Here is a 106486-nt window from a genome sequence, read left to right on the forward strand (position 1 = left end):
AAATTTGTAATTTGTGGTTTTGGGCTATACAAATAAAAACTGACTTGATTGGACTTGACTGAATGTTAAAGCGGTGCAGCATGAGATTCTATTTTTCTGTTATCATGTTAGCAACATATTTGGTGTGAAGCTTTTTTTTTTTGGCACTCCCATTAAAGGAGGTTTTTGTAGTCTCCACTCTTCTCTCTTTATTAGCAGGGGACATTGTTTTGGTGTTTCTGCGGGTATTACTTATAATTCAGCCAATGTGTTCACCAACAACAAAACACCAAACATAAATAAAAATCATGAATTATTACTTTACTTTTGGTCTGTATCACTACTGTAAGAGCTTAAAAAGAACTTCTCCTTAGCTGACCCCAAACGAACATCAGACATCACACATTCCCAGTCCCAGACACTCTGAACTGCCTGTCTTCATTCTGCTGTCAGTGAAATTTGATTTGTGTTGTTGTTGCTGTTGTTTATTTGTTTGTTTACAAATCTGACAAATTCGCCCTCTGGACCTCTAAAGATAAGGAGCAAGATACACCTCGTCAGGCTGTGGGGCTCTCATCCGCAGCCGTGCGTGTAGCTGTCAGGCTGTTGCAGATGTTTACGAGATAACCCCCTCCCTGGGGCAAAGTGAAATTAATGGTGCTATTATAAACACCTGTCACATAGCCCATATTGAACAAAGCACAAGGGCCTCCAAAAGCCCCTGGTTTTTAACGCCAAAGCTCTGTCGGCTCCAAATGGGGCCCTTTTTTCATTTAGCAGTTTTTTCCGCGGTTCGGTGGGGAATGACGTTGTCAGCGTGAGGCTGGTGGGGTGTGAGTGATAATTAAGTTGACAGCTCGTACGGTTTCTCTCGCCTACCCTCGGGCTGCTGCAGCGCCCCGGCCTGTAGCCGCCTGCTCAGGCCATGAGCTACAGGCTTCCCAAAGGAGGTGACTCAGCCACGGCCCCCTGGTTGAGAGGCTCCGCCTTCAGCTCCCTGGTTCACACTGAGCCGCCCTGCCTCACACACTGCTGGCTATCAGAGTGAGGCTGTGCTGATGTGCTGCAGAAAACTGTGGAGCCTTGTGGCATTTCTCCAACATGTTCCAGCAGCTTGTATATGTGTGTATGTGTGTGTATGTATGTGTGTGTGGGGTGTCTCTGGATTCAATTGAGTTTGAATTAATTTAGAATAGAAAGAATACCATTTTATTGTCCAACCAAGACTAGAAATGTGTCTTTGGAATTTCTCAGCTGAACCGTAGTATAAAGGACCACATCAGTGATTTTGAATGTTTGGCCAAATTTACCCACATTTTATATCACAACAAACCATTCTGCAAATCATGCAGGGGCAGTAAGGATTTCACAATATATCATCAAAATCCATCCATTTTCAAATTTTGTTTTTGGTTGAAACAATTCTCAATTTTCAAACATTAATTTTTGATTGACCTTGTTGACCTCTAACGAAGTCGTCTACACTCATAAACCATAGAACTGATGAATGGCTGTGTAAAGTAAATAATTTTCCCCAGACACTTATTTCCCAGTGGAGAGACCATTTCACTGTGCCCAGTTTCAAGTCATTAAAACACAACAGTGCTGCTGTTTTTAGGAAAACTGGTGTGGATGACTTTATTATGGTGATGGAATATTAATGTGAATAAAGTCTCTGAAAGTCCATTTTCATACCGTAGTGGAATGAATAGAAACTGGTTGCTGGATAAAAGGGAGGAACAACACCCATTTTTACAATATGTATTTTAGCTTTCATTACTCATATTATTACTACTCCAGTTATTAGTATTATTCAGTCCCGCTACAATCAGACCTATAATTATCATTCTTACCATTCTCACTATCATTATTGCAACTCCTACTAATATAATCAGAACTTTCATTTTTATTATTGCTATTAGTGTTATTATGGTTACTACTGTTGTTGCAACTACTAGTAGTATTGTAGTTACTGCTGTTATCATCACTGTATTAGAGATATCTATATACATATCCATACAGTTCTCTCTCTCTCTCTCTCTCTCTCTCTCTCTCTCTCTCTCTCTCTCTCTCTCTCTCTCTCTCTCCCTCTCTCTGTCCATCTCTCAACCCTTCTGGTTGAGGCAGATGGCCACCCAGGGCTGGGTTCTGCTCCAGGTTTTGTTAAAAGGGTTTTTTCCTCGCCACTGTGGCCCTGTGCTGCTCTTGGGGGAGATTTTGGTCCATGGATGTGACCAGTATCTGTTGGGTTTCTGTGAAGTGCCTTGAGAAAAATTCTGCTATGATTTGACACTATACAAATCAAACAAAATTGAATTGAATTGAACTGAACTGAAAAACCAACAGCAATAGCACAGTCAGCAGACAGTTCACTCTGTATTTGCTGATGCCGTATGAGCCCCCAAGAACCCGAAGGTTATCCGCAACAGGTCCTCTTACCATTTGTAGAATTAGAAAAAAAAAAAAAAAAAACATGGTGAGGCCTCCTTTAGCTATCATGCAGTTTATACCTGGAACAAACTACCAGCGGTCCCAACCTTTAAATCCAAACTAAAAACTTTGATCTCCATTGTGCTCCTTCTTGAAATTCCTCTTGTTGGGGAGGGGGCTGTGGGTTAGGGTTGTCCTTCTGGGGTGGGGGGGGGGTCAGGAGGGACAGGAATGCCATGCTTTAGTGCTAGGTTGTGCAGCACACCACACGCCCTGACGATCTTACACACCTTAGTCGGGTGATACAATAGCCCATCTATCGCGCAGCATTACGCATGGGTGTCACCATGGTATTTATATGTTTACAGCAATTGGACTGACTGCCTCATACTTTGTCACAAATTACATTTCAATCTGCGATATCCTGGCATAATTTGAAGACGGAAGTGTGACAGGGGAACACACTGTGCTGTAATTAACAATATAGTCCTCTTCCCTGCACTCTGGGGGGAGGAATGTGATGGTGAGAAAACTGTGATGAAATATTGTGCGTGTGTGTGTGTGTGTGTGTGTGTACACATATATAGATAGATAGATAGATAGATAGATAGATAGATAGATAGATGTGTGTATTATTATTTTTTTTTTTTTTTAAATTGCAAGGTCCTTAATGGTGTAATGGTTATGGCTCAGTAGTGCAACCTCAAATATCACTGCTGTTTGGAATGTTTGTGATCAAGTGGATTTATAATTAACATTTGATATGGAGTGAAATTAAATGTGTGAGAGGAATCATGATGCAGTTTGGCTTCAATTCACCACCTCACCATCTGCGTCGCCAAATTCCCCTTGTCTCCAAGATGTCCAAGATGTGCGTACGGCAGGCTCAGAATTTACCCCAGGTCACTCCCATTTATGTTCAAAAAATGTCTATAAATATCTGTATATAATATAGCTATGAAAATGCCCCATTGAACTCTGTGTGTATTTTTCTGGACAACTGTTCATCCAACCAACTTCAGAGTTGACACTGCACTCCCTTGGGATTCTTTCATTTATAGTGAAATACTGAGTGAAACGTGGGCTGCTTGATGATGCTTACCTGCCAGGTTTGCTAGTTTGTAGATGTTGACTGGAGAGGAGAAGCACAGTCTTGTGACTAATGTCACATTTCAGCTGAGGTTTCTGAGAGCTCAGGTTACACACTGGGACACACACATTCAAATGTTCACGTTTCCTTTAATAATTTCTGCTTTTAGGCCGCAGCCACAGAACAACATATCTACACAGTTCTCAAGCAAATGTGAAACATTTTACCGCCCTACTGTACTGTACTGTAGAACTGTGATCACCATTGAATTCTGTACTAGCCAAATGACCGCGGCAAACAGAGCATGTTGTGGACACAGGTGTGAATCTAAAAGTTTGTGTGTGTTTGCTCATGCATGGGTCTTGCATGTGCATGTGCATGCGCTCAGTTCAGCAAACCTTTTATTTTCCCTGAAAAAATGAAGTGTATACACAAATGTGTGCATGTGGCTGCCTGTGTGTGTGCATGTGTGAGTCAATGGATTTGATCTCTTTGTGGAAACATGATATGTGAGCCGCTGTTTATTAAATTCCTCCAAACACATTTAGTGCGCTAAGTGAGATTGATGTTTGACACAGTCGACTGTGCCATTTAGGAGCCGAGCCAAAGAGCGTTGTTACTCAGCAACTTCTGCCTCTTCATGATTATTTGGCAAGTCAAACAACTGTCAAGTGGTTTTGTAACACTCCTCCAAGTCTCCCTCACTCTCTCTTTCTCCCTCTGTCTGCTTCTCTCTTCCTCTCCTCTCTCTCTCTCTCTCTCTCTCTCTCTCTCTCTCCCTCTCTCTCTCCGTTTCAGACTGGAAGAGGAGGATCAGTATTTGGCATCTTGAAGGGATTCATTTCAGTCCCTGCATCTTCACAGCTTGACCACTAGATGGAGGAATAAGCTTTATGACGGGTGAGAGAAATCCTCATATTTTTGGTACTTGATGGCACTGGTGTTTTCAAAGTGGGCTCTAGGGGCCACCAGGGTTCCTTGATGGTCTTCTAATGTGTCCTCAGCAAAATCAGGACTAGTTTAATTACAGTTTGTAGTTTAAATGCCTGTGAAAGGCATTTGAACACAACCTCCTTTCATAAGAATTTAATGACAAAATAGTATATAATTTCAAAAAACATATATAACTTTAAATCTATTATATACAAGTTTAAATATGTAATTTTAATAGTTATAAACATCGTTTTCTTGTCATAATTTATTTAGTTTTTTCTTTTTTATTAATGTTTACTGATGTTCCAGTTTTTCACCTTTTTTTTATCATGTTTTTGAAAGAAAAATAAAAGGAATTAGTTTTCAAAGTGTTAGTGGGAGTCAACTTCAATCAGATGTCAGTTATTTTGTGCTATATATTGCTATAAAGGCAGAATGAATACGATTTTCTTAAAAAAAAAAAAAAAAAAACGAAAAACAATGTATCGACTCATACAGAAATAACCCCTCTAAATCATAACTTGTGAGCCACTAGCAGTGTGTGTTGGTGTGTGTGTCTGCAGACACCCTGCCCTCTGCCTGGGTTATCTTGTTTTGCTGAGGTTGGGACTCTTCTGGGCATCAGGCTCTGGGCAGTGGGTGTGTAGCTCCCAGCCAATCACAGTGCACAGTGGCAGATCAATAGCATGGCATCCAATAGGATGCTACGAAAATAGTGGACACAGCACCATGAAAAAGGGAAATCTAGCGAGGAGAAAAACCAAGCAGAGAAATATGGTTCCACGAAGAGAGAGAATCTGGGGCTGGATTTGACCCGATGGTGAGCACTGAAGGGTGGAGACAGATTTTAGGCAGACATGTCATGGCTGCCCCAGGTTAGTTTAGCCAGGGAGGAGGGGCCAACTTTGAATGCTGTGTTTACACACCACAACAATAAATTGTACTCATCTCAGTTTTATAATACTGCAGTAAATCAGCTGTGCATTCCTTTTGAGAAGTATTCACTCCTGCCATATCTTCGAATAATTTCCTTTTACGTAATGATTGCTGATTAATGAAAGGGTTCTGTTATTGCCAAAAATGATGTGAGCATCCCGTTGTTGTTCAGCAAAAGGCCAGAGGAAATTCTGGTAAACATGACTCTGATTTTTGGGAAATTTGTTATCATGACTGATGTCTGAGTTGGGAGAAATACATTCACTGGTAAACATAAAAGTCCATCAGGGAATAAAAGAAATGGGGGGAGAAATCTCACTGGTGAAGAAGTTTGTGTTTATAAAAGCAGGTGTATTCATGCTAATTTCAGTCTTGTCTTCTGCAGAAAACAAACTCAGGTCTTTTTATGATAAAGGGATTTTTAATCTGAGTAACACCTTCTCCTGTGTATTCAAGAAACACATCCTCTAACCTGCTCATTCTTGATGTATTTGATGTAAGTCAGCACAGGGCCAAAGCATAGTGGCCTTGACTTCTACTGTATGTGCTTTTAATACATGACACATCAATTTATAAAATGTTGTTGTTGTTGTTGTTGTTTGTTATTTCCTGATACGCTTTGGCTGATTAATTTCAACTGCACTTTAATTGGGACTTTGTCTGAAATAATCACTTTGTTCTTATTGTTTTATTTCATGTGAAGCACTTTTTAGTGCATGAAATGCACGATAACACTGATAAAGATTATCATAATTATTATTAGAAGCAGTAATATAAGTATTATTATTATGACAACTCCTTTGTTCTTCCCTGCATGAGGTTTAAGGGACTTCACTCATTTTAAATGCACTGCTGCCCTCTGCAGGAATTTGTCTGTATCTTTTGCCTGACGGCAGCAGGGTGAACAGGCTGTGGCTGGGGTGGGTGTTGTCTTTTAGGATCCTTTTGGCTCTGCGCAGGCACCTCACCTCCCCGATATCACTGAGGCTTGGTAGATGGGTGCCAATGATGTTTTGGGCAGTTTTAATCACTCATTGCAGAGTCTTCCTGTCCTGGGCCGTGCACATCCCATGCCAGTTTGTGATGTTTCCAGTCAGGATGCTTTCAGTCGCTCCTTTGTAGAAGCTGACAAGAACTTGGCGTGGGAATTTTGCTTTCTTAAGTTTCCTTAAGAAATACAGCCGTTTCTGAGCTTTTTTAACCAGGGCAGAGATATGTGAAGTCCATGACAGGTTCTCTGTTATGTTGAGTCCCAGGAACTTGAAACTGCTCACTTGCTCCACCTCAGCTCCATTGATGTAGACAGGGTTGTGTGTCTTTGCCTCCTTTTTTCTAAAATCAACTATCAGCTCTTTGGTTTTGCTGACGTTGAGCAGTAGGTTGTTTTCTGTGCACCATTCTGCAAGATGGTTGATTTCCTCCCGATATGAAAACTCATCATTGTTGGAAATCCGGCCGATGATGGTGGTGTCATCCGCGAACTTCACAATAGAGTTCTCTCCATGTCGGGGGTTGCAGTCGTGGGTGTACAGCGTGAACAGGAGGGGGCTGAGCACACAGCCCTGGGGGGCTCCGGTGTTGAGCACTAGAGTGGAGGAGGAGAGACTGCCAATCCAAACTGACTGACTGTGAGGAAGTCCAGTATCCAGTTGCAGAGAGTGGTACTGATGCCCAGAGTGTTCAGTTTTCCAATCAGCTTCATGGGGGAGATTGTGTTGAAAGCTGAGCTGAAATCAACAAACAGCATTCTGATGTAGGTGTTGCTTTTCTCCAGGTGAGTGAAGACTGAGTGGAGAGCAGTGGATATGGCATCCTCTGTGGATCTGTTGGTTCTGAATGCAAACTGCTGAGGGTCCAGACTGGCAGGGATGTTGTTCTTTATGTGCTGGAGAACCAGTTTCTCAAAGCACTTCATCAGGGTGGGGGTGAGTGCCACAGGGCGGTAGTCATTTAGATCAGACACTGCAGACTTTTTAGGCACAGGGATGATGGTGGCTGTCTTGAAGCAGGTGGGAACACTCTCCTGTGACAGCGATATGTTGAAGATGTCAGTAATGACATCTACTAGCTGGTTGGCACATGTTTTTAGTACACGGCCAGGGATGTTGTCAGGCCCAGCAGCTTTACTCATATTCACTTTCAGCAGGACTTTCCTCACATCCACTGTGGATACTGACAGTGGCCGGTCCTCTGGAGGCGGAGTAGACTTTACAGCTGATTCTCTGTTGAGGAGGTCAAAGCGAGCATAAAATGTGTTTAGCTCGTCTGGTAACGTGGCCTCACACATGATGGGAGCGCTCCTGGTTTTGTAGCCTGTCACATTTTTGACCGCCTGCCACAAGTCTTTGCTGTTGTTGGTGTTGAGGTCTCTCTCCAGTCTCTGCTGATGCCTTCGCTTTGCCTCCTTGATGCCAGCTTTCAGTTTTGCTCTGGCAGTGTTGTAGGCTTCTTTGTCACCTGACTTAAAGGCAGCTTTTTTGGCTCTACATAGAGCTCTCACCTCTCCATTCATCCAGGCTTTCTCATTAGGGAATGATTTAACTGTCCTTATTTTTACCACATCATCAGCACATTTGCTGATGTATGATGTCACTGATGATGTGTATTCTTCAAGGTCGATATGGTTCTCCTGGGTAGGGAATTAATGGCATCTACATGCCATTAATTGCATCTATAAATACTGTAAATGATACTGTATATCATTTCACATACTGTACCAACTTGAGACAGCTTTATGAAAAGGTACATTTTTATTGCATAAAAAAACCATTACAACAGATAACAGCACACCTCAGAGAAGACAACAAACAACATTCAAACACATTTCGAAGTGGAGGTATACTATTTGAGAGGTGCTTAGTTGACCAAATAATTTTACAGCCCAGATCCATTATATTTTACGGAGAACTATGAATGGCTTTTTTCCACAAATTCACATCCAGCAATTTGGAAATTAACTTTGGTTACTTGATATGCTGCATGCAACGTCAGTGTTAACTGTCCAATGGACATCCCAAAGAGGGACCTTGACCACCAGGGGCCTTGAGAAGGGTCACATGGGATCCCGAGCAAAATATACTGATGCAGTTTCATGTACTTAAGCTAATGTCTAAGGAGGACTATTTTGATCGAAGGCTTCACGGCATCCTGAAATGCAAAGCTAAATTTAAACTGTAATGGACAAAACATCAGTCCCGGCTGATTATTGTGGTCAAGGTTCTGAATTTTACAGTGATTGGCATCTTAATTCAACACATGGTCGTCAAATACCGCAGCGTGATTACACACCTTTCGTGTCTGCTACCGATGTCAAAGACACCCTTTGGCATCAGGATTGAACCCTAATACAGCCAGGGCTACAGAGGCCAATACTGAGTCAACAACTTACATTTGAATTCTGTTATTGAACTTGGAGGTGTATTCAAATCCACCAGGTGGTAGTAGTACTCCATATTACTGGAAATGGGAGCTGAATATAGATGCTTCGTGCCAGGCATAGGACATCAACGTTAAAGTATTAAATGTCAATGTGGAAGTATTGTCAAATCAATGGGAAGTGGGGTGAAAGATCATTAAGACTTGGAAGTGGGTCAAACCAAGTTGCAATTGTCCACTGTGCACAATCAAAACCAAGATTAACATGTAGACTCGTTAGGGCCCGTCATACTCATCTAGCATGGGATTAAGACTCTGTGAGAGTCGAAATCTCTGAGCGGCCCGAGTCAACACACAACTGTTGACTCCTACAACATGAGTCTACTCAGAAACTGAAGCTCAACGTTGGCATGTTTTCCTGTGGTCCTATCTGCAGTCACTTCACCTTCACCTCCCAACTCACAGTACAGCGCTCATGGTTCACATGAATATTCTCTGAGCTGATTATCACCAAGGGAAGAAGGATAAGGGGCAGGCCTGGGGTGAAAGGCTGAGTAGAGGGAGACACGCCAGAAGAGCGCAGTGTTCTAGTCTCAGTTATTGGTATCCTGGATTACTTAAAATTGGTATCATTATTTGCCCTGAAAAATCAATAGTGATCGATCCCTTATTAAAACCAACAACCTTTTTGGCTCTTGAGTGTAGGGATGAAAAATTTATATATTTTCCACAGGAGCTGCAATTCCTGATAAAGAGAAAATATGTGACAAAATAGACAAAAGTACTGTGGTGCAACAGAGATGCCCTGGCATACAAATCCTATTCTCTAGGCGAAAGTCAACACATTTGTTTTTTTACAGACCACAGAAAAAAACACATCATTTTTATCTTTTTTTTTTCACGGAAATGCAAATTCTGACACAAAATTTCACACTACCGCTAACATCACGAATCATAGTATGATAGCAATATGATTTGTGACCACATAGTTCAGACCATGTTGCCATCCAACAATAAAAAAGTCTGACAAATGTGGTTAATTTTGGCCAGCATTTTACTGGTCATAAAAAAATGAATGGACTTCCAGCAACCTCCTGATTTTCCTGAGTTACCGCTAATGTGAACACTATCTAGTTTTTTTAAAACAAAGTTATACGTTTCATGTGTGGCAGAATTTTTACAGCCTCAAATTGTCAGAACATGCATAAATGTGTCCAATGAAGAAAACAAACAGTAGCAAACTCAAGCAATCTAATTCATCACTGTGGTGGCTGCTGCTCCTCTAGGGCAGAGTGATACAGGAGGTGCAGAGGTTGCCAGATCTTTCTGGATGTTGACAATGGGGAAAATACAGTCATAAAGATTTATTTGTAAAATGGGAGAACTATGTCTTAAAAAAAAGAGAAGAGGTTGAAAAAAAAACAGGACAGCATCAAAAAGCCTAACACATGGTCCCTGCACACTCATAGGTCAAAGGCTTTTTTGGGAATTCTTTTCTCCATTGAAGATCTTGCACTGATGTTCAGCATTACCTGTGCTAACAGTGGATAGCCATTATAACTGTAAGGAAACCATGCAGGTCACTTCACAGCAGATTTCTGGCAGAACAAATTGAGTATTCTTGTATAGATCCATACATCCATCCAACATATCTCTGCGTGATTCCACCGGTTTGGCATCACTGCAGACTGTTCAAACTGATTCCATCCACACAACAGCTAGGTTTTGTAATTTGCAACACTAATGATGCTGCCTTTTGCAACTGTAACTAAGTATAGGAAGCATCCTGAGCCAACTCTCAGTCACTGTCTGAGGATGAGCTGGAACTCTCAGATGATGATTCCTGTTTCCTCTTCTTCTGCTTCTTGTGCTGCTTCCCATGCTCTCTTTTGTTCTTTTTACTTTTTTTCTTGTGGCTTTTCAGTTTCTTCTTCTTCTTTTTCTTCTTCCTCTTCTCCTCCTCATCACTCGATGAGTTTGAACTGCTGTGTTTCTTTCTCTTCTTCACGGCCTCCTCGTCACTTGATGATGAAGATCTAGGACAGACAAATACTACTAAATCAGGATCATGAAATACCAAAGTGTACAACTGCACGACCCACTGTCCCACAGCTAGAACCACAAAAACACGTTTTACAAATCCGGGTTGTGCACTTGACTTCGCTAATGAAAATGACAATTCCAATAATACTCCTGCTTACATCCAGAGGTCCATACTCCAACTTGTTTGACAGTGCAAACAGTCTCCCTCTTTCATTCGCTCAACCACCTTTCTGCAAAGGTCATTGGCATATCCCACATCCCTACATGCAGAAAAATGCCTAATTCGAAATATCCAAACAGAATATGCTGTTTATGTCACCCGTATCAGACTCCGAATATAATCATATTTGGAATAATAGTGGATAATTTACATGCATATGCACACACTGAATATGACTGGGGAAATCCTTTCTGTGTCCCAGAATCTGTCAGGAGCTCAGATTTTTTGTGCAAATTGCAGTTTTATGTTCCCAGAGTGAGCATTCCCACAGAGCTGACAACTCTGAGGTTGCCTTGCAAACTTATTTGAAGTCTTGAAATGAAAAAAGTTACCTTTTCCTTGATTTTCTGTCTCGGCTGCTGCGGCGTTTGTTTCTCTTTTTTCGATCATCATCATAGGAACCTGCCACAAGCATAAAATTACAGACAGAGCAATAAGTCTGACTGGACTTATTGTAATAGTGCAGTCATCTGGCTTCAGATCACTTGAATTATGCTGTTTTGGATCATTTTGGAGTTGTCTAGGTGACATACTTGTCAGATACAATCACAGTGGTGATATTAAAACATAATGTTAAAATAATCCCTTGCACATATTTTTGGGCCATGGTAATGCCTAGTGAATTAACCCTTTGAAATCTGAGAAAACACATTTGATTTTTTTCAACAACATGGGAAAAAGGTGATTAGCAAATGTGCTGAAAATGAGCAAGAAACCAGTCAAAACTTACAAGAAAATTAACAGGAAAAAAAATCTGAAAATTAGCATAAAATTGTTGGAAAATTAGGACAAAACTATTTTTTACATTTAAATATATGTATACACATATTTGTTTATGTGGATAACTAATGCGACCAAGTGCTGCCATTTTGGACCCCTGTCTGTCTTGCTATGGGAGTGACAGGATAGCCACAGGACTGTGAAGAGGCAGCCCCGGGGATGGGGAACAAAGAGTCACTGATGAGGATATTTCACCATCACGTCCAGGGAACTAGGCAACCCAGCACTCTGCTAAAAACATCAATTTTACTTTAAGGCAAACAGGGAGACAAGTAAAAAGCATCTAATCATTTTGACTCAGAGTGTGTTCCTCTGACCTCTAGCGCGCTGGCCGCTGGGACCGAGCTTCTCGTTGCGTAGAGCCTCGGGTAAGTCTTCCTCGCTCTCCTCACTGCTGGTGCTGCTTACATCCAGAACAATGTCCTTCTGCGGGTCGACTCGGACAAAGTTTCGACACTCAAACGTCAGGTGTCCAGCTAGGGAAACGAGAATCCAATGGATAAACAAGTACGATGAAGCAGGAAAGCATCAGCGCTTTGACATCTTGGCTAATTAGCTGATACAATTAAGAGCGATTTACAAAACAACACAAGAGTAAACTGTTCCCAGATCACCAGCATTACAGGCAACCAACAGTGACCAAGGTGAGAGGCAAAGTCATAATCCCTCACTGATTTCACTGAAATGTAAAATAAATACACTTGGTTATTTGAGAAAATTCATGAGTATCATGTAGGGCTGCACGAAATGGTTAAGAAATCATGTTGTGATTATTCTGACAGATTTTGCCATAGGATTTGCCATTTTAGTGGTAGTGATCATTTCTGCATCATGTTTTTCATTTTAATTGGTAAAAAAAAAAAAAAAAAATAGTAAAATGATGATGTGATTTCTGCTGCTGTCCACACCAAACTATCATTTATTTATTTATTTTCTGACACATATGATCTGAAGGCCCAGGGGCCGCTGCAGCTCCACAATTCTTAATTTATAATGGTCATTTTTAACCCTTGAGAAAAAACCTGTCCAAACTCACAGGAAGTGACGTATCAAAGCGTGTACTTACGATAACCACATTTCTTGCAGCCAGCCCGGATATTGTCCTTATTGGGACCTGTGATACACAAAATGAGCGGTTTTAGTATTTGGACCGTGACGCTTTGGTTATTCTACCGGACGTGGCGATTTCTGTTGTGACTGATCCTGTGACTGAGCAAGAAGAACGCCAACCATAACATCAAGCTTCTGATGACATGAGAAGTGAAAGAGAGACAGACAGCTGTTAGGTTTGTCCGTGTTTCATACAGCCCGTGTGTCCCTGCTGCCACTATGTAACAGACTACAGTACAGGCTCCTTAGTCGTGTAACTTCCACACTGCTGGGTTTCAGAGCACACCGGAGAGCTTTAGCTACATCACTAGCTACAGTAGGTAGTCAAAGTAGGCTTAGCGTTAGGCTAATAACAGCAGTCTGGCTAACACTGCTAACGTTCACCTTCTGGCAATTACATTCTCATCAAACTGTCGTTACCTGAAGGGGCTCTGAAATAATAAATATATAACAGACGTTTAAAACTTGCCTGGAAGCGCCATTGTGCCCTCTGTAGTAAACTGTCCACAGAAAATAGCGACTAGTTTGCGCGCAACAAACCAAACCCCAGTTCACAAAACTTCCACGTTGGTCCCACTAAAAGGAATGCCGGGCGGAAACATTTGCCTTGGGAACTTCAGTGCCGTTCCGGGTCCGTGTCTTATTATGCCGCTCAGTGCCGGATGTAAACACCAGACGTGCTCATCATCAGTGTGCCCGCTGGCCTCCGTCACTAGTAATGCTGAGTTATCAACAGCAGGAGGCTCTACTTTCTTTTTAATTTAGTGAAGCAAGACACAAGAGGCGAGGGCGAGACAAGCAAGGCAGACTTTGAAACATCAGGAGACACACACACACACACACACACACACACACACACATATATATATATATATATATATTAGCTAGTCAAAGCAGACACACACACGTGTGTGTGTGTGTGTGTGTGTGTGTGTGTGTGTGTGTGTGTGTGTGTGTGTGTGTGTGTGTGTGTGTGTGTGTCTGTTAAAGACGTGGGATTAAGGGGGGGAAAAGTAGAGAGCTTTTAAAGAAGCAGGTATGAGGAGTGCAGGTGAGTGTTATGCAGTGTGTGTCATTCAGGGAGATGTGCAGAGAGGACTGGCTCCCAAGCTCTGTCAAACTGATGCATTTTGTGATTAATATATACTGTCAGTTTTTCCATTGTTATATGTTCTATAAAGAGATCTGTCCATACTGAGATATTTAATTTTTCACTGCTTCTCCAGTTTTGGAGGATGGTTTGCAATGAATGAAGGAATATTGATGGTGATGTGGGGATGTGGGGAAAAAACACATTAATTCTCATGTGAATGTTCACCCAAGATCACATCAGCAGGGATCAGATATGTGTCTGATTTAGGACAACATATACAGTGAGTGTCCACTTTATCAGCTCCAGCTGTCCAATCTACTGCAGTTCAGCTCAGCAGCTCTGCCATAAATTCTACCTTTTAACAAAGTTTATAATGTTCAGTTTTTATTGACATTGTGGAGAATGTGTACATTTAATTCTGTGTTTATTATTGGGGTTGTAGTTTGCACAGTTCTTGTACTGGACTACATTACATTTAGAAGTGTTTATAATTTTTTGTCCTCCCTATTTATATACATGAGGGGGACAAAATAGTAGAAACAGCTGTCAACAAACAGCAGCACTAACTATGAGCTCAGCGCCAAACATAAAAGTGGATGAACACCTCTGTTACTGTGACAACAAGAAAAGCTGAGCATTACAGGCAGCAGGAAAGGAAACTTTATGGCACAACAGTTGGACTGGATTGGATTAGATTGTACCGGTGGAGCTGATAAAGTGGTCACTGAGTGTAAAAGTGACCAAAATCAGAGCTGAAAATGTCAGATTCATTGTGTTTTTCTTCTGTTACCACTGGCATAAAAAGTCAGATCTTTGTCCCATTTAAGGGGAAAATCAGATCCAGGCTGCTTTTTGCTGGCTGCCTTAACATAGACCATGTGATACACACTGTAAACGCAAATAGTATACCTTACTACACATAACATAGTAAGTTTACTGGATTTTAACCTATATGTTTGGTTTACTATCTGCGGTTAAGTGTTGTGAACATAAAGATTCCACTAGTTCACAGAAATAGTACTGCTCAAATGAACTTAGAGAATCTAAGTTCTTTGAAATAATGAACAGTACGTGGCGATATCACTGCCCATGGAGGTTGCAGTGCTCACAGCCATTGCACAAAAAGAATAACACCTGTTTCCAGACTACTCACATTCTGAATGTGAAAGAGCGATGATTCTGGGAGATCTACCAGGAACTGTGTGTCTCTTATTTGGCTTGATCTCTGCTTTGAACCTGGACTATAATGGCCATGCAGAACACATCAAAATTCATTCAGAAGGTGTTTTTGTTAATAGCAGGCAAGTCCAAGCCAAACTCCAAATACTGAAAAACCTGCCTCTGACTTAGGTTAGCATTAGCATTTAACAAGCTCACATTATTTTGTATTAGGGGTATGTGGAGGCACCACTATCTGTATTAGTATTAGTATTTTTATTTGTTTAGAGGCAAAATAAGTTGGATTTGGATTTGGGAAAAAAGTGGGCATGGCTCAAACCAGACGGGATTTTTTTTTTTAATAATTGGATTTCAACTACAAAAATATATAGACTAAGTGAAATTCCTGCCTATTAAAACTCTATAGGTTTAAACCCACTCTAGCGACTCTGCATTGTGCAAGTCAAAAGAAATCTAGCCTTGAAAAAATGTGGTGGACTTCTGTGTCTCTTGGTGACCAGCGTCTGAGCAAACTACAGTCAGTGGAGTTTCCCAGCATGCTTTTGGGCAACAGACATCTCCTGAGCCCAGTTCATAGATGTTTGGCTCCTTTAGTTTGTCTGTGTATTGTTTATCATGTGCGCTTTGTGTTGAGTTATTAAAGATGGTTTTGCATTATTTGTGTACTGCGACTGTTATTGTCTATTCTTTTGGTCTAGCTCCATCCAGCATTTCTCCCAGGTGGATGTAGGATTGTGTTGCAATAAAGTCAAATCCTGGATATGAAATAGATAGATAGATAGATAGATAGATAGATAGATAGATAGATAGATAGATAGGTATACTTTATTGATCCCAACCAGGGAAATTCTGGAATAAATAAAGTCAAAGCAGTGTCAGTTACATTGTTAACTCAGGTAGCACGGAGTGTGCAGTGTACCGAACAGAATATTATTGAATTAGATTTGGAAGGATAATTCTCTCAGAGACAAGCCTACTTTGTATAATGAGGTTTATTAAATTGAAATAATGGTGTAATACCACTTTCAAGTCTTTAGTAAGTAAGTATTGAAGGCCCAAGACTAAACTTGATTGTAATAATACCTCTAATCTTACTTGCAATTTACTAGTACACTTACTAAACAACTTACAAAAACTCACAAAACAATCTCCACCTAACTTTTAGCTGTTCATTAATTTAACTTGAATTTAGCTTGAAAGTTTACTGGGTAAAAGTGAGGCAATCGGTTTCCAAACTTTTTTTCAAGTAAACTGAACAAGTTAGAATTTACAGTGCACCAGGGCTTTCCTCCCTAGTAGGGATCCGGCAACAACCCAAGATGTTTTTTTTTTTTTTTTCCTTTTTGCAGTATTATTAAATTCTTGCATGTATTTTTGCAGGCTTAAGAAATTGTAGCCTAATTATTCTCTCTCCAGTGCTTTCTTGTTTCTGATGATCTGCCACTAATGTTTTTGTTTGTTTTTTTTTTAAATCCATTGTCATTCATTTCTGTTAATCCCCTTCTCAACTAATTTCATTGGAATACTGAATAGTATATTAATATACACCATGAAGTCTCTAGTTCACCGTATTCACTCTGAACAGTTGGATGTTTATTTATTGAAAATGGCTCTTTCCCCAGCCAGCAGTGCAGCACAAACCCTACAGTTCATTGGACTCATCTCTTCTGTTATATACAAATGCCTTATTTTTGGTTTTCTTCAGAATTGAAAAATAGTCCTCCAGCTTATTTTGGCCATTATTCCCCCCATTTCTTATGCACTACACTTTAATAGCGTTTCACCACTTTTCCCCGGGGAAACAATTATTTTCAGGGGCTTTTAGCTGTTTCATCAGATACCTCATTGCCATCGATTCCAACATATGAAGAAACATATAAAACACCCACATCATGCTGTGTTTTTTTTTTTTCGCTCTGTAATTAATGTAATTAATTCAACAACTAAATCTGGTCAAACATTAGACTCTCCCTCCACTGCCACTGTAGCCAGTAGTGAAATGTCCCTAGTGGCATATAGGCATATAGATTATCATTATTATTACCACTACATCTACAAAACAGAGTATTTTGGTATTAAAACTAGTCTTTATAATTAAGCAACATATGCATTTTCAGAAATAAACATCTGGCATTTGTCACAATGCAAACAGCTTGAAAATGGGTCAGCAGTTGAGGGAGTTGATTTGAACTGTGGACGGACGTCCTGCCTCAGTAAACAGACAGGCATTAGGGGAGGCGGAGGTACAGTGACAGGCGGGACAGGAGGTTTCACCACAACCTCCACACAACAAAGAGACAAAAGGCAGTTGGTAAACCTGTTTTATTCGACAGAGAAAACATGTCTGTCACCTCATATTTTTAAGTTCTATCTTTGCAGAGTGACGACTTACTGGACGTGGACAAGCCACCACAAACACATCATGACATACAGATTCAAATGTCCCCATTTCTTTTAGCTTTTGCTACAGCCACAGGACAACATATTTACACAGTTCTCAAGCATGACATGGTTCTGCAGACTTGTCACCATAGCAAACAAATATAATCGTCACTTAATGTTGTAATTTACTCACTGGGTCAACGCCTATTGCACACCTGTCAGGAATGGCCAGGAAGGGGGTCTCTTCTCTCTCTGGTCCATCTCAAGATTTCTTCTGTTTTTTCACAGTTCAGCTGGGTTTTTTCTGGCAGTGTTTTCTTGCCTGCTATGAGGATTAAGTTAGGGGGTGTCGTCATGTTTGTTGTAAACATCTGGGCATGTAAAGCCCTTTCAGACTGTAAATGGTGATATTAGGCTCCAAATAGATGTGAACTTTAAATTGAGCTACTTTACATGTACAAACCGACAAATGACCACAGCACCCTTTTTTATTTTATTTTATTTTATTTTTTGACTTTCGACGGGTTGACCTTTACGTTAATGCCCTAGCATGTACATAACATTTAGTCCTTGTTGAAGTATTTGAAAGTACTTTTTGTGATTTGTGCGACGCCACCAAGGTTCCACACGAGTGCTAGAACTTACCCAGTGCTGCCTGAACTGTTCTGATGCAGTAAACATGACCCACTGTTGCAGTCTATGCAGGTTAAAACAAATCCTACCATTTGTGTGGAAATAGTATTTGACCCATGCCTGATTGCTTTCACAGCAATGCCAACACTGTGGTTTGTGTGAGGGGTTAATTGAAGGCAGCACGAGTCAGACGGGCAGATGGAAAATGTTGGCAGATGTGAGCCCCCCAGACATGCTGTCATAATCATGTCTGTTATTCAAACTGCGTGTGTTGAGTTAGCATCCAAACACATACAAATACAGACACAGTCTTAATCTTGGTCTTTGATCTCAGATTTGTACGATCCCTGTTGTGCTGAATCAGCATTCTCTATAGCATGCTAGCACGAATTGTGGTAATGTGCTAACTATCAAGCAGAAGCCACAATCAGATGTACAGCAGCCAAGTCCTCAGGCTCTGAAACTTGCAGCCCTCAATGTCCGGTCTTCAAGTGAATGGAAAAAATTGGCCTCAATGTTTTCTTGGTTTCTTGGTTGGACAGTAACAAAACTGTATACTGTGTGAAGCCAGGGCTCCGAATTTCAGTTTTCTTCACAGATCCAAGATGAGAAAAAAAAAAAAAAAAAAGATGGAGGTTCAGTGCTGTGAAAAGTAATAATTTGAATGTACAACACAGTTGGGATCATGAGCACACAGAAAGGTAACAGCTGTAAAATGTTTCTTTAAAACCCTGTGTGGCTCCATGAAGAACCATCAACTACCAACTACCATTTGAGACAACAACAATAAACACAAAACAAAATAAAACAAAACAATTGAATGAATTGTGTCTACCAATAACTATTTTTTAAAGAAGTTCTATGAATAACTTTTTTCTTTAAAGAACTTTTTCGGGTTCTTTAAAGAACTTTTTTGGTAAAATTTCTTTGAAGAACCATTTCTGGTTCCTCAAAGAACTTTTGAATTAGGTCTTTGAAGCACCTCTGGGGAATCTTTGAGGAACCATTTAAAGAAATGGTTCTTTAAAGAAACATGGTCTGAAACATTCTGTGTGGAATCACAAAGGTTCTGCTGTGGCATCACCATGAAGACGCATTCTAGGTTCCAGTTGGCACCTTTATTTTTGTGTGATGCTTGTTGTGTATCACCCAGCCAGATGTAGTGTTTATTGTTATGATGAATGTGCAGAACTGCCTTCCAAAATTGCGACAGACTTGGACAGCATATTAACAACTAGAGATTGCAACATCCTTATTGATCCAAAGTTCCTGATCTTCCAAGACATCAGCTGCCCTCATTTGACCTCATCCATCATGTTTAATGACCTGGCCATAAATATGGCCATGCTTTAGATTTGGTAATCTCATGTGGTTTAAATATTAATGTCCTTTTGATCCCAGAAGATGGCGATGGATAATGGTAAGCTTGTTTTTGACACTATGATAAGGTCATGCATTTCCAGTCATTGAAAAGACAAAAAATTAAGGGCAGGCGAAAAGGAAAGAATACATCAAAATCTCATGTAATAAAACAAATTGTCTCACTTTCTTATTCTACTTGCATCTCATTATGAATGAAATGGCGAACTCAGTGTAGGATCATGCTCATGGATGATGCACATTAACCAAATCCTTCCAAAACCCACCCAGCTCATTTGGCTGCCCCGGCTCTGTGCACAGAAAGTTAGAAAAGAGTCTCAAAAATGTCGGTCTTTTATCAGAAAACAGATTTTGCAGCTGCGCCCCAGAGACACAGAGAACATCAGCAACAACCACAGGCATTTTTCACACTATATCCCTAATCCAGATAGACAGAGATAAGGTTGAAAATCGGCAAAGTGATCCTTTAATTTAAAAAAGGTGTAGCTGAGGTTATGGCCTTGATTATGATAACATCACTTAAGTTACTCACCAACAAGATAAATATAGCAACACAGAATGAATTTAATTGCAAAGTATGAAATGTACTTTGTATGGCTGTATTGCAGTAAATGTCTTGATTGCACTGGAACACGTGGTTACATGGGCATGCTGACACAATCAATCAATCAATCATTTTTTTTTTTTATATTGCACAGTAAATCAAGATTACAGAGTTCTTTACAAGTACAAGAGCAGTGATTGTGGGTAACATCATATCAGAGAACTAACTGAAAAGATTTAAAGCAAAAGCAACAGCAGAAAAGCTTGGTGTTGTCCAAGCTCCACTAGATGATCATTAATCAAGTCACCTTTAAAGCAAGGTCAATACTCAGCCATCCAGACCAGCCACTCAGCTCTCAGTTCCATCAGGCTGCAGATTTAGGCTTCCAAAGGCAAAGTGTAACATGTGGCCAAGAGAAGAGAAAAGTAAGTATGACAGAAAGATGTTAAGCAAGCAAATAAAAAGCAAGACGCTAAAACACTGCATGCATTGAGACCACAAGACATCCATCAGGTTGCAGCCATACACAGTCTTGTGGTTCACTGGAACAACATTCCAGGAGTTCCTTAAACTGAGCTGGATGGAAATACATGAAACCAGTTGTGAGCCTTGTGAGGCAAGGATACATAGTATATCTAGATTTGTGCAGGCGTTATCAATAGGGTATGATTGTGTAAGCAATGCTAAATTGTAACCTTTATTGTAGCTCACTGTTAATCTTGACATTACAAATAGGCAAGTCTAGCACAAGTTCTAAGCACCACAGAGAGTGTTCACTTTTCAGCCACCAGGAGGCGCAAAGTGCAAAGAATGCTTCTACATTTCCAGTTCTGTGTTACACAAGTAGTGAGGGAATGGACTGCAACTGCAGCCACAGTACTAACTGAGGATAGATACAGAACAATACAGTAAGACATTGAGACAGAGCAGCATTTATATTAGACACTTTGACTGAGTGTTTGTTAACCCCTTGAAACCTGAGCAAACTCACTGGATTTTTTTTCTCAAAAAACATTCAATATTTAAATTCAGAATCAGAAAGACTTGATTGACCCCTGGGGGAAAATTGGGCACAGTAAATGTACCATAAAATTGCAACAAAAATTACAGGGGAAAAAAAAATAAAACAAATACAAACAAATACACACCAAAACACAATTACAATAATATGACCAAAAATATTACACAACAATTACCATAAAATTAGCAAAAAACAATTACTACAAACTACATTACTACTACTTCCAATGCAATAATAATAATAATAATGATGATGATGATGATGATACAAGAAAGGCAAAAATCCTCTAAAGAAAGAATGAAAGAAAGAAAGCATGCAAGAAAGATACAAGATAGAGCGCTTTCACTTGTTAACAGCATTTACAGTTACAGCATGAGAGCAGCTCAGAAAATGAGAGGCACAGCACAATTGTGTGAGTGATGACTGACAGCTGTGCTTACTGCCTCTCTGTATATCATCATTTCTATAGTCCGTTCATTCCGGTATGAGTTAGAACAATGCTTAGCTACAGTAATGATTCCTCCAGATGTGCCCAGAGAAGTTTTATTCATCAAGCCAGTGTTTTACTCATGCATGCCACTGTCTAAAAAGATTCCACTTCAGAACAATGTTTCCCATTTCACCCATTCATTTTCATTTTCATTTTTGCTATTACATTTCATGCATTAAGGACCATCTTATTGGTAGCTGTTGACAGGCTTACTCACAACCTGGCCTGTATTTCCTGGAAATTTCATTGAAATCTCTCTCCCCATCTCCCTTTAATGATAAGATCTTGTGGTCCTGTTGATAATAAAACTAAAATATGTCTCTCTTTGGCAGTTATTCAGATAATTACACAATCATCTGCTACTTAAAACTGTGTCTATGCTTTGTAATTTGCCATATAATTACTGAGTTTTTTGCTGCTCCTTTCATACTGAATTCGAGTCCCATTTCTACACTCCTTTGTTGTCCATGGGTCTCTCTTTGTGTTAGGTTTTTGCTTGGTTCAACCAACAAACGAGAATTGTGTTTGTGTAACAGTTATGACCCATATACCACTGGGCTTCCAGTAAAAACCAGTACTGTCATGTTTCATATCTTCATACCTTCAACATTCAATTTATTATACCTAACACACATCCTTAGCAACGGAATAAATAGAGATTTTATGGCCATGTTGAGTCTTCCTCTTCATCCCAGGCAGTCTCTGTGAGTCACTGAGCAATTATATGGAGCAACTGTGTTCCTGCAAACAAACACTACTTGTTTCTCTGTGATGCCTATAGGGCTCAGGGCTGGGTATCAAAAACTACTATGCTAGTACTACTTGTAATTTATGGGCATTTTTGTTGAGATATTGATATGGTGTCACATGATTTTTGTTAGTTAATATTTCATTTACTTAAAGAGAGTTGGCCAAAACGAAGGAAAAGATCAAATAATCTATTATTATGGAATATATAGGCCATATATATCATTTTTAAATCCTGAGCAAATTCACTTAATTTCTTTCAAAATTGGCACTTGAAAATTGGCAAATTATAGCAAATTAGTAAAACAGTCCTAGAAAATAATAGTAGCCCTCTAAATAAAACTATATTATAGAAACAATAATAAAAAATAAATAAACAAAAAATATATAAGGAGATAGAAAGAAAGGAAAATGCAAATAGCATTAGATAGCAAATAGCAGCAATAAATAAATACAGTGGGTAAATGTGGAGGAAACAAGTGCTGTGAGAAAGCAGCAGTTTTTTAAAAGTTCTATAGGTGCCTTTAAACTCATAATAACAAAATATGGAAACAATATGCGAAGACACTCCACCAGTGAGTGAGCAGGACTCACAGCATCGGTGGAGCCAACATTTCAGAAGCGAGGGGGATGGATTGTTCAGGAAGAAAACTTTTTTTTTTTTTTTTTTTTTTGGACACAAAAAATAAATTACAAATAAATAAATAACAGGTTTGTGTCATTGTAATTATGGCTGCATATTAACCCTTTGACACCCAGCATCCTCAACGAGCTAATTTTGCTCAGGTTTCAAAGGGTTAAATAGGGTTTCAAAAACATCTCACTCACTCACATCTCTTATTATTGATTCTTTTATTCTTTTTGCTGATTGGTGCTTGGACATCACCTCTGCCTTTAAATGTGATGTCACTTCCTTTTGTTCAGCTTAAAGCTGAAATGTATCCATCTATGCCAACACAATAAACTGAAGATATGATATGCTATTTGTGTATGCTGGTATTTCATTCTGTTGTGTGTAGAGGATGAAAATATTGTTAATATTGCACATTAATATCTCAGTTTTTTGGGGTTTTTTTTCCGCATTACCATGAAATTTTATGGCATTGTTACTAACTATAGGATGAAAGCTGGCGATTTTGGTGACCCCATGATCCCCCCCGCTAGCACCACCAGCAGGCCCAGCGTGAAACCTGCGTTTCAAATAACATGCTTGATAGTTGTCCAGTTATGGAACAATTCCATAGGTTATAGGACTTCAAGCAACCCTAGTATGCAGGAAATTGGATTGGAATGGCTGGAAATCTTCTGACAAGTCAGCCATGCCGCTTGATGCTAACAGTGAGCAAAAAAGGATAAAATACTGAGAACAAACATACACAAAATAGAGTTTGCAAAACCACATTTTGTATTGTAATACATACAACGTCTTCATGTTGGATTTGATCTGTACTGTGAGAATGCCACCTCACTGCATGTGTAATTGTAAAGCACCATACATCAATCAACCAAACAGATCCCTCTGTGCTGGAACTCCTGTCTTAGGCCCCCAGGAAGTGAGTGGTCCATAACATCAGTGATGTCATGATCTGAGGCAAGGAGTGTGTGGCGGTGGTGACTGGCCTTCCAGGACCCATGTCGTCTTCTAGACTCTCCCTGTCACGTTTGAACTCTGACGCCCTCTTTCTTTACCAAGCTGTACAAAGGGGCCTCCTCCCTTAGTGTGACCACCATGTCCACATGGACCTCCATGGGTGTTAAGCCCTTGAGGCTGAGGTCGCGGATGACTGCACGCTGGCTGATGTCCTCATGAACCACTAACTTTGAAGGCTTAATTAAATCTGTAACAGAAAATTAATAACTTTTAACTTTGTGTCATCATTCAGCAAGTTGAAATGCTTGTAAATTCAGAAAAAAAAAAAAACTGCACAGCTCATCTTTTTCAAACTTAAGCCACGAACTTATCAATCAACCCTATGTATAGGTGAGGAGACTGTCAGTATTGTTACAGCTCCAACGGGTCGTCAACAGAGGTGATAGATTACTTGATACTCCCTTAAATTACAAAATTATCCACATTTAATCTCTTGGATCTTTTGGTGGTCCAAGGGTGGGCCAAAGGAAAATCCAGTGCAGTGCCTTTTGGGAATCCATGCACCACTGCCAACTAAACACCCAAATGTAAATGAAAATGAATATTGTCCAGTTCCTTGAATGAGAGAAACAGTCCGTCTGAGGGAAGTTTCTCTTACGCTGCTAATAGGCTGTGTCTGGTCAGCACCTGGCGGACCAGACGGACATGGAAGTCTCTGCGGTGGATATTTTTGGACAGAGGCCTGCCTGGCCCCAGCAAAGCTCTCAGGGTAAATAAACGTACGTCTGACCTCAAGCGCCAGTCGCTGAGCCTCTCAACCTCACCACCTGACACAATGTTCCTGCCACGACTGAGAGCAGCACACCTGGGTGGCCGTGCAAGGAAAGACAACTCCTGTTGACATCCAGCTGCTGTTGGGCTTTTGTTTTCGCCAGCGAAAACCAAAGCCCAGCAAGACCCTCATTTCTATGCTGTGTTGCCACTCTGTTTGGACTCCTTGACACATTAACATTCATCTACTCCTCCTTCATTCAGACCTCCCCAACTAAAATAAAACTGCTTCAGGGATCCTTTTTGCCCATCATTATCTGGCAACCTCTAGACTATTTCTTGTGTTTCTGCCTGGTCTTGTCCAAGGTCATATCAGGAGAGGCAAAATGCATCCTGAATTGAATTGTTTTGGATGATACTTCTGTATGCAGTAGAAGTGTGGCTGCTCTCGCTCATCCTCTCTGTCTTCCTTGCAACCTCTCTCCCCTCCCTTCCTCCCTCTCGGCTCATTCTCCCTCTCCTTGTATCTTTCTGTGCATGTGTGATGGCTTCTGTAATGAGGGCTCTTTGATGTGGAGATCTAGGGTAAGCAGAGTGCTTAGTTGAGTGGGAGGAGAGAAATACGAAGCAGGTACACCACAACTGTGTGTGTTGATTAAAAGCCTTGTTTTCTCCCACCAGACCATCCCCGACCATCTTGCATACGAATGCATCTCTGGCTCAGGATTTTCACATAGGGGAATGCCTTGGTTTCTATTTTTCTGTATGATCTTGGTTTTCATGCATCATTTAGCTCATTACTACATGTGCATTTCCACGTGCCCATTTTTCTGATGTATCTACACTCTTGTTTATTTCCCCGTATCCCTAAAACCCTGCATCCCACTTTGGCTTCTCTGAAACCCAGTCAAAGACACTTCCTGCAGCAAACTACAAAGCCTGAACCTGGATGAGCCGCTGACAGGCATGTGTCCACACAGGACAGAGGGAGGAAACACTTTGATTTGATGCACCAGGCAGGATAAAGATGGGCAGTCCGGGGAGGGAAAAGGGCCAGCATTCTCTGATTTCAGGGATATTTCTGACGCAAATTGGTAAAAAGGTGAGTGGTGGAGGTGTGTATGTGTGTGTGGAAGTGTGAGTTCTCCCCTCCTCCTCTGCCTGTCTCTCTGAAACAAAAGATGCAAGCCAAGGCTACAAAACGGAAATGGTAGAAGGAAAATACGTTCCCCCATCACTCATTTATTACTTCTCTGGATACCTTGGAGGCGAGAAACTTCACCAGCCATTATTATGGAAGGAGGTGTAAGAGGCTGATTGTAATTGCTGGCTGTTTGGAGTCAAAAGAAAAGAATAAAGGAGGGAAAAGGAAAACAGAACCAGTACAGTACCAGAAAATGAGAATAAGACCTGACAGCAGGTTTTAATGCTCAGGAGTTAAGATGGTTTTGTTGACATACTTGCTTTTCTTCAATGGATGTGGCTGCTCAGGTGAGTCAGAATTTCCTATTCACAATAATGCCTAACATTACACTGAGAGAAAGGGTGAAGGTTCGCAGAGTAATGACTGCATGAAAAGATTTCATGGGGCAACTTTGTGCCCATGAAAGCATTTTTTATGAGGTGATGTCAAATGCAATATATTCTTCAATGTATACAGTAAAAATGAAGTTAAGCCTCTGGATATAGGTTTTTCTGCTGTTTACTTTTTCCATGTCATAACATGTAGGTCTGGAGTCAGACGAAACAAACCATGAATAATTACAACACATCAGAGACAGGCAAGCAGGCATTCACACATATGCACGTGTGCGCGTGTGCGCACACACACACACACATACACACACACACACACACACACACACACACACACACACACACACACACACACGTCTCTTCTCTCATATACAGCCTCTTTCTCCATCCTTTTCTTTCCCCCTCACCCATATTCTCATTCTCCTCACTTACATAGGGTCTTTCTTTGATTTATTCTACCACTTTAACACATCCACGCGCACACATACTGTACACTATAGCCTCATTAGACTGAACTAACCTCCATATTTCCTTTATGAATCCAATTAAACACTAAAGTGGGTCCACTTCTCAAGCTGTTTGATGTTTAGGTAGCGATCTCTGGCCGTAGTCACTGTGAGTTGTTATGAGTCGGGACATGGGTCTCTTGGTGCCTCATTTATAATTGTCCCCCAATCAAGCTGCGTGCCAGCAGTAAAAAGCTTTTACGACTAGCCTTCCAACTGTTGTGAGATGGGATCTCAGTCAACAGTTCTGCACATAAATGACATTACGTCATTTATGGCCCCTCTTTTAAATTGATCTAGATTTGTTCTTCATCTGTCTCTTTAGGCGGATATGATTCTGTATGTGTGTGGGTGTATGTGTGTGTGGAGGGGGTGGGGTCATATTTGTGACAAGGCCAAAATAGATCACAGGCCTCATTGGCTGAGCTAGCTTAATTATTCCACCAGTGCTGTCTCTGTTTTGACTCTCTTGCAGAGCTGGCTGTCTTTTTCCCGTTGTTCTACATTTGAGTCTATTCCCTTTTTAAGACACAGATAAACACACACACACACACACACACACACACACACACACACACACACACTGTATATCAGGCATCTACATCTCTTACCATCAGTATCCTTGGTCACCTCTGCCAATCTCTACCCTGCCTTATAAATTTTCTTACCAAATCTTCCAAAGTTGAGGAAAGGTATTTGGCTCTAGCTTTGAAGCCGTGGTTGTGTGGTCCACTGCCACCCACACTTACATCCTAGTCTTGACAACTGAACCTAAACATTTTCCTCTATGAGTTGTAATTGAGACACACAATCTAGCTAACCACTGTAATTCAAAGAAGCTATAGGTTAAAGCAGTTGAGTTAAGAGCAGAGGCAAGGGAAGTGGAGGGGAATAAAACCTTTGTAATTTACTTTTAGGGCATTCTTACACAGCATCCCAATCCCTGGAATGAGGCTGGCTGGGGTTCAAGGACCGAGAACTTCAAGGAACATTTTTGGGGTTTTCCATTTTCAGTCATATAGGGAACTCCTGAGGGGAATCAAGAGTTCCTTTGTTAAGGGGGAAGAATCCCTTTATAAATGAAGAATCCTGAAAGTACTTAGAACTAACTCAAGGAGGTCTTGTGGGGCGTTTTCCAGTGAGGAATTGTAAGGACTTTGTTGGCTTCGATAGGATATAAGAAGAACCTCTGATGAAATCACAGTTTTTAGAGTGTCGGTGGTTCTCATATTCTTACATTGAAAGAGGTGGTGGTTCTAATTTTCAAAAAAGGGGACCAGAACATGTGCTCCAATTACTGGTGTATCACACTCTTCAGCCTTTCCTAGGAAAGCTTACGCCAGGTTGTCAAAATTCAGAATCAGGAGGTGCAATGCAGGTCATCGTGCCAACAAAACAGTAGAACTACTGTTTAGGCTACGCTAGCATGGATACTAGAGGGGTCATTGGAATCATATGTCTTCGAGGTGCTGTATACAATAGGACACAATATACTTTATTAATTGCCAGAGGAGAAACTAGTTTGCCACTATACACATTTTACACAATAAAACCTACAGTTATAACATCTCAGGCAGAATCATAGCAGGAGATCACATAGCCCTGTGCAACATAATAATTTACACGTACCACCACAAGAAATAAATAACAATCATCAACATCATCATCACCACCTTTACAACCAACATACCAACAGTGTCAGCAGTATTATATACAATATAGAGTTGTGTCCACATTCTCAGAACCAAGTGAAACCCATTCCCAGTGGGTGTTGGACTCTGCCAAGGCTGTGCTTTGCCACCAATTTTGTTCATGATTTTCATGGACAGGATGTCAGGCGCAGTCCAGGATTGGAAGGTGTCCAGTATTGTGACCTCAGGGGTTGCATTTCTGCTTGTGTGAAAAGTTGGAATGAGGGCCACCACCTCAAAGTAGGAGGCCACAGTTTTCTGTTGGAAATAGGTGGTTCACCCCCAACCCCCTCCCACCCCCACCCACACTCCCCACGCACACAAGTTAGGAGTGAGTTACTACCCCCAAGTGGAGGACATAAGTGAGGGTAAAATGGGTTGAAGCAGGAGTTGCAATCATGCAGTTATATTGTACTGGAATGTTGTAGTGAAGCTAAGCCTGAAGGCAAACTCTAGATTTATTGGTTGATCTTCACCCATGGCCACAAGCTTTGGGTAGTGACCAAAATGTCACCACAGATACAAGAGGGTGATTTGAACTTTCTTTACAGGATGGCTGGGCTCAGGGACGGGGCCTTGGGGACAGGGTGAGAGGCTCATACTAGGGATTGGAGTCAAGAACTGTTATCATTTGAGACCTGGAGTCATATACCTCAGAGAATTAGACTTGTGTGCCTCTGAGCTTATCAATTCCTTTTATCAATACCAGCATGGAGGTTAATCACCTAAGTCTGAGCACTGGAGAAAGGGAGATAAAAAGGTAAAGACCCAAGGTATTTTCCCTTATAATGGTAGGTGGCAAAAAAGGCACAGGAAATTATGCAAACAGTGCCTCAATATCTTTTCTTCTTCTGATAACCAAAAACAAGAGTGGCGTGCTGGACTGTAGTTGGCAGGATTGGCAACACCAATAGAAGGAAAAATACAGAGGCACTGCCTGCATATTTTTAATTGCACTGATTATGAAAACCTATGTGGACCTAATTTTTCCCACAAAGAAAATTGATCAGCACTCAATAAGGGAATTGGTAAAGAAAGAGACCAATAATGAGTAGAGGGACTGCAAGGAAAGGAACAAGTTGAGGCAGTTTGGGCATCTACAGTAATAAGGATACCTCCCAGACGCCTCATTGTGGAGGTGTTCCAGGCCTGTCTGAGGACACCTTGGGGCAAGCAGATGGATGGATAGATGGATGGATGAATCAGATGGAGTGGGAGGGCCTGGGTTTAACAACTTTTATATAATTACTCCCATCATCTTAATTTCTCTCCAACCCCCGATACTGTTTGCTCATGATTTTTTTTTTGTCATCTTTTCCTTTTTTTTTACTCAAGAAAAAACAGCATCCAGAGCAGACAACATAGGAATGCAGAACAGAAAATATAAGTACAGTGCTAAATGGTATAAATACAGCACAAAAACTGTAAGGTTTCTTTCCAATATGAAACCATTCAAAAGAAAAGTGACACTTATTTTATAAAATGATGGATATCATAAAAACAAAACAATAACAATGAAATGTAAGGGATAGTACGACATTTTTTGACACAACGGCATTCATTCTTTAACAGGCTGGATCCTCTGTATTGTAGAGGTGTTAGATGATGAACAGTCTCATTCAGAAAGTACAGGCAATCTCTTTGAACAGAACAGCTAGTCCCCCCCAACCACCACCCTTATACTTCTGCCTCCCACTTGTACTCCCCCATTCCTGCCACCCCAATGGTACTTCCTACTCTGCTGTATGATCTCTGTGGTGTAAAAAAAGTCACCCATCAATGGATATCTCAATATATGATACAAATTCCAAAGAGTTTTGATTTAAAAAAAAAAAAAAAAAAAAAAAAAAATCTCCTTTGGGAATAAGACACACCTGTTATGATAAACAAAAAACAAACAAACAAACCAAAAAATTTTAAATAGCACAAAAGATATTTTCAAAATACTGAATGACAGTCATCAGGAAAGTCCTTTTGTTAATGGACATTAGTTAAGTTTAGGCTTATGGTTGGGTCAGGGCTTACATGAAGGCTGTTTTAGCGAGTGGGCAACAGACCGATGACTTTTCTGACCAATGACAGCACTTGTGAGAAGATATCACTCAGAATCCCAGTGGGAATATGCCGTGCCTTGGTTAGTTTGCATTAGTCTTTCAAATTCCCATGAGTTCTTAGGCTTCCCACAAGCATTCAAGCACGGTATATCATCACCCAACAAAAGCGCCCTAAGCACTTTTTGGTAGATGGATGATCCACACTGAGACCTTAAACAGCCACCAGGTATTTACTCCTGCCTCTCAGGAAACTAAATTGACTTTCCCAACATAAGCTATCTGTTTCTCTGTGGCAGACCCATAACAAATGGACAGAAAGACGTGCCTGCACAAGTTTTCCCGCTCTCACACATTGCCGCTGGTAATTCCAGTTCTTGTGGTGTGGGCTGCATCATGTGAGGCCTCTTTAACCAGTGTGCTGCTATGATTTTATTGGAGTCTTGATTAGGCACATGTGACTGCAAACCCCTGTTGGCAGTAGGTGAGTAGCTGGCAGAAAGCAGAGGAGTTCTGGAGCTCTACATTGTAACAAGATTCAGCCTCCCGGGTTCATGCAGTAGGAGCTGTACATAGGGAATTTGGTTCTTCTGGCCGCATTGAACAAAGTTGGCACAACTCACCTCATTTCACACATAAACTGTTATGTTTGTACCAAAAAAGACCCATTTTCATTCTGCAGGCGGTCTCCACTACCTCACGAAAGAAAAATGCTATCCCCACTTTACTTCCCATGGAAAAAAGGGCCAACTTGACTTGGTGAGAGAGGGAAAATATTGGGGTCTTTTAAAAATGCAAAGATTCAGAGAAGGGGAAAGTGGAAATATGACCATCTCCCCGACATGAAAAGCAGAACACATCATGACTCAATCATGATATTCCCGAGAATAGGTTGGACCTCATTCTTTCTCTCTGCCCTTGGACTGTTTTTCCAGGCGATGGAGGGAAGAGAAATGGAAAGAGAAGCCGTTATGATTTGTATCATGACGAATGCCAACACAAATTGGGCAACCATTTTTTTTCTCTCAGTTAAATCAGCTGCTGCATAAAAAGAGCCATTATGCATTTACCACATCAAAGGACTATTCTAACATACACACTTCAGAGTGAGGGAGCCGGGAAAAGAGAGAAATATATGAGAGAAACCTTTTAAAACAATTTTTTAAAAAAAGGGGGTGGTGCTATTTCAGGAATCAAAGCGAGTAGAGGGGATGCGATGCTACAGCGCTCTTGTGTGGTCCTTGCCTCTGTCTGTAGCTCTCTCTCCTGACTCCTCTCTTCCTCTCTCTCTCTCTCTCCCTCTCACACACACTCTCTCTCTTCCTCTTTTGTGGCTCTAAGCCTATGAGCTGGCGTGGGCCCTTCCTTACAACACACCCAGCGGGGCTTTAAAAAGGCAGGGCCGGAGGTCTTAGCAGCCACACACACTCTCTCTCTCTCTCTCTTTGCTTCTGTCTCCCTGTCTCAGTGTGTTGTTCTCTGTGTCAGCCTCTTCAGCCTCCAGGTTGCTGGGGTCAGGGATGCAGATGACACAGAGCTGGTCCCTCAGGCTCCTGCTCCTCCTCCTGGGCCCCATCCTGCTGGCCGCGGACCGGGCCGTTGTGGATAGCCAAGGTGAGGAGACGACAGAGTTATTATTGTTGTCTGTGGCGAGGATATTCGTAGCCCTTTGTGGGCAGACAGACTAACACACAGAGTGACTCGAGCAGGTAACCTCAGCCTCCGGGAGTGGGTGACTAAGAGGTGAAGTTTGCATGCTGGAAAAGGATGTGTGTGTGAGAGAGCGAGTGTGGGTCTGCCACAGGGCTTAAACTTCTGCATGGGTTTGTGAGTAAGCGCTCAGGTGTGTAGGAGTATTAACCTGTGTTAGTACCCATGCACAAAAGTGTGTATGTTTGGGTAGGGTATTTTTGTGCACGTCTACCTGTTTATGTAATGTGTTATGAAATACTGGATAGAGTGTTTGATTTTCCATTGGTGTTAGGAATTTTCCTTTTTGACTTCCCTCCCTCACTGCATGCCTCTCGGCGGGCATGAATGGACAGCAACCGAAGTGTCCTCTTGTCTGTTTTCATCATTTTGACGCCTTTTCAGAAATCCCCCTTCTCGTCTCTGCTCCGTCCAACCTCAGGCCATACTTATATTTCAAAGACATGCATGCACAGACACGCACACACACACACACACACACACACACACACACACACACACTCACACTCACTCACTCATATACACACCGAATGCACTTACATGGTTGGTTCACTCAAAAAATTGATATTAGTTCACTTCATTCCCCCTTTCCTTCCTCTCATTGTTACTGAGTGCTGGATACTGGCTGGATGCTCCAAATGCTAACTGTTAGCCTCCTGCCACTGAGCTGGTCTTCCCCCCAGCTAACATTCTTAATCCGCTCAAAGAAGCTTTCACTTTTAAGTGTCGCTTTCCCAAACAGCTACCAAGTAACTGTTTTACATTGTTTTAAATGAATATTTAAAACTGTACTTTACCCATCATGAACACCCGCAAATATCCAGTAACTTCAGGAGGAGCAGTAGCCGCCACAGAGTTCTTCTAGTTATACTGTGTAACTGTTTTGTTCAATGTTTTTTCTACGCCATTTTGTTCAGTAAAAATTCTGCTGTATATCATTAAACTCAATCATTAAACTTGTTTATTTAACAGTTTGACAGGATTTAGTTGGTTATTTTTCAGAATGTTAGCTGGGGGGAAGTCCAGCTCAATGGCAGGAGGCTAACAGTTAGCATGTGGAGCATCCAGCCAGTATCCAGCACTCAGTAACAATGAGATGAAGATAGCACCACTACTGTCCTACAGAACACCTGGGAGGGGAAGATAAATAATTATAACTAGGGATGTCCCGATCACGTTTTTTTGCCCCCGAGTCCGCGTCCAAGTCATTTGATTTTGAGTATCTGCCGATACCGAGTCCCGATCCGATACTTCTATAAAACCAGGAAATGATATGTTATTAATGATTGAACAAAAATGATAGGAGGATGTATCAGTAATTATTTCACCTGAGGGTTGACAGAGTACTTTTTGCTGTAACAATATGTTAAATTATTATTTGTTTTAACAATGTAAATTGCTTATCAAACAGACCTAACAATTCAGCTACCAGTGAATGAGCAGTAGTATGCATGTGATAACATAGATCGAAAAATAAGCCAAAGTGATACCTCTTCTTTGAATAGACAAGCTAAGCCAGTGTGCTGCTGTTAGCCAGCGAAAAATACAGCGGAGTGGCACCTCTTCGCTCTGTTTCACAATCTATGTCAGTGCGCTGCTGTAGCTGGAAAGTTTATCTGCCTTTTGGAGTCGGTTTCCGTTTTATTTGGCTAATTGCGCGATTCCGTCCGTGATAGTAGCAGCATATCACCAGAGTCTACTGTATTAGAGTTTCTCTGATATCACACACCTCAGCTTCAAAACAAACTGCTGCGTACTGCCGTGTTCCCCGCATGCGCTGGTCAGTGGTGTCTGTCACAGACAGACCCGGCCTGTAAACGTTGGTATTTTATTCTCATTTATTTTTTATCACTAATAGCCCATATATCGAAATGTGATTAAAAATAATAACAATAAATATACATATGTATATATATTATTTATCCGATACCTGATCGGGACATAACGTCCGAGTCCCGATCGAGTCTTCAGTCATGTGATTGGCCCCGATTTCCGGTCACATGATTGGATCGGGACAACCCTAATTATAACATTTAACGGTGAATTATCCCTTTAAACCAGTTCTGTGCCTGAGACCTCACCGTTCTGCACATGCTAGCATTTCACACACAGGTGCACTAAAGGCTCATTTATACTCCCTTTACATATGAAAATTGGCATGCCCATTTGAAACATTGTAAACGTCTCTGCCCACATGCTTCCATGCGTCCTTTACGTTGGCATGGATGTTCAGCAACAAATCCACTAGAGGGCAGCTCAGAGTCCAAAGTTTCTGACAACAAAAAGCACTGCGACAGTGGAAGAGGTCGTGATAATGGACCCGCTACAAAGAGGCAAAACTGGAGGCAGTGTTGTAGATGGTGGTGGTCTATGAGGTCACTGAATACATCATGACAGGAGGACAGAGAGTTTTTTTCTCTGATATTACAAATGAGAGAGACTGACTTCTTCGTGTCTCATTCGAAGACCGGTCTCTCCTTAACTAGTGGCTATACTGCCCACGCCATTTGCAGTGATGCAGCTGTTTCATCTGTATTTGTAAGCTTCCTGAAAACGTGCAGACATCCGGACAAAATGAACGCACAGTACAGACAGAAGGCTCTATCCGTGTCCGTATCTGTACTTTACATTGAGCATAAATGAGCCTTAAAACCCGCTATCACGCGTATGCCATGTCCTCTGTCTTTGAGCGATGTCCCCTGCAATATCCATTCATCCACACACACAGTAATCCGCTTCTCTACACTTCTCATCTGTGTGTGTTTTCATGGAGCAGTGCGATATGAGCGGGAGAAAGAGCCAGCCTATTGGAACGCTCAGGCCAGGGAAACGCTGGACGCCGCGCTGAAACTCCGCCCCCGGGAGCACCGGGCCAAGAACCTCATCCTGTTCCTGGGTGACGGTAGGTGAAGCGGCGTAAGTGCAGACATGCCATCTCCAGATGTGGCCTCCTTTAGCAGCACAGCCTGTCACTCAGAAACTCCATCATCTAGCAAAAGCATTTCAACAGCAATTAAGGGAAATTTCCATCTGGATTGCATTTGATTGGAGAATTTCAAGCAAGCGAATGTCACTTGAGCCGTATATTTACGGCTGCTGAGCCATGAGACCAGTTTTTGTAAGGGCAGCTGTTTAAAGGCACAGAGATTTAGGAGTTTTTTCCTGTTAGCTGCCAGAAGCTCTGCTCTTAATCAGGCGTACTTACATTACATTTCTGGGTGGTCATGGCACGAGTTTCATCGCATTTTCCTGCAGGAATTCTCTGGCAAAAGCTTGTTCTTCATTTTACAACTGTGATATTTGAGGGAAAGTTCAGGGCAACGAAGAGAGAGATTTACTTAAGCACGACTTTTCAAAGCCAAGGGCAAAGGCTAGGGCAAAATAAGACCTCAAATTGTCTTGAACTTTGCAGGTCTCTGAAAAGTGGCGTGGACTGAACTGTGTTAAAAGAAGTTGAAAATGTTTTAGTCCACATAGTAACCTGCAGCAGTCAGTGTTGGTTTGTGAGATGCCACTGTCTTCAAGGCCCACTGCAAGACCACTTTGTGACTTTGTCTACAAAGTTTGCTAATCTTTGTAATGTTATTGTAATGTTCCTGATGGCATCTTTAAGACAACACTGTGCTCAACTTATTCATTACAGGGTATCCGCGGGGTCTTGAAAAGTATTAAAAGGTGATAAATCAGTTTTGGGAAAATTAAGACCCTTAAAAAGTATTAAAAAGTCTTATCACGACTTTATAAAGTCTTAAATTTTGAAAGTATTTTTTCTGAATTAGCTGTCCAAGAGTTTGAGTCCCAAAAACATCGTAAAAGTGTGTGAATTTATTCATTTTTATTAAAAAACAAAGATGAACAGGTACATAAAAAACTAGGCTATTGTGGGTGTGTTTGTTAATTGTCTCTGAGAGCGGCAGAGCGAGCGGGCAGGTGGGTGGAAATTCAGAAGCACAAAGTACGCTCTGGCGCTCCCAGTGCATATTACTAACGCACCGAAATGTTACATGAAGCCTCGCAAAAACAGAAGAGAGCTGGTGAACGCATGGATGGCTGAACGGTAACATAATGCAAAAGTGCAAATTTGCAGCGTCCTGGCTGGAAATGCCGAACTTCAAAGACTGGCTGCAGCCAGTCGAGGGGAATGTCAGGGAGGCATATTGTACATTATGCAAGAAGAAGATAAGCATTGTGTCAATGGGAATTGACTAACTGAATTTTGTTGTATCATAGTGGTCTATAGTCTTTATCACAAACTAAAACTGTTAAGTTAAAAATATCACTGATGTAAATGGTTACAGCTTGAAGTGGCCGTGAGGTATTAAAAAATATTGAGAAGGTCTTGGAAAAAGTCTTAAAAAGGTATTAAAATTAACTTCAAGATTCCTGCATATACCTTGCATTAAATTATCTTGTGATACATCGGATGTATTCTAAACAAAGAGTCACACTTGTCTTACTTTTTCATTTGACCTCATCTTTCCATGCACAAAATGCTCTCAGTCATGTTCTTTGTTAGTCTGTGCAACTGCGAGCACATTTTGCCTCCATTTCAGAGGGACAAGATACAACAGGTGGCAGAGATAACAACCCTAACCACCCTAACCACATAATCACAAGTTTAGAAACATCGAAATTGCGTCATCCAAAATATGAATAAAACAATCATGTTAAAGTAACCCCCACCCCCATCCCCACCACCACTATTTATCATTTTAAAATAGTAATGACACAATCAGTGCAGTTATTATAAACAGCTAAGATGATCACTGTACATATTAGGTTCAACACGCATTAGTAATCTGACCAGAATACACTGTCTAGTTAACATATATTTTTTTAAACTAATACTTCAACATTATTTAAGTCATTTTGTATCTGGTAGAAGTAAAGAACACCATTATTTTTGATTTCATTACAACCTATTATTTAAAGCTGTTCACAAAAAGCTATAATTGCAAGGCAGTTGCATTTTATTTTGTTAAATGTGATTTGTACCCCTCACCCCCCATCTTAGTGTTAATCAAATGCACTGCCAACACCTCCCACCCCACCTTGCGCTGCTTGAAGGAGTGAGTAGGGACACTACTGCTGCTTACACCATTTGCTGCCCTATGAAATCCAGAGAAGAGAATCAGAGTCTGGACATTGAGTATGTTTACATGCACACCATATTCCTGTATTATTCAGAATATCCGCAATATTCCAGTTGCGCACGAGTCATGTAAACACGCACCAAACCCGATTAAGGTCATATTCCGGTTGGAGAGAATTCCAAATAAGACCACTGGCATATGCCTGTTCCAACTGGAATACTGTGGCATGTAAACACCTTAGTCGCATACCGGAATAGTCAGTTACGTCTGCGTGTGCTCGATTCGCAATGAATCCTGGGGCGTCTTTGTTGTTATGGTTACCTGCAAGCGGGGAGAAGGACATGGCAAACAGCATGGCGAAAGGCAGCAAGAGCTAGGAGACTGCAGTCTGCCCTCAGCTGATCAAAGACTTAAATATCATGGAGGATATCGAAGGTGAAAATCTCAGGCACAGATGAACGATAACATAACTTCGGACATCAGTTTGCCAGTTTGGAAGGGATCCAGTCATTGGTTTGCATGGGCACAAAAGTGAAGAGCACTGAATAGCACAGATCTAATGGTGTTATTAATGATAGCTGGATGAAACCCCTATGTCTTTGCAACAGCCTGCTTTTGGGAGGGGGAAAGAAGAGACATATGGACAAACTTGACTTTTAATAATAAAAATATAACAACAAAATGCAAGAAGCTAAAAAAAAAAAAAAAAAAATAGATAGAATATAACTTAGTTTTCTGTGGCTAAAACTACAGTAGTTCTTGTAGACAAAAATTAAACTAAAACTTGTAAAACCTAAATGACTAAAATATGACTAAAGCTAAAATGCATGTTTATCACAAGAATGAGAATAGTAAATCAAAACTGGCTGTTCCAAACAAAAGTTTGCAAATAAATTTCAAAACCACCCGATGAGGCTTTAATGCCAAACATTAAAACTATCAGTAACCCTCACCTGACTCCCGCTCTCTCCCTGTCAGGAATGGGAGTGTCCACGGTGTCGGCGGCTCGGATCCTGCGAGGTCAGATGGAGGGCGGGTCTGGGGAGGAGATGGTGCTGGCCATGGACAGCTTCCCATACCTGGCTCTGTCTAAGGTGGTAAACCTCAGGGGTAACACAGTCCATCCAAATATACAATATGAGTTATCCTGCCATACCCAGTTTGCAAGAGGCAGTAGTGTTTCATCAAGCCCGGTTTATACCACAGCTGAATCAGCTGTTTTATGGAGCTTTCCACTGACAGTCAGATGTTCCAACTTCTGAGTTGGAACCCACCTTCGTGCTGAATGTGTTCCATTGCAGACGACATGGACGCCCTGAAAAAAACCTGTCCACTGACAGTAAATGACAGCTAATGAGAGACCATACCTACTGTAATGTTAGCCACTAAGGTTAGCCAGGCTAGCTACAGCTAGTCCCCTTCACTGATTAGTGCCAGGTCTGTTCATCAAATGAAGGGAAAACTCTGCTCTAACCCTATACCACTGTAAAGTAAAGACTACAGAAAAGGAAAGATCAAAGCTGAACTTGTTTTCAAATAAAAATCCAGTCAGAGAGATGGTTTGTTTATTGTCGACTGTGTTGTTCTGCCATTTTGTGGTGATGTCAGAGAGTTTGGCAAACTGGTGTTCCTTGGCACTTTTCCATGTAGGAAGTTGGATTTATCCTGGTTCCCAGCTCAGTGGAAAGATCCATTTGCCCATTGCCCATCGCTCTGTAAAAGAAGCAGCCTTGTTTTAATGAACACTGCTGTCTTTTCAGTCTGTTTTTCTCCTATCTACTGCACATGCGGGAGTGCATCATTTAAAACCAGTCACAGAGGCTTAACCGGTAAATTTGGTCTGTTTTCTGCATCCATGCTGGAAAAAATCTTTTATCTTTTCCATATTCCTTATTGTTTTAATTATACATTGGCACCATATATGGATGAATGAGCATTTCTGTATTAACTTTAGTGGCATTTTATTAGATCTCTGTGGTGGCATTCTAATCTCATTTTCTAATGTGCAGAGCCAAAAACAGTTATTAAGTTTGCAGTGTTTTGTCAACAGCACAGTTATTGAGTAAATAAGTAAGAGACAATTACCTTTATGAATGGTAGGCTATACCACTCTTCTTATTTTGTATTTTGAAAGTTTGCTTCGTGGCAGTGGTTCATTGGAAAGTCTAAAAAGTCCCTTATAGCCTTTATTAACTTGAGTGCAGCTCTTATTGCAGATACAAAAGTGCACACGCTGCAAACACACTACCCTATTGCACTCTGTGACCTCTGAGTAGGACACACACGAATGCGCACACGCATATACACACATATCTGTCACCACTCTTATCAGTGCACATGCTCAAAGGATGAACTCTGAACTCTGTCATCTCTGGGTGTTGTTAAATGGTGTGTGTGTGTGTGTGTGTGTGTGTGTGGTGAGAGGGAGAGGGAGAAAGAGGGAGAGAGAGAGAGGTATTGTGTGGATATGCAGGTGGATGTATGTGTCTTTGTGTTACATGTGATGTGTGTTGTATGTTAGTGTGTTATGTATGTGTGCACTTGCCCAGAATCAGAAGAAAAAATTAGGGACAAAGAGAGAGAGAGAGAGAGAGAGAGAGAGAGAGAGAGAGAGAGGGGTGCCCTGCAGGATAATACTTCCATTGATAAATGGCTGGGTCACCTGCAAATTGTGTGTCCATCTTCCACAGGCTTTGTTCTCTGAACATGTTGCAGCTTGCCTCAGTCTGTCCTACTCCTGCTTTGTTAAATCCTCGACAGTTTTGAGGGGTTTTGCTAAAATCCATAGTTTTACTGAAAAGGCAGACAATGTGATGAAGGCAGGAAACATTAAGCATAGAATTACAGTCATATAAAAGATCAGCCACATGGCCAAGCATAAAACCTCAACTGTTTCCATACTTGGGTAGATCCTCAGTGTTGCCTGAATGGCCGGTGTCTTTACAGTCTGACTCAGGTCAGTCTAAGTGGCCACCCAAACAGTTTATGGGGACTACAACCCTGACCCTCAGTTGACACAGGCATTTTGCGCATGTGCTTGCATATGATTTTTTATCCAGTTTGCAGCCTCTTTTTACATTGCACTCTCTCAGTGTTGTTCTTTTTACCTATATCTTTTAACAGGATTAAGGATTTAACCACTGGATGTGGTTTTTAAGGACTATTTTAAAGTGATGGCTGTGTGTGTCATCTTATCTGCTCAAAGATGAAACAAAAAATCTCTCAGTCGTGAGGCTAAACTCAAGCAGAAAGACAAACTTGTCCTACAGTTCTCAGCTGTTACCACCCTGCAAAACAACCTGTTGTCCTGGGCTCCACAGGTTGCAATGTCCAGGACAGGGCCAGTATGACCTTCTCCCCTGACTGTCCACTGGTGCTCAACTGATATGGGATTTTTGAGACCAGTACAAATACTGATTTTAGAAGGGAAAAATTCACTGATTACCATTATGGAAGCTGATGCAGTGAATTTTTTGAGCTGTAATGAAAACAGACTGATTTTGCACCAATATGACTATACAAAGATACTCAGAAGGCTGCTTTCTTAAACAAGTAACTTTATTAAAGAATATTCTGCATTATTATACATTGTCATCCAATTTGAAGAATGAACACTGAGAAAATAAAGAATAAATAATTAGCTAAATAAACACATTGGAGCTCCAGAGGCTGCCCCTGGTCTGACTGAGGATCTCTGGATCCTGCTCTAGACACCTGCCACCAAGCCTACTGAGGGCTGGGTTGTTGTTGGCAGAGACACCAGGCGGTTTTACCATTCTCAACAGCCTCAAGAGATCCAGCTCAGAAATAACAACATCCAGCATCTGCAGAAATTCCCCCCATTGGCCTGTTGGTCTCCTGGACCCAAGCAACCCATGCTGGCTGCGCATTGGAGCCCCGAGCCAGTGACGGGCTCCTCTTCATTGCCTCTGCACGTGATGCCTGCCAGCTCTCAGGCTATCCACTGGGGAGGGATGTAGCCACCTGCTCTTCACTGACCTGAGCTGCATATTGGTACAGTGCACTCTGAGCATGGGCCAGGGTGCAGCTCCATGTGGCGCATTCTTTCATGGAGTCAGCAGTGCCATGGAGCATGAAGCCTTTGGTTCACTCTATGGGCCGCCATTTCCTACCTGCTCCCTCACACCACACACCACCACCAGTCTCTCCTCCAACTGCACTCATTGTTGGAGATTTAGGCGTAAGGAACATTAAGAGATCTGTGGTGACCCAATGGGATCGAAGGTTACAGACATTCTGGTTCTGGTTTCTGGTTTGTTGGCCAAATACTCTTGCATATGAAATGCAATTACCTATGTTGGCTGTAATGATATTCCCAACCAGACATCAGAAATTTTAAAGCATGATCTTACCAGGCTGTTAGATTTTTGTAAAGCCTCTTGGAAACAGATTTTTATCTTGGTTCAGTCGCTCCTTTTAAGAGAGGCATTGCTTGTTTTAGCAGGATCCTTAGCCTGCACACCTGGCTCCAATAAGCTTTTCATGCTGTTTTTATTGATAATGTTAACTTTAACTAAGGAATGATGGCATCCACGCCAACGGCTTAGGTGTCTGGATGTTAATGGACAACATATTCTATAGTTTTAAATGCCTCCTCAAACTGACTATTCTCTGCCCCATGCTTAAATGCAGAGATGGCCACTTCGGGTCACCGGCCACAAGCCTACCTGTGTGTCACATCTCTGTCATCCCAGCAAATAGACTTGGTGAGTCCAAACCATTTTTATGACACTCCCTTTGTTTTTAATATTCTAGTATTGGATGTGCTGATTTAAACAACTAGATGATGGTCGGACTGTTTCCTTGCCACAAAAGAAAGCAAGTCAAAGGGCCATGACCCTGGTTTGGAAACATAACCCGTTACCATTTTCCCCGCTTTTCAGTCGCACTGCTTGTGGCTCTGGAGGTCATGGTGTACATTCAGAGGGAGGTCAGGCTGCGAATTTGTGCATGCAATGTTTCTTGCGTCACAAGGGCTTTGGAATTGTTCATATCAAGGTGCATAACCCTATTTCTAAAATGGATTATATTAGAGTATGGAGGCGACAAACTGATCCTGGCATATTTGTGTTCTCTGGAACATGGTTGTCGGACAAAGTCAAAAGTGCTGATATTTGTATTTGTGGCAGTTTTAACATATTTAGACGTGATGGAGGAGGAGTTGCCATTCAAAAGTTGTTTCTCTGCCTGTACCTCATCTGTATCTAAGCCGAAATGCTTTGAGCTCTTGGCAGTAAATGTCTGGGGAAAACAATCCTGAAAAGCTACTGGTTATTGGGTGTGACCATTCTCTCTCTGCACCTGCGGAGGCAATAGGTGATTTATTTGATTTGATTTTCAGTTTTGATGATAGTTCATCTTCTTATCCTGGTTGATATGAACATTAATTGGTTAACAAATGTTTATGATAATTTTAAAAAAATCTGTGGTTCAAATTTAAACTGATGCATCTTATTTCATCCCCTATTCTGCCTGACCCCAAAAAATGTAAAAATATTATTTTAACCAACGGACCTCAGCATTATAAATCCAGTGGTATTTTTACTCTTGACTTCAGTGACCACTGCCCAGTAAAACAAAAGATCCAAACCACATATTATTGTAAAAAGGAATTTCAAACACTTATCTAAGCAAGCATTTTTGTTTGATTTATACCATAGTGACACTGGGTTTACCATGGCAATTTCCGAGCCACTGTCAGCCCTTGATTACTGTAGAAATATATTTAATTACATTACAGACAAGCATGCACCTTTTAAGAAATTCAGGGTCAAAAGCAGTCACTGGTTTTTACTCGGATATTGCTGAAATGATACATAGAAAGGAAAGCACAAATCATCCTCTGATTAGCACTATTTTTGGCAACAGCGTAATAGGTGTCTCACTGTTATTCAAAATGCCAAATCATCATTTTGCATCTCTGCACTTTCTGGATGTAAAGGAAATCTGACAATTTTTTGCAAAACAGTTCAATTAATATCACTTAATCCAAATTCATCCTTACCAAATACAATTGATGAAGGTTCTACCACTGCCTCAGTTGAAAAGAAAATATGTGATGAATTCAATTATTTTCTTTGAAAATGCACAATTGTCTCTCATTGTCCCTGATCACAATGCACCTTTCTGGACAAATAAATATTTGGGCACTCAGACCTTATCTCCTAAGCCCCTTACAGATCTTGAAGTGTTTAATGATCTTTGCTCTATTGACCCAAAAAAGTGCACTGGGACTGATCAGTTAGACCCAGGGCTTTTATTGTTAGCAGCTCTTTTTGTAGTTTAATGCTTAGCTTATATTTTTCATTTGACTGTGATAACACAAAGTATACCTGACATTTGAAAGGCAGCAAATGCCCTGCCTTTGGATAAAAGGAAGGGGTGAAAAATTGTGAAACTGGTTTGCAGATTATCTAAGTGGCAGAACACAAGCTGTTTTGGCTTATGTGACTTATCAGTCCAGCTTCATGCATATTAAAAAAGGTGTGCCATTCTATTTATTTACAAAGCCCTTCTTGGTGAACGTCTTGGGTATGTCACTCATCTTTTTAATGGTAGATCGTCTGTACATTTCACTAGGTCCCAAGACTAACTAGTTATCAAGAATTAATAGGGGAGCGAGGGGTACAACCTAACGTTTCAGGCCAAATGCAAAAAAATGTAGGATATGTAGGAGTTAGAGAACTCATTTTTTTATACAAGCAACATACACATCTCTGCTACGAATGAACACTTTAACTTTGTTTCTGGAACCTACCATGTCCGTGGAATTTCACCCTAAGTGGAAGAAGAGAAATGTTACAATTAACCCCACAGGTGGGGTTAATTGTAACGAAGCGAGTCTTAGTTGTAACACTTATAGAAAGGTTTGGTTTAACACAGTTTAATACAATCTCATCTATATTCTACTGGGGGATACTGATTGTGTAGGCCATCAGTGGCGTAGTGGAGTCCCCCACCCCCCCGGGGTGCAGGGCCCCCCCCCCCCCAGGGTGAGGGGCCCTCAATATTAGTGTAACTTTGCAAATTTCGCAGTTAAAAATGCACTGGAAATGGCTCCAAAAGCATGAAATATCAGCTTTTTACACACTTTTTTCTGAGGGGGGTGTGGGGGAGGTTCAAGCTTGCAGGGTGGGCCCCGAAAACTCAGGTATGCCACTGTGGGCTATCTATCAATAATAATGATGACTGATGACGAATAATGACAAAAAAAATACTTTTATTATATATCTATATATATATATATTTTTTTTTTTTTAAGTGAACAGACATAATATTGACTATTGCTCTTATCAGGAACACAGTCACTAAACTCCCTCTCTCTCCAGAGGTCATGGCCCCAATCTGGCGTTTTCCTCTTGGAGCAAGAACCTGGAAAGTGAATGAGAGTGATAATTGTAATTAGTATTTATATTTATGTATTGGATCTTTATCTTTAATTGTATTTATATGTAGGTATGTATATATATGTATATTTATTTATTTATTTAGACTCCTCCATGATGATAGAGGCTCACATGTTATATCCACACACACATGCTCCACCTTGTGCGCACACACGCGTGCACGGACGCGTGCACGGACGCGCACACGCGTGTGCACGGACGCGCACGCACAGCTACACTACGTAGATAACGTTACTCTTATGTTAGTGGCAAATATGCAGTTGTTTTTATTGTGGCTTAGTTGTAACACTGCGTTACAACCAACCCCATTGTGTAGTCACTGGTCTCAAACCTGTCTAGCACTCACTATGACTTAGTTAAATGTTTTGAATCAGTGCTATGTTTTAGGCAATATGAAACAGTTCAGTAGTCAAAAAATTATAAGGTAAAGAAATTCACTTACATGGTGGTAAAACACACTTGTGCACATATCTCCTCCAAAATGCAGCCAATTCCCCCCAAAATTCGCGCTGGCCTCTCTTATGATTATGTGATGAAATAACCAGAAGCACTTGCCGGTTGACCTTGTGCAACTACCTAAAAAGTCTGTGTTAAAACTACATATATATTTTTTATGCTCCACAAAAAGAACAGTATACTTAAACTTTAATATTAGATGAGCTAATCCATCTGAATCAATTTAAATATCCTCTAACCAACTTATAGCATTAGGAATGCATGAATTTTGCTTTTTTTTTGTTTTGTTTTTTAATTAAGGTTGTTGTAATGTTTGTGTGCTTTTATTCTTAGTATAATTTTATATATTTATATATTTTATATTGTCTTCATATTTTATAAATTGTTTTGTAACTTGTGCTTTAATTGTTTTATATTCATCGATTTTGTTTGTTTTTTATGAACTTTTTTTTTTTTTTTTTTTTTTTTAAAGAAAACATACAATAGCTTGTTTGAAATAAATAAAACTGGCAATGACAAAGGAAAGTTGTAATCCAAGGACACAGATATCTCAGCTCTGGCCACACTGGACTTGTTCAGACAGCAGGCAAATCAGATTTGTTTCTCAAATCAAATCTTTAAGACAGACTGTCCACACTGTTATTTGCAAGTGATTTGTGTCTGCATGGATGCGTAGGCATCAGTCTCTACATGCTGGAGATGTCGATTATTAACACAGAGGCATGAAGAGTGGAGATCCGTCATCTCACCCTCCAAACAATTGCGCTGTCAACTCACAGTGCACAACATCTCTGTCACATTAGACAAATTCAGTGACAGAGGAGACTGATATCAATTAACGTATCCATGGTAACAGCAGTCGCTATCATGCTCTTCCATCACTTTGAGCTGAAGTTGTGTTTGTGTGTCACCTTTCAAGTGAAGTAACAGACACTTTGAAATCCTGTTTGAGTGTCCAGAGCATCCGGGCTGAGACACACACACACTGCTGTCTACCTGTTTTTATTACCTGCCATGGCATTATGTCATATTCGTGGCAACTAATACATCAGTTACCTTAATTAATGCATTCATTGGCTTAATTAATAATCTTATTAGCCTACTGACCTGCCGGGGTGTTTCCCTGCCTTGAACCTAATGCATGCTGGAATAAGTGTTTCTCTTCATTTTTCTCTTTCATTGTTTTGGTATTTCTTCACCACAGACCTACAGTGTGGATAAGCAGGTAGCGGACAGCGCTAGCACAGCTACAGCCTACCACTGTGGAGTGAAGGCTAATGCTAAGACTGTCGGACTCAGTGCTAACGCAGTGGTCTACGAGTGTAACACTACTTTCGGCAATGAGGTCTACTCAGTGCTGCGACGTGCCAAAGCCCAAGGTAAGCAGTGATGCCCCTGCTGCGCCCTTTCACATACACTCAGTAGTCACTTTTAGGTACACCTCACACCTTATGCAACAATCTAACCACTGTCAAGGGCAAATTCACAAAGAATAGATTGTGGCTGCTGATAGCATCAGTACATGCATATTGCTTTCGACCACCAACTACCTCATCTGAAGGTCCAATCTGTGAATCTGCATCTGTTATCTAGGTCCAAGTTAAATCAAAAAGTCATATTCTCCTGGCTCATGATTTTTTTTTTTTTTTTAAAGTAAAACTGTCAAGAATTTATTTATCAGTGAAAATGAAATGATAAAAAAAAAAAAAAAAAAAAAACAGACAAAAGCTGGCCCTGTGAACCGTGTTGAGGCAAGTCTGAAGAGGATTGAGGGGATGTCGATTGGTGGAATGGTGGGACATACAAAGGAACACACACACACACACACACACACACACACACAATTATCTTAGTAGAATCTCTGGAACTGAACCTCATAGTGACTCGGAACCAAGATTTTCAGGGATGCTGAACACGCCAGTCTGACTATGTCCTGTGGTCCAATCAATTCGGTGATCACTGAATCCTTTTCAATTGACACAGCAACCCCAAAAACTCCTGGGAGCCAACTTTGGGATCACTGTCCCAAAGTGAAAACCACCCCACAATTATATTTTTCAAGGTTCTCCTGAGGGTTCTTTGGAATGTTGAACACACCAGTCTTGGTCCCGTGTCTCGACGGTCTTCCATTCACAAGATACAGGTTCTGGTTCTGGTCCATAGTCCAGTTTCAACTATCTCCTGCAGTCCATTTGATTCAGAGCTGCGTTCAGCTGATTCTGTTTGGGATCAGTGGCCCAAAGCTAGAGGGGTTGAATGGTGGGACAAACAAACACACGGCTCTCCAATTATAGTAGGAAGGATAGGATCCTAGACTGATGTAAACAGCTTTGAATGCGGTTTGAACTGGAGCTGAATGCACTGTTTCCAGTCCTGGTATTTTGTGAACTTTAACCCATAGATTAGACTGTGGTTACACTGACCAAAGCCACATAATAATAAATAATGTTAATAATGAAAGAATAATGTTTACTAACCAAACTGTAGTTAAAAAGGTCATGGATTTTATCATACCCTACCATTAAACTGAATGCATCATGGGTGTATTAGTCAATAAAGAGGAAAAGTGCCAGCACAACACTTATTATACCTTTCTCTCATAATTACATGCTTTTCCGTTTTTTCTTAGAAAAAAAAAGAAAGAAAGAAAAAAGAAAAACCGAAGCGTGAGTAGGATGTGACCCATTTTTTGCAAAAAATTCCATGATACTACAATTATGGAAAACCAGAGGGTCTGTTTGCCACTGAGATCCCTTTCTGGGGTTCAGCTTACTACTACTGATCTTACTCCTCCATCCTTCAAGCCACTGTTAATTAGAGAAATTTTCCACCAGTCCATGTGTTATCTCTTAAAATATGTCAGGGACTGTTGCATGGTAAAGCAATATACTGTGTAGTAGGGTGAATGGTTTGTATTTTATTCTTATCTTAGATTTTTATGCCATGATAATAAATGTCCATACTTTATCATTTATTATTTATTATTTTATTATTTATTTTTATCGTGAGCAATAAAACAATCATCTGATAAGCAGTGGACTGACCATCAGCGAGTATGGTTCAAGGTTCACAATACACATAGGGAAATGAGGGAACAGGACATTAATAGCTTTCTCTTGTTTATTTTTGGGTTCATGGTCAGTATGTTTGTGTGTGGCAGTCCATTTCTGTCAATGTGAGTTTGTTTATGAGTGCTCATGCATACTGTATACGTGTCTGTGCATATTAGTCCACACATGGCTATGCTGTCTTTATGAGTATATCAATAATTTTGTGTATCATATAATGTATAACAATATCATGCATGGGTTGTTTCTTGTAAGCTCTATGTTATCATCTAAATCTGTGTCTCTGTGTCTTAGTAGACTGCACAGTGCCAGGCTTTGTCTTCTACTGTCTCTTGTGTATTTGAAGCAGATTGGATTATAGTTATACAGTTATCAGAGGCAGAGCTGTTCTGGAGGCAGAAATTATCTCATTAGTTGAGTCAAACTTCAATGTACACTGCAAAAACGCAAAATCTTACCAAGATTATTTGTCTTATTTCAAGTCAAAAATGTCTTATTACTAGTCAAAATATCTCATTACACTTAAAATAAGACATGATCACCTCAGAAGTAACTTGTTTTTAGACAATTGTCTCTTGTTTCAAGTGAAAATTCACTTGCAACAAGTGAAAATTTGCTTGTTTCATTGGCAAAATTTGCCAGTGGAAAAAGTGAAAATTCACTTGAAATAAGTGAAAATTAGCTTGAAACAAGAAACAAATTTTGCCAATGAAACAAGCAAATTTTCACTTGTTTCAAGCAAATTTCCACTTGAAACAAGAGACAATTGTCTAAAAACAAGTTACTTCTGAGGTGATCATGTCTTATTTTAAGTGTAATGAGATATTTTGACTAGGAATAAGACATTTTTGACTTGAAATAAGACAAATAATCTTGGTAAGATTTTGAGTTTTTGCAGTGAATTCATAGTGTAAGGAGCCAGAGATCCTTATATTAGTTGTTCAGAGTTTAAGCAAACCTGAATGGCAAAGAAATGTAGATGTTGGATTGAGTTCATTATGTCTTCTCTTACTGAGATCTTCTATATGTTTTCTTTTTTCACAGACATGTATGGTTTATTTACCTGACATGTTTCGGCGTTTGACTTCCAACTTCTTCAGAGTGTCACATGGTGTTGGTGTGACGCGTCTTTATCAGCTGTTGTTTCTGGAAGCCGTGATCGACCTGTCAGATTTGACAAGTTGGTCATGCCTTCTGCTGACCGTATGCTGATCATGTATGCTCCCTCGTCCCTGTTGATGGTCCTCGGGCCTCTCTTCCTGATCTCAATGGCCTGACTGATCCAGCGCGGATGTTTGTTTTCTTCGGTGTGGATGACTCTGGCCTTCTCCCAGTCCATGACATGGTTTTCCCGTTTGCAGTGATCTGTGATGGCTGATTTATAGTTTTCTTGTTGTGCCTTTTCCTTTATTGTTCTTGTTTGTCTTGTTGCTGTCTCCTTCTCGCACTCCTTCTTGTCTTCTTTTTTTCTTGTAGTGAAACTCCTCCCTGTCTCCCTGATATACACTATATTGCCAAAAGTATTCGCTCATCTATCCAAATCATTGAATTCAGGTTTTCCAATCACTTCCATGACCACAGGTGTATAAAATCAAGCACCTAGGCATGCAGACTACTTCTACAAACATTTGTGAAAGAATGGGTCGCTCTCAGGAGCTCAGTGAATTCCAGCATGGTGCTGTAATAGTAATGTAATAGGATGCCACCTGTGCAGTAAGTCCAGTTGTGAAACTTCCTCGCTACTAAATATTCCACAATCAACTGTTAGTGGTACTATAACAAAGTAGAAGCGATTGGGAACGACAGCAACTCAGCCACGGAGTGGTAGGCCACATAAAATCACAGAGCGGGGTCAGCGGATGCTGAGACGCATAGTGCGCAGAGGACGCCAACTTTCTGCAGAGTCAATAGCTTGAGACCTTTAAACTTCATGTGATCTTCAGATTAGCTCAAGAGCAGTGCGTAGAGAGCTTCATGGAATGGGTTTCCATGGCTGAGCAGCTGCATCCAAGCCTTACATCACCAAGCACAATGCAAAGCATCGGATGCAGCGGTGTAAAGCACGCCACCACTGGACTCTAGAGCAGTGGACACGTGTTCTCTGCAGTGACGAGTCACGCTTCTCCGTCTGGCAATCTGATGGACGAGTCTGGGTTTGGTGGTTGCCAAGAGAACGGTACTTGTCTGACTGCATTGTGCCAAGTGTAAAGTTTGGTGGAGGGGGGGATTATGGTGTGGGGTTGTTTTTCGGACGTTGGGCTCGGCCCCTTAGTTCCAGTGAAAGGAACTCTTAATGCTTCAGCATACAAAGACATTTTGGACAATTTCATGCTCCCAACTTTGTGGGAACAGTTTGGAGATGGCCCTTCCTGTTCCAACACGACTGCGCACCAGTGCACAAAGCAAGGTCCATAAAGACATGGATAAGCGAGTTTGGTGTGGAAGAACTTGACTGGCCTGCACAGAGTCCTGACCTCAACCCGAGAGAACACCTTTGGGATGAATTAGAGCGGAGACTGAGAGCCAGGCCTTCTTGTCCAACATCAGTGTTTGACCTCACAAATGCACTTCTGGAAGAATGGTCAAAAATTCCCATAAACACACTCCTAAACCTTGTGGAAAGCCTTCCTAGAAGAGTTGAAGCTGTTCTAGCTGCAAAGGATGGGCCCACATCATATTAAATCCTATGGTTTAAGAATGGGATGTCACTCGCAGCCGAGCGAATACTTTTGGCAATATAGTGTATGTTTTATTGCATGATTGGCATGGAATTTCGTATAGGGTGTTGCATTTGTTTTCTGGATGTATTTTGTCCTTTGGATGAACCAGGATCTGACGAAGTGTCATGTGTGGTTTGACAGGCGTGTTGATGTTATGTTTCCTCATCGCTCTTTGGATGCACTCTGTGACTCCTCTGATGTACGGCAGTGTTACAACTCCTCTGTGTTCTCGTTTGCTTTTTTGTTTCTTTTCTTTCTTCTGTGTTTTATTGTTTCTGACCTGACGACTGATAGCTTGTGTACTGTGGGATGTTCGGATGTCCAGAGGAGATATTAGTCGGTGTGTGTGGGTTTTCTATATACCTTTATTTTGATGTCTCCGTTGTCCGTGTGATGTATGTTCAGGTCCAAAAATGCTATTGACTGTTCTGTTTCCTCTTCGTGTGTGAATTTGATGCTGCCGGTGGTGTCTATGGTGTTGAGATGGTCCGTGAGCTGTTGTGGGTGTCCTACCTTAACTTTTTCCAGGATGTCATCCACATACCGTTTCCATAGTGATGGTTTGTATTCTGCCGGAGCTGTCGACAGTGCTTTCTGCTCCAGGTCCTCCATGAAGAAACCACACATAATGTCTGATAGCGGGTCCCTCATGGCAAATCCTTCCTTTTGCCTGTAGATGGTGTTCCTGAACTGGATATATGTGGATGTGGCGATGAAATCGAGGAGTTGAGTGATGTCCTGTATTGTGAGGTTTGTGCGTCTCTTGAGCGTCCTGTCTGCATTTAACCTGTCCTGTACTATCTGTATGGTGGCCTGTGTGGGTGTTTTTGTGAACAGGGATATGACATCATGTGATATGAGCACTTCATCCTGTTGGACTTTTATGTTGTTTAGTTCTTTTGCCAATTGCTTGGAGTTTTTGCAGTGTTGGTCTGTGAGTCCCAGTAGTGGTTTGATTATTTCTGTGAGTGCTTTTGATAAGTTATACGTTACTGATCCAATACTGTCGACTATGGGGCGTAATGGTGTTCCTGGTTTGTGTATTTTGAGCGTGCTGTAGATTCTGGGGACGACGTTAGCTGTTGGTACTAGATGGTTGTATGACTGCTGGTCTATTTTCTCTCCGATGAGTAGCGGTTTGAGTAGTGCTTTGAGTTTCTTCTTCTTGTCTTCAGTTGGGTCTTTTTTTAGCACCTAGGAAGCGTCGTCATCTAGTAACTCCATCATTTTTTGTTCGTATTGGTCTGTGCCCATCATGACTGTGGTTCTGCCTTTATCTGCTGGGAGGATTGTGATATCTTTATTTTTTGCTAATGTTCTCATGGCTTTTTCTTCCTGTTTGGTAATATTGCTGGGTGGTGGTTTGGCCGTTTTCAATATACCTGCTATCTCGTTTCGTAGTGTTGCTTTTTGTCCTTGATCCTGTACTTTTTCACATGCTAACTCCGTTGCATGTGGTCACGTGCTTCAAATAGAAGCACTGGAAGCAGCTGCAAAAGAAGGCACAGCACTCTGAAAAAAGATACTGGGTGCAGCACATTTTCTCTACATGGCCGTGGTACTCTGAAAATAACACTCTATGGACACTTAGCAAGTAGTGCTAGACTTCTTAATATTATAGCTACCTCCACTTTTACAGGTGTTTTTTTTTTTTTTTTTTCCCCTCTGGACTTAAGCCAAATGGTACTTAGCCAGAAAAATGTATTTGGCCCCGCCCAGTGAATCTGGGTCCCCAGAGCAGTTCGGTGCCCAAGAAAAACTTTCTAATATATGTAATGTCCCATTGTTTTCTATTTAAAGTCCCCATGAAATGACCTCACATGAGCTCTACTTCCTGTAAAACAGAATATCTTAAATAGTGACATCATCCTGCACTAGTGGATGTAAATTAAAATTTCAACCAATAAAAACTTCACAAATTAAATTCATTGTATCTCATCCACCTATCCTTTCAAATAAAACTGTTTCCCTTCAAAGCTGATATCCGGTTAGGGTTAGGGTTTAGTCCATCCTGTTGGTCTACAGTTGTGAATGCTTCTTCCCTGCAATGTCCCGCCCAAACATTCTGTTTCCACAGAAAATACATAAAATCAACAGAGTAAGAGTCCATTTTATGGGACCCTTAAAGGACAATACCTGTGATTTTCAATGTTTGACATACTTACTACAATTTCCCCACATTTTAAATTGCAGCAAACAATTTTGCAAATCACGTGTTGTACTAAAGATTTTACCACTTACAATCAAAATCCTTTGATTTTCAAATTTAAATTTTTGGTTCAAACAGCCACCTTATAATGTTCTGCTTCTACAGCCAACAAATTCATCATCATTCCTCAACTACAGAACTGATAATTCACTGTGTTAAGCAGATGTTTCCCCGGGGACTATTTCTCAGCCCAATTTCAAGTCATCAAAACACAACAGTGCTGCTGCTTTTAGGAAAACTAATGTGGAGAACTTTATTACAGTCATGGAATACTGGTTTAAAGTCTTTGAAACTTCATTTTCATGTCGTAGTGGAATGAATGGAAACCAATAACTGGGTAACGTGGGAAAAATGATACCAGAGTTCTAAAATACAACTGCTTGGTTTGGGAAAAGGTTACCAGAAATCTGTGGTATACATACTTTGCAGATATTATGTTAAACATTGCAAAAGAACTGGTATGGCTCTTTAAGGTGTCAGTTTATATCAATGTCACTAACACAAAGTGCTGCACATTTTTCAATTAGTGTTTTGTTTCTGTTTTGTATGTTTCTGTGTGTTGGTCAGGTAAATCGGTTGGCATCGTGACCACCACCCGTGTCCAGCATGCCTCCCCCGCAGCCGCCTACGCCCACTCAGTGAGCCGTAGTTGGTACAGTGATGCTGACCTTCCCCCTAGTGCCCGCCGGCAGGGCTGCGTTGACATCGCCACTCAGCTGGTCACCAACGTTGACATTGATGTACGCATTCATTTCAAAATATATGCCCCATTATTTTTTTAAGGGACACTTTCTTTTAACTTTCAGAGAGAAAAGACAGCAACAATGTGTTATTGGATTGGCAGCATTGCTAGATCTAAACCCATTTATAGTGCCTTTTAGACTTTTTTAAATATTCTATATATTGTTTTAAAGTGTGCTAAGGCAGTGGCATTCAGGTGAAGATATCATGCAACAATATCTTCAGTTCAGTTCAGTTTTATGACCCACGTGCAACTGGACTGTGAAAATGTTTGTATCTCTCTCAGCGGCATGCAAGTGGGCCTCAGGTAAACAGATGACGTATGGTAGTTTCTCATTGGTTATCTTAAAAATATAGGGTCACATGTCAGCACGTAGTAAACCACGCAATGCTTATGAAAGCACCTCACACACAGCACAAAAAAATGGTCTATTTGCACAAAACCAAAACTGATTTTTTTTTCTTTTTTGTGATAAATGTATTAGTCTGCACAAAAAATTGAAGCACAAAAATTTGAAGCATTGATTGGCAAGAATTGAAGCTGATTACTTTTTAAAATATGGTTGGTAGTTGTTTTTTTCCCCAGATGGATATAAAGCAATTAGAAAATGAACTCCTCATGTACAGTAATCCTGCTTTTTACATTCTACCCTGTAAAGGCAAAGGTGAGTTGATGAGTTGAGCACAGCTTTACGGAATAATAGAATACCCTAAAAATAGTAACTTTAGATTTAAAAAATGCAAAGTACTGCAGCAATTCAACATTTTTTTGAGAATAATAAAAATTCAGTCAAAAACAGATCAAGCAAAACAATAAAGTTTTAAGTTTGGATTTAAGAGCACATAGAGTATAGGCTTGTCTGATATAATCAGCATGGTTTCTTCAGTGTAAACACTGTCATATTCAGTATAATGACTATTGTGTGTCTGCTGCAACTGTCAGGTGATTCTGGGAGGAGGGAGGATGTATATGACACCAAAAGGCACCCCGGACCCCGAGTACCCCGCCTCCAACTCTCGAAAAGGAGATCGCAAGGACAAGAGGAACCTCATCGATGTGTGGCTGAAGGCAAAACCAGTGAGGTTTTTTTCTTTGCTCAAAGATAAAAAATAAAATGGCTCATGCTTTTACAGTTCCATACATTGTCTTATGCATGATTTGGTTATGCATGATCATTATTATGATTAGTTCTATCATTATTATTATTATAAACTTTTGCATACCATCTTTCAAAACAAAGCTATAAAGACTTCTGTAAATTGAAAGAGAAACCAGAAACAAAAACAATAAAGTATCACACAGTAAACAAATAGACGTGTTAAAAAAAAGACAATAAATCAGCTTGCATTAAAGCAAAGCAAACAAAATGTGTAGTTGATTTATAGTAAGACTGTAGGAGTCTCTGTAACCATGGATGACAGAAATCATTTTTGTATTCAGAAATGTCACAAACAGTTGGAGAAAATCAAAGCAAGCCACTGATTTTGGCATCACGGTTGAATTTGCAAATTACAGCTGTGGCTTGGATTTTTAAATGACGCCCAAATGACTCCAGATATTTTAAGTCATCACAGATGTATGTGTCCTCATTTGTGTTTCAGGACAAGCGGTCCCGCTACGTCTGGCACAGGAGGCAGTTTGACGAGATCAGTGTGAAAACTACCGATCGACTCATGGGTTGGTATTTCAAAGCCATAGATCGAGCAGAAAGACAAACAAGCATCAGTCACCAACATCTGCACGCATAGCAGAGAGAAAGTAGGGCAGGTACGCAGGCAGGAGGAGGCCACGTCACACAGTAGACAATACACAATAGACAGACAGCATTTGTTTCTCAAAGGCTGTCAAATATAATGTTCTTGCTGTCTGAGCTTTTCTACCACAAACATTTCTTTGCAGCCAATAATGCCTCATGGGAACTATTATTAACTTGGTTGAAACGGGTCTACGACCAGTCAGACTGCTTGCCTGAAGTTAAAGGAACAGTGTGTAAGATTTAGCGCTGACGTTGCAGATTGCAACCAAGTGAACACCCCGCTTCGCTCCCCCTTCCTTTCCGACCGAGGAGGAGCAGCTACGGAGGCCTTCGCGTGCCATACAAGTGCCATCACGTCATCTGCGGGGATCGGGCTTTCCTCTACAAACATATCAAAATAAATCAAGTATAGCACTGCTGGCAGATCAACTAAAAACATGATATTGTGCGGAGCCCCCCGGTGTCTGCGGGAAAGAAGGCCCACGCGTAAATCTGTGCCCTGGGTTTGGAACTCTGCGCCTACCGCCTGATTACCAATTCGTGCCCGAGTAGTTTGAGCCCATGGACTGCAAACCCGATGGCACACCCGATGCGTGGGCATGGATTTGTAACGCCAGGACAAACTTTTACACGTCTTCTCGACTAATCCCCGGGGGCAGGGGCAGGGGGCTTCATAAACATGTTTCAACAGTGACAACATGGTAACTTGGGCTACTTGTGCTGGTAACTAACGTTATCCCCGTGGCCAGGTTCAAGCTAAAGCAAGCATACACCACGTAACGTAGCAGTTACACAGAGAGTCTACATTACCTGTGAAGCAGAAAGCAGGCGACTTCGGCGTCACTGTTGAAATGTCTGTCCCTCATTAGTGATTTCCACCTGGGAAAGGCCACGCCGATGTTTACTCGTGTTTTCTGTCTTCGTCTGTCTCGAAGTCGTTTGGCTTCTTCGCGTTTTCGCTTCTTTGAAGGGGAAGGTTCGCCCTTCCTCGCTCTTCCTTGTGCTGAATAATACGTGTGATCCTCCATTTATCAAAGTTCTCACACTCAACTCTCAAAACACTCTCTTGCAGTCCTCGAAAGACGAAATGGCAAGCCTGCATGCGGCACACAATATATACCCGGCTTCGTTAGCCGACTTCCGATCTACCTGTGCATTTGCACAAACGCGAAAGGCGCTCTCCAGAGGTCCTGTCTGGTTTGTCCGTTGTGGGCTACTGTAGAAACATGGCAGCACAACATGGTGGCCCTAGCGGAAGTGGACCCGCTCCCTATGTAGATATAAATGGCTTATTCTAAGCGAAAGGAAATGCACAGATTCTGATTTCCACATAATTGTACACTAATAAAATATATATATATGAATACTATGTTCCATTTCTACCCAAATATCACTGTAAATTCTACACATTGTTCCTTTAAGCATTGTACATGCAAGAACAAAACATGCCATACTGATGAGAGGGGGTTTTGGTATAGTTAGTGTGATTATTGCTGTTAAACATATTTCAGCATGTTATACGTGCTGAAATATGAAATTTCACATTTCACATGAAATAGCAGGTAAACACAGTTGTTACTAATGATATTAAAAAAGGTTCTATTCCACTTAGCAGAGTCTTTCCAGTGAGCCAACATGAACGACAGCAGGACCCTGGCTCTGTTAGACCTGAATGGAATGGAACATTATTAAGTATCATTAGCAACACCTGTGTTTACCCTGCTATTTCATGTCATGGCTGCTGGGGAAAGGGTCCATAGTCCTAAAGAATGCAACTCAGCACAATCACAATACAGTGACTTTTTTTCTTTCATTTATGATCAGCATTTATGATCTTGAAAGGTCATCAAACTATCTAACTAACATAGCAAGCTAGTATGGCTAGTTAGCAGTGTATGCAAACTAAATGTAAATTTTAGTTAAGATAACAAACTACTCCAGATAATTCAAAACATTTCTTTTTTTCATTTCATAACAAGACTGCTAGCAGTCATATCCCAGGGGTTTTCAAACTTCTTTATATTCCGGAACCCCATGTTGGCTCAAGTTAAGCTCCGGACCCCCACTTGAACTGCTGTGTCTAACCACAGCAGCGAAACTAAACTATTCCTCATTTTGCTAAGAACCCCTTGGAAGGAGGACCCCTGGAGGTCCCCAGACCCCACTTTGAAAACCACTGGAATATCCTCTTGCCCCTTGCCTTTGTCGCTGTTCTTCAATCTATCATAATCTTAGCCATAAAATTGTGGTCTGGCCATTCATGTTTAACTCAAGTTTAACGAATAACTCATCAACACTTGTGAAACATTTTGTGGAACAAAAAGAAACAACATTTCTCAACTGATCATGTGTTAATTGTCATCAACAGTTTTGCCACATTCTTAACTGTGCTTTACTTCAAAATCTCTCTTTCCTTCTCTTCCTCTTGTGGTTACAGGCCTGTTTGAGCCAAAGGACATGAGGTTTGAGGTTTTTCGGAACAGCACACGCGATCCCTCCATCGTGGAGATGACAGAAAAGGCCATCCAGATTCTCAGCAAGAACCCCAAAGGATACTTCCTGTTTGTGGAAGATGAGTACCCCCATCATGACTGTGAAGTTGCCACTTACAGTAGGCTATGTCCGCTTAGTCCACACCCCACAAGTAACTTATTTAATAAAATATGTACCTGTTTAGAGACTCATGAGACAAAAACTGTATGCATGTAGGCTTCTGCCCTTTAGAGCTGTCGCTGTTGGGTTTACTCTGTGCATGCATGCAAAGCACTAAAGAGTTTTCTTCCCCCACAGCTTTTTCTTCTGCACCCCAAGGAGCACCGACACTAAAATCTGTGAGATTTTTGTATTTCACACTGTTCTGTTTTGGGTAGGCTTCCACCATTTAGGGCTGTCACTATTGGGATAAAGAGGAAACAAGTATAGCCATCAGCCATCGGTCAAAAAACAGTCCAACATAAAACAACAGTACAGAGCAGCACAACACTGGAACAATGGCAACTATTCACAGGAGCTGTACACCACTACCAAAGTAATGGAAGGGCCATTCCTCTCAAAAAGCACCCAAGACCAAATGGGTCACTGAGGGTTGACGGAAGATGACAAACCCCTGGTGCTTGCCATATAATGATGGACACATTATTGAGGACACCAGCCTAGGAAGAAGTAACGCCTGTGAGGCAGGCAGGGCCCTGACTGCACAGCACAGCAGCATCTTCAGGAGAGAAGTGGATGGAAGCAGGACAGCCAAATAGCTCTAAACTAATTGCAGGATCATCCAAGATGACATGCTCAGTGCAGAGGAAGAAAAAAAGGGAACAGAATTATGTTTGTATGCCAAATGTATGTACAAGGTGTGGTCTTCAGCGCTGTGTATGTGTAAACATAACAGCAGAAAATAGCAGCAGGACGGAAGCATCACAAAATAGAATAAACGTTATGCCACTGCTGTATTCCAGACCAGGCCGTGCAGCATGGAAAAAAAAAAAAAAAACACTGTGCCAGAACTTAATAAACTGAGACTACGCAATAGGCTACTGTCATTGTTTTACGTGCTGCACAGCCTGTATGCATGCAGTTGTTGCCGCCGGGCCGTGAACAAATAATCTGAGGCAAGGCGGTCCATGGTGTAGGAAATGTTGGGGACAGCTGACTTAGGGCGTGTTCACACCGGACACGATGAACACGATTTAATCGCGCGTAACGCCCGAAACGTGTCGCGTGACCATGGAATCATTTATTTCCTCAATCGCGTCTATCATGCAATGGACGCGTTGATGCGAACCCACCCTCCTCTCTCCCTCCTTCCTCTCCCTGATGTAGGTCTCCCACAGACTTTTCCATCTGTAGTGACACACATCCACTGACAAGACGCACACACGTAGCGAGACAGATATGCCGGGTTAACGTTACCACTAGCGTGGTTAAAAGTAAATTACATCCAATAGCTTCATTAGCAACGGACACATATTCGCAAAATTTACCTGGTAGTCCGACCTCCTCCGCGACTTTTGCCCACGCCTGCTCCTTCTCGCACACGACAGCCCGGCAGCCGGCACACGGCAGCCTGGCAGCCTGGTAGCCCGGTAGCCCGGTAGCCCGCACGCGGCAACATTAATATTGTCCTCCATTTTTCGATTTCCTTTGGCAGTTCTTGACATAGGTGACGTAGGGAGAATATCAACACTGATTGGCTATCGCGTCAAAGCATCACGCGATATCGCGTCAAAAGTTGAAATTTTTCAACTTGTGCGATGAAACGTCCAACCCCGCCAAACCCGCCGCCCGGCCCGAAATCGTTCGTCTTTGCATTGACTTTTAATGTAAACTTGACGCGCAAATTTGCGTTATCGCGTCCAGTGTGAACACGCCTTTAGAGCACCAGACAGCAGAACTGTCACCTCATCTAATCAGGACATGATTCTACTGGAAGTGTCCAGTGGTTTGAACCTTATTTAATTTACTGTCCCATTGTCTTTCATTACGAGGGAGAATTGACCACGGCCACCACGATGGCATCGCCAAGCTGGCGCTGACAGAAGCAGTGATGTTTGACCGGGCTGTTCAGCGCGCCTCGCAGCTAACCAGAGAGTCCGATACACTCACTGTGGTCACCGCCGACCACTCCCACGTCTTCACCTTCGGTGGGAATACACCCCGAGGGAACCCCATCTTTGGTATGGTCCCAGACAGCAGAAAATGTGAATATACACCAGACTCAGAATCACTGTCCCAGCTCTAATCAAAGCTCAGAATTCACTATAAATACAAAGAACTTTAACAAAAGTTCAGGAGTAAAACGTTTTTATTCATTTATTTATTTCTTTATTTTACATAAAAATATCATAACAGGTTTGTGTCATTTTCATTGTGTGTATATATTAACTTTTAACTATATTAACTTTTTTGTTGTTGTTTTTTGCCAATTTTTCAGTAATGTTTTAGTAATTTCCTGTCATTTTTGGGGGGTCACTTTCTGGAATTTTTGTTTATGTATTTATTCTTTTTAATAGAGTTCTTGCCAGTTTTCATTTGATTTCTTGCTAATTTACTCATCACCTTTTTCCTTTTTGTGTGTTTTTGACAGAAATCAGATGAGTTTGCTCAGAATCCTTTTGTTTAAACACTAAACACAGAAGCATTTTTGGTGGAATAAAGTACGCGGGACATGCCTCCTGTCTAGATGTGTCTGCCCACCCTTGGTGTAGACACATCTATAGCTTATTAACATATATTGTGGAGTATATTGTGGAGCTCATTGTGCACAGACAGCTGCACCATGACACGCACAACTCAAGAGAGGCTTGCGGGTGATGGTAGCCATATTTGCAGTCCTCAGCTCTTTGGCAACAGTCATTAAAAACAGCTGATTGCCTCTGAATGTTCTGCTTGGCTGCCTTAACACACCTGAACAGATTTGGTCATTTCTGTTTTATTTTTGATAGGGAATTAATTTCACCACTATTACAATTGATTCCTTTTGGCTTTAGATAAATGTCAGCTTGCTGTCTAAGATAGTCTGGTTACTGTCCTGTTAACAGCTCTGATTTGCACACTAGCACAAGTTTCATTATTGGATAGCAGCCCCGTGTTAACAGCAGTTGATTTATTCAGATAGGAAGGTTAGATGGCAGTTAACTGGGAGTGGAAGCTAGTTCTCAAGACCAGGCGGTTTACTGTTACAGTAAGTTACACATGGAAACTTCTTTCCTTTGTCAGCCTGCGCACTTTTACTAACATTTCCTTACTTAATTGGCTTACACCCACACCACAAAAGCAGTTTTCTGGTATGTTTGTTTTCCTAGCGTCATTGTTATATATTTAGCCCTCATTAGCGCTCAGCCAATTCTCCACTGGACCTCCATGGTAGCGCTAGACGTGGCTGCTAAATCTACATCACAGCCTTGGGATGACACATTGTTCATCTTACTCTACGAATATATGTTCAGCATCCAGTCTCTATGAATCCCTTACAATAGCGACATGAATATATTGCCATAGAAACTGGTCTCGTTCAGTATATCAAATATGTAGCAGTCCTCCAAACTCAAACCCCCCCTCTGTCCAAAAAGAGAGAAAAAAAATCGGAGCAAATGCGAAGAGACAACTGAGGTTTGAACTAAATGTCAACAAAGGGAAATAACAGGATATGGAAGTCTTCTTTCAGCCTTTACTTTACCTATAAAGACCATTGATGGGGTGAACAAATAAAATTACAGTACAGTTAAAGACATCTACGATCAATTAAAAGTATACGTGAAGGCCTTTGAACTGTGGCGGCAGAAAGTCTGTTTAAGGTCTTTTGCAGATTGTTCCAGGTCTAAGGTGCACTGTATTCCTAATTCAGCTCTGACTAATAGAATGTGGAATAGCAACCTGTTCTATGAGTACCAAAATTATGTGGATTCTCAGTTAAAGGGATGGAATATAGGGTGGAAGCATCTTCATTAAAGTTTTGTAAACGAAAAAGCAATGCTGGTCCCACCTCACGGCCAAAGACTGGTTCTGCAGAGATCACTAGTAATAAACTTTAGGGCTGAGTGGTAGACAGCATCCAATGATTTTGGTGCAGAGGTGGCAGCCTTTCCATATGCCCATAACCCAAAACAGATAAAAGTATTCAATTCAACAATTCTTTTTTTTTCTATGGTGAATGGAGAAGCAATCAATACTGTAGGAAAAGCCAAGTATTGCCTGCAATTTAGCAATCAGCATGTTAACGTGATGTTTTAATTTAAGATGACTGTCTAGCCAGATACTAATATACTTGTGCTGATGCACTTTCTCTATGCAAATGCCATTTGCAGAATGAATGAGGGGGGCACAGTGACGCTTATTTTCCTATGATTCATAAAGCTATCTAGTCTTTTTTGTCATGATGCAAATTTATGGGCCACTTGTTATTCACCTTCAACACCATTTTTGTCCTTCAGGTTTGGCCCCTAAGAAAGCCGATGATAAAATGCCTTTCACCAGCATCCTGTATGCCAACGGTCCCGGTTATGTCCACATAAATGGAACCAGAGGGAACATCACAATGGTGGATTACTGTAAGCAGAAACTAATGTCTTTCAGCTGTGGCACTAGTGTGTGTACAGTTGCTGATGTGTATATAGACAGCGTTAACTGATGTGGTTTATGGATGACTCATGCCTGTGTTTTTCTGTGGAAAGCATGGATGAAATATAATGATTGTGGCGCTGAATGTACTGAGTTGGGTTCCGTTCTGTGCATAGGCCTCAGTGTGTGACTTGACTTTGGTAGGACATTTGTGTCTCTCTACGGAAGATCAAACACTGATGATCCACTTCCACCTACTTCTGTTCTGCACCACTGCCTTCTTTCATGGCAACGTGGAACTACCTCTATCCTGGGATGAATTACCTTCTTAAAATCAGCATTTTTGCCCGTTTGAGACATTCTGACCTCAACTTATGCAATGGAACCAAAAGTTTTGTCTCAGAAGCCCAAACTCCACCTCACTGGCATGCCAGGGAAAACCAAAGCAAAACAGTCAATTACAACTGAAGAATTCACTTCCAAAACATGAGACATCTATCTGGAAAAAGCAGAGATCCAAGGCGCTCCAGAAGTTAGCCTCAAATATTGTCTGGATTCAAGTTTTGTACTTTCTACAAGAGCCAGAATAGTGGGTTATGTATTAGAATGCAGGTTATGTATTAGAATGCAGGGCTACAAAGCTTAAAAAAAAAAAAAAAAAAATTCTGGGGGAGAACTGGACCCCCCTTTTACATAGTTCCACTCACTTTTAACATGCTTCCTGCACACTGGCTAAACTCCTTGCACTCTGCTCTCTCCAGATGATGAGGAGTACATGCAGCAGGCAGCCGTACCCCTGGATGCTGAAACCCATGGTGGAGAGGATGTTGCTATCTACGCCAAAGGCCCCATGGCTCACCTCTTCCACGGGGTCAAAGAGCAGAACTACGTGGCCCACGTCATGGCCTACGCCGCCTGCCTGCAGCCTTACACGGACTGCCCCCCCCACCCCTACACGTCAGACGGGTGTGTGAACACTCTCTCTGGCCTGCTGTTCAGCTTGGCCGGGCTACTCTGGCTGCTCCTCAGATGACCACGCACACATGAGAACACACCTAAACACACGTACAGTTTACACCAATGCAGGCAGGCTAGTATGCATGCAACAAACAAACAAACAAACAAAAAAAATGCAGGCATGAACAAGCACTCACACAAACATGCATGCATACACAGGCTAGTGAGAATTCAGGTACAATTGCAAATGCCATTTCAAAAACACACATATGCAAACACACAAGCTTGAAATGCACAGTGCACATTCACACAAGCTGGTAGCATAGCATGAATGCAAAGTGCAGCCTTGAACATGCATGTGCTATCTATTTCACACATGGCCTACACACACACACACACACACACACACACACACACTGTACACACCCAGGCTGGCCGGCTCATAAATATAGGTTACAAAACTGCCGACATGAACATACGCTTACACCCACAAACACATGTTTTATAAAGACTCCATGCTGCTATCAACAACATGGAGCCATCCACACTTATGGAGCTTTCCCTTGACTGTCGGCTCTTCTGGTTGTTGGACCAATAGCATGACACCCATCATATACTGAATTTGGCAAACAGCACAATTTGGACTGGACTTCCAACTTAACTGGCATTCCTTTGTACTCTATCTATGCAGGAAGTTGCATTTATCCCAGTTCCGAGATCAATGGAAAGCTCCATTATATTCTAAGGGCTACTTACAACCTATGTATGACGTTTGTCCTCAAGGGCATTCAGTGATTCAGTGATTATCAGTACATATAATGAGATACTGATAGTGGCTCAACAGACTTCAAAAGTGCAAGTCATGGTGCAGCTTGCTTGATGAAGCAGTCATTCCCAGGTACATGAAAACAAAATCACTGACTATGTTTACATGCACACCATATTCCGGTTCGGCTCAATATTCCGGCTAAGGTAACTGCGCCGCGGCAACTGGAATATTCCGTTTACATGTTACTTGGCATGCCCCCGTGTTTCGGCGTATTCCACTCTCTGACGTAATGCGACACTCAGCCGCGGGGGGCAGCAGCACGCGTATAGGTGTCTGGTCTGCCGGAAAAACAGACGAAGAAGTCTTCTTCCTCGTCTTCTTCTACTTTTTCTTCTTCTTCTGTCGCTATTTCTATGTTTTCTCCCATCGATATCCTCCATGATATTTAAATCTTTCATTAGCTGAAGGCGGACTGCAGTCTCCTGGCTCTTGCTGCTGTTCGCCCTGCCATTTTCCCCGCTTGCCATAGGTAACCATAGCAACAAAGAAGCCACAGAATTCCTTGTGAGTCGAGCATGCGCAGTTGTGACTGAATATTCCGGTTCAGAGAGTTTTCCGACTAAGGTGTTTACATGCCCCAATATTCCGGTTGGAACAGGAATATTCCAGTGGGCTTATTCGGAATTCTCTCCAACCGGAATATGACCTTAATCGGGTTCGGTGCTTGTTTACATGACATGTGCGCAACCGGAATATTGTGAATATTCCAGTTAATACAGGAATAAGGTGTGCATGTAAACGTGCTCACTGATACTACAGACTCAGTGAAGTGCTGTTGTGTTGCTCATGCTTCAGAGGAGGTCTGAGCAGTAGGAAAACAGAGTAATGCAAGCAGAGACTTGAATTTTGAATTTTGTAAATTTGAATTTGTCATGCTCATATTGAACCATTGCATTCAATGCATGATTTTTGTGAATAAAGTCATTCATATATTGAATTAAGGCACAATTTGAAATTGAACACAGTGGCTTGAAAATGATCATGATAACTATTGACTGATTAACTGATTTCAGACAGTTTTTGTCCTGTTCTTGTTTGTGCAGTTCAAATGCAGTCTCAGCTGAGAGTAAGAGGCATTTCAAACACCTTAAAACACTCACACTGAGGTACAGTTTACAGGCATTTCTAACTCAGAGTGACTTGCAACTAGTGAGCAAGTTGAGGCTGCAGCTTTAGGACACTTCGACAGGGAAAACAGCTGCTGATGTGCACATTGGTTATAGAGCTCAGGAGTTCTGTCATGTTTTGTTAGCATTTTCAACACTTCAACAGTTTATCTGTGGGGGAAATGAATGGGGGTTTTGGTATAATTCCTTAAAACAACAACAACAACAACAAACGGATGACATTTGGGTCCTTTTTTGTATGTTAAAAAATGTCGAACATTTTTGACGATAGTGTGTAATTTTCAAAAACAAATTGCTAAGGGCTATAAGTGGTTAGCCATCTATGGTGACCCAGTGTACACGACCAGGGTTGTAGGGATCCTAATCCTCTTAAAGCAAAACTGAACTTTGGTGGAGTATTGGGTAACGTGTGATTTTCTTCTTCTTTTCATGTAAGAACAATTATCTGTCAAAGTACTATCAGGTCATTTCTTCCTGGTGCACGACTACTGTATGAAAGTTCCCTGTAGTCCTACCGGACTGCTTTCCAATTTAAAAAGAAAAATAACAACAAAAGAGTAATTTCAGGTATTAGTTGTTTTCCATTTTTGCATAATCCATAGGTTTTGGCTTATGCAGTAAAAGTGCTATTTTAAGAGCTGCTTTGCTCCTGTGGAAGTGAATGGCGTGATAGAAACACAGTATTGTGGAGTAGCAGTCCAAGGGAGCACAGAGCAGCTAATGAGGAGGGAACTAGACAACCCAACACTCCACTAAAGTGCAATTTTGTTTTAATGCTTTTGTTGTCATCCTTTAACATCCTTGATAGATAACAGATCAGTCAAAGAAATGGACATGATAGCTAGCTAACCAGGTATTTTTTTTTTTGTCTGTCTCTAGTTTTACACTTAATCAGACAGTGGTCACAGAGCAGCCAGCTGTAACATATTCAATGTGTGTCGTAGTGTTAGCTTTTTGTTAGCAAAATAATTATTTGGGTCAGAAAGCAGCCGCAAAATTCAGTGGATCCAGTCCCATTTAAGAGGGAAAGATGCAGATACAAACGTCCAAGGTTTAAACTCCATCTTAAATCACAGACTGTGACAGGGTGATTATGCGAAAAACCCATGGATTTTCCCCCACAGAGAAAATGCATTTCATCTGGAATTTCATATCTGGGCAAAGCTTCGTGTTCAACACTACATCAGCCGTCTGAGGCCTATTGTACATACTGCATGTGGAAGTTTGTGGTCACAAGACCCTAAAGTATGAGCCAACCTGCCAAGCTGTGCCACAAGCAGAGCTTACAAGAACTGATGATGCTGATGCTGTGCTTGTTACTTGGTCTTTCAGGAGAGCAAACTATATCTTTTTATTTAGGTCTTTATGAGTTTGTATTTTGACCTCCTTGGTTCCAAATGCTAAAGCTGTTTTCCCCAAAGTGTTTTATTACTTGGCATGTAATCTATCTGATTTGTCCTACATGAATGTATTTCATATGGAGATATTGTCAATGTATTTTTATATTGTTTTTACAAATGTTAGCTATGTACAAGATTAAAAAAAAAAACCTTTTTCTTGGTTATGTCCCTGAGTCATTTATATTTTAGACATTTAGCTGCCAGTGTTAGCCAGAGCAAGGGAGATCTGCAGGAACTTACACAAGGACACCTCAAAAGGTCACATGGCTGATGTAGGAATCAAACTTGTGACTTTTCCTGTACAGTGCGATCGTTCTATCTAGACAAAAGCAGTCATTCAAACTCACGTCTCATCAGTAACAACAATGACCTTTTGGTCAAAGTCAAGGTCAAGATTTGTATCCTAGTAAAAGAAACTGGTTGCATGCAACATGCAAAATAATGTAAAACAGCTGACAATTGGCTTGTTATAGATAGATAGATTTACTTTATTGATCCCAAACTGAGGAAATTCTTATCTATTAACAGCTTCATCTCACTCACAGACTGCATGATTATGAAATCCTGTTTTTTTATGACCACTATGACCACCCCCAACCTCCAGCTCCCAAACCCTCAACCCAAATTCTCAGAAAACTGCCAGATATATATTTTTTAAAATGACAAGGAAATTATATTTATAATGATTAAAATTACACATTTAAAAGATGAGTGATGCTGTATCAGATTTATTGCTTTTAAATACTTGGGAAAGGTGTCTGAATGCAGCTTGAGGCTATGTTTAGACACCTCTCACAAACTTTTTAGCTATTCTTCATTTTGCTGAGGACCCTCTGGAGGACCCTCAAGGACCCCTGGGGGTCCACAGACCCCACTTTGAAAGTCACATTTTAGTGCTTCAAGTGTTGCTCTCTGCACATCCAGTGGCCAGAACCCTTTGATTTTCATCCATTAGCATTTAGTAGTATTACTGAAGTCAGTACAAAGGAGGACAACTGCTGATCCAGTGTGTACAGGGGGATTCTGCACTGCAGGCCAGTTGGTTCATTAAAAGATAATGAAAGTGACTGAGAGAAGATGTGAGAGGGGTCCAAAGCAATTCTCTGAGACAGGCAACAGCTTGTTAAACCTGCTTTCATGTTACATTTTTTAGGCTTTTATCTGACGCTCTTAAGCTGCTCTCATTAAAGTAGATGAGCAGGTAGGAGTTCAATGTCTTGCTCAAGGACAATGTGCTGCTGACAAGTCAGTCTGAGTTACTGAAATTTTGTGAAATGAGCACAGCTTCCTAAAGTGCAGATAATGTGCTCTTTGCATGTAAAATGAGAGACATAATGTGTGTTGTCCTGTCTTCACCACGAAGCATTAGTGTTGAAGGTTTAACAAAAGCAGGCTTTAAAAGGATAATTTACCCATTTTGAAAAATGTGATGTAATTTCACTTCCCCTATATCAGTTATGTAGGACTGTAGTGTTGTTATCTTTCCCCCATCATTACTGAGCAGCCCAGTATCGAGGCTAAGCATGTAACGTCACGGTTTGCATAGCCCACATGTGAGAAATGCTAACGTTTGAGCATGCACAAATGTTACTCTTAACCTGATAAGTGCCAGTTAGGCTCCTGCGAGGAGTCGGGAGGCCTAGGCCACTGACACAATTTCCACTGATGGACTGGCAGGTCTTTTACATACTTTGGCATGATATCAGGGTGCCATATACTCACTGGATGTAATGCTGTAGCTAATTATTCACTTTGGTAACATTCAGGCACCTGCCCACCAGCTGAGGACCAGCACAGAGTGCGTAGACTGCACAAGAAAATAGTTCTACCATGGGAAATTGTTGTTTTGGGGATGCCCCGATGGCTCACCATGTACAGCATGTATTACCATGTAATACTAAGGCTTAGCCCCAGTGGCCTGGGTTTAAATCCCACCCAGACTCTTAGATGCATGCCATGTTTTTACCACCAATTAGCATTTGGACTGGGTGAGTAAACTTTAACTGAGGAGCAAGCAACAGAAGGCCGCTTTGCTATGAGAAGCTGTCAGTGAACTAAATCCTTTGAATGTTGAATTACTTACATACTACTCAGGTTTGAAGGTAAGCTGCAATATATTTTGATGTTACCATAAAACATTATTATCACTGTCATTATGTGATGATTACAGTGGCTGCTAAACAATTATTAACAGTGTTACTGGTGAACAACCAGATAAGGCTTCTTATCACTTAAGTTTGATTTCAGCGAAGCGGGTACTACCACAAAAAAAAAGGAAAAAAAAAAAAAAAGGTTTTCAATAAGTCATTTCTATTTTTTCTTTTTGCATAGTGAGCAGAGGAAGAAATTTGCCAAATATCATACACCAGGCCTGAAGTTTTTCTCTGTGATGAGTGCATGATAAAAAGATACAATAAATGTAATCGAAAGATGTGTTCTCTTGTGTTCTCTCAGATGCCAACATGGCATTTACTGTGCTCCTGTGTTTTGTATGTTTGTGTGTATGTGTGTGTGCATATGTGTGTACGTACATGTGCGCATGTGTTCCCTGTTGGTCATTGGCCAGCCCCATATGCCCTTTGCTCCATGGCCTCAGCTATAAAGACACCACAGCTAGCAGCTATAGTGTCTTTTAATGTCACTCACACACACAGCCCGTACCATGGCTGTCAAACATAAACTCATTTTTACTGGATTACTGTTTTTCCTGTATGTGGAGAGGGCTGTCTCGATCAATGGTAAGAATCTGTCAAATATTGCTGTTGTTAAACTGAAAAAAAAAAAACCAAACAAACTCATGTAACATAATTACCATCGACATAATGTTTATTATTGTGCACTGCTCATAGCAGCACCTTAATCAAAAAATATTAAATATTAAAGGTGCAGAGGACAGTTCCTGTGGCGTTAAGAGACACAAGTCACATTAAATTGCATAAGAGAAAATAATGCACAAGTATAAGCATATAATTTAACAATATACTGACTCATAGATGTTTGTCTTCTTTTGAGTCTTAGCACAGTCATTCATTTGTATAAAATGATAGACAATTTACTCATATCATTTAGACCATTAACATTAGCAACATATTTGGAAAGATGGGAAAAAAAGCTAAGAGCATATATCATTATGAAGATAATGCCGTGTCAAGTTCCATTGGGGAAAAAAAGGTCACTGTGGCCCTAACCTCTCCTTATCATATGTTGCTTGTGATGTTAGTTATGTGAGAATCAAAGTCTATTCTGGAGTGACAGTCATTATAAGTCAGTTAGATCAGGGGTTCCCATACTTTGTGATCCAAGGACCCACATGGTAGAAGTATTGTTTTTCCCAAGACCCACCAAATATTTTTGCTAAGTGAAACAAACCTATTGAAAAGTACTTAATGTTTTCAGTACAATTACGTTCATTATGAGTGAATCAATAAAAGGTGTTACTCTCGTTTGAGCATTACATGTGATTTAAGTTTCTTCAGTGTTACCACATGCCAACTTTTACAGGTAAAAAAACATTTGTTGGATCTTCCTCACCATCTGATCCCATGTGGTACAAAATCATAAAGATGTTTTCTATGTGATGCCTCTTCAGTTTTTGGAGTATGATTCTTGTTATTTTTAGGCAGGAACTTGGCTACCCTTGCTTATAAAAATGTGTCCCAGAGCTCATCACTAACACAGGGCATCATGATCACTGGTTGTATAGGGGACCTAGAAACGGTAAATACACTGTATGATTCAATTTTTTTGTCCTGTTAATGCAAAAAGAACTGACTGATGCAGCCACCTGTCTCCACGGTGGGACCCACAGTTTGAAAATGACTTTGCAACATGGCTAAAATGTGAATGTAAAATGTAAGAGTAAGGAAACACTCCAAGGAAGAAGTCTTTTTTAGATGGCTAGATACTGTTCATCTCCCACTGAACCATCTATCCACTGATCCATCCCAAGCCTCTCTCTTGTTTCTCTTCAGAGGAGGAGCTCCATGCCAGATACTGGAACAACAAGGGGAAGCAGGCCCTGCATGATGCCTTAAGTATGAAGCCTAATCTCCACCGAGCCAAGAACCTCATCCTCTTCCTTGGAGACGGTGAGTCTGAGGAAAGGACTTTCACACCAACTTCAGAGGAGTTTATTCAAACCCCAGATTTTTCAGTGCTTGAGTTCAGTTTGTTGGACCAAGAGACAGCAATGTCATTCCACCAAACAACCTCAGTGGGTGGATTATGGATTTATGGTTGATGTTTATAAGAGCAAACAATGGTTGACCCAAATGTCCACACATCCCTTATTCTATCACATCAATAGTGGCAGATGTAAGATTTCGTCAGTGGGTTGGATTGGTCTGTAAAATTTGATTACCTCATAACTGACATTCCTAAAAACTCACAGCGAAGTCCTAGGTGTGGGTCACCTAGAGGCAATGCTAGGCCATATGTATGAGGGATGATCTCCTTCAGCGCTAGGGATCCAGATAAACAATACTACCATCCATACAATTGTGTGCAACTTCAAACATTTGTAATCGAGAGTCTACTGATGCCATGGTACACAGGTGTAGACTGAAATTAAAGTGTCTGCGTCCAGGAACTGCAAGGCCTATTAAATCTGAGTTTATATGATTTTGTTGATTACTGAAAAACGCAGCCAATCTAAATGTAGTCATCTAATTTGAGTTCATGATGGAAAGATGGGCAGAGAAGCGCTGACGAAGAACATAGGAGCTGGCATGTAGGGTTCCGAGTTGACAGTAAAATAACTGCTCAAGGTACACTTACCATCAGCTACCAAACTGTTACATGTTAATATACTGTATGTTCCTAGAAGCCATTATGTACTGTGATTTCAACCTTGTTTTTAAGAGATTGGCCTTATTCCCGATGCAAATGAAGAGCTACTACATTACCCACGATTCTTCAAGTTCTACCAAACAGAGAGCTGCTGCCATGTTGATAGGAATGGCGGTGAATCTGTCTGACAGTCTACATTGAGAAGTTTTTCATTTCATTTCATTTTCATTCAGTATTTGCAGGAGTGAAGTTTACAGATGAGTTTTGTCTCTTTTAAAATACGATATGTATACAGTCTTGCACGCTTTCCTTTTTTGACATTCATCAAGTCATAACATTCTTGAAATACTGATTTTTTTCGAAAAGTCTATGGGAGAATAAATAGGAAATGTACTTGTGCAATTTGTCAGCCAAAATCAACATCTCCAACCTTGTGGGTTTATGAAACCTTTTCAGAACAGATATGGACATGCAAAGTTTTCAGCAGGGAAACATTAATTTAAAGTCATCATTCAACATCTCTAAAATGGGTCAAATTAAATTTAATTACAGATCCTTTGACTGTTTAGTGTTTGAGTTGTTGCCAGGAGTAAAAGAGTTGTAATTTTGTCAGCAAATAACTAAAGGTGCCCACTATCCTTGAAAAAATACTTCACTCTTACAAAGTGATTGGTTGCACAGAATTCAAGACATAGTCACTGTTTTTCAAGTCGTCTCAGCACAAATCAGTTTTGGGAACAACACTTTGCAATTCATGATTCAACCCATACTGTCTTCATCTTTTGCAGTATGTCTTCAGCGCTTTTATTTATCCCTTTGAAACCTGAGCAAATTCACTTGATTACTTTCAAAAACAATATGTATTTCGAATGATTACAAGAAAATGATCTCAAATTCACCATAAAAATGGCAAAAATGAGAAGAAAATGGCCATAAATTGTAAAAAAAAAAAAAAAAAAAAAAAAAAAGGTTACAAGAAACCTATATTTATAATGATGTATGTAATATTAAATTAATTGATTAATCAATATTAAATGGCCACAAAGTTACCAAAAATGGTAAAATAAATTAAAAACAACAACAACAAAACCATTCCCCAAAAAGGTATGGATAATCTCTTTATTTTGTGTGTTCTAAGCTATTTTCCCCACTGTGGCCAATTTCACATGGCCATCCATGTGAAATTCAGCATTGTAAATACCTCACATGGATGTCAACACCTGTCTTTTACTCCCCTTTTAACTCTCCTATCAGCTCAGGCTTACAGGCACTGAGTAACAGGGCACAATGGCAACCTTATGCCTCATTCCCTCATCAGCTGATGTCATCTAAACGTCAGGTGTGTTTCCACCTGTCTGTAGGTATGGGTGTAACCACGGTGACTGCGGCCCGCATCCTCAAAGGCCAGTTGGCGGGACATTCTGGAGAGGAGGGCAGTCTGGTCATGGATACCTTCCCTTACCTGGCCTTATCTAAGGTCTGCCTGCATTTAATACCCTTCAACAAAACACATGCAAATAACATCACTAATATATAATACATTATAAGAAGAAGAAGAAGAAGAATGTCAAATATGTACTAAATCCGATCCCATAGTAGACATTAATCATTTGTTATTAAATACTGACTTCAAATGACACCAAAACACATAAATAAATAAATAATAATAGTAATAATAAATAAATAAATAAACGCAGAGAATAAACCAAACTTCTCATATCAACCTATGACTTTGAAATTGTTCAGGAAATCACTTGTAAACATTTAGTCCCTAACCTTATTTCCTTGAGAATTTTATTCCTTTGAGAGAGGGAGAGAGAGAGAGAGAGAGAGAGAGAGAGAGAGAGAATACATAATTTGTGCCATACTATTGCTATCAAAGTCATTGAATTTCAGTGTCAGTAAGTTAATAAACAGTGGATTGGGTCGTTCATGATAATTAGCTTTGATTCATATAGGTTTTCAATGTATTTCCCCATATTGCAACACAGTAAGGTAGAACTGAAAATGACATGACTTTTAAACCTATTCTCAAAGGACTGACAATATGGAGGCTCTCGTGTATTTTGAGGCTATAGAAAGGTTATTTTCTTTTTGTGTTTTGAGTTTTGATTGGCTTTCTTATAGTATCATTAAGTGCACCCTCAAAGCTGGCTTTGAGGGTGCTAGTGCCCTATACGCCTGCTTGTGATATTGCTGAATAGGAGTATACACTTATTCTAATGCTGCACTCAGGGAAAAGCTAACTGCCAACAATACTAAATCATTTGGTAATGAACTGTAAGGCTTTATAAGGTTGTGACTGTCCCTGCAGACATACAACGTGGACCAGCAGATGCCAGACAGTGCTGGTACAGCCACAGCTTACCACTGTGGTGTAAAGGCCAACTATGGCACTTTGGGTGTCACTGCTGCCACCACCAGGTACAACTGTAGTACTGTCTTCGGTAATGAAGTCACATCGAATCTGCACCGTGCCAAGATAGCAGGTGAGCCCAGGTCCACAAAGCTTGATCACACTGCACTTCACAGAATTTCACTGCATTTCTGCTGGTAAGGTTTGAATTTCACAGTGCAGTGTTGTTGTGTAATTACAACAGGTTTATACACAGATTAAAGGGATTTTGAATGTTTAGTGTGATTTCTACAAAATGTGTGTACGCTAAATTTCTGCTAATGTTTTCCCACAGCAAACAGTTGTATTTTACAACTCTGATCTTCTATCCAGCCATTGATTTCTATGCATTCCATAACGATATGAGAATGAACCCCAAACTTTCTTCACACCAGTATTCCATCATTGTGATAAAGTCCCCTGAGTGAAACAGTCTCTCCGCCAGAAAAAAACATGATTAGCTCCATAGTTTATCAGAGGCAATGATCATGTTAGCCACAGAGGCAGAACATTATAAAGGTGCTGTTTATGCTTATATACTTAAAAATCAAGGGATCTTTATCATATGTTGTGAAATCTTTAGGACCCCTGTATGACTTGCAGAATGGTTTGTTGCCATATAAAATGTGGGTAAATTGTAGTAAATGGGCCAAAAATTCAAAACCACCGGTTCCTTTAAGCTACTGCTGTGTGTCCCCAAGCTCAGTGTTTATCATTGGTAGATCACTTGTGGGGATGTCTTTTACCTGTTAAATTTCCCCAAATTCTTACACTGTAATACCCACCCACCCACTGTAATTACAACCGTGTTGTAAAATCTGCTTAACTTTTCTGTGGACCAATGGAAGGTCCACAGAAATCCTATCCTGGAGGCTGATAAAGAATAAAGAATAAAACACATCCACTTTATGTGATCAGCACTGCTGTTCTTCTTCTGTGTTTCAGGGAAATCAGTGGGGATTGTCACCACAACCCGAGTCCAGCATGCTTCTCCTGGTGCCACCTACGCTCACACCGCCAACCGTGGGTGGTACTCTGACTCTGACCTCAGTACTGACGCCGTGAAAGATGGCTGCCGCGATGTTGCCTACCAGCTGGTTCACAACACAGAGATAGATGTAAGATTAAGAAGGTCCTCAACCTGGACGGATTGTTAACATTGATATAAGGACAGGGGATAAAAAGGGGGTGTGGGCTGAAGGATAGATGTGGACCATGGCATCAGGGTATCCTGAGCATTACATCACATTTGGCAAATGTATAATTACAAACAAAGAATTAAGAAATAGCATGATAAGGCTAATGCAAAGCTAGTTAAGACAGTGCAACAATTTTGAGACAGCAAGCTGTGTGAGGAAAGCAAAAGAAAAATCTAAGCCGGTCTTGTGGGCATCCATTTTTGCCACAGCCTAACATCTGCTTTTTACTCAACTAGTACAATACACAGAGAACTTAATTATATGTTTGCCAAAGTATTTAACAAAGTATGTAAATTTATAATATGATATGATATGATAAGATGTGGCTTCTCTACAACACTGTCTTGGACCACTGTTCATGCATTTTAAGCTGGTGGGAACACAACTGTCAGCTAAATGCTTAAAAAGTATAAAATGAAAGTCAACTGTTTATCATTATGTTTCCCTGTCAGGTCATTCTTGGTGGAGGTCGTCAGTACATGTTTCCCAAAACTGCAGTAGACCCAGAGTATTCAAGCTCTAAAGGAACGCGTAGTGATGGACTGGATCTCACTGCTGAGTGGCTCAAAAACAAAAAGGTGAACATTGTAATTCTCATGTTAAAGGACTACACTGATTTGTTCTTTATCATATATGTGACCCTGTTATGACATAAGAGGATTAGCAGAAAAAAACAAAAACAAAGAAACAGTCCAGTAAAAGGTCCCTCAGTATGTTAGACAATGCTCTTTGCTTACTGGCACTAAGCAGAGGGCATGCCAATGCATTAGCATTTACACAGAAATAATCTAGCAGAGACAGAGGAGATGATTTGGATAGTGCTCCTATCATATCATGTAAAAAGTATGTCCCCCGCAAAAAATCCAGCCTCTTTAAATTTAGGATGTTTTTGCTTGCAACTCCAGTAGTTGAAAGTGTAATGCCTGGCTCAAGGGCACCTGTTGGTGATGGACACATTTTCCCAGTTGTTCCCAGCATTTTAGCTGGTCTTCTTCCAGTCACAAGCCTGCCTATTTAACTTCTATGTCACACCTCTGGGAGAATCTTAGTTGGGGGCAAGAGATAAATGTTCACTCCATCCTCAACAGTTACTGGCAAAGAGCCATTGAACCACACATTTATGCCCCCACACGGGGAATTTCCCTGTGACCAATGCAATTAGCTTCCTGGTATATGGTACAGGTCTGCTCTCAGGCTTCATAAACAAGATGACTTAGAACATGCTCTTATTTACAGCATTGCATTGTACATGTAATAAAATAAAGGGTAACACTTTCTATGAAGGTCTATTGTATAATGCATTATGAGCGCATTCATAAGGCATTATAATGCGTTTATAATGCGTTATACAACATGTTATAAATGTTCATAATCGTGTATGACAACTTATAACAAGGTTTATAAATGATTATAAGTGGTGGATATAATGTGTTATAAGCTCATCATTCATAATGTTTTATACCTTCATGGCAAAGTGACAACAGTGTTTTATGGAAGAATCTGTAGTCCTGGGTGGTATACCACTACCAGTTATAAAAATAAATTAATTAATTGTATTATAGTATTATAGTATCATGTAATTGCTAATAACCTTACACAATGCTGTCACTTTACTTAGAGCTCACAAAGTCATCCTCTAACACATTATTGATGTTTATAAGGTATTATTCCATTTCAGAATTTAAGCATTTATTATTTCTTATGATGTGTTACAGCAGTTCATATTATTTTTAGAACTGGTAGTTATAACATGGTATACCACCCAGGACTTCAGATTCTTCCATAAAACACTGTTGTCACTTTGCCATGAAGGTATAAAACATTATGAATGATGAGCTTATAGCACATTATATCCACCACTTATAATCATTTATAAACCTTGTTATAAGTTGTCATACACGATTATGAACATTTATAACATGTTGTATAACGCATTATAAATGCATTATAATGCCTTATGAATGCGCTCATAATGCATTATACAATAGACCTTCATAGAAAGTGTTACCAAATAAAGTTTGCATGAGGTAAAGTTTATTAAGTGAGAGGAAAATTTGTAATGTTAAAAAAGCAGATTCTTAGACAGCTGTGGCAGCACACCGTGGCACCCACTTTGGGAACCACTGGTCTAGACAGGCTCCATTCATTTGGCAGCTTGTTTTTGATTGGTTCTCTTGTTTGAATTTGCACCATCTCTCTTCTTCCCATCAAATCAAAGTGCCAAGACACACCAAACCAACAATAAAGAACTGGCAGGAAGGAACAAAGGCTAACTGTTGCATTGCCTCATATTGCCTGTGTTTTTTGTTTTTTTTTCTTTCTTTTCCATTTTTAACCATTGCTATAAATCGAATCCCCCTTGAGGGACAATAAAGGTCTGAGCTGAACTGCACTGAAAGATGCACTTGAACACACCCCAAAGACTAAGGCCATTGGGCCAACTAGCACATATGTTCTGTGGCTGTGGAACTCTGTATTTGCAATTCAGAAAGGGAAAGAGGCAGAGATGAAAAATAATTATGTTTCTCTTCCCGTGTACTGATTTAATAAGCTGAACAGCCAATCAGAAGTGATCTCTCTCACTAACCAGCTCCACCAGTGACTCAACATGTTCAATCGGCCAAAAAGCCACCAACAGGGGTCTGACTAGTGCCAACAGTGCAGTGTGTCACAGCCTTTAAGCAGCCAGTCTGCCATGCCTGGCTGTGGTCAGCCAGCTACATCGAGGCAGTTTGTTGTTTCTGATCTACATTCTTGTGATTTGTTTAGGTGGTTGTGCTTAAAAATTTTGATCTTAATTCAAATTCTATTGAGGAATTTAGTAAAAGTTTGACAGTCAGTGTTGAGGTGAGGTTTACACAGCCTAATTCAAACTTATGTTTTTAGGACTTTTCAGCTTTTCTGTCCAGTTTAAAACATGTTAGAAAAGTAATGAAAAGTAATCAAAGTCGAAGTAATTAAAATAGTTAGATTACTTATTACATTTTCAACAGGGTAACTAGTAATCTGTAACCTATTACATTTCAAAAGTAACCTTGCCGACACTGTTTATCTGTTTATAGAGCTACATCCCCAACAGTGTTATTAATTTGTATCTTTGGCCTGCAGAATGCTAAGTATGTGTGGAACAAGGCTCAGTTTGACGCTGTTGACCCTGACAAGACAGACTTCCTGATGGGTAAGAGCTTTAATGCAACTCAGATTTCATCTGAATCAGTTTTTTCACCAATTACAATCAGTTACACCGGTGACATTAATGGAGAAACATTGACAACTTCCCAGAGTCTCACAGTGCTTGATATGCAAGTCAAAAGGGGCCGTACATATAGTGCAAAATCACACTCAGTACAGAATTAACTATGCATTTCTCATTTAGGTCTCTTTGAGCCCAAAGACTGTCGCTATGAGCTGGAACGCGATGCGTCCATGGACCCCTCCCTCACTGAGATGATGGAGAAGGCCATCAAGATTCTCAGCAAGAATCCCAAGGGATTCTACCTCTTTGTGGAAGATATGTTTTTCTTTCTTTAGGTCTTTTGGTGATCATCACATCAGGATAGTAGACAGTAATTGCTTTTCAGAAAAGAATTCAAGCATTGCAGTCCATAATATGGACGTATGTCCACTTTGTAAAACAACAACAAAATCAAACAAACAAAAAAGCTCAGTTGTGATTCAGCAGTGATTCATTTAGATCAGGGTATCAGTGAACCAAATAATTTATGTGCAAACAATGGAACAGAACTGAGGGTTAGAGGGATGGCTTTTTATTTGTTTATTTTTGGTTTCCAAGGGGGAGAATTGACCACGGTCACCATGGAGGCAGGGCCAAAAGGGCCCTGTACGAGGCTGTAGAGCTTGACCGGGCAATTGGACGGGCAGCTGAACTCACCAGTGAGCTTGACACCCTGTCCGTTGTCACTGCTGACCACTCCCACGTCTTTGCATTTGGAGGACACTCTGCCAGAGGAAACTCAGTCTTTGGTAAAATACACAGCTTATTTGTGTTAGAGTGTGATTACGACTCACTGAAGATACGGTTACATCAAATCACAGATTCAGAACATCATCTGATTTTGCAAGTTAAAATGACACCAGTTTGTCCTGTGATTCAAAGGAGTGTCTCGTGGGCTGGCTGACGACAACAAGCACTTTACGACTGCTGTCTATGGAAATGGACCAGGATACCAGATTGTCAATGGATCTCGTCCAGATATGAATGAGTCAATTTCATGTAAGTATTCCGCCCGTCCTTGCTTGTCACTCTAGAGAGGAAAATGTAATACAGTAGTGCCATCTTGTGGTGTAATAAGTCACCTACAGTGGAGATGCATTGAAAACGTTGACTTGGGAGTTTTCCTCCGGGAAGTCATTCTGATTCTGACTCTGATTCTGATTAGAGGAAACTTCAAACTGTTTTACAATGGACATACCAGGCACAAGAAAGAGGAGTGTGAAATAAGTTTGAAGTAAAAGTTCTTGAGTAGAGATGGACGTATGAATCCCTCTAATGGGATGGGATAGACTGGCCCATATTGTTCCATCGCCACAAGGTCACAAGTTTGATCTCCACAACAGCCATGTGTCCTTGAGCAAGACACTGAATTTGGTTGACAAACAGATAAGAGTTTATGCTCTGTAAAACTGAGAGATTTCAGTGATTTCTTTTCTTTTCTTTTCTTTTTTTTTTTTTGATAACAAATGAAATGTAAATAGCATTTTGGACAACAGGTCCTCAAAAATTATTTCCAGATGTTATTTGACCTAAATCTGAGGAAGGTCTATTAATTCACACATGATGATGAAAAGATAATTTATTGCAATCTTGTGGTATGCTAGTAAGTTGGTTGAAGCTGATGGCTGTGAGGGTATGAGGAATGGAACTTCCACACTGAGCTCAGGGGCAGGCGGTCCATTGTGGAGAGGCAGACTTGCTGGAGTGGCAGGGGTTTGAAAGGGAGACACGAGGGCACAAGGAAGATCTTGCACACAGGGAAAACACAAGGCAAGAGGATTTTCTATTGAGCAGCACAGGACATTTTGGGGAAGTCACCAACCAATATGACCAAAAACTACCACAAGTTCAAGTGTCAGGGCTAGGCACCGACAAGTTGACCGACAGACAAACAAAGAAAAACTTTGTGTTTTGTTTTAACTCATTGTAATTAAACTTTTACTTATACAATGAATGAACAATCCAAGTATCTCCGCATGTGCACACCTTTGAGAGGTTTTCAAACTTTTTCAGGTCCTGGACCCCCTTTTTGAAAAGATTTTGCCCTTGGAAACGGAAAGATAAATTTGTCTGTGTCAAGTATTAAATTGTTCAGATGTTGAACATAGACAAATGGTGACATGTTAAAATAATCACGTCTACATTGTTTTGTAACTGAACAATTTCTAGTAACAATTTATATTGAAATGGAGTCTTTGAAGCCAGTGATGTGTCCAGACAGTTTTGGGGTAGACCAACTTAAGACTTAAGATTTTTTTGTGTACATAACTTATATACGTAACTTTTATTTCTTGTTACATTCATCTCGTTTTATTTCTTCTTTGTTTCTAGACACAACTCTACAGTTTACAGCTGAAAAAAAAATGTGATTTAAAAAATGTTTTTGAAAAGAAGTAAAAGGAAGGCTTTATGCAGAAGGTTAATAAAAATGGATCAAACTAAAAGGCTGCTCATTGGCTCCAGTATTTCAAAGGGTTACACTATGCCTCATTTTGGTGAGGACTCTTGAAAGCCCTTCATGGGCCTCTGGGGGTCTCCGGACCCCATTTTGAAAAACAATTTACTAAATCCCCCTTTGGGTCAGAGGTACTCATATTCTCATCTCTCCCCTTCTTCCTCAGCGGGCAATGATTATCGCCAACAAGCTCCTGTTCCTATTGATTCTGAGACCCATGGCATAGAGGATGTGGCCATCTTTGCCAAAGGTCCCATGGCACACCTCTTCCATGGGGTCCAGGAGCAGAGCTACATTGCCCATGCAATGGCTTATGCTGCCTGCCTGGAGCCCTACGCAGACTGCACTGTGGAACCCCCAGCGCCTGCCCATGCTGGATCCATCCACCCCAGCCTGCTGCTCCTCCTGATGGGATTGCTTCTTGCCCTCCACCATGTCTCTGTCTGAGACCCGGCACACAACTAGGACTTTAATTTGTCCTGACCATGGAATTATAAGCGTCTATCTGACATTTTGTTCAAAAAGGAGTATTCTTACTGTGTACATTTATTGACAGGCCTTACAGGATAAAAAAAAAGTGACTCGCTGCAAATGGAACCGAACTATATGTATGAATCCATGCTTATATTCTGTCAGGCAGGTTCCCATCTTGAAGAGTTTGCACTGTTCCGAAATGTCTCTAATATCTGTCTTATATTCATTTGTATAGTGGCATAAAGTTGACAGCACTGCCGTTCAGGAAAATACCATCCTTTCAGATTAACCTATATTGCAAAATGTATATTGAAATAGAAATGTATTACTGACTTCCTACACTCCCAGTGTTGCAGCTTATTTATATAAAAATATACATGGAACTGCTTTGAAGTATTTTGAATAAAGAGGTGATTTTCTAATGATCATAGCTTATGTATAAATCAGATTTGAGTCAAGTATCTATCATTTGTCCATAAGTTACTAAACCAACTACCATTCATCTTCTTCATTTAGCAAACCTGTTGAATCACTGTCTGCAGCCATCCAGTTTCCAAACATTTCATTTCCATTAAGCCTCACACTCCAATCCTGTTTTATTGTCTGATTTGTCACAGAGTGCAGTGTGAATTTGTAGTTTACAAAGGTACACGCAAACTGTAGACTAGTAATATCCATTTTTAAAAGGATTCTGGCAAATTCATTGTGAGTATTTTAGTTTACACTTAAAAACACATAAACACTATAAAATACATTTAAAATGCCAAAAAGTATTTTTCCTCCAAAAATGTCAGAGCTAGGCTAATTTTTGAGCTGTATTTTATTTACTACTGTAATGCAAGTGTATTTTTGGTAACAAGATCAGAGAAACTGAAAGAAGTGTGCAACCAGTTATGTCATCCAAAAGCATTATTATATCTATCTATAAATGGAGAGATCTCTGTCTGTATGTGCGTGTATGGCTCAATAATCTCTGCGAAGGTATATCCAATCAAATCCAAACTTGGCTTTGGATTTGAGATCAAAATGAGGCACAAAAGTTGAGAAAATCTGAAAATTATGACAGAGCTTGATGAGATTTCTTTTGAAACTGAAAAGGAGCCTAATTTGAGATTTGTGTGTTTTTGCTCTGGAGGGAAAAAAGGGAAACAGGAGAAATAAGCTACAGTCTCATTTTGGTTTCACACAGTTCTCATAGTTGTCTAAGAGACAAATGAAACACTTGTGAGAGCTCTTTCCTGAATGCCTTTTCCTCTGGGGTGCATGAACACAACGCGATTCAATCCGTGAATTTCCTGTTCGAGCTGTTGTTTTATTCCCTTCCCTTCATATTGTTCTGTTGAAATGAATGAAAGTAAACTAACAACTTAAAAATATTAAAAATTATTCGTTTACAAGCACACACCCAACCCGCAAGAGAGATTGGACGTACGCACTCTTGGGCCCGTGCGGCCAACGTCTTATCTGATTGATAGAACGAGAAGCTACCCATTATTTTCAACCAATCAAAGACTTGTATGGGCGGGATATCCGCCTGCTGCAGGAAAAGAGGAGAAGAGGCGGGTCGACGTACTTGGAGGGAAGTTTAACCAGCATAGCTCGCTCCGTACTTTCGTCGAAAACAAAGGGTGACGTTAGTAAACAAAGAAGGTAGTACGTGCTCTGTCGAGTTGGAAAACAAGAAGCCCTTTACCGTTTTTATGGAAAGGGATCGACACAGACGCTTTGCTGACCAGCGCTAGCTCAACGTTATACTAAAACGTGGTTTGACGTAGCAAGATGTGGCTAAGTTTTCCTCCTCAGTCGCGAGTGAGCCTAGGTAGCCACGACATGGGTCCTCACCAGTGCAGGCAGTGCTGAAAAGATACAAGTATAGTCATGGATCGAAATAGGAGGAGGCTCCAGAGTCAACTGTGTAAAGCTGTGATCGATGGAGAGCCCAGGTGAAGTGCAGCCCTCCTTTCTCTACTCGTTGCACGGGCAGGCAAAGATGGGGCAGCATAGTGGAGAGTCACCATTCGCCACCACCAGACCTCTCTTATCCTTTGTATTTTTTAATACGGTCATTAGTATTACGTTGCCTGGTAAAGCAGTAACTTTGAGAAACTAACCTAACCTACCTAACACTGCGCTGCTGGATTAAGAAGTTATTTTCCAGTTGTCTCCATGTCTGTCGTGGTCCCTGGCTGTGTTCATGATGCCCACTGCAGAGGGGAAGACACTTTTTTGATGGCGTGAGGTTTTGGTCCTGATGGACTGCAGTCTTCTGCCAGAAGGGAGGGACACTCACTGATTACCTCACTTACATGCAGAGAGGAGGAACTCATCAGTGAAATGACCTGGTGGAGCTTTTGGTTGAAATGAATAGCTCTCCATGGCGCATCGTCGCCTACCGCTGGTCTAGATGTAGTTTAATATGATACCAGTATCTTTACTCTAAATCCATGTGGTCATTAAAAAAATAATAATAATAATAAAAAACTGACTAAAAATCGTCAAAAAGGTCACACTTAAATGAATTGATTCCCCCCCCATGACCCCTAATACTTTCTTAGAGTGGATTGTAACTGACCTCTCTTTCCTTGACAGATCTGTGCAGATGCTTCTGTCACAAGGTGCCAGTCCTGACATGGTTGGCAGTAAAGGGGTTGCTGCGATCCACCTGGCTGTGGGCAAAGAGACTGAGAAGAGCACTCGGAGCTTGAAATTAATGCTGCAACATGGAGCGGACCCCAATGTCAAGTATGGCTAAATGGTTAAAACAATGACATGAAAAATGACTTTTCCCTCTGTAGCAATTCTATTCTTATATCAAATCTCAATACTTCCTGGAAAATTTCAGTGCTTCATTATTTGTAGGTGCAATATGTAGGTTTGTGAAGTAAATTTTAAACTCAAAAAATAAAAAAAATCTTATTTTATGAAAAATATGTATGAAATAAATATATTGTTTAAATTATCCTCATGGGAAAACTGGGTCACTGGAACACTGAAAGTTTACTGTTGTTCTTTACAATGTCATGGCATTTCCTTTTCCTGTGTCTTGCTTGATGGAAGTAAGACACAATTTACTTAAAAGTTTGTTGACCACAAATGCATGCAGTGTAATCTTACGTGCACGGCAATTTAATGACACAAACATATCATTGTTTCTGGACTGAGGTTCTTGTGTGTTTCGCCCAGATCATCAGAGGGCCTGACTCCGCTTCATGTTGCTGCACTGTGGGGATGTTATCAAAACCTCAAACTACTCCTGATGAACGGAGGGAACCCCAGCATCAAAGATCATGTAAGAAGAATTAGTTCTCGCATTAACAGTCTTTCATGCATGACTAATTTGTCATAAGATAATGCATAAATCAGAGGGGGTTTGGACAGTATGGTCAAAATCTAATATCGCTGTATGGTTGACTGGATACTTATGTCAATATTGTGGTGATGTTGTAGGGATGACTACTGATGCTTTCATAAGATAGTTACATATGGGAGATTTCTGATAATCAGTCATTCATGATGTGGATATGATGACCAAGCAGGTAAAAGCAAATTACAGAATAGCTACAGCAGTCCAATAAGTTCAGAAAATTGCAACCCTTTACTGTAATGCAACCACTTAATGCAACACTTAATCATGTTCTGATATTACAATGATCAAAATCCGAGATGGAAATTTCAAGTAATTTAGTAGTCAGTTACTCTAGAGATAACGCGTTGATTAGTCTTTAAATAATAAAAAGAGTGCTCATTTTAAAAATGATTGACCAGAGAAAGAACGGATTTGTGTGTGAAACTTAGACTTTCCTTTATGCACAGAGCTCATCAAATCTGTGCTTACTTTTCTTTCTTTGTGTGTGGCATAGGGCTGTACGATATGACGATATATATTGTGCAGCAGTAGAAAAACATCTACCGTTCCATGTTTTGTTCTATTGTTTATTATGGGAGCTTATTTTCTGTAGTTAGGGCAGTGCTTTGCATTCCTCTGCACTGCAGGCATGAGCGAAGGCAACCTAAACTAACTGCACGGTGTTCACACGGTGTGAGTGTCACATTTCACCAATCACTAAAACACTGACAGCAGTGTCATTTTTATTAACTGTGCTAATGAAGCTCTGATTAAAAACAGCAGATCTCATGGCGCTCATCCACTGAGACAAAACGCTCATTCCAAAGCAATATTTTGATTTATTTCTCACTGTGAATTTAGTGACACCTTGCAGTCTGTAGAATTTGGTGATGAGCTGGCAACATCAGAACAGATACACAAGCCTCCTCAGTTCTAGCTGGTTGACGAGACATGAAAATCAACATCATGTTGTCCTCATCAACTGGCATAAAACATGGAGGTTACACAAAAAAGTCTAGCGGACAGTTCTGGAGAGGAGCAGGAAGCTCCGATTGCAGCTTCTGCAGGAGCCACACACACCTGCGGCATAGTTGTGGTGGTGTTTTGACAGAAAAATTTGCCTAGGTAGCTGCCTGAAGTATGTATGAGTATGAGTGTCGCTCCATATGGCACATTGACAGCAGTATTGTTGTCTGGGGAAAAATTGTGCCAGAATTTGGAAGCATGTACAGATCACTGATAGTCCTTTCATCATCACTCTTCTGTTTTACATATTTTATATTTTGTTTACCATTGAATTGAAAATTTGCACAAAGTTCCAAATAAAAGGAGAAAAATGATCAAATCTGATTAAGTACCTTTTATTTGTCCAGTATATAATTCAAAATGCAATAAGAAATAAGTCTCGTGATGTGGTCATTTTATATAAACTATTTATTCATGTAATTTACTTAAAACTGCTGTATCGTGATATATATCATTATCAGTATATGAAATTACCTATATCGGGATATGAAATTTAATTGATATTGCACAGTCCTTGTATAGGCAAGCACAAATAATACATGGCTGTTTAACAGTGAAACAACAGCCTATATAAACACAAATAAGCAATCTATACTGTAGTGATAGGTGCTAGGTAGCAGCCACCTGTCGCCATTTTGAATCCATCAATTAGGAGAAGCAGGCTCAGATTTCCTCAAGCAGGTTACAGCCCCACCCTGTGGACTCAGCTGGAACTGCCAGACTTTAGTGAGGGATTTAGTGGGGAGTGAGGAAATCGTTTTTATTTTTCAGTCTGGCAGGCAAAATAATTTGGCAAATTTCGAGTAGTTAGTAACATAATGAACATTCTCATCTGTAATTACAGCATCGATATACAGTTAGGTCCAAAAAAGTATTTGGACAGTGACACAATATTCATAATCCTGCCCTTGTACACTACCACCGTGGATTTGAAATGGAGTAATCAAGACGTGATAGAAGTGCAGACTTTCAACTTTAATTTAAGGGGTTGAACAAAAACATGGTATTAACAATTTAGGAATTACAGCCAGTTTTATACATAGTTACCCCATTTTCAGAGGCTCAAAAGCAATCGGACACTTGACTAAGAATCAGTTTCATGGTCAGGTGTGGCCTCTTCCCTCATTATTCCATTACAAATTAAGAAAGTAAAAGGTGTTGAGTTCATTCCAAGTGCTTGCATTTGTGTTTGGTGGTTGTTTATCAGAACTCTCAATATGCAATCCAAAGAGGTGTCTGTGCAGGTGAAGGAGGCCATTATTAGGCTCAAAAAAAAAAAAAAAAAAATCTATCAGACAGATAGCAACAGTTTTAGGAGCAGCCAAACATTGGTTTGGTATATCCTGAAAAAGAAGGAATGCACTAGTAAACTCAGCAACTTGCAGCTTGGCAGAGCATCTCAGAATTTGATGTTGTTCATGGGTTCCTGGCTTCAGGCAGTCATAGACTGCAAAGGATTTTCCTCCAAATATTGAAAATAATGCTTATAATTACAGTTATGTATGTTATGTATAGTTTGTCCAATTACTTTTGAGCCTCTGAAAATGGGGGTGACGATGTATAAAACTGGCTGTAATTCCTACACGGTTAATGCCATATTTCTGTTCAACCCCTTAAATTAAAGTCTATTTCAAAGACACCACGCACACCAGCATACATATACTTAATAACTCAAGCTAATGTAATAATCTGTAGCATTTGTAGATAACCAGGTCGCCATTTTCCTGTGATGTCTGTGGTACTTGAAGGGTGTGTCCTTAATATGATGCTATTGAAGGCTAGAGAAATTAAAAAAAATATTGGGATAATACAGCATTATAAGAAAAATTAATTTTAAACTTTAGGACTACATACAGAAATTGCTGTTTTAACAGCTGTTGTATTTTAATTTTGCATTTTCTGTAGCACTGGGGCAGGGTTCTTGCTATGGCTCTGCATCACAGAACTATAGCATGAATAAAAAACGGTTTAGAACGGGTTAAAATCTCAGAACTATTAAAAATGTATCCCCTAATGACCAGCTTTGAATGTTGACATTTTGAAGCAGTTTAGTTTACTCTTGTTATCTCCTTCATTTGTGCAGGAAGGGAATACACCAGGGCGGCTGGCAGAGCAACAGGAGAATCGAAAATGTGCCCAGCTGATTCAGGAGTACCAGGCCAGCTCAGTGGATGCAGAAGATGAGGACTTGCCTCAGTTCCAATACTGTAAAGATATTTGTTTTTCAGAGACTTTGGCTGGTTAATGATTAATGACTGAAATTTACCGCCTTAGACTGTAGAAATTCTAGATTAATATCTTGACAAGTGTGCTACATCAAAAACTTCTCTTAAAATCCCATGTGTTTACAGTGCATTCAGAAAGTATTCAGACCCTCATCACTTTTTTCACTTTTATGTTGCAGCCTGATGCTGCAATCGTTTAAAGTCCTTTTTTCTCTCATTAATCTACACTCAGTACCCCATAATTACAAAATGAAAACAGAATTTTAGAATTTTTTACAAATTTATTAAAAAGGAAAAACTGAAATATCACTGAGACATAAGTATTCAGACCCTTTGCAACAACACTTGAAATTGAGCTCAACATAACAAAAGTGAAAAAAGTGAAGGGGGTCTGAATACTTTCTGAATGCACTGTAAAAAGTGCATTTTTTAAAACTCTGTTGCATTCTTTTGGTCAAGGGAATCAAAAACAAAATCAAGGAATTTCAAAGTTTGTGTTTTCCGGACCTGAAAAACTCAGCGAGAATGATTCTTATCTAAATGTTTTGAAAATGGAGCAGAGATATGCTCACTTTTAACCACTAAGCCAGTTAACATTGAGCATGGCTGGTGACAGGGTGTTTCACACTTTTGAAGGAATAATAATCCAAATAATAGACTTTCTGATTACATCCCAGCCCTAAGTGATAATGTCACTTAATCAAAAGAATTCCTTTGAATTTCAAACTCAGATTTTCTTTGAAATCCTGCAGAATATAAATCATTACTGATCTTTGGTATTTTGTTATGTCTTGTAAAAATACAGAGGAACCGCAGTCACTGTCAACAGCGCCTGATTGATTCCAAAATTCTGTCACAGCTCTATTTTCTGAGCCAAATATTATTTTCAGAATTGAAAAGAATCTCCACGCAGTGGCTAATTACTTGCCAAAGAGTCTGGCAATGTGTGAAAAGCTATCAGCCACAAATATTTTTTTTTACCAGAATTTACCAGAACCAGCATTAGCTGGTTATGGTAGATGGTAATTTATCACCCTTATGGGAACACTTTGTCACTTTATATCTTCCTGTTTCTTACAGCTGTTTATTCAGACCAAATGGACACGTCCAGTTATCCTGACTCCGACTTCAGTTTTAGCTCCCACTTGTCTAGGATGAGTGACTTTGGGGAGGCCCAGCTGAGTAGCACAAGACGCTCATCATTTCTTGACTTATCAGCCATTAATGTCCAACCAAGTTGTGGAGAGGTGTCTTGCAAGAGACTTTCCAGTATGGAAGCTAACAAGCACCACAACCAAGTCTGGGACAAACATTTGTGTTGGCCGTATGAGGGTCCCTCCATATTATCAAGTACTCGTATGTCCATTGTAGGCTCTGGAGCCGCAATGCCAGTTCTTCAGGAGGATGTTATGTTTACTGATGACAGCATGCTAACATCAAAAGCAAATTCTGATCCTGCTACAGCTGAGGGAAGGACCTCCATGTTTCGTAAAGATGCTCCCACAACCTGTCCTTCGAGACGAGCAAGTCGTAAAAGTGTAAGCTTCCAAGATGTAGATGAATATTTCCCTGTTTTCAGCCCTGAATCTCACAAAACACAGCGAGCTATTGACACTGGCCAGCATCAGGAGAGCATACCTTTCTCTGAATTCTCTGACTTTCTAGATTCGGAACGCATGGCCACTGTTACATATCAGCAAGGGATTGATGTAACATCACCAGATCACGTTTACATTTTTTGCAGGGACAGCAGTGAGAGCACAGAGGAGGACATGGAGAAAACAATAATTAGTCCTTTCCTGTTGGGAGAGAGCAAATATGAAAAGGAGGATGAAAACGAAAATGTGGCTGGGACAGGGTTACCTGAACAGCCGGCCTGTAGTTCACAGGGCGGTAGCAGCAGTGGGACTAGTAGTCACTACAGCAGCTGTGAAAGCGACCATTACACCAGTGCTATGGAGGCGTCTCTGTACCCGAGACTCACGCCACCTTTGGAGAAGGAAATACCTGCTGGTGATGAATCTGTCAAAGAAACACAAATTTCTCCAGTCTATGATTCTACATTTAAAAAATCCCCAAGCAACGATGTTCCAGGTATTTGTCATAGCCCTGAACAAAATATTTTGGATACTAGCGAAACTGACGTGAATAAGGTGGCAGTGAGGCCAGTGGCACATACCCCAGAGGCTGGTGCCGCTGCAGCACTGGAGGAAGACTCTGATCTTCCATTGATCCCAAGTCCTTTTGTAACGGGAAGGACACGCTCAAGGTTAAGTCGATGTTCACTGAGAACCAGCAGAACCCCAGAGAGTCTCCTCTCCACATCTTCTCTGTTTGATAAGACCCTGCCCACACCAATTCGAACACGCCGCCAAACTCCCAGGTCTCAGAGCAGAAATGTCTTAGACAATTCACCATGTGGAACTTGTTATACACCATCCTATTCAGGGAGTAGCACAGGCAGCACCGGAGGAGAGTGTTTGCCCTCAGAGTGCCAGGACACACAATCCAGCACACTCCGGGCTAGTGTTGGTATTAGCCAAGCTGATACCCTTATCCTCTCCAGGAATGTGGCTGACTCTATTGAAGAACCACAGAGTTTGAGTGACACAATCATACTGGAGAAAAAAGTGGACTCCTCAACAGACGCATACGAAAAAAATCTCCAAGAGATTATTCTGGCTATGCAAGGCAAGGGTCTTGCAGAAGGAGAAGACTTTATGACAGATGATCTGACGAGTACAGATGAGGCAACAACAAAGGTAAATTTAAAAGATGTCCCTGTAAGAGCCCAAGGGGATAGCCTGGAAAATGAAGATGCCTGGATCACTGAGGACTGTGGCTCTCAGGCCAACTCAGTGGCATCCTCATCCAGCTCCAGCTATTTTTCTCCGAGAAAGTCCAGGGAAGAATCTGACCCTCCATGCACACCAGGTACAGGATGCACCCCAAGGTACAGCATGAGCAGACTGTCAAGCTGCCGTAGGCCACGGCACTTAGCAAACCTGTCTTACACCCCAGGAGGACGTCCTGTCATCCAGGATCTGGATGAACCAGTGGAGTACCTTTACACTGACATCGAACAGGGCCACAAGCTGATTGAGACCCACGTCCCACCTACAGTCAACAGCTCACTCAGCTCTAGCATGAACACTTCAACCAGTGATGAGACCATCCTCTACGACTGGCGCTCCATGCGGGTTGACCTTATGAAGAGCAAAGGAAAAGAGAACCAGAAACCCACAAAGGTGCCAACAGAGGAGAATGATGAGAAGGAGGATCGTTTGTTGCAGGAGACCAGAGGGATAACTGACAAGGAGCTGAGACACAGGCTGCTGGAGCTGGGTGAGAGCCCAGGTCCTATCAGCAGCCGCACGCGGCCCACTTACATGAAAAGGCTGCGCCACCTGTTGCTGGAGTCAAACTCCCGATCACCACCACGGCAGAAACAGATGGAACAGTCACAGCCAGGTAATGCTGTTCCTCATGAAAAATTACTGATGTGTTCACATCACTTATGCTTAGGTCATGATAATGAACTTTCTCAGGGAGTTGCAATTTGATTTGGGGGTGAGTTGATGGACTTGAGAAGATTATCTTTAAAAAAAAAAAAAAAAAAAAACATAAAATGTACAAAATACCTAAATATGTTGTTGCTTTTGGTTGTAGTATTAAATTAGTCTTTCTTGTGAAATTATGAGTATTCCTGAATAATACAAAAAAAAAAAAAAAAAACACTTGGGTATTAAAGCTTGTCACCCATTTTTGAGAAGCATCACCTTGCTTTTTGGGATTTTGGGGTGGAATAGCTTAATTACCATTGTTAATGATGTGAGGGCCAGTATATAATGCCTGTGACTGTTTTCTTGTCTTCCCTGTGATCATTGTGACACAGCCAGTGATTTTATTGTGTTTTTGTTCTGTAGATATGGGCTATGCTCCAGAACTGTGCCAGGCCTTGCAGACCTTCGAGCTGCCTGATTGTCACACCGATGAGCTGGCGCTATGCCAGCAGTTTGACCAACCAGATCAGAACAGGAAGTGGAGGGAGGGTATCATCAAGTCCAGCTTCAACTACCTGCTGCTGGACCCAAGGTCAGTTCTTGAAGTTAGGCCTGTGACGATAATAAATATTTTGCTGTGCAATTAATTGCATCAGAAATTATTGCAATAAGCGATAATACTGCGTAATATTGTGCTTTTAAGACCATTTTTATTATTGTTGTAATTTTGACATTTTCAGACCATTCTTTAAACTTATATTATTATAATAAAGGCATAATGATGCAAGTACACCCCTTTGAAGACAAATAAACATTTATTCAACAACAATATTTAAAAATGTAAACAAGAAAATTTAAATATCCAAAATAAATAACACATAAAAATACCAAAATAAATAAATAAAGACCTTATGAATACAAAAAAATTGACCATGTCGTGATAGTTCCAGCTCTAAGTAAAAGTAAAAAAAGTAAAAATTTTATTTGTATAGCGCTCTTCACAGTACTAATACACAGAGTGCTTTACAGTAAAACAGATAAAACAGAACAGTCAGGTGACTGTCAACATCATAATCAATATCGACATCATCACCAACAACAACAACAAAAACAACATCAGTAATAAAGCCATAGCTGTGTGACAGAGGCAGTGCGACATAGGGCGCAAGTGCATTTTTCACCAGCAATAAAGAAAAAGACCATACAGCTGTACAAATGAAAAATGAAAAAGAAAAAGAGCCCCGGAGAAGGCGTAACCTCAGGCCTACGTTAAGAAGGCTTGCCGGAACATATGGGTTTTTAGCTGCTTTCTAAAGCTATCCACGGACTGGGCAGCTCTCAGAGCCTGAGGAAGCGAGTTCCAGAGGCGTGGTGCCACTGCTGCAAAGGCCCGATCACCTTTAGTTTTTAATTTAGTGCGGGGCACTGCCAGGAGCCCCTGGTCAGCTGACCGCAGAGAGCGACTGGGGGTGTGATGGTGGATGAGGTCACAGATGTAGCTGGGAGCCGAGCCGTGGATAGCCTTGAAAGTGAACAGTAATAACTTGTACTGGATCCTGAAAGTAACAGGTAACCAATGTAGGGCAGCAAGTATTGGTGTGATATGACAAGATTTCTTAGACCTGGTGAGTAATCTGGCAGCTGCATTTTGGACCAGTTAGAGACGGTTTATGGATGCTTGGTTTAGGCAAGAGAAAAGTCAGTTACAATAATCAAGCCTGGAAGAAATAAATGCATGTATAGCCATCTCCAGCTCTGAGCGCGAGATGATGGTGAAAGAAACAATTACGACTCAGAGACTTAACATGAGTGTCCAGGAGCATTAAATGATCAAAATGTACACCATGGTTCCTGATACTAGGACGGGCGTTGTTTTTGAGGGGGCCCAGATGATCTACTACCCTGCTCTGTTGTTTCTAGCTTGATATTCATGTTTGCTCATCAGGTGTGAACTACCCCAAATTACATACTGATTCTTTTTTGTGTAATATCCCTGTAATAAACATATACAGTACATCTTCCACTCTGTGTATTGAAAAAACGTTTTTTTAATCTTCTCTCTCAGAGTGACAAAAAACCTGCCATTCCGCAGTCGGACCCTGACTCCACAGGAGTGTTTCCAGACATTCGTCAGTGCCATATTTTATGTGGGGAAAGGGAAACGCTCCCGCCCCTACAGCCATCTGTATGAGGCTTTAGAGTACCACACAGGTGACAAGACCTCCAAGGTAAGGGATGTGAAACGTAAATGCAACTGTTAATATACCTGTGAACTAAAACATTGAACAAATTTCTCGTCAGAGACTGACACTGCTCTGTCTTTCAGCCATGATTGTTGTTGTGATGAGAATGCTGTAGGTTGTGTGGTAGGGTGCAAATGCCCCACCATGTCATCATGCTGCTCTATAGTTATCATAATATGACACTTCTTTTTACATTGGTATTATTGTGAGCTGTATGATATGGCATAGCCCTAGTGTACAATACCTACACACTTGAGGAGATGCACTTCCTTGGGCAGCAATCAATAAATGGTCCTCAGTCTATAAAAAGTAGTCACTCTCTTTAAGGTTGGCCAAGCAGCAAAGGCAAAAAACTGAGAAAAACTCAGTAATGCAGTCCAGGTGATTTATTTATAAGCAGTGAAAAAACAGACAAAATCGGTGCAGTAATATTTACAGTGCAGGCCTCACGAAAAATTCAAACTGAAGAAAAAGAAAAAAAAAGTTGCAAAATAAGAGAAATTAACCAAAGACAAAGCTCTGAGAAAAAAACTTTGCACTGTGCTGAAGGCTATGCCCCTTTAAGACAGGATCCTTTAAGCAGATACAAACTGACCGGCCATGTGGTTACAACTGCACTTCAGGAACTCCAGCCTCCTCCTTACAGAAGTTAGTTCATACCAAGAAACACAGCAAAATCAATTATCTCATACAAGATGAACATCTTCACTGCAAACACATTAAAACATCAACAATTTTACTGTTAAACACCTATTACCAATGCTAAGCAAATTTTATTTCAAAAAGGAAATTACAATAGCATTTCAGAATTCTCGCAGAAACCCCCCTCCAGCTCTAGCCCACATGGTGCGTTCCCCCAGGACAAAAGCCAATAGCACACTCCTATCTGGTTTGGCAGTTCCAGGTCTGAGCAGGAGAGTGAGCAGAGCAGAGAACAGGTGACAATTTTTTTGTCGGATGAATACAATAAATTGAAATGCCTAGGACAAATCAGTCTATGTATTATTTAAAATGCATTTTGTGTACTTTGTTATAGTGTGACCCATAATAGAGAAAAGTATTACCTTTTAGTTTCAGGCCTCCTGACATTAACAAACAGGAGTACACATGTTAACTCACACTATGATAACGTTCCAACCTATACACTTCCCTGGCTTTTGATTTGATTATTAATAGAATTGGCTACATAGGGTGTGTGCATGTGAGTGTGCATCTTACTTTAGACATCACAGTATAACCATGACAGACCATGACACTCTCCATCCTCATATTTAAAAAAAAAAAAAAAAAAAAAAAACATCCTTCACTTCAGAAAAACATCATTAACAAAAAATTCAAATGTTTTATTTTGCATTTTAAAGGATAATGTTCAATGGTTTGTTCATATGTACAATGGTTTATCAGATAAGAAGCAAAAAGAATGGCTTGAATTGTTCAGCTCTAAAAATATGTATGATTTATTCAGATTTAAAGACCTGTATTGTGTCAAAATGCAGGCTTTTTACATTTTTCATTTCACAAAGGTCAGATATCCCATCCAGATCTCTGTTTGTAAATGTGAGAGTGTAAACATGTATCCAGCATCGTCCATGTGTTCAGCTCTATGGGGTTTACTTCTGTCTCTTACAGTTTGAACAGTTCTAACACACATCTATAGGAAACTCTCTCCCATCCATGTTCAGTGAATTGATTCTCTAAAGCAGAAAAATGTGTCCCATTTAGTATCTAATGCAGTTTTAGCCAGCTTTACAATAATGGGATGGTTCCATAGAATATTTCACAGGACAGATGGTGAAACTAAATGAAACAAGTAAATGATTTGATACCTACATTCTTGCAAAATGGTCACATGGACCAACTGTGAACACAGGAGGTCAAAGAGCTCAAAATGACACAGGGCCTACATGGAGAACACAAAGAACTCAAACTAATGCTTCCCCTGATGACATTCTGTCTTGATTTTGCCGCAAAAGCTGTACTTTTTAACAAGTATATTGGGGCCTTTAAATGTCTGCCATCTCTCTGCTTTTGTGATTGTACAGTAAAAGGTAATAAGTCTTCCACCCAGTATTCACAAGTGTAGTGTAGTTTATTTGCACATAAAAAAAAAAAAGAGAAGAAAAGAAATCTAAAATGTGCATGTGAGAAAAAGTACATGATAAAACAATGAAAACATTTAAGACAACATACAACTCAACACCCAGAGAGAAGGAATCTGAATAATAAATAGCTATATAAAAAAATTCAAGTGTAATGCTAATAGAAAGCACAACCTCTCCCCTCTGTCAGAAACTGTGCTCCAAAGTGCAGCACATCCTGCAGGTGTGGAGTGCTGGCCTGGGTGTCATCTCTCTGCATTGTTTCCAGAATGTCATTCCAGTGGAGGCCTACACAAGAGAGGCCTGCATGGTGGACGCCATCGGTGAGTACTGGCTCAGAGAGGCATTGCTTTGAATATATCATTCAATAGAAGCTATAGCCCTGACTTGCTGAAGTCCCTTTACCCAGGAAATTCAAAAAAATATCTAGAACATGAGAAGGGCGGGGATGCATGTATGTATGTGTATGTGTGATATGTAATAACTACATTTTGTAGATACTATGCTAAACATGTAGTACACTGGTATGGTCCTTCAGATTCAATTTTTATGAATATTAGGCCTTTAAAAGTCATTAAATAGTCTTAATTTGAATTTATGGTGTATTTCCACAAACCTGTTATTAGATTTCATTCATCCATCTTTTAATGTCTTTTTGTTAAAATCAGTCAAGCTCTACTGCATTAAAGTTATGATTTCTGTTGTTACAAAAAACTGTAAACCCCCCACTGAAGCTACTACTTTCTTTATACTGACATGCTACACTTAACCTGTTGGGAAAATGTCAGCTGTGTATGAACTCACTTCATACCTGCTTTCATATACAGCATTGACATGCATACAGCAAACCAGATTATTTACTGTAGCATCTGTGGAGAAAAATCCATGTAAAAAATCCTTGGACTTACTTGCCCCTAGTTCTCTGTTCAAGAAAAAAAAAAAAAAACCTGTTAAGATTTATTTCAGCAGTAGCTGCTGCTGTCTAAGCCATAGGAATTTGTTTGAATGGTGTAGTCAATATGTAACCATATTCCTATCCAACATTGTGTTTGAATAAGAAGATGATGATGATGTCTCAAATTTTGTTAAAACTGGTCTTGAAAAGGTCTTAAAATGCATTAAATTTAATACCTGTACACACCCTGGAAAACACACAAGTGTACATTTACATTGATTATTACAGTGCGTGATTGAGCACTCATTTCAGTATGACCTCATTTCTGAGTAACAGACTGACTCACATCTGATCACATGATTTTTGGTGATATCTAATCAAATTACGACACTGGCAAAAAATTTCTACAGACAGATTTTTTCAGTGTTTAAATTGACATGCAGGGCTTGAAACATCTGATTGCTACTCATTTTGTTGTGGTTAATCCTAAGGGTTCGTAATGAACAAATCAGCACAACACCTCATGACCATAAACCCTCAGTGAGAACAAGGACAAGCTCCCACATAAAATAATAACACTAAGAACAAGTAATTGTCTTGTTCAGGGGTGGAAGGTGTATTTTCACCGTCCAGCAAACTGTTTCTTTCAATCACTTGTTAAATCATTTAATTTTCATCAGCAAAATGTTAGAACTAATGACATGCATTTCATAAGTTCCAGGAGCTGAGATCAATCTTCACATTGCTTACTTAGACTGACCTGCAGCCAGAAAAATGCCAAAAAAAAAAAAAAAAATGTTTTGTAAGATGCAGAACGTATATCGTCCCGCACCCTGCTCTAACTTGCAGAATTTCCCAGTCTTATTCACAAAAGAACTGCAGCATTTTAGTTAGAGACTTCAATCAGGCAGACATCAAATCAGATTGACACAGTGAGGTAGAAAACATGGCACAGCCAATCCTTAACTGACTCATGACAACACGTCATTTATTGTGCAAAATCACGCTGGATGTCAAAACAGTTGATGTTAACACAGCTCATCATTTGCATGGTGAATGACATGTTGCAGATTTGAGTAGCAGGCAGGATGAACTCCATTCTACATTTTGGCTACTTTAGTTCCTATACACCCGTATAAAGAAGATGCTTGCATTTTGAGAAGATGTTAATCTGTTTACTTGATAAATTAAACGAATAATTGATTATCAATAGTTAGTTCATTTTCTGTAGATCAATTAACTGACTAATTTTTTCAGCTCCACTGTTGTTACAATTATAATGTAGCCATGGATGCCAGTATTAGAATTCCAGTTACAAAAAAAAAAAAAAAAAAAAAAATCAGTCCTCAATATTAGGACAGCGCTTAGTGATTCTGTGGTGTTTTGTATTTTACTACAGGTTTTCACATTTTTGTGCTGTGGTCATAATGTTCTTGTTGTGAGTAATTGCAGCAAAACATGAAACTTTGAGAACTTTGATCCTCTTGACACTCCAGCTGATTGTTAACATGCCACATAATCATATAATTGCCCGGCAGGGTTGAATATGCTGACCAATCAGAAGCGAGGAGACTACTATGGCTTGGTGTCCAACTGGCCAGTGAAGAGGCGGCGAGAGCTCGGGGTCCACCTGTTGTACCGAGCCATGCAGATCTTCCTGGCTGAAGGCGAGCGACAGCTCCGACCCTGCAGACATTAGACAGTAGTGACCCCTGCTGGAGCACAGTGTGGACTGCAGCACTGAGCAAACACTTGGAGAGGGAAAAGACCACTATCAGGTTAAGAAAAAAGAGCCTTGTCATCTCTTCATGGCTGCCTGAACAGGGAAACCATGTGGAATCTGATATGACACGTCTGATGCATTCAAAGCTGTGTAATGCAGAAACATTTGCCCTGTTCGGGTCAGAAAAAAGATGACACAAAGAGTAATATTCCTGTGTAAATGAAGATAGTTTTCTACTCAAGAAAAAGAAAAAAAAAAAAAAATTGAACAAAGTGGGCCAACTGCCTCCACATACACTGAAAACAGCAATCCAAGGCTGCAGGTCCTTTCCCTCAGAAGGCACGAGAAAAAAGCATTTCAAAGTTAAAACCTCACTTCCCAGCGGCGTGCTTCCCTTCAGACTTCTGTATCATTAATGACTTTTCCAAATTGATCCAACACCATATTCAAATGTCTTAAGCAGTATAATCATATTAGGTGGTGCCACAGCGCACATTCACAGCGCAATGCATAATGTCTTGAGAAATGATTTTGTAAGTGTGTGTCAGTGTGGTATAACACTTGGAGCAAGCTTGGCTGTGAATCACATCACTGTTTGCAGCGTTAACAGTGGCACCACACAGATGCTGGTGAATCCTGGCTGATGACTGTGTTCATCTGCTCCACCAGACGTTTTGGGAGACAACCAGGCATCAACGGGAGGTAAAATAGTTTGGTAAATATCAGGGATGTGCCAGCTCCTGTCCATACAGTGTATGGATGAAGTAGCATTCAGTCAGTAACACAAAGCTGTAGGATGATCTCTAGTAAAGTAGTTTCGATTTTGCATTATAAAACTGATAAACGGATAATTCAGCAGGGGTGTGTATGGTTTTGGAAGCTGGAGATTGTAAATGTGATTCCTATTTCAATTGTTTGCTTATTGTTTTGCTCAGAAGACTTTATAGCCCATGCTTAAGCCTCTGGTTGTCTGTGCATAATTGTTAAATGTCGACATCATCAAGATATGAAGAAATAGAATGCGCATGTATGTAACTATAGACTAGCACTTAAGTGTTTGTTGACCAGAGGTGTAAGATCACTGTCATTGTCATTGATAGTATGGAACCCCCCCTGAGGTCACATGGTTGGAAAAATTATAATCCATGAACAAATCTCTACCCACAAATTGTTATAAATAGATGAACTGTAGAAGGGAGAATAAATAGAAAAATAAAACCCTCAGACTTGTGAATTGATGCTACACTGTTAATTTCCTGCCTTTTTCCAATTTTTTTTTTTTAACAGTAACTTCAATATTCCTTTACTCCCACCCACCCACAACCACAGTAGTACTTAACACAGAATAACAAGTCACCTACATAAAGAAACAATACTACGGGAATATGTCAGGTCATCATTTCAAAATATTTAAGTTTTCTGCTGGTTAGTATGTCAAAAGCACCGAATACTGCATGACCCTTGAGTCTCATCGATTGTTATGATGCCAGGTATGTTGCTTTACACATGGCAGTTTGCATGTCCCAGGGTACAGTTTGCCAGTGTGAGGGTATGGTTTACGAATTCAAGGGTTCAAGATTTGTACATGGATTTATTTTTTCTACCATGTGATCCACAGTGGGGTTCTGTATGTTCACTCCATTTCCTGTGGCATTGATCAGGGCAGGAAATCGATACCAGCCACCAGGCTATGTGGCTACTGTCATTCGTAGGTGTAGTTCTGTCCTGAAAATCCAGATGCTTAGGAAAATGGTGAATGTGGCTGGTTGATTTTGGTATGAAGCGGCCTCTGTGACCAGTGGACAGAACGGCTTCCTGCCCTGTCAGTGACTAATCTGCCAAAGTCTTGATCAGTTGTTAAAATTTTAGCTCATAATCCTTCAACGCAACACTGTTTGACACTTCTGTTTTAACCGTTTTCTCTTTTCAGGGTATTGTACTAGATCAGGTCTTAGAGGAAGTCTATAGTCAGCAAATATTTAACAAAAAAAGGCATTAATCACAAGGTTATATTATCAACATAATTTTATTTTAGAAGCATTATTTTTTTACCCTTCCAGTTGTCAATTTTTGAAAAATTAGACTGAGATCACACGATTAGAGTATAATCTTTGTAGTGATATTTTTGTTAGAATGAAATTGATCATTTCAGTATGAAGTCATGTTAATAGTGTGACTAGCTGAGTAGATATCACAGAAGATTTCATGGCCCTAGAATTTAAGTTGCTTATGTCTATTTCATCACTGGTTTTCAGATTGAAACTACACATCATGTATCATTCCTCTGTAAAGATACATGTAATGGATTTCCTTTAGGCTCTGGAGTGCTCAGGCTCATTTTTTGTTGTGATACTTTGTCTTTATTTTTGTTCTTTTCCTGCTATTTGTATTCTTCTTTATAAATGTAAAAAATACAGAAGACATGAACTTGAACTTTGTGGTCTTGGTGTTTTCATGGTCTGTTCTCTGGATCCCTCTAGTGGGCATAGGCGGTCAGTTAAATGCTCACTAGTCTTAGTTTGTTTTCGGGTTTCATTATTACTCTAACTTAGACTCGTTTTTTATGGGGTAATTTTACGAACTATCATTTCATTTTTTCCTAGAGAACAATCTGTGAAATTATACTCCTCAGTAATGCTGTATGGTAACTACGCCAGTGAGCTGCAGCAAGATACTTGAAAACTGGAATAGTGGCATAACTCAGACGTGGCTCATGCCTCATACAAAATCCCAACAAAAGAAAAAAAAATCCACTTTCACAGCTATTACCTTAAGTTTAGCATTCAGTATCTGTAACTCATTGAGGATCCAGTCTATAAAATTGCTAATTGTTACCATTTTGTGAAAAATGACTTAAGTTACATATTATCCTTTAAAAAGACTTTTTTTCTCATTATTTTGTATAAAGATTTTGATACAAAATAACATGCTATTTTGATGGGTTTTTTTTTGTTTGTTTGTTTGTTTTGTTTTTTACTTTTTTTGTCTTTATGTTTTGTTTTATAATGGCTTTTAGTTTTTTAGGTTTCTGTGTTTGAAATGTGTTCTTATTGGAAAGCATTTTGTAACTTGAAATGTGCTATATATAGCGTTTTAGTATTATTGTTGTTGTTGTTATTATTATTATTATTATTATTATTACTAGGGTTAGGGTACTACTACTACTACTAGTACTACTACTACTATTACTACTATTATTATCATCATCATCAAAGTACTTCAAATAGTAATCATGACTCTGGGTTACAAAGATTTACAGCCTCCTGCTATAGGTTAGTCGATACTTACTAGCAAGAATTATCATGCTTTGTATATGAATGTACTCTGCAACATACACTCATCTAGTGGCTGCCCTGCGGCTGGGTGACTTTACTGAGCCATGATATTATCTATCTGAACAGAGGTTCATATCTCACTTTCATATTTACTCTCCCATGCATGCATTTCACAATTTGACTGCCTAGATAACAATCTGCAAAATGTATAGAGTAAATAACTAATAAAAACAATTACTGATAAGTAATAAATAATAATAATAATGTAGTACTATATCTGAAATATCCTTTAAAATAACAGATGATAGCATACATTTTCCAATGCTATGCTGCAGAGTTGTTTTGAGGGGTGAAGACTAGTTTCACATTTTACCCCTTGTGATTATATGAAACTGATGGGGCATATCAGTGGGGGGTTTCCATTGCACCAGTGCTGTTCTGTCTTTACTGGTCCTACAGTGGCTATGACACAGTATCAAGTCTCTGTAGTTTTCTGTTTAAATAGGGAGCTGCTCTGGTCCTGACTGGGTGGGACAGCAGCCTTCAGAAACCCAGATGTAACCCAACTGCAAGGGCTAGTACCTAATTATGTTTGGGCGTCTTACCAGCAAGCCGCTATCATACTCAAACCGAACCACACTTTGAAGAAAATGTTAATGAAAAACCAACTGTATTGTGCCACTATGGGTCTGATTGGGTATGATATGAGGCAGCTGAGAACAACACAAAGAGGTTATGTGACTTAAGAGACAGCACAATGTCCGATTTGCTTAAGAAAATATTCTGAATGATAGCAATTTGTACTTGACATGTTAAATGATGTGAAAGTAATTACTAGAATTTTATCTTAATTTGACAATTTCATTATCTTACAGTAAAATAATTTTATAAATTCAGCATCCCTTGCAAGTAAATGCAAACACCTGAAAACAACATTGAAACAACTTCACTTCGCTAAACGACACAGAAAATTTTTGCCCTTGTACATACTTGTACATTGAAATTAGAGTCTGTGTCTAGTTCAGCAGTCAGTTCAAGGAGGCAAATTCTCAGTACAGTTGGACAAAATCCTCTTTATTGCCTAATTTCTGTAGACACTGTATATGCATACATGCTGGCTGAAAGCAGGGACACTTCTGTAGAGGCATGTTTTTGTTTTCAGTATGCTGAACACTTGCATAGTTAAGGATTGTGTGTGTGTGTGTGTAACTTTTACTGTAAAATTTTACTGTGATACTCTGGGTATCTGACAACTAAGCATTCAGCTGTAAGAAAAATGCAGTATAATCTTTACAGACCAAAATGCCTGCTCTGACTGCAGCACATTTTAACTGTCAAAAGAGACCACTAAACTACATTTACCAAGTTTACCATACTCACCTTTTTGTGGTTTAGGCAGACTGTGTAGTTTGAAAGGGGAGGGCACAACACTTTACGATATGCACAATTTATATATTGTTAAATTTAACTTATATATGCCTCATGTTAAGCACAACTCCACTACCGCATCATAAATAAAAATGTAGGGGGAAATCACTCCATTTTTTATGTTGATGTTGATGATATGAAAACACTGGATTCAAGGGACATTTATAATGGGTCCATAAATGCTGTTGGATATCAGCTTTGGAATCCAGAGCTCAGACTGTAAACCTGAGGGGCCTTCATTACTCCTCAAACCCATCCTTTACATTAGCAAGCGGTGTACTCTCCCCTGTCAAAGTACATAGTCTACCTTTAAGTTTATTAAGGAAAAAAAAACTAACTCATATAGTATCATGAATGTAAAGCATAAATGACTGACAGAACCAAAACACAAAGCTTATTAGTTTGCGTATTAAACATATATTTCTAGTGTTAAAAATTTAGGAGAAAAATGAATATAAACCAAAGAAAACAACTAAGAAACAGAGGACCGTTTCTATTATGACAACTGTGCAGAGAGCATTTCATTAGTCAGTTGTTTGTAACTGAATAATGCTTCATACAAATATGCATCACAACAGCTGCATGCTGCTTTCACCTTCAACATTAACTTGGCAGTTTCACTTCATATTTCCTGAAAATGTCTGCTGTCTAGTGCCCTATGCCCTTTATATGTCTCTTTGGACTAAACTAAAAAATGAACCTAATAGACCCACAACAGAAGGTTTGACTGATAAAATTTATTTGATAAAACAGAATGCACAAAATAACAGGCAGTATGGTAGCACCGAGGATTACATGATAAACTTAAATGAGTTGTAAGTCAGTCAGAAAGACAAAAAATACTCACCAGCATATAGTAATCTAAATTTTAACCTGTACATGAATTACATTTTTCACCATAATGTTATTAGTAGTTTCCAAAGGCGTTATCCACCATTGTTAAAAAAAAAAAAAAAAAAAAAAAAAATCTGTTCTTGCAAAATAAACAATAATTAAAAATTCAAGCAAAGAAAGAGTTTATCTTTGGCATCTGAGGAAGACCATCATGGGTTGAAATGTTCCTTTTTTACAGTCAGTTAAACTAATTTCAGTGAATAAAAAGAACGACTAAGTCCCAGTGTCATACAGTTTAAAAGATATCAAGGATAACACAAGAAAGTCAGGATGTATATTGCATCGTGGAGACTAGGGGTGCAGGTTCTACCTTTCTTTTTTTCCTCAGACTTCAACACAGCACTTTAAGTGTGCATTCAACATTCATTAGGAGTTCCAATAACACACCAAAAAAAAAGTTGCGAAAGAATACAATACATAAAGAATAGTGGTTGCATTTACATATTAAACATTTAACCAACACGCCTATCCTGAGCAACTTGTAAGTTAAGTTATTGGTAAACAAAATTGTCACTCATAAAGAGTAGACCTGAAGAGTTTCTTTAGGTCTTCATAATACTACCTTATTATAATGCCACATTTACACTACATAATTTTTGTAATGACACCTGCATTTTGCAATAAAAACCTTGAATACAGAGAGTAAAATATTTTCCTGTAATTTGTATTGACTTCCTACGGCTGTTATTACATTTTGTTAAGTTAGTAAAATATTTAAGTTATTTTAAGCAAAATACAGCATTATTACATAGTGTATTAAAGTAAATTTATACATCTACCTATATACACCAAGTCATTTTTCAGCCACCGCAGTATTCACATATTCAAAGGTCACATTTTTTCCTAACTATCCACTGAATGTTTTTTTTCCTTCTGTGCTTCTATAACTCCAGTATGACCCCTGCCACCACCACCACACATACACACACACATACTAGCCACAGTGATCACAATGTGTTCTGAACTGGCTGTCAATTTGCATTCCCTGCACAAGCCTGTTGTTGGGGGGGTAAAGAAGGAGGGAGGCAACTGGAGAAATAAATAACACCATCATCAGCATATCGTGACGCTATTCCTTGTGACGGTTGGCCGCGGAAATCTGGGACACAGTTGCATTCATCGTTCAGTGAGCTCTTCCACACAGTTAAACCCACCGACAGCAATGAATGTTGATTGTGACCTTTGCGGTGGTTTGGAGGCAGGAGGATTTTTTTTGTGTTCTGTTTTTGCAGTTTGTTCGAAGGGCAGGATAAGTTGGTACGGAACAGTCAGGATGAAGTGTTCTGTACGTGATCGTTCTGGGGGTCACTGGCCATGTGTGTGGACGTTTATGCATCTGTTTTTCTATTTTCTTCTTTCTTTGACAGTGAGGAACAAGGGCTGGCCACAGGGTACAATCAACGGTCGATGGTTTTTTCAATTTAGCTCAAACTCACCGACAGCGTTGAATGTTCACTGGGGCGAGCGCAGACCTGATGGTGAGCCAGGATGACAGTCTGCTTAGAGATGCAGAGGAGACAGGACTTCTCTGTGGGTGGAGAGGCTTCTAACTCTCTTGCACACCATCTCTCTCTCTCTCTCTCTCTTTCTTCCTCTATCTTTCTTTCAATCCCTCCTTCATGTTCTCAGAGCAGGAAGGACACTAAGAAAGTCATGACTGTTTTACCCTCCAATTAGCAGACTCCATTTTACCTCATGGAATCACTATTTACAGATTTAAAGATCAAAGAATGCATTCCATTTCCATGTCCCTTAACATAAGCTGTCCCAACACCTGGTGAGCTGTTAAGGAATAAGTCAGAATAAGGTTTATTATAACAGCATTTTTGCACCTGGTGTTGTCTGTTTGCATAGTGCACCTGAGTAAAAGAAATTGGGAAAAAAATTATTTCAGATACAAATCTGATACAAATCAAATGCATATACATTCTCAAAATTGGTGCTAGGTGTCTATCATTAAGATAAGCCCCAATGATTAATTAGATTTATTAAAAGAGCTCTGTCTGGTGCTTACCCTGCCACTGCAACAGCTCTTTCAAAAGGAAGGAAAAAAAAGAATAAAGATTTGGCTTTCCTCCTCCTGTTCCCAAATAATAGCTCTGATAATACGTGGCTGTCATCACCCCTGACAGCTGTACACACTGTCAAATTTAGCTGTTTGCCTTGGCCTCAGAGAGAACACCCATATGGTCATTACACTCCCAGACAAAAGACTGCAATGC

The 106486-nt window shown here is 40.3% G+C and overlaps 4 protein-coding genes across 4 annotated transcripts; 3 read left to right on the plus strand and 1 right to left on the minus strand.

Annotated features, from left to right (window-relative positions):
* Window positions 1-8099: 8099 nt before the first annotated feature.
* srek1ip1 (SREK1-interacting protein 1) lies at window positions 8100-13521 on the minus strand. Its single transcript, XM_030050237.1, has 5 exons — window positions 13366-13521; window positions 12853-12900; window positions 12104-12262; window positions 11339-11408; window positions 8100-10779 (listed from the first exon to the last, which is right to left on the minus strand). Exons 1-5 carry the CDS (start codon window positions 13376-13378, stop codon window positions 10542-10544), a joined length of 528 nt encoding a protein of 175 aa, XP_029906097.1. The 5' UTR covers window positions 13379-13521; the 3' UTR covers window positions 8100-10541.
* An 11140-nt stretch (window positions 13522-24661) lies between these two features.
* Window positions 24662-63781, plus strand: alpi.1 (alkaline phosphatase, intestinal, tandem duplicate 1). Its single transcript, XM_030049633.1, has 12 exons — window positions 24662-24725; window positions 32000-32125; window positions 34998-35123; window positions 38293-38408; window positions 46402-46576; window positions 53762-53934; window positions 54879-55013; window positions 55538-55613; window positions 58130-58264; window positions 60174-60365; window positions 62622-62738; window positions 63510-63781. The coding sequence occupies exons 1-12, from the start codon at window positions 24662-24664 to the stop codon at window positions 63779-63781; spliced, it is 1707 nt and encodes a 568-aa protein (XP_029905493.1).
* Window positions 63782-69723: 5942 nt separating this feature from the next.
* On the plus strand, window positions 69724-81580 carry alpi.2 (alkaline phosphatase, intestinal, tandem duplicate 2). Its single transcript, XM_030049634.1, has 11 exons — window positions 69724-69799; window positions 71033-71149; window positions 73211-73326; window positions 74164-74338; window positions 75190-75362; window positions 75896-76021; window positions 78552-78621; window positions 78820-78958; window positions 79237-79427; window positions 79561-79677; window positions 81300-81580. The coding sequence occupies exons 1-11, from the start codon at window positions 69724-69726 to the stop codon at window positions 81578-81580; spliced, it is 1581 nt and encodes a 526-aa protein (XP_029905494.1).
* Window positions 81581-83174: 1594 nt separating this feature from the next.
* On the plus strand, window positions 83175-99005 carry LOC115358288 (uncharacterized). The gene is made up of 9 exons (XM_030050190.1): window positions 83175-83550; window positions 84197-84349; window positions 84791-84896; window positions 88063-88186; window positions 89285-91675; window positions 92131-92299; window positions 93773-93935; window positions 96240-96372; window positions 98483-99005. Exons 1-9 carry the CDS (start codon window positions 83486-83488, stop codon window positions 98641-98643), a joined length of 3465 nt encoding a protein of 1154 aa, XP_029906050.1. The 5' UTR covers window positions 83175-83485; the 3' UTR covers window positions 98644-99005.
* The last annotated feature ends 7481 nt before the right edge of the window (window positions 99006-106486 follow it).

This window comes from Myripristis murdjan, chromosome 4 (assembly GCF_902150065.1).
Source record: "Myripristis murdjan chromosome 4, fMyrMur1.1, whole genome shotgun sequence".
NCBI classification, from domain to species: domain Eukaryota; kingdom Metazoa; phylum Chordata; class Actinopteri; order Holocentriformes; family Holocentridae; genus Myripristis; species Myripristis murdjan.

Bases quoted from the DNA above. Each gene is read 5' to 3' on its own strand.
- srek1ip1 (XM_030050237.1), bottom strand. The intron at 12,263-12,852 runs GTAAGTACACGC...TCGTTTCCCTAG, and splicing joins CTGCAAGAAATGTGGTTATC to CTGGACACCTGACGTTTGAG. The intron at 10,780-11,338 runs GTAACTTTTTTC...TGTCTGTCCTAG, and splicing joins GACAGAAAATCAAGGAAAAG to ATCTTCATCATCAAGTGACG.
- alpi.1 (XM_030049633.1), top strand. From the start codon at position 24,662: ATGGAAGTCTCTGCGGTGGATATTTTTGGACAGAGGCCTGCCTGGCCC. The intron at 46,577-53,761 runs GTAAGCAGTGAT...TGTGTTGGTCAG, and splicing joins GCGACGTGCCAAAGCCCAAG to GTAAATCGGTTGGCATCGTG. The intron at 62,739-63,509 runs GTAAGCAGAAAC...TGCTCTCTCCAG, and splicing joins CATCACAATGGTGGATTACT to ATGATGAGGAGTACATGCAG.
- alpi.2 (XM_030049634.1), top strand. From the start codon at position 69,724: ATGGCTGTCAAACATAAACTCATTTTTACTGGATTACTGTTTTTCCTG. The intron at 71,150-73,210 runs GTGAGTCTGAGG...ACCTGTCTGTAG, and splicing joins CATCCTCTTCCTTGGAGACG to GTATGGGTGTAACCACGGTG. The intron at 76,022-78,551 runs GTGAACATTGTA...TTTGGCCTGCAG, and splicing joins AGTGGCTCAAAAACAAAAAG to AATGCTAAGTATGTGTGGAA.
- LOC115358288 (XM_030050190.1), top strand. From the start codon at position 83,486: ATGGATCGAAATAGGAGGAGGCTCCAGAGTCAACTGTGTAAAGCTGTG. The intron at 91,676-92,130 runs GTAATGCTGTTC...TTTGTTCTGTAG, and splicing joins GATGGAACAGTCACAGCCAG to ATATGGGCTATGCTCCAGAA. The intron at 92,300-93,772 runs GTCAGTTCTTGA...CTTCTCTCTCAG, and splicing joins TACCTGCTGCTGGACCCAAG to AGTGACAAAAAACCTGCCAT.